At 35.5% G+C, this 124,682-nt stretch overlaps 5 protein-coding genes and 4 long non-coding RNA genes across 10 annotated transcripts; 3 read left to right on the top strand and 6 right to left on the bottom strand.

Moving 5' to 3' along the window:
- Nucleotides 1-17,287: 17,287 nt before the first annotated feature.
- LOC119066161 lies at nt 17,288-34,368 on the top strand. Its single transcript, XR_005085711.1, has 3 exons — nt 17,288-17,436; nt 24,248-24,252; nt 34,343-34,368. It is a non-coding gene; the product is annotated as an uncharacterized LOC119066161 (long non-coding RNA).
- LOC119066152 lies at nt 24,283-25,775 on the bottom strand. Of its 2 annotated transcripts, XM_037168454.1 has the most exons (4): nt 25,648-25,775; nt 24,997-25,582; nt 24,599-24,804; nt 24,283-24,521 (listed from the first exon to the last, which is right to left on the bottom strand). In XM_037168454.1, exons 1-4 carry the CDS (start codon nt 25,652-25,654, stop codon nt 24,490-24,492), a joined length of 831 nt encoding a protein of 276 aa, XP_037024349.1. In that variant the 5' UTR covers nt 25,655-25,775; the 3' UTR covers nt 24,283-24,489. The 2 variants fall into 2 exon arrangements, with proteins under 2 accessions (XP_037024349.1, XP_037024348.1); XM_037168453.1 differs by having other exon boundaries at nt 24,599-25,582; nt 25,648-25,771.
- A 3,359-nt stretch (nt 34,369-37,727) lies between the features above and the next one.
- LOC119066159 lies at nt 37,728-45,409 on the top strand. Its single transcript, XR_005085709.1, has 4 exons — nt 37,728-37,738; nt 42,222-42,224; nt 44,669-44,816; nt 45,289-45,409. It is a non-coding gene; the product is annotated as an uncharacterized LOC119066159 (long non-coding RNA).
- Nucleotides 45,410-45,760: 351 nt separating this feature from the next.
- LOC119066154 (juvenile hormone acid O-methyltransferase-like) lies at nt 45,761-46,755 on the bottom strand. The gene is made up of 2 exons (XM_037168458.1): nt 46,031-46,755; nt 45,761-45,962 (listed from the first exon to the last, which is right to left on the bottom strand). The coding sequence occupies exons 1-2, from the start codon at nt 46,662-46,664 to the stop codon at nt 45,805-45,807; spliced, it is 792 nt and encodes a 263-aa protein (XP_037024353.1). The 5' UTR covers nt 46,665-46,755; the 3' UTR covers nt 45,761-45,804.
- Nucleotides 46,756-48,913: 2,158 nt separating this feature from the next.
- LOC119066165 lies at nt 48,914-49,676 on the bottom strand. Its single transcript, XR_005085714.1, has 3 exons — nt 49,492-49,676; nt 49,216-49,423; nt 48,914-49,155 (listed from the first exon to the last, which is right to left on the bottom strand). It is a non-coding gene; the product is annotated as an uncharacterized LOC119066165 (long non-coding RNA).
- Nucleotide 49,677: 1 nt separating this feature from the next.
- LOC119066028 lies at nt 49,678-62,412 on the bottom strand. The gene is made up of 3 exons (XM_037168246.1): nt 61,825-62,412; nt 61,672-61,753; nt 49,678-54,470 (listed from the first exon to the last, which is right to left on the bottom strand). Exons 1-3 carry the CDS (start codon nt 62,410-62,412, stop codon nt 49,678-49,680), a joined length of 5,463 nt encoding a protein of 1,820 aa, XP_037024141.1.
- A 30-nt stretch (nt 62,413-62,442) lies between these two features.
- LOC119066027 lies at nt 62,443-63,936 on the bottom strand. Its single transcript, XM_037168245.1, has one exon. It carries the CDS (start codon nt 63,934-63,936, stop codon nt 62,443-62,445), a length of 1,494 nt encoding a protein of 497 aa, XP_037024140.1.
- A 260-nt stretch (nt 63,937-64,196) lies between these two features.
- LOC119066166 lies at nt 64,197-64,876 on the bottom strand. The gene is made up of 3 exons (XR_005085715.1): nt 64,692-64,876; nt 64,416-64,623; nt 64,197-64,355 (listed from the first exon to the last, which is right to left on the bottom strand). It is a non-coding gene; the product is annotated as an uncharacterized LOC119066166 (long non-coding RNA).
- A 33,445-nt stretch (nt 64,877-98,321) lies between these two features.
- On the top strand, nt 98,322-99,609 carry LOC119066155. Its single transcript, XM_037168459.1, has 2 exons — nt 98,322-98,508; nt 98,569-99,609. The coding sequence occupies exons 1-2, from the start codon at nt 98,466-98,468 to the stop codon at nt 99,186-99,188; spliced, it is 663 nt and encodes a 220-aa protein (XP_037024354.1). The 5' UTR covers nt 98,322-98,465; the 3' UTR covers nt 99,189-99,609.
- The last annotated feature ends 25,073 nt before the right edge of the window (nt 99,610-124,682 follow it).

The raw sequence follows: 124,682 nt of genomic DNA, 5'->3' as shown, positions 1-124,682 counted from the left end.
GTGGTGAATCTCGCACAGTCATGACTTTTCGTTACATGTCGTAAAAGGACGCATACTATGATCGCGTGTGCGAGATTCCCCGACACCGATCATCCCTTCTACCTACTACCATTCCCTTCTACCATTACGGATTGTTGATCCTTTGACAAACTGACATTAAAAAGTGCTGCTCCCTATATCAAACGGTAACATTACAGATTGTCGCGCCCTTTGACAAACTGTAACATTAAAGACTGTCGCTTCACTTTATAAACTGTAACTGTTACGAACGCCATCCATTCGAGCCATATTAGCTCATTGATTGATACACTACAAGCATAACGTCAGTCTCAGATCGTATTTGTTACAAGAAGGATGCAAAGTCATCGCAATAGAGATCTGTTTCTCGAATAGTTTTGTATATTTACGACAGACAGGAACACTAGTAGTAAGTTAAGATTATATTCAGTCCTAATGACTGAGATTTGAATATTTGTGTTTCGTTCTGTTTGTTATAGAATTTAAAAGCTCTCGCCTATCAAATAAACAAGAATTTCATTGGATATCACCTCGACTTGTTTTTCATTTGATTATCACGGCGGTGCTGTTTAAAACAGGTCCAAATCCCAATTATTCTAAATCGTCTCGTCGTATTAGTAACGCAGAGTGTTTTACAAACTGTGACATAACATAGCGTTGCTCCCTATAACTGTAGCATTACAGAGTGTATATCCTTTTTACAAACTGTGACATTGCAGACTATTTCTCCCTTCTACAAACTCTGATATTACAGATTTTTGTTGCCTCTTACAAACTGCGGTTGTACAGACTCTTGAGCCCCCTTAACAATACTTTAATCACAAATTCTAAAAACAGTCAATATTAATGCTATTCGCAGACTAATTGTGCCTTCACACTGATGAGAAATGATTTGCTCAATGTGAAGGCACCAATTAGTCTGCGAATAGCATTAATATTGATTATTAGCACTTGACTGCGAATAGCATCAATATTGACTATTGGCAGTTGACAGTTGTCTGCGAATAGCATGTGTCTTTTCGAAAATAGCGTGGCGAATCGATGTTTTCGTTTTGTGGAGGAAAATGCCAAAACACAACCTGCACGCATAAAAAACGTTGTGTTCACCTCTGGGATAAATAGTAAATTACAACTCGAGTGAAATTGCGTCCCTTGCTCTGGCCGCAAACAACGCTCTTACTGGAATTTGTCAAAATAAAAAAAAGGGACAGTTAAAAAAAAATTCTCACCTGAACTGTCAACGAAATACCGTCTTCTCATAGTATTTAGGTGGAAAGAATAAGGGTGTTAACGCCGCATGGATGAAAAACGTTTCCCTCTGTTAGTAAGCAAATAACTATTTCCTCCGAATCTCATACAACGTTTTTCACAGTAAAGTCATCTGAAGTATGCAGTTCTCACACATTATGATGCTGAGCTGTGAAAAGGTTAAGGCTAGAGGTACAAAATAGTAAAAAGGGGGCGTTTTTAATGGTGTTTAACGTCTTGTTTCGTTTGACTTTCGAGCTTATTTCGTTGGTTTGAGGGCAGAGCCTATTTTAAGGAATTTATTTTCCAAAAATTCTCACATTTTTTCATCACTTTTCGTCATTTCATCTAAAAATACAACAGATTGCATCGTAAATGTTGTTTTCACTGCCTTTTTAGTTTTTTTTTTTTTTTAACTGATTACTTCGGAATGAGATCTAACAGAAAACAAAATTTGGAAATTTTAAGAATTTTTGTGAAATTTTGGAAATTAAATTCCTTAAAATAGGCCCTGGTTGAAAGTGAACTTTACTGAGAAAAAATCATAGATCTAATTCTGTGAATTGTAAAAATTCAAGCGTAAGGAAAATTTTGTAAGGTTCCAACTAACAAATATTTGTCCCTAGTTTCATGTACAACTTCTGACTCGGCTTCACAAATTATAAAATGATAAGATACTAGATTTCCTTCGGTTCGTGAAAATAATTAAAATTGATAATTCCAGCTTCACTGAAGCTGCTTCAGCCTTATCAAATATTTATTCATTTTTCCTAGAGGTACTACTACTGCTATTCATGTATAGGTAAGGTAACCACTTTACCCTCAAAACTAGCCCAATTTCAACATGTCTTTGTCATTTAGACAATTCAGACCGCAAAGCAGCATAGCCAATATACAGCGCATCCGGCTATAGATATAATTATTTTGACTTTTTCTACCACAAATATATAATGCATTTTCTCTGTCATGTGGCTTTGTATTCTGTCAGCAACATTCTTCTCATCCGCATAATAACATATTAAACCAAATACTGAGAGATGGTGGTGTATACCGAAAGGGCAAAAATATTATCATTTTCCATATTACGTAAGTGGGTATGGTTATGGCATACATGTGATTTGTTATATCAAATAGAGAAATTTCTTTCAGCTTAAATATCTCCTTCGGTATATAACAATAGAAAATAAAAATATATTCCTGCGGTGCCCATATAATATACTCAACTGTGGCAATGCTGATATTTTCTCCTTTCTTGGAAAATGAAGACTTTTTTTATGTGTGTCACATTTAAGAATAGATGAGAAGTCAGGAATCAACCCGCCTCGCCCCCTCAGTGCTACTTTTTTCACCGTAAATTCTTTTTATGCTATTGGAATATGCCGGTGACTTATGTCCTTATGTGTAACAGATGAGTAAGACTTTGTGCCAAAACGAATATGTTTTGGTGGAACAAAAGCACTTTGGGGGTAATAATCACACGTAATTTGTCATCAACACATTTGAACACCCTTTTATCGTTTAGGTGGCGGTGGAGTAAAATAAGAGTTGAACAAAATCTGGGTTTCTGTTTCTTCGTCAAAATGATACATTCGACTCAGTTTCAATTCAATTCCACAGAACTCTATGTGCTGCATAGCATGTGTAGCACGATGTAATAGGGAGATGAAGACAAGATTAAGTGATGAAAGATTAAAATATGGTGTCGTTTAAGTGGGCATTTATCAGATGAATCTTTTGAATCTTTTGAAAAAGTGTCTCCCACTTCTGATTGCATTCAACTGGATAAAGTACTCCAATGTAATCAGGTTGCTTTGTGTAAAATTACATCGTTCAAGGGTTTGTTAACTAAATGAATGGAAGAATCCTTTGAAAATGTTTTAATATTATGAGATCCTTCTTTCATTCTCTATCTTCCTTTCTCTACTCTCTACATCTGGGTAACGAATAGCAAAAGTCTTAATAAACAGTAAGTTCATATATGCCATTTGTATATCTGTGTAGCATATTTGGTACATACGACACGACTTGAATGAAACATTGAGCACACAGTCTTTGGTATGAAATCGTTCTTATTGTGTAGTTAATGGGGTTCGGTGAAGTAGTTTAAAGCATTCGAAGTTGATTGCAATAAAATGTTAGTGAAATTGTCTTTGTTTGTTTTAAATGGTGGATTATTCAGTTAAATTTGAGATTATTGTTGATGAAAGAACGGAGATAGCTAGAGTGCTATGTCGTTCTCAATTAACATGGCTTTGGATCGTTCTAAGCTTTCGTAAATATTTACCGAACTTTCTGCTAATCTCTTGAAATACTGTCCACAACTTGTAATGGGCACCACTGATATTCTGCACAATGTCCATTCTATGTCTTCTAACCATTGATGAATAATAAAAACATATTCATCACACCCTGATAGATAAGATGATACACTTCGCCTGCAACCGAAATTGGATTATTCAAAAGCTTGGATAAATCTTGGAAATGATTTACAATTCCCTTTGGTGATCGTGTTCATATTAAAAAAATATCTAAATATCCAATGGGAGAATTGCGACGGGTCATTAGATCATGTTTGTTGAAACCTTTATACAAATTCTATTACTTCATTTGTTGTTTAACAGCTTTTAACTGCAAATTAGAAGATCGTTTTGGGCTATTGAGGCTAATGTGTTCTCAGACACTGGAGATCCCTAGTTGAAGGGTCTAAGTTGACAACTGAATACCTCTGTAAGGAACACTTGAGCTAGGTGTACGCAAATGTTTCAAATGGTCTACATCCAAAGTGATATATGGACGGCAATAACACATTCGACCACTGTTTGTATCGGAGAGAGAAGTACGTCTTTTGAAGGTTTGCATTAATATGCAGTTCCATAAATACCATTTCGAACACGAAAAAGTCTAGGGAATCATAGTTGAAATGAAATTTTAACTCATCACCAAGCTTTCTAACTCGTGGTCATTCTATGGTAAAGGCACCACTGACTGAAATGGCACAGAGTCATTGTTGATGTGGTGAATGCTGATCTCTCGATGTAACCAAAGTTCTGAAAGAACAGGTTAAGTCAACCACAAAGGCGGTTGACACCAAATTTTATAAACAGATAGTGTGAGAAATCAACTTGAAGAAAATATTTTTCTCGAAAATTCAGAATTTTGTTTTTGCTAAGTTCGATTCTACATATAAACTTCGCAGCTGTTGACGCAATTGTGTGTCACCGCCTTCGTGATCAACTCTGAGTTGTCTTAACCTGTTCTTTCAGAACCTTGGACTTAACCACGTATACTGATGACTTAGTCATCCGAGATTGACAATTCAACAAATGTAAATACATTGCACTTCGTATCTATAGAAGAATCAGAAAGTCGCATGGTTATGTGGTTTATGAATGTTTGAAAAAATTTGCATTTATAGTACTTTATTTGGCAGCTGTCATTAATAGCACTTTTGCTTGAAGTGCGTTGATTTATGTTATGTATCTATGTGCAAACCCCTTGCTATATTGAAGGTAGTATTGAGGCCACTTAAGACAGTCCACATCACTTACTTTTGTCATCAATTGTTGACTACCTGTTTCCCAAACGTCCAAAAAGGTCCTAATATCGCTGATTATTTTTCAACTAGTTTTTGCACAGAATAGAAGTAAAAATGATACAGAACATACTACACGTTAACTGAATAAACAGTAAAAATCCAGCAATATATTTTCATTTCAATGATAAATTCTTCACGTCAACCAAGAAAAGAATATGGGAAAAATCTGAAATAAAATTGCAATTTCTCGGAATGGGAATTCAATAGATGTTGTCTGGTCACATAATAGTTGATAGTTTGTCGATATAAATAGCGATTATAATTGAAAAAAAGACGTTACAATGTAGTGAAGACTCGTATTTCAAATTGTATTAAAAATATTGATTGAGGACGTATGAGATGGAAGCACTAAAAGATTTATTCTTCTAACATATTTGCAATCTGTAGAATAAAATCAGAAAACTATTACTTGGAAATACGTATTACTGAGTCACATTGTCTATTCGAAAGCAATTACTTCGAACTGAAAGGACTGATATTGTGTTGCTTCATGTAACACATTCAATATCTTCCGACCTAATATTTTCAGCATCAGCATTATTACGAGGAATCAGTTCTACAACGTGGACACGCTACATTTAGACTTTGATTTGATCTATTTTTAGTGATTGTACATTTGTTTAATTTTACCTTTTGCTTATTGACAAAGGACAGAAATTATTTTCTCAATCGCAATAGTCTTTAATGAAAAGAGAGGTAAAAATGAAACTTTTATTCGACGAAATTTTGGACAAGAATCCCTAACTTTTTCAGTAGAATGTCTTCGATCATAATAGAACTGTTCTACCCTCATCTGTTATCGATAAAGAATGCAGTAATAAACGACAACGTCAGACTAATGCGGTATATAACAAAAAGTATGTTCAAAAAAATGAAGTAGAAGATCGGAAATCATTCTCTTGAAAATTCTTAGATCAAATGAACTAATAGATACGACAGTAAAACTAGTCATATGCTCAAGGTTAAAGGTTAAATAAATGAGATGAGCGAGCATACCACCGCAACGTAGTTACTGAATCTATTACTTCGTTTAACCCATATATTTTCTACCGATCCATGCAAGAGCATTTACTTCGATAGTCCTATGCATATTCACATTTCTTTTGATTTTGTTATTGAGATAGCATCAGCTGGGACTTATTTTTAAAGATGATGACAGATGCTTCAGCCGACCATAAAGGTTTTATTTAGTTTTTTGTTTTCTGTTTAGCCTGTATTTGTACTCTATTGTATTTTTGATCTTTTTACAAAAATCTTTTTTGAAAGTTATAAAAACATAATAACTCTACCAATTGTTTTCGCAAACGTGAAGCGGACCAGCAATAATGTTTTAAGTTCAAAGCTAACACATTTGTGGTCGAGATTGCGGTTTTGAATTTTGTTAAAATAATTTTTGTAAAAGATATAATCAAAAACGTCACGAACAACTACAGATGTACGGGTCGTGGTTTTTTAACATTCCAAATATAGGTTATAATTTCAGCGTTGCGACCATTGATCTTAATAGTATTATCGTTTCTCGCTCGATAACTGAGCTAAGCATTTAAAAGCTAACAAAAAGTTATATTCTCAACTCTTAAGTATTTATAAATCGAAAACTTAAAAGTAATGTTACCCCTGCCACAATAGGTAAGGTACTTGTCTTTTATTGGTAACATTTCGCTAGTGAACCAGAATTTTTTGGACAGATTGATCTAGTGTTTGGATTGATTCTTTGAGCCAGAAAAATTTGTCTGCGGTGAAAGTCAAACACGACGCTGTTGCAAACAACGTCAATCAGTTCTGATTTAAACCAGAAAAAATTTGCGGTATTCGCTCCAAAATCACATGCAAGCCGAGGACCTATAAAAATCGTGCACCCATACAGTTCTCTTTTTATCGATTGGATTGAAAATGCAAAATGCAACAAATCGTTACTGTGGGCAGAAAAACATTCGGAAACGTGCATATTTCATTGTATTACGGGGCAGAGGTTATTTGAATGATTTCATACAACAACCAAAGTCAAACGCTCCAACAAAATTAAATTCATTTTAAATGCGTCCAATTTTACTGAACACAGCAAAAGAAATAAAAATAATTTTGTGGGACAATTTTATGAAAGCTTTCCGGATTTTGGATATTATGGGATCTATTGATAGACGAGGTGCGAGGTGGGGCTCTTACCAATGCGACGACTACGAGTTATATCAGTTCGATACCATGTAAGCACGCAATATTCTCTATTACAAGTCTTACCAACGTACGTGCAAAAATACACCCTACTTTAGTGGCACTTTGTTTACTACGTAGCTTATTATTGATTGGTTTCATCTTGAACATTTTTCAAATTTATCTAGCCCTAACGGCAGATCTTGCGGATCTACCATGCATTTTTGAGTCGTAAATTAGTCTCTGGTAAAACAATGTAATATTTTGGAATGACCATTATCGCGTCGCTCGTGTATGATGAGCTTGAAAGCATTTTATGTATACATTTATAACTGTCGATGTATGAACACCATCAAGTGCAAAAAAAAATCGGAAAATAAATATCGAATTTATCGACATTTTTATGTTCCCAAAGCTAATGTTTTATGTATTTTGATAAAAATGTATTTTTCCATAATAGGCCACTGCCGCACAGCACATCAACCATTCATGTTATGTATATCTATTGATGTGTTATGTAGTGTGTGAGTCTCGTTTTGGAATTATTTATATTTTTATGGATGGTTAAATGCATTGAATAATCGTTAAACTGACGACTAAAATAAACACAATAAAAAAATGGATTTTCTTATGCGATGATTTAAGATTAACGGGGATTTTTTATGGATCATTTTTCACCGTAGTTTTGCTGACACATTTTTAGAATCGCATGCACCGCAGGTAAAAAGAGCATCTGTAAAATGTCCTATTAAACATTGATGATTTTCCAGTTTATCAAACTGGAGATTGTGGAGATTTTTATCCGATCACTGCAGTAATAAATGCAAACGAACACACTCCCCTCCTCTACATTTAAATTTTTAATTTTTTCTGCGTATCGGAGAACCAATGTTCTAAAAATTCTTACTATAACAAGGAGTTTTTAAGTACCATCTCACTTCAAGTCATTACAGTAAACGTCATTGAAATTTAGACATGAATTTGCCTCAGCTGTTTTTCAACTGGTCCTGGTCCATTCATACAAACAAAACTGCTCATACGGCTTTGTACTGTTTTGCCACTACCCCAATGCGTACGTGTGTTCACCTGTATTAAGACGTATCGGAATTGTTCGTATCAGTGGGAGGGATTCTTTTGAAAAACAGCCTACCGAAATCGGACGCATTTTCCAGTGGACTTTTTTATATGTGCCTAGGAAGGACTTCGACCCTAGAACCCACAACCACTTTCAAAAAAATTCTTCGAAGCTTTTGTGACTGGTGAAAGGTGATCAAAAACCGAAAACTTGCACTTTTCTTACCAAAATTTCTCCGGGTACACGAGCCGTACAGGGTCGTGTGGGGTGTCATTAGAAAGGTAATCACATGTACTATTGAGCCGAATAAAGACTCATTGGTTTTAAAATTAATCCACACTGAAATATGTGCAGTTGAAGTTTTCAACAGAAAACTTGCACTTTTCTTACCAATATTTCTCCAGTTACCACGAGCCGTATATGGTGGTGTGGGGTATCATTTGAAAGGTAATTTTATGTGCTTTTGGGTCAAATAGGGTCTTATGGGGATTTGAAAGCATCTACGATGAAATATGAGAAGTTGAAATGTTTAAGTGCCCATACAATCGCTAAACCGAACTGGTGTGCATACGTTATTTTGCACCAGCTGGTCCCATTTGGAATTGTATGTGACCAGCTGGTGCAAAATAACGTATGCACACCAGTTCGGTTTAGCGATTGTATTTCATCGCATATGCATCCAAACCCCATAAGACCCCATTTGGCCCAAAAGCACATAAAATTACCTTGTACGCCCTTTTATTGAATAAGCGAAAACGAGGAAACAAAAGTCGAAGAATGATTAATTCCCCTGTCGTTTTCAAATGATGTTTGTTTATAATAAGACAATAAATAATAATGAAGGAAAACCATGGCGTTTAACATTAACACAATGTCTTGTAGTGGTTCGTCTATTGGTATGATTGACTCTGTCAATAAAGTTTGCTACATATGTGTTTTATTATGCAATGGGCGACCGTTTAGGGAGAATTTGTATGCAGAGGATGTTGATGAATTTTTTAATATTGTTTTAGGGAAATATCCATTACAAATAGCAAACTCTACGTTGACAATAAATATGCACAATTCACATAAAAAGTTTACGAGACTTAAATGCGAATTTCCATATATACCATTAGCAAGTGATAACATAGACTGTTTTGCTACATGCAGAGCAGAGCAAATTCATAATTAAATGAGTCGTGAGATTGGTTGTTGATTTTGTTTACCCATTACAGGTGTGATAAATCGTGTACAATGTCACCGAAGTAAGATTATCTTTCATGCACACAAAACTTATGTTCTTTATGGAAAATCAGAAAACGCAAGAGAGTGAACTAGTATCGACAATGAGTTTGTTTCAAACCGCTACTGATACTTTCAACGAAAAAATCACTTTTCCAACGCTACATCCACCTATGTGCCGAGTCCTGTTCAAGAACGTGGATCCAACGTCTTGAGTTAAATTCCGCTCGTTACTGATTCCCAGCGCACACAGGTCGAATTCTACACCGACGAAAGAAGTAATAGATTTTATTTACACGATATGCTTGCCCTTATAAACTCGCTGAACGTTTTGATTGGCGTTCAGCCACTTCAAAACTTAAAGTGATTAGCTCGTCTGCTTTCCACTAATAGATAAAATTTTCCAGTGTGCAGGAGTTTTACCACCTCAATTTACAGAAACCAGAAAGCAGGAACTTTTTCGAACTTTTTTGTTTAACATTTTTTATTTAAATTACATTCACTAAAATGGCCCTGGTTGGACAAAAGGCGATTATTTACTATTATAATTATAATTGAATGAAAGTTTTTCTAACATCTCCACTAATTGGTAGAAAAGTTTTCAAATAGTAGGTAAATCCTCCGTTTGTATCAAAGAAATGCAGAAAAAAGTTCATTATTTATAATGAACAATATATTCTGTCGACATTTTTTTCCTCTATAATATTTTACATGTTTTCATGCAAATACTACAAACAACATAAGAGCATATCTACTCACTACACTGCTCAGCACAATAGAATGAAATTCAATTCATCCATTCTTCTTCAGAATAATTTCATATTTTTTTTTGTTCGTTATGATTATTATTGTCACAGAGTCACAGTCTCATACAGCGCGGAAAACATAAGCCTCACTGCTTGCATCAGTACATATACTCCATTCAACAAAAAAAAATAATATATTATTTTGAATGAAAAACTCCGGGGAAATTTTTGTCAGCTTAATTAAAAAACAATAGAAATATAATAGAAATTTTAATAATAAAATTCCTACGGTTATGGATGAATGGGAAAATGTAATGCGAATATTTTGAAAGGAAAAAAAAAGTGGATCGAGATTATACACTCTTGATTTAAAATTAAAAGATTTTTATTATTATACGAGAAGAATATGGACAGTAATTCATTACCGTTGTACAAATATATGTAGAAATGTCGACAATATGACTGAGTAATAAAGTCAGTGAGACAGTTCTCAGTTGAGTATGGAAAATTGCCCACAGTTTCTATTTTTGAATTATTACACATTTATCTCAGTCAGGCAGATGAATGAAACAAATTTGATATGAAATAGGATTTGGATTCAGAAAATTATAGCGAAGCAAATTTATTTTCGAATTTTTGCAAATACATTTTTGAAAGAAGGAAACCCAGGACAACGGCTAAATTCGTTATTATATTCGTCATTTTCAGAATAATGTCAAATATTAAAGTTAGATATTTTGAGTGAGAGTGAGATAAGACGACAAATAATAACAAAAAACGTGTTTTTAGTACGTTTGATCACGGAATTGCTTGAGACACTATCTTCTTCACAACATAAATTAATTTGGGCGTATAAATCAAAGCCTTCAAAAGAATCTTACAACTTAAACGTCAATTTATGGCCTACACATTTTTTTAACTGTGAAGCCAGGATTTTCTCAATTTTGCCTCAATTTTACACCAAACAAACGCTCGCATTTCTCAGATGATTTTCAAAAACTTTTCCAGCTAACAAAATTCCTAATAATTTAAGCTCACTTGAGCAATCGAATCATTTTTGACTTGAGCCTACGTTAACGAATTTTCAGATTTACGAACCAATTAACTTTTCAAAGTCAGCGAACTTTGGCGACACAAAAAAATACTTTTCCCATAAACGTCTTCCAGATCTAATTGTTTTCTGTAACATTGGACTACAATTGTAGTATAGTGTATTTGTCTAAAATATCTGCAGTATATCTTGATTTGAGCTCAATTACTCTTGAGAATTTTTTCAAACCACTAAAAAAATGGAGAAACGGGTAAGCCACGTCAGTGGCCTTACTCGTGTATCATGCCCGCACGTTAGTAAGCGGGCGTGACGCAAGTCCACTACCAAAAAATTTGTAACAAAATTTTTTTTAGGACAGCGGAGCATATTTACAGCAACTTTTTGACTTCTTCCCCTTAACTCCAACGACCCCCAAACTAGGATATCTGGAATCTAGGAATCCATACGAGTTCAACGAGCTATCACACGTTACTGCAGCTTCAAAATTGGCCGAGATATTGAACTTCGAATTATTGATGTTTGTATGAAAATAAGCAAAATCTCGAATTTTCAGTTAACTGAAATCGCCTACGTTAGTTAGTTCCTATGGAAAAGTGGATCTAGCAACTCCTAAACGTTTCTATAGATTGTCCTGAAATTTTGGTTATAGGCGACAATAAAAGGTAGATATAGCGGCGGATTCCAGAACTCTGGAACATTTATTGTGATGAAGTCATCACAAGCGAAGAGAGCAACATTGTATTTCCCACTTTTCAGCGTCCTTAACTACTCAAGCGCCAATGTCCCAAAGAGGTAGAGGTGAACGTGAACGTGGTACAAAATAGTGATCAGCCACTCACCTTCAACTAAAGTGGAAGCATTATAATTTGATCGATTCTATTTATTTTTAAGTAATTGTTGTTTTCGAAGAAATCATTTCGAAAACATTACAGTATAAAAGCTTACACATGCGCATTAGAGCTGTTTGCTCGCGGTATACCTGCGGGTAATCCGTTCAAATGCACGTGTCTAAGCTTTTCTACTGTAATGTTTTCGAAATGATTTCTTCGAAAACTACAATTATTTAAAAATGAATTAAATGAGTAGAATCGATCAAATTATAATGCTCCGACTTTACTGTTAAAACTGCCTGAACCTTATGATGTTATGCACACCTGAGTCCCCATGTAGCTACGGCACTGGTACTATATAGTTTTCTTATATCGGTGGAACCAAGAAAAAAAAAACAAATTTTACATGAGAGCTCAGAGCCTAAGAGTTAGGCAATAGCTAAAGAGTCGGAGTCAGAAGAGAGTTGGAAAGTCCAAGTAAACAAATTTGTAAAAAGATTAATTGAATTGGACTTTTAGTTTGTAATGCCGATGTCCATGTTATTGATAAATATGCTGTGGAATTTAAGCAACTTATGTTATGTGAACAGCACCTTTTATCAAAGGTTGTATACTTTGGGGGCGTGACCTCCCCAAAGTATACAGCCTTGCCTTTTATGTTAAATAAATGTTTCTCTCTCTCTCTCTTCAGGAAATGCAATACTGCCAGCTGTGCCGGCTGTCATATGGGGCTAATCGTAACTGCTAGGCATGTTTGATTATTCATTCGATTGATAAATCGATTATTTCCTTTGAACCGATTATCGATATTTTCAAAAAATCAATATAAACCGAATGTTTTATATCGACTGATAATCTGTAAATACCGACTGATAGTTATTAATCGATAAAACATTCAATTGATATTGCATCGATTATTTGGTAATTTTATCATTCAATATCAATCAACTGCGACTGCAACTGCAGTTTCCAACTGTCACAAAATTGAGATGTTGTTATTGGTGACCTTACACCACCCGTGAAAATGTTATTTATAAGCTACATTATACATTGTACATACGGAGAAAGTTTTAATATATGAAAATTGTCAAGGACCCTTTTGGCTTTTGCTTGGAACATTTTACTTTAAAAAAATCTTTTAAATAATTTATTACATGTTATCCAATCTGCCTTACGATTCAGCATTCAGGATACGTTCAGCACATCCCGCCTATGAAAAATTATTTTGTCTGTAAATTGCCTCGTCAAACACACGTTGCGTCTAGACGGTAAAATGTAATTAAACTTAATTATTTTGGAAGAGAAAACATTAAGATGTTCGTGTGATTATACGTTCGCGTCTGGTATGCTCTGTGTTACACATGTAATGTTTTATCATACATCTATATGTAGAGAAGATATGGTGAAGGAGGTTACATGGAACTATTTAAAGTTTTGTCATTTTCGCGTATTTAATTTTGTTAACGGAAATTAGTGAACTTTATGTTAACTTTTGAAATAAAGCCTTGTAAATCAATGTGATATTACGGGAGGAGAACGTGGTTTATACATGCGTTTATGTATATGAATTTATGAATACGTATTTACGTATACGTAAGTACACAAGTTGTATTCCTAAAATATTTACTTTATTTAATAAGCTTCGTACGGTAGTATGAGAGTTCTTGGTTTTATGTAATTATTATGAAACATAGCATTCCTGTTAAAAAATGTTTGTATTGTGTGCAAGCACCGGTCTGAATTTTCTATTTTCAATTACATTATTTAAAATATTTCACTCTTCAATTCTTCCGGTAAATACGAGCCATTTTAATTAACCTCATACTTCCGGGAGATATTTTCGAAATTTCAGAAATTTCTTTAATAACCGAAAACTAAGCATAAATCTCCGACTATGGCCTTTTCTCGGAAACGATAGAGAATGAAGCATACACCCATTCACAACCGGGAAACGTATTGTGAAATTATAACTGAATCTTCTACTTATTTGCTTGAACTTAAAAGTCTTGTACTTCATTATCTTTAACATTCTTTTCGCTATATAAGAAAAAATTGACCAGAGTTCATTGTACTTGTTTTTGCGATGCTGTCGATAACAGATGACTAGTGGAAAGTCGAGCTAAAGAGAGTGGAACTATAGTGTCACGCAAAAACTTCCTAAAAAGCATTTTAATGCTCTCAATTCCGAAACCAAAATGAATGGATTTCAGTTTCTCAACTAATTATTCTCTAATTATACAATTCGAAACCGTTCCTGTAAAACGCCTCCAGACGAGACTAACAGATATTGGTCTCACATCCTTCTCCCCAACATTTTTCCCCGTCATCAGGAGCATTTAGAAGATTGACACCTTGACACCTTTTATTTGGTAAGATCACTTATTTATGCCCCTCCTGTTGATAACAGACCCGACGCACAATAGTCGAAAATTCTCATACAAATTCAGTTTTTTTTATGTTTGTATAGGGCACTACGTTACGAACGTTCCATGCTGTATGGACCATACAAAAATTAATGGTGAAGCTTCGGTCATCGCACTAAGCAAATTGTGGACAATAACTTATTTGTGTCGGTTAATACGGTCTTTCAACAAACAATTGAATGCAATACTTTGTAAGGGTTAAGCATATAGGAATGATTAGGGGCCTGATTGATGCTGCCTTAACAATAACAAATTATTGAATTGAATAGCTACTCACATTTCATCCAACCTATGGGTTTTGTTCTCCATCAAGAATACGCTATTGATGGAATCAATTCCAAACATAACGAAATGTTAATGTTAGCTGATTGTTCGGCATTTAAATTTGAACGCACATTGATTTTCGATTATGATGAATATTATGTAGTATACACTTTGTCTGTTACACACCCACTCAATCTACCCAATGACTCAAGTATAATACGTATAACTACCGGATATAATATATACATACACGCACACATAGAACACAAAGACGTATATCCCGCAACAACATCACCATACAAAAATTAAGCTACACACTTCCAGCTCACGAAAAACGTTTTAGATTTTAGACGACGAAACGAAAAGGATGTTAGCTTTTCAAAAGTTTCCGACCCCAAAATGACTTCATGGTTATAAGCGTAAAGAGTTCGTTTATAAAATTAATCTTTTGTTTTAATCATTCTTACCATTAACGTAAAAGTAACGGCCTGAAATCAATGCAATATAATGCTTTGAACGTCAAAGTGGTAAAGTCTTGTTTCTTCTTTGTGGACGCAATTTGAATTTTACCGGTAGCTCGGCATTTTCACAAAACGATTAACGATTAATAAATGAATTCAAGTTTTGTTTTCAAACACAATAATGTTCGTTGGAACAATACTGGCAACGTCGAGCTTAAGGGTATAAAGAAATAATTGGAATTCACACTTGAGACGGTATTATTGGATCGAGAGACGTTGCAGAATATCAAAAGAATTTAGTTGGAAATTTATTTTACACGCGCCGTATTACGGCACCACAAGAAATCAGCCACCGAAAATTCTCAATAACATACCCTACCCCAGAAGTCTTTCAAATTCATCTTAAATTGTTCACGAGAAATACCACGCTTTTATTGTCGCTGAATTGAATTATATATCCGGCACTTGTAGTTCACTGGCCCGTAGTTACCATACGTCGTACTGTATTCCGTTAATCGAAAAATTGTGTCGCTGCGCAGCATCAGTGCAAGTTGAGTCAAACTTGTGTTGAAACGAATGTCTTTCCTAGCACAATAAAAAAGTATTCAAAGTATTTCTAGTAGTTCGAGGCTCTCAAAGTCCCCAAAGCCCCCAAAGTCATTGGTTTCGACACAAGTTTTGACGTTCCACAATAACGAATAATTTTTGCCGACGGCCAATTGATATATAATGAACAACTTTCGCATGGGGCAGGCAATAAATGTTGTGATCAAAACGATGTAACATAGAAAATACAACGCTTTTGGATTCGATTGTGTAACATAATAACCGGAAATACGAAATATCTATTTCGACGAGAATATGGGGCATAGCACTATGCCAACTGTTGACTACTTAATACGTAAATATGATACGTAAAACATGCTTCAAAATCAAATCATTTAAAATTGTTAATCCAAACCTTTATTCACGATTTCATCAAATGGAACTAACAAATTCATTATGAAGACTATAATGTAGATATTTGTTGGAAAATGCGGAATACACAGAGAACCGAAAAAAAAAAAAAAACTAGAAAAATACTAAAAATTTCCATCCATCCATTCATAAACTATAGAACAGTAATAGCATGAGTTTGCAGATTTTTCATTGTTATGGAAATAAATCGTGCGCGTTTTACATAATACGGGATTTTCGAATTCAATTAATGATAAAATCTTGTTTATTTTAATTTAAATGGTAGTATCTCCTCTCATACATATTATAAACAATATATTTCATGCAACCACCCAGAGTAAGCGGGATTTTTTTTAATGAGAAATATTTGCAAATTTTTTAGTGCTTTCTACTTATTGGATTATCCTCTCGCAGTATTTTTGTATTTTCGTTGTTTTAATATCGCAGTTGGTTGTTTTTAATTTGCGTTGGATTAAAAAAATTTTATTGAAAATATTTTTTTCCCGAATTTCACATTCTCACTCAATGGTACAGTCTGGTGCGTGATGGGAAAAAACAAATTTTTCTGATTATGATCAATGATCACTGAATGTTCTTCAAAGTTCTTCGAAATATCTTGAATTCATATTTCAACCTTGTTGTGTTGTGATATGAAATTTTGTAAATTGAGTTTATTTTTAATAAAAATTGATACTGCTCTTGACAGCCTTCAAACTTTCATAGTCAAATCTATTAAATAAAAAAAAATCTTTAGTTTTACCGAAATATTTAGAACAATCATTTAAAAAATGGAATTTTACGCTCTTTAACGTTGTTCTATGAGTTGTCAAAATCAAACCTTTTTAAGACTTTTAAAGTATTTGGTAAAATGAACTAATTTCCTATTTAATCCAATTTTTATTTCACAACACTGATACTTGTTTCTTTGTTGATTGGAATTTTCATATTTTCTCCATAGTTCTTCATTAGAAATCGCAAACGTATAGCAGCAGAATCATTCAATCTATTACTTCTAATTGCGTAAAATATCTCCTTAACTGATTAAAAATCTATTACTTCAATATTTCTATCATTCATTTCGTTATATAACTAATTACTAGGCAGAGCAGAAGACTCATTCTTGTCGTGAATGTGAATAGCAGATGACCTTCTGTAAGGCTAAAAAATCGTAATAATTTGGGTGAATTCTGTTTCTTTCTTTCGTTTTATTTGTTCCACACGTATCCCACCACAAAGAAATAGCGCCTGACTTAACGTTTTTTCTATTCACACATAACGTGTGAGTGAAACGACTCTCTTTACGCTTCCGTTTGTTGACAACATGAAGTTCAATGTATAACAATTAAAACATTAGAATGCTAACCAAGTAAAAACTTAGGATGAGGTCAGTTTAGTATAATTTTTTCCTGCAGACATCGTGAGTTACCAGGAAGAGTAATTCTGATACTTGCAAACATATTACTGCAAGCGTATTATGCTACCAGATGCACCAAAACGTAACTGCTTGTAGTGTATTATGACTGTATACAGTAAAATATGCTTAAATGCAGTAAAATCTGCTCGTACGTACGTGGTAACTTGTGATATCCAAAAATTATACTGTTTACAGTCACATAACATTCTTCTTCCTTTTTACTGCTGGTCCAATGTTATTGGGGAACACACTAGACTATTTGTATTCGATGTTCGATGTTCACGTACATACGGTTTACATCGCCCATGATAAAATGTATTTGTTCCCAATAAATATTAATTATGATGTTTTATAATGTAAAAAAATTGCACAAAATTGTAAATAATTTATAAAATGACAACACTTTCGAAAATAACACGTTTCATGACACCCACATAACATTTTATAAATTAGGCATGCACACACGTGCCGTATATATGTGTTATATTCGGCCGGATATAGAAATCCCAATCCATCAACATTTTAATTAATAAAACAGTCAGCCCAAAAATGAAATTAACGAGACGATTACTGTAATATATATATATATTTCGCATATTATGTGGATATATGTGTGTGTAGCACTCGGGAAATATGTGTTTCCATAGATGAAAAAGACATAAAATACATTTTCACATATGTTTTCTGTAATGGCCGACTGGCTAAACATATTACCATAATAATTTCATATAATTTAAATTATGTTATTTTAATTGAAAATTGGTAATTATTTACAATTAAACATTTCGTTAAAACCTCATAATTTCCACACAAAGCAAATATTTTATTATACGGAGGTTATAAAATGAGGAAAACTATGATGTGGTGCCATGGCTCCCGGGGTACACAGAGGTTGAGATAACCAAATACGATAAATCTCTATTCCAATAGAAATTTTATTACCGATGTGAGACCGAGGCTACATTATACAAATAGAGAAGTTAGAGTGAGAAAAGTGTTGTCATAAAACACCTAATTGTGTGCGTATAATTCCTCCTATATTTTATGTATAAATAAATTTGTTTAGGTAACACGTTACCATTAATATTGCCATAGCCTCCTGTAGCACATAAATAAAGCCCGTTTTTGCCCTCTCCCGTCGATTCTGTATCTCAATATCACTATAAATAAATTTTAATGTTTCACGATCTATATAAATTTTCGCACAGATGGGCGATGGTCGTATGCTATACAGCTCTGCGGAATCGAAATGAATTCCAGTAAGTGTAAATCTAACTATCCCATTCATAGAACCGCACGAAATTGCCTCGAAAATAATTTTTTTTTGTTACTTCTACACGGAACTCGATTTATTTGTTTTGTTCCCGAACCTACCCACTACCCAGTCCTGTGGGAACTACGATGCACGACACATTATTTTTTTATTTTCATTTTTATCCATCCGTTGAATTGAATTCTACCGCAACTTTTGTTGGTAGTTCGAATTGGAATGTTGTACAATACAGTGGAAATTTACTTCTATTCCGAGAATGTAGCGTCTAGCGAAAATTCCTATTGTGTTGCGGGGAAAAATTTTCATTCCAGTACATAGGGATAGATTTGGAATAAACTATTTCTTCTGTGTTCATTGTAAACTTCATCCCAAATATACTCCAGTTACACAATTTCGCATGGCAGTTTATCGGAATCCATTAAGAAAATAAGTATCACCAGAATTGAATATAAATCCCTTACAACAAGAATTTAGCAAAGTACATAAAATAACATTCTTATAGATTTCAAACCACTGGTGGTGGTGGATGACAGAATTCTGTTTTCATATAGAATCCCGTCCTATACATGCATGGCTATATGCGGCTTATTTACATATTTTCGTAACATGATTATCGTACCCATTCTTCTTCATTTTACCATACACAATATGCAACTTCCGTGCGCTTGGTGTATAGGTTATTTTTTTCAATATATTACAGAAAATATATAAATTTTCTCTGCCAATGTCAAACAAAATTTATTTTTCCCAGATTAGATTTTCACCCGAAATATACACACACAAAAAAAACCTCATGAAAACAAGGTTCATTGTTCATTTATAGCGAGAGATATAACGAAATTGATTGGAATAGAGCTGTACGTCTGTTATGGGGTCCCCGAACAAAAAATATATTTATTTCTGAAATGTGAAAATATAGGCAGCATTTAAATATATTTGATTTTGTCGGACCAATTTCAATAAATACCAAAAAAATAAATAAAATAAAATGTCACTAGCTAGTGGTATTTCATTTATAACAATAGAAATTGAATGGTGAAATTGACGAAACAGCAATGAGACATTGTCGGAAAATATAATTTGTAAAAGTTTCCACATCATAAACCGAACAAAAGAAACGACATGGAACTGAATAGTGGAAATTCAATTACGCCATTGATGTGGGACGATGGAAATGTATTCTCCGGACTTAAGCCTTTTCTGGTTAAAGATGATAGCAAAAATTGTACGTTGTTAAAAAGTGAATGTTAAAATGAGAGCAAAAAAATCTTACACCCTCCAGCTACACTCTACACTTTATTAAAAAAGTTAACAAAAATAATAATAATTAACTTTGTCGTATAAAACAAATCCCTCAACCACAAACCGATTACATTTTCATCACACAATAATGAAAAAGTGGAAACTCTTAACTTTCTCCGTAACTTTATTTACCCCCTTTTGTTGCTTTTCGCTCATTTTAATAAATTTTTAATCTTCATAATTTAACGAACGGAAAAAAATACTTTGTATTACGCTGGAGCTTTTGCCGTTTTATACAGCAAAAACTTAAAGAAGTTTTACCAACCTCATTCCCGAAAAATGTTCATGATTCTGTGTAATTTCGCTAGCGCACCCAGCGCCATACCTCCCTCTCGGACTCCTCACCTCATCAACAAAAAAAAAACTCATCAACTGGTCACCACCGAGTGGCTTATAATAAATCGAAACACGATTGTATCGGATGTCTGAAATAACCAACGAACGTTTATTTGCAGCTCTTTTGCTAAAACTTTCACTCACTCAATTCAAATACATAAAGCAAATTACACCATCCCACGTCTCACCATCATTATCGTCGTATCAAAAGCCCATTTATTGTGATAACAAAGGCGATTGGTAAATTAATATCTTCCGGCTATTCAATCCCTTGTACATCTGCCGATTTTAGTCATTTCTGGTAAAATGTTTGAATTAAGATGCTATTGTTTGTGGAATCTCGCTTCCAATAATGTATTGTTTTGAAGAGTTTCTGATTTTTCCTTATTTTCTGGAGTTTTCTCGTCGTGCATATAGATAGATGGGTTGTATAAATTTTTCGTGTATATTCGTGTTGTTGTTGGCGTTACAACATTTTCTCTTGTTTACAGATAACGAGTGCTTGAATAGGGTATGGCGATAATGGGGGTGATTGTCTATATGTACACTGCAGAGTACATATAAATTAGAGTTCGTAATTTTAGAGAACGACTTTGGACGGGTAAACGAAGAAAAAAAAAATCAGAGAACTAACTGCAAAAAGTTACGGAACAATTTTAATTTAAAACTTATTTCCAACTGAAAAAGATGTTATCGATGGAAGATTGGTGCATCGCAAAAGTTTCATTTTTGTTGGCCTTTTTGTTAGTGCACAAGTGTACATTAAAGGTATTACAAATGTTTTTCCTTTTTAATGAAGTTGTTTTAAGAGTTTAACACATGCGAAAGAAAAACGAATTGATGAAGGTCGTATAGTCAGCCGCCACACTCGGAAATAGCATCTGTAATCATTCATCCATCAACAGATCTACTTAAGCTTAATATGAACGAACGAATCTAACATATTGTGACAGATCCTTTCTGAGCAGAAGAACTGACAAATCCTCTCTGAACAGAAGAACAAAAATCGACGACAAAATTATTGTTAAACCAGAGTGTTTGATATCGACATATGCTTTCCTTGGGCTAATTAAGACCATTTAAGAAAGTAAAAAATAAAAATAAAGTAAAAGCCGAGAAGAGGCTTCAGTATACTATACTATACTATACTATACTATAGAGCCATCATCTGTTACTGACAAAAACGACAAGAGTAAGCGATGATCTCAGATCGGTGTGTGGCCTGTGGCCCTATATAGCAAAATATCTGTTAAAACATATGAAGTATATTGATTTGAGCGATACTCTAATTAAACGAGGTAACAGATTTAACGAATATAATGAGACATAGTGACCTACCTAGTGTTCTGAAAGAAAAATATATCAGCACTCGTTCCTAAAAGTTTTACTGCCCTTGATGGTCTGTTTCGCGCTCTGAGAAATCCACAACCCCTGATATCCAGAGAAATTATATGACGCTTGAATCTCTTATTACGTAAATTACAATACACGAACCCTGAGGGACTCTAGAGCTGTATATCAATAGATATCTGACTCTTCGAACACATCGAAATTATACCATTTGAATAGCGTCAAGAGCATATATAAAATTTATTGCGGAACGTTCGAGCCCATCTTTTTATTGTAATTATGAGGTTTCTACAGTCTACGTCTTTGACTACGGACTGTCCCCATATTATCTTAAACCAATTCTTTCCCTTGTCCTATTAACTTGAAATGAAATAAGGGTCGTAAAGGAATATAATATAATAAAAATACGTCTGTCACAGAACAATCATGATTGACTTGAGTCACAATCAGAAATTATTTCAAAAGTTTGTGCGAAATGAAATACCAAATGGAGCGCAAAATTTGGTTCTGGCATAACCAATTGCTTCTATGGGATGTTTACAAAAACACATTCATTCGCTGTAAATGATTGACATTAGGTGTTTTCTATATAGCAATTTCTCTGGAGACATTATTATATACAAACAACAGACCGTTACGTCTCCCATGACACAGCCAAAATGAATTTTATTAAAAGAATGAAGACTTTGTGTTGTCGGGTGAGGGTGATACGTTTGCCTCACTTTGGTAAGTTCGCTTTGAAGGTTTAAAAGTAACAATAGTACCACGTACCAGAGAAATGATAACAGATGGCGATGCTGCTGCCTCACCGAGCATTATGTAGAACTAAACGCGCATCAAGAGTCTTAACCTGTCATATACGGCTTTTTATCTGTTATTGATAAGGACGACAAAAATAATGACAAGCTCTAGGTAATATGATCTTTTATATAGTAAAATGCATGTTAAAAAAATTGAAGTACAAGATTTGCAATCAACATATTAAAGATACTTTGATCGATGGAAGTAATAGACCTGATAATAATCCTGATCATATGCTTGCCGTCTGTAACTGGTTAAAGTTCCTTAAATGTCTGAAGTTACCCAGAATTATAAAACAAATATTTAAAAACATTTTGCGCCTAACAGCGTTTGCTGAAATCGAAAATGTCTCAAAGTCTCGCAAAGATGTTTTAATTTGATGACGACAATTGAACGATTTTCGAGATTGACTCGCGGTCATTCACATGATTGAATATTGCTTTGTACAATCTTCGTTCGGAATATAATATTTCCTATGGTCAATTATTAATATTTTATGTTTTTTATTCGTTGCTTTTGCCCAATAAGTGAATTATATATTTCCAATAAGCAGCTCATGAGATGATATTGCAAGAAATTACGACAAAATTTATTGTTTTGTCAAAGAAATTATGTATAAAAAAGGGCAATATTAGCAATTTTCTTGCAAATAAAGACATGATTGCGTTGGAGTCACATTATTTAGATGGAGACTGCGAAATTATATGGCACGTTTCACATACAAGAATTGTGGAAAATATTTAATGAGAAAAGTTGTCACATCACATAGAATTATGCGGGACGAAAACTTGTAGAGAAAATCATGTCCAACATTTCTTATTAGTAGGTTTTTCAATGACCCTGTCATTTCCACTTCCTTCTAGTTTCTCTACTTTGCAAAAAATTTGATCTACTTTACCTTACATTTGAATTAATTTATCGGACCTTAATGCTTGATTTACTCTTACCAAAAAATACTCCGTGTGAGAGACAAAATTGAATTCTTTCAATTTTTGCTTTGTTTACTTGACAGCTCGCTTTCTCACGGAGTACTTTTTGTTGAGTGGAAACCATACTGAACATGCATTGTATGTTTGTAGCCTTTGAATTGTATTCGATACAGGGGTGTTGTCTTTGTCGACCAGTTGGGGGATGTTAAGCTGTTGCTGATTCTGCACAAGCTTTTTTGAAGGAAAAATCTAAACGGAAAGGGAAGATTTGACAGATCCATTGAAAAATAATTAAATTTTTACTGCAAGAATTTTAATTAAACAAACTACCAGTGTGTAGTGCATGATCTTAGGAGTCAGGTAAACTGGTCCTTTCCGTTTTCGTTTGGATTTTAGTTCAAAAATTCCGACATTCCCTATTGATCAATCTATTTGCTGTTTCACCTTCTATTCCATCGAATGAAAATAAAGCCTGCTATATCCCAATATTTCCTCAAGTTAGTTCTACCCGGCACAAAAAAAAACAATTTATGTGGAGAACCCTAACCCAATACAATATATTTTCAATATTATTTACTCTGTTGAAAATATAACTCATCATACCAAAGAGGTGTCGATACTTTTCGTTGCATGCTATACCATAGACATCGGTCATTCAATCCTCTTTGACCTGTGCACACACCAACAGTACGAATGTCTGATGTGAATGATTTTCGAGTCAACAAACTTTACATTCGACATAAGTCGTCGTCGCATCTTATCATTTCTTTGGAATCTTGTCTGCTTTATGTTCAGTTAGTTTCAGTCAAAAAGAAAAATAAACGAATCTAAATACAGTTGCTAGGGTTTATTTACGCACTGGTTACTCGACTACATATTATCCTCAGATTTAATTGTATAAGAAGGAATGAACGTGGACCTTCACCATTCAGTACAATTTTGACCGGACCATGTAAAGCTAGGCCGCATGATGTTGTCCATCTCTTCTTACACTAATATAAGTGAATTTGTGGTAGTGACTGTTCCATTTCCACATCGATTTCAGCTGGAAGATCGTGTAATGGTCGCATGACGTATTTTTCTTCTTCAATTTGTTCTGGACGGTTGGACAGCGGCCGTAACGGCTTCTGTGGATGGGGTCGCGTTGCATATTGCATCTCTTCGATTTCAACTGGTCCAAGCGGACGCATAATGTGATTTTGTGGTAGTGACTGTTCCATTTCTCTGTCAATTTCAGCTGAAAGATCCTGTAATGGTCTCATGACGTATTTTTCTTCGTCAATTTCATCTGGACGATTGGGTAGAGGTCGTAACGGCTTTTGTGGGAGAGGTCGCATGACGTTGTCCATCTCTTCTGCGACATCAATTGGGCGAACTGGACGCATAATGTGAATTTGTGGTAGGGAATGTTGAACTTCACTGTCAGTATCAGCTTGAATATCGTGTAATGGTCGCATGACGTATTTTTCTCCGTCAACGTGACCTGGACGGTTATGGAACGGTCGTAACGGTTTCTGTGGGAGGGGTCTCATAGCGTTGTCAATCTCTTCGATTTCAACTGGTCCAAGTGGACGCATAATGTGATTTTCTGGTAGTGATTGTTCCATTTCCCCGTCAATTTCAGCTAGAAGATCGTGTAATGGTCGCATAACGTATTTGTCTTCGTCAAACTGATCTGGATGGTTGTGGAACGGTCGTAGTGGCCTCTGTGGTAGAGGTTGCTTGGCGTTGTTCATTTCCATTTCCACATCACGAAGATAAGATGATGGTCTTACTATTTCTTCGTCAATAACTTCCTGGGAAGCCGTATCAAAGTCTTCATGATGTAACGGTCGCATAATGTTTTCTTGATCATTATACGATGGCCGAGAATTATGATGATACGGTCTGTTTGGTTTAACCATGTTGTGATTGAAATTGTTTTCATCGTGGATTGGACGATGCATTTGGAATGCTTGATGAAGAAATTCCTTTAGATCTTGCTCATCTTGTTCAGCCAAAAGGTCTCCAAGGTGTGACCAAAATTGGTGAAAATCTTCCTTAAAATCTTGATGTCCGTCAACATCGCTCGGCGACCATTTTACATATCTCGCCGAAGATAGACCAACGACGGATAAGACGAATATAATATGAACTGTAAAATTGAAATTGAATCAATATTGATTGTGTTTGAATAAGAACCAGCAGAGTGATACGAACCTTTCATTTTCACTTTTAGTGTTTTCACAGTAACAAAATTTAGTAAACTTACTGTTCCAACATCGATGCCACCTTCTTTTATACCAGAATTTTATTTGGCGTGACTCATACCACTAACGAGAAATGGTGTCGCGATAATGTGACTCAATTAGTAGACAATAATTGCGTGTGTAACATTTAAGAACTGACGATATTGATCTGAGATGTTCGATTATTTTTTATAGACTGCCGCTTCAAAGTCTAATCAGTTTTTGTGTGCTGATTTGTTTTTCTATTCTAAAAATTGTTTTGGTAAATAAATTCCACTCGATATTGTTGTGTACACAAATTGTACTGCTGTATGAGACACAATACAAATTAGACGATGTTAAGTAATTAAAATTGTATTATTGGAAAACTCCACTGACAAAGATAAGATCGCTAGTTCATTGTTTTTGTTTTTGTTTTTTAGAGAGCGCTACCTAAATTCGACGTTCAATTATTTGAAACTGAGATCATAATAAATTCCCATTTTTTAGGAATATATTTAATAATTATACCATAATTCAATGTTAAACATGGTATTTAGTATCGCCTCCAATTTACAACTAAAATCAATAAACACATATTGATCCCTAAAGCCCTACAGAATTAATTAAGGGGTTACTTGCTGCAAATGTTCCATTATTTTCTAACGTTTGAATCTATGTTGGTGTTAAACAAGTGGATAATCAATATACTTACTTCAAGCATAGTAGAGTACTGAAACTGGACAGTGTGTCATACAAACTTTAGCACTGTAAAAAATTTGTGAAAAACTTCCCTTTACTTAAATGCCACATATTGCCTACCCACTGCTGCGTATACATTTAAGCGTTGTTAAGGACTTTGTACATGACATGTAGATTAGAGATGTGCGGGTCTGTCTTTTTCGGAAACCCGCCAGACCCGCCCGAATGCAGACTTTTAAAACCCGCAATTTTTCGACCCGAAACCAGAAACCCGAAAAAAATGCAAAATATCAAATTTCGTCATAAACGAATTAAAAATGGCATGGAATTGCAAGCGTTATAGTACATTTCATACCTAGGACTAAAAGTCTTTTTTAGCGTGTGAGAAGTTTCCAGACAGTGCCTAAGGCGAGGTCTGGAATGGAATACGCTAAAAAAGACTTTTAGTCCTAGGTACGAAATGTACCATTTCGTTACAACAAAAACACAATCATGACATTTGATATGCGTGATGCAGAAGAACACTGTATCGGCTAACGGCTAACAATCCGGGATGTAATATCGCGTTAGCCGATACAGTGTTGTTCTGCATCACGCATATCAAATGTCATGATTGTTTTTTTGTTGTAACGAAATAGCGTATTCCACTCCAGACCTCGCCTTCGGCACTGTCTGGAAACTTCTCACACGCTAAAAAAGACTTTTAGTCCCATCTACTAGAAAATCGTTTCGCGCGTTTCTTTTAAATTTTTCAATAGTCATTTAATTCTTTCGGGTCTAAGAGGAGAAAAATGTAGTATAGATCTGGCTGTGTTCTACATTTTTCTCCATTTGACAAAAAATGAGCCATCATGGCTTCATGGTGAAAAATCGATTAAAAAAATATCTTGGCCAGAAATATGTCAGTAAGTTTTATGATTAGTTGAAACCCGGCCAGATCCGACCCGATTGAATATGAAACCCGCCAGACCAGAACCAGTTCGGGTCGTGTTTAAAAGTCGGGTTGCCCGAAAATTCTGGAGGCCCGCACCCGCACATCTCTAATGTAGATCAAGTGAATTGTATGTGAGCATCGACGACAACAAAGTTTTAGCAGTGATGATTCCAAATGATATCTCTTCCGGTGGCAACGATACACGGGCTGGACACTCTGTGAATAGCAGCATTTAAAAAATGAGGAATAGCGTGAATAGTGTCAGGCCCGTGCAACGATACTAAATTCCACTGTGGAATCCGTTTGTTTTTTATTGACCTCAAGCATGACCACATTTGTTTCAAAGATAAAAGATTTTGAAGAGCCTACGAAATTGATACTGTTAACAGATGGCATTGCGATATCATAAATTACATACAGTCAGGTGGACTATGGACTATGGGTTGAAGAAAAATAAAAAAGAAAAACGTTTCTAAGCTTTTTTCGTCTGACGTAGCCAAAATATTGGCACTTTTGGAGCTTAGGTTCTTTCTCAAATCCAGTTGGTTCTCTTACCCACTTCAGTGCGTATGAAGGCAATATATGCCTGCCGGAACCCCTTCTTCAATTCATTTATTGAGATCCTTGTCAACGAACAACTGGTAAAAATAAAGGTTTCAAAAAATTAGTTTTAGGAGCGGTCTAGTCTATGTAATAAACCTCCGGTAATTATATACTGACTTCATACGACCTGATGAATAGTGAATTTTTTTTTGTTGGAAGTTTCGGGACGGATTGACGAGAATACGGGGACCAACTGCATTTGAGAAACACAATATTAGAGCTTCATAGTAGACGTGGACGTGGACGGTTGAGAGTAGATACGAGAGTGCAGCCTGAAATGGATTTTACGAGGGGTAACCGACTGGCCAAAATGGTGGCAAATCAATTTCTTATTCCTGTCAATTCCGTTTAATTACCTCAATTACCGGACCAACTCGTCTAATTGCCGGATTCGCTCTATTTCCTTCAATTCCTTTCAATTCCGTTCAATTCCTTTCAATTCCACGAATTTTCGAAATAATTGCTCGATATTTTCAAATAGATATAAACTTAAAGTCAAAGTTAAACCCTTAAGCATTTTGGAAAAAGAATCGTCAGACTATATCAAGAAAAAATTTGGAACAACTATGTTGTCCTACATTTGTGACTCATTTTGTTAGAATCTTTAATTTTTACTCATACTTTTAGAAGAGATTTTTCAATTTCAATTTAGATTGAACCGTCCAATTGACTGCAGTTTTGTTTAAAATGATTTCACATCGCAGATCATTGTTTATTTTAGATAAATAGTATTTTTCGTACCAAGTCAGGAAATGACGAAAAACTTTTGTGCCGACAACTGAAATACGACATATTTTGCCATGATTTTTCATTAAGAAATGTCGGTTTTTCCCGAACTATATATCGTGCAGGAATAGTTATTTACGTATATGTTGTGGACGGTATATTTTAGGCAATTTCGCGGATTGTAGCGCGAACGAAGTGAGGGCGACAAGCGAAAGTGCCTAAAATAAACCGTCCACAACAGATGCGTATACAACTTTTCATGCTGAGGGCCTAAGTTACGAGAAAAATTCCGTAATTTATGCCCAGTGCATGAAAAAAACTTCATTTCTTTACGATTTATGGTTTATGGTGAATGTGAAGTGTGTATGTTTTCAAGAAAGTTGCTGTGTTTTGTCTATTTCAGTTGTCCGATGCACAAAACGTTGTTCGTACCTCGACAGGAAATGGATTTGTTCAGCACACGTCAGCAAAGGCAAAAGCACTCAATTTTTTGTTTCGCTCAAGTGATCGACATCGTAAGATTTTAGGCTTTTGAAAAGTTGATGGAATAGATGATATTGTCGGTGATGCATTTTTTTTGTAAATTTGGTTTGAAACTGGAGCATTTCGCAACGGCAATGCCCCAGCCTAACATTCCCCCGACGAATATTCACTTGTTTGTTGCGGCTCAAACTCTTCTGTATCTGACTAACAAGAATCGTCCGAAGAAGAATCCTTCAGTGTGCATATTTTGAACATAAAAGGACGTTGGACCTGTTCTAAAATGGAACTGATCAACACTGTACACTGTTATTTATTGTGCGGGAGCTTTTAAAATTAAAACAAAAAGGAAATAATGTGGTTTTGAATTCGCTGGTCCTTCTTTCCGATAATCACACTTATCAGCATTTACTCTCATTTACTTTCAATTCCTTACAATTCCACATATTTCCAGTCAATTCCTATCAATTCCGATCAATTCCGATCAATTCCTGCCAATTCCGATCAATTCCGGTCAATTCCATCAATTCCAATTATTTACCGGATACTCCGGCAATTCCTTTGAGGGTGTGTAGTCAATTTCCCGAGTCGGTTACCCCTCGGGATTTTACCACTCTCAGAACGTAATAAAACTGAGAACGTGCAGGAATATGTACGGGTGATTTTTTGTTAAAAAAATGGGTAAAGTCCCTTTTCGGAACAATTTATCCAGCCAAAAATAAACATTTTGGGAAGGGATGCCGGTACTGCCCGAGTCATATTTCAATACAAATTCTTTTAACTCTTTGGACGTTATCACCCTCACTTTGCACGCAAACTAAGCCATAAATTTGGATGCCATTCGATGTATTTTTATTGAATCAATTTTTTTTGTCAGAATACAAATTTGTTTGACCTTTGTGTGTACTATACGCGAGTGCAAAAGTAAAACCAATGTTTTTTAAATACCCCTCTGGTAAAAAATGCCAATATCAAACTAAAAACAAACACAAGCCGCGTACAGTATTACCGCCTATCTACTCAATTTTCAAATAAACTCCGATTTTCTTTTGAACACATATACCGTAGGAAAATGAATTTCTAAATCAAAATTACGTTTTTTTTTTTTGAAAAATGAGTATTAATTTTGTTTTGTATTACGGAGTTTTTCTCGTTTCCCATTTTCCCTTTTTCCTTCAAATTTTCAACTGAAAGTCAAATCGGAGAAAATTGTTTGTTATATTATGTACTTTAGTGATTTACTTCCAATTTAAATTGATATATTTGCTTAAAAATGAACTCGGATTATGTAATAGAATACTTGTGTTTGCGGAGCGAAATTTTTGGCGGGACGGGGGAGTATTTTCTATTTTCCTCTTTCTTCCGTCTTTTTTTCCTTCTTGTTTTGCTTGAAAAGAATAAATGATGGTGAAAGTCTCAACTTTTTATTATGTTGAATATAACAAGTAAACGCGAAATGTTCTGTAAAATAAAATGTTGTAGACGAAAAGTTATGTTACTAAAATGAAGGCTCAGCTGGTGTAACAGGTGAACGCTTTTCCAGTTTTTCTTTTCCTCATTCTTTTCAATAAAGAATATGAAAAATCTCTTATGCCAAAGTGAAATTTATAATTCTTTCTTGTATCATCTTGTATAATATTGGATTCGAATTTCTTCGTAACAATGAAATCCGTCAGCATACTACGGCGACGATGCTGTTACATTGGTTTAATTGAAATTTGAAAACATGTACAGCAGAGGTCTGAATACAATAGCTGAACGTTAAAGGGATAAGAAACGAGCCATCAGAACAGTAGGAGCGTTTGCCCCGTACGACGTTCCTTTCAAATGTAACATAAATTTCAAATTGACCTACAATTTTAATTTATTGAGTATTTAATACACATAGGACCTAGACGCGGCCTCAGTCCAAGAACCTAAATATACAATTTTGTAAACAACCTTACAAATAAAACAAAAATTAGGAAGATCGGATCAAATTTACTCGAGTTATATGCAAAATACACTTAGGGCCAAGGAGCGGCCTTAGTCCTAGGAGCCAAATTTAAAATGTTTTTCCACCACATTCTATTCAGTATTCAATTACCTTTCATATAAAATGAAAATTAGCAAAATCCGATAAAATTTCCTCGAGTTATATGCAAAATACACTTAGGGCCGAGTAGCCTTTTACTTCTAGGGCCCTAACTCACGGTCCATTCAACCGATTTTAATGAACTTTTTTTTCCTGAATTGGTATCGACAATATATATCGTTTGCGCTTCATGTACATTTCCATCGTTTATTTTGCCGTGGATATCCAAAAAAAGACCTTAAAACACTTAGGCGGCCCTAACTCACGAATATGCCCATCTTCGAACTAAGCTTCACTATTTCAACCACCTTTCAGGGAAAAACAAAATTTTTGAAATCGGATTTGATTTACTCAAGATATCGACGTGACGGACAGATGGATAGACAAAATTTGTATTGCGGATTCGTTATCTATGAACATAGACAAACACTTTGCCCTTACCGTCTGCCTCAATTCCATTAATTACACACGGCATCGTAATCCTTTAAGACCCTTTGTACTTCATACGGGGCTAAAAAGTAGCATTTTCTAAGCGCGGCGAGTAATACAAAAGCTGCGGAAGTAGGTCTTTTTGGCACACGATGTGTTTATCCAATTCGCTTCGCTCGTTTGATAGCTTCACATATAGTGACAAAATCTCAACCACTTTTCGCAACTTGTTGCATAAATTACTATTTTGGTTCTAGTGACGTAATATACTATTGCATCAAGCACAACTAGAGGTGTGCGCCGGCTTTGAAAACGTCGGCGGCGGTGCGCCGAGTGTTGAGAAGTCGGCGGCGGTGCGCCGAAAGGAAATTAGAGTCGGCGGCGGCGGCGTTTTCGGCGCGCCGAAATCTTTAATATTTATTCTTAAAATTTAAATTTTAGTTTTTTTCTAATCTAATATCAATTCATTAAAAATGTCGGGGAAACTGGAAACACTTTTTAGTTAATTAACTAATGTTTGACGTACAATGGAAACTCGAAACGTTTACAGGATTTTTAATTGACTTTCTTAAAAGGCGCCTAAGACCTGGAAGGGTCAAAGTCTCGATACCGACTAACGAAAGATTTGTACCACAAAGGCTTGCAAAACATTCTTTAAACCGGGTTTTCATTCTTCTTCTTTCTTCTTTTTCAGCCTGTTTCTATCCACTGCTGGATGTAGGCCTCTCCAACTTCTTTCCATTTCGTACGATCCATTGCCATTTGCTGCCAGTTTGTACCTGCAATATTCTTAATTCCGTTTGTCCATCTCTCTGGTGGTCTACCTATAGCTCGTCTTTTATATGGTCGCCAGTTCATGATCTTTTTGGTCCAACGTTCGTCTGTCCTTCTTGAAATATGTCCCGCCCAGCTCCATTTCAGAGATGCTATTCTTTCCATGACATCAACGACCCTGGTTTGTTGTCGAATCCATTGATTCGTCATTCTGTCTCTGAGTGTTATTCCAAGCATACTCCGTTCCATGGCTCTTTGTGTCACTCTCAATTTATCTTCGGATGCTTTTGTTAAAGTTACCGTTTCCGCTCCATAAGTGAGCACTGGAAGGACACAAGTGTCGAAAACTTTGCGTTTCAGACTATTATTCATTTTGCTTTTGAAAATTAGTCTGAGTTTTCCGAACGCTGCCCATGCAAGACCAATCCTACGTCTTATTTCTGCAGTTTGGTTGTCCAGACCTAACTTCAGTTTATGTCCTAGATATACATAGCTGTCGACTCGTTCAATGACAGTGTCACCAATTTTTATTTCTCTATCGTCCCCGATGTTGGTCATGACTTTTGTTTTCGATAAGTTCATCTTGAGGCCAACTTTGCTCGCCTCTTCACTTAACTGTTGTAGCATAAGCTGAGCCTGACCTAGATTCGCTGCTATCGGTACAATGTCATCAGCGAAGCGGAGATTGCTCAGGTACTCTCCATTTATCTTTATTCCCATTTTACTCCACTTTAACTTCCTAAAAATACTCTGCAGAATCGCCGTGAATAATTTCGGTGAAATGGTGTCACCCTGCCTTACACCTCGGCCAATTCTGAATTTCTCCGTGCTCTTATGAAGTTTTATACATGAAGTAGCATTTTTGTACACATATCGAATTGTGTTGGAGTACCTTGAGTCTACTCTACATTCGTCTAATGCGTCCAATATCGACCATGTTTCCACTGAATCGAAAGCTTTTTCGAAGTCTATGAATAGCAAGACTATGTCGATGTTGTATTCACGACACTTCTCAATAAGCGTTCTCATCACCTGCAAATGGTCGTTTGTGCTGAAACCAGATCTGAAAGCAGCTTGTTCAACAGGTTGGTAGAAGTCGAACTTGTTAGTGTTCCTCTTCGTAATGATTTTCATAAACAACTTGTAGAGTGTTGACAATAGGCTTATGGGTCGGTAATTTTCCAGCTTTGTTATATCTCCTTTTTTGTGCAGCAATGTAATTACCGCATTTTCCCAGGCTTCTGGTACTTCTTCCCATTGGAGACATTGATTAAACAAAGCCGTGATTGCCTTTAATAATGAGTCTCCACCTAGTTTAATGGCTTCCACTGGAACACCATCTTCTCCGGGAGACTTTTTGTTTTTCATCTCGGCTACTGCAGCTTTGACTTCATCAACAGTTATGTCGGGCATATTCTCCGATCCCACGTTTCTTATTATTGGTCTATCTTCGGTTTCTTCCGTTGGGCCCTGTCTTGCTGAAGAAAACAAATTCTCATAAAATTCTGTTGCAATGTTTAATATCGCATTTCGATCCGTTTGGATCGTTCCTGTTTTGTCTCGTAATTTGAAGATTTCTTTTTTGGCGTTTGTCATTTTTCTCCGTAGGACTTTCATATTGCAGTTAGCTTCAATTATGTTTTGAGCCAATTGGACATTATATTTTCTTTCATCTGATCTCCTTGCTTTGTTGATACTTGTAGACAGGTTCCGGTATTCCACCGAATCTCGTCCTCCGTTTTTTACCAACTCTGCTCTGCTTGCGATCAGGTCTAATGTTTCTCTGCTGAGTTTTGATTCTTTCCCTTGGACGGATTTGCATTTGGATTTCATGAAACCCATTATTGTATCGACGATTTTGGTATTCAATTCGTCCAATGTTTCACATTGATTGTTGACGTTTTCATTGTGAGGCCATAATAGGACATTTTTGTACAGAAACAGAAAAATGTGCTAGACGTCAAGATCTACATTTTTCTCTATTCTCCACGGTGAAAAATCGATTTGAAGAATGGATTGGCCAGAAATATGTCACTAAGTCTTACGAAAATTCAATTCAATTTTTAGTGTTAATCGATTATTGCGCTGTATCAACATTTCTAAAAATTCCTTCGAGTGAGAGTGGTTGATATCTAGTGCCAGATAATTTCATTAAAAACGTTTGTGTTTTTCTCCAATGTGTATACCTTCGAAACGTATTTATCGAGGGGTATATAAATAATGGTGGTACAACTCAAAATTCAAAATTATTTAGTGGAATTTACAAAATGTTTGGTAGAGATTATATCTAGTTCAATGACATAAAATTATTAAATCATTGATCTAGTTGTTATTTTATCACGTTATTTTGAAGCTTCAGATTTGAACTAGAACCTAGAAATTTCATTGTTTAATAACCAAATAGAGTTTCTGACATGGCCTGAAAACCTATCTGAAATCTTAAATTTTTGAAAGGACAACTAATCGACAAATCTTTAAACAGAAAGAGGAATTTTATGTCTTCAAGACATTGCCTAGTGTCGTTTGTACGGAGCATATAAAAGGAATATTTTTGTAAAAAATTGAATAATATGTAATATTTCGGCGCGACGAAAAAGGAATCGGCGGCGGCGGCGGCGTTGGTCGATTTTTCTCGGCGGCGGCGTCTGTCGGCGTGAGCCAAAAATCGGCGGCGCGCCGGCGTAAAATCGGCGGTGCACACCTCTAAGCACAACCGAAGAAGTAAGTAGTAAAACTTTTGATAATGTCGTGTGTGATAGATTAATGCTCAATTGGAAATATAACATTAAATATGATGAATATTTCCTGTTAAAAATATTTCTCCATGGGTTCATTGTTTGGCAATTGTTTTTATTTTGTTGTATCGACGTAAAGTTATTATACTTCCTCCATAATCTTTTATCATTTCACACTATGATGACTCGGCGACAATGTATTGTTTTGATATGTCTGGATATAATGATTGATTAGCTTTGAATGATCTTAAAGCTCACTGGGTGGTGTATAATACAGACATTGTTATATTTCCGTGTGCTGTGTGTGTTATATTACAATATATCAATTCATTTCGGATGTTTATATTAATAAGGCAAAGAAAACAAATAATTAATGGCTGACAGAAACAAAAATTATGGTCATTAACAACATCATTTTAATTCATTAGTTGGATGACAGTTTTGTCAATTTTATTTCGCAATCCATTTATCATTAATTATTCGAATAGATGGATGGTTACAACGGGATATAAAACTTTATGAACGAATTCAAACGGAAAAAATGAAGACAACCTTTGTCATTAGTTCTAATGTGATTGAGGGGAATATCCTTGGAAGCAACGTAACGTTATGACTTCTGCTAAACATTGTCTTATTGACTTCACGATACACTTACATCAAAATAGTTAGCCAAAATTCATATCTTCTTGAATGACAAAAGTTTATCATGACATGTGACATGTTACTGTTACACACATACACTCTGTGCACATTACGCAAGTTCTATCACTCTGCTCGTGAATATTGCTAATTATTTTGAGGTGAGTGTATTGAGAATAATCCTTTATTTTTTTCGATCAATTATGCATTTTCTGCGGTTGGTCCTTTCTTATTTTAGAATTATTGGTTTAAATACTTCCTTTCCTTTCCTATGTTGGCGGGATTTAAATCAAACATAGACATAACGCATTACAGACTTAAACCTTACAAACTTCCTACACATCCTGCATTAATGTTAATAACTCCAATATAATAGTAATTTATGCAACCGAGTGTAAAATGACTAGCTGAAATTATGTTTAAATTGTTTTCCTTGTTACCTTGTGGCTTGTGAACCTTCAAGTGTATAACATTGCAGGAAAAACTAAATATTGCATTGTAGACATAGTAGTAGACATTGTAGTAGTAGCGTTGTGTTTGATGAAAAGTCTTTAACTTTATTTAGCTTTAACAAATATTTTGCTGTATAAGAGAATACGCTCGAATGTGCATTACGCGCTTTGTCGTCGATACCAGATGACTATCCGCTTCTAAAATGATTTTAATACAGACGAGCAAGGATTTTCCAATCCAAAATTAGTAAGGATTACTGAATTTCCCTTTAGTATTCCTTTCATGTTCTTCAATCTGGGAAATTAATCTATTCGATCAGCAGATATGTTTCAATTGAAAAGTTGCCTACAAAAAGAATTCTGAAAAAAACCCATCCAACGAATGTAATTTATACATTTACATTCGCAGAGTTCACTCTACAAGCGTGTAATGACCAACCGTTACTATCCGCTGGATCTTTTCGTATTTTCCATGTTAATTAAATAAATTTCGTTGTACGGAAATATCGACCTGAGTGTTATCAAAGTTAGGAAACATACTCGTTGTACAAATGAACAAATTAACACTTGAACATTGATGAAAAAAAAAATCCCGGTATACCCGAGTCGGATATGATCCACTAGAAAAAATAATAATAATTCAGAATTTCAACCTTGTTGGCATTAAAAAATAATTGAATACAAAAGCCCTCATTCGTTTTTAAGCTTTTTCTGCAGCATGTATGCATTTCAAATAAATTACATATAATATTATCCAGGAAATTGTACTGTGTGAAGTGGGCTATATATAGATGGAAAATTACGGATGTTAGTTGCGAGGAAAAATTATTCAATTTACCGATTATATGTGTACTAGCCTGGATTAGTTGTTTTGATGAATATTTACTCGGCACAAAATGCAACAGCAAATATAAACAGCACACACTCCAATTACATAACTTTGTATACACTGAACTGGAGTGAATATATTGTGTGTATGAGATGGATTTCATTTTTCGTCATGCATTGGGATAATGACATGGTAACGTCAATGTGACTGTTGCAGCGATTGGTTGTAACATGAACTGCGAAATTTCGCTTAAATACTGAATTAGAAAGGATTAAATCGACCATAGCAGATTACAACATAGCCAATGTAAACCAATGTAATGTGTGTATACAACAGTTATTTATGCCACCGAGTGATAAATGCGTTTATATGCTTCTGCTCCGAAAACCTTTCATTTCATCAATGGAACATTTTTTCGATGTCCTCAGCATTTAAAATATTATACAACTCGGACCTAACGTTTCGCTTGGTCGGCTTCGCCTCGGATCCACATACTACAAGCGAAAAGACTTTTCTGTTCTAGTGATGTAATAAATATTATGCACGTATGACAAAGCGGACAAGGCTTGCCGAGACGGCTTGTCATACGTGCATATTCTTTTTTATCGCATAAGCGAAAACGAGACAACAAGATATGCGAATGACACTTTGACAATTTACAGAAGTATAATGTTTGTTTATAAATCCTAGGTGAATAATTTTTTCGGTGAATCACACCGCGTATGCGATAAATATCCATTTTAATGCATTGCATACAAAAATTTTTTTCGAAAAGCCAACGAAAGTTTTGTTTTTCTGATCTGAGTTGAAAAAAAAACATAGTTAAAGCCGACCCGTACGAAACACTTATTCGTATCAAAAGCCAGTGTGAAACTCTTTACATCTCTTTCTTGATACTCTTCTCTACTAAAAAGCTATTCGCCCGTTAAAATCACTTACATTATCCACTCTTTGCCTTGTTATCATATACAAATAAATTGCCGGAGGCAATATAGACAGCCACGTACGAAGTCAACTTTCATAAATTCCTATTTAAACAGCTATATACCGCTATATTTACATATAAATAAACATTTCACAGATGAATATGCTATTATATAGCTCTATATGCCTGTATATATCTCAATATAGCTGTATATAGTTAAATATAGATGTCCATATATGGAATGCCTGAAACACCACACACACATAACCAATTACTTCTACGTTAACAGAAACTCTCTTAGTACCATTTTCCCCGATATATTACAATTTTACTAAAATGCAATAAGGCCGCCGGCAGCCATTTGTTAGGAGACCGGAAATAGCAGTGACACTTTACATTCGTTAATATCTTTCAAACAAAAAAAAAATCATGAAATTCGATCAAAATGTACTCGATATATTGACAAAATACTCCACGTTCATTGTACGGCTGAGTAGGAGTAGCCGGATAAGAGTTCACTCCAAGAGACCTAGCTCACACTCCGGTGAATCTAATTTCATAAACATTTTTTTTCCTGATTGGTATAGTCAATACCTACCTAAAAAAGCGAAAGTAGACGAAATATGTTCAAATTTGGACGCCCTACAAGCAAAAACTGCTTGGTGCCTTGTACCTAAATCACACCAAGTGGTCTAACTCACGAGTCGGTCATCCGATTTCCATAATTTTTTTTTTTATCGATTGGTATTGTAAATACCTTTTATTACAAGTGTAGCGCTAAAAGGTCCGGAGATATCTTTGAAAAACCGTAAAGCACTTATTGGGCCCCATCTCCAAAATCACTTATCTTCGAACTTAGCCTGTCTTTTGACATTAAAAGAATTTTCAAAATCGGATGCGTTTTACTCAAGTTAGAGAACCCACAGACAGACGGACATTTTTTTCGCTGATTTGGCATCTATGGACAACCACAATAGGTTTCTCCTTACTCAGGGAGTCCAACTCGACGTGTTACAAACGTATGCGTAAGCCTATAAGACCCCAGTACTTCGTACGGGTCTAAAAATTGGAGAAGCGTTATCCTAAATTTTATCCTATAGAACACGTTACATTGAACAAAAATGGCATATCGTTCATTAGTATAATGTACAGCGATCATTTTATTTATTGGATGCTAATGAAGCGATTCGACAGAAGTACGACAAGGTAACGAGTTTTGAAGAGACAATACGTTTATTAGAAATTAAAAGGAGAAACTTGAAAGCTACGCCCTTGGATCCAAACGTAACGATTTATCACAAATTTCCCCCTCTTCAAACACACATCATCCTCATTAAATTATCTTAATTAGTTGAGTTAAGTAATAAAGTTTTAATCATGAAAATTATAAATATCATAATGTCGAAAAATTTATCAAATGGAAAATATACTTACGTCTACCTCCGTAATATGCAGAAACTTTTGTGAGAAACAGCACGAATCCATGCATAGAGCTTAACTGTGCCATCAAAACCATCTGAGTGTGTCTAACAACAAAAACCTAAGGTGAAAACATAAAATTAAAATATTTTCAGTTAACAGAAAGTATAAGTTTGTAATTTTCTGTATTTTATTGCTGATGTATGGATGTAAGTCGGTGAACTCAGGGGCGGACTAGCTATCAAAAGATGCATTTGTAAGATGAGTCAAAGGCACCAAAAATTTGAAACAAAATCATATTAGGAGGACTATCAAAGTATCAACTATCAAATTGTATAATCAACAAGAATTATTAAAAACTCAGATTTCATTAAATTAGTTACGTACATCGTTAGCATCTTTGAACCGGAGCTAAATAAATGAAATTTTATTTTTCTTATAATTCTCAAAAGTAACATGTCCTGTTTTTTACATTTAATGACGTCACAGAAAGCTCACAAGAATATTTGGCTCCGTATTTTTTGTGATTAGTTGAGGGTCTGCATTAACTTCGCTTTGATACTTTATACTTGATTTGACGAAAAAAAGAACAATGAGTCCAAAGTCCACTGGTAACTTTTATATGAAAATTGCGACCGTGCTTCAACTCATTAATAGTACATTACATGCTAGTCGGGAAATTTTTATTTTGACGAGTGTGAGGTTTCTAGTCCTAGCCGAAACAAAGGGCTAAAATTACACAAGTCAAAATAAAAATTTCCCAACTAGCATGTGTAGTGTTTTACTCGCTAAGACCCCCGGAAACGAGTTTTAACGTTAGTTTCCGTGAAGGAAAACGAGTTTCCGGGGGTACAGCGACTGAATGCAATTTTTGTGTGTTCATTTTTGCATTTACCTCAAAGTAGCACGTACGTGGTTCCATAATTTCATTTTGACGAGGAAGGACGTTATTCGACCTGAACCGAAGGAGTCGATATTTCCACTCGTCAAAATAAAAATTTGGAACCACAGATGTAATAATAGTGAAGTGAAAAAAGCATTAATAAAGTTGAAATTTAAATGACAATGAGGAAGCGATGAACTGGACGAAAATCTTTTGAAATAAGAAAATGAAATCCAAAAAGCGCACTTGTGATTTGACAATGCGGGCCTGGGTGAATGTAAATTTAATAAAAGTCAATTATGAATCATAGAATCGTAAGCACCTTTAAAATATTCACCTATGTTGTAGAAGATAAAAACACATCTATGTTGTGAGTTCATTTTGAGTAAATAGCTACAAAGAAGACGTGGCCTTATTTGGGAATTCGCTAAAAGATTGCAATTCCCCAGGTTCTTTCAATGGAGAGATGACATAAAATTATACGTTTGGAAAGTCTTGACAGTGAAATCTTTGAGAGAAGAAGAAGAAGAAGAAGAAGTGTCGGTCGGTTTTCTGTATCGCTGCTGAATTAAATTGATTTTTATTACTTAATTCTTCCACTACAGTTATTAAATCTCAGCATTGATACCGATTAATTTCTACGATAATCCTCATCGAAAGATTTGCTTTGAACAACATAACCTCACAGTCACAATACGGATTTAACTTTTTTTCCCTTTCTATAAATCAGGTAATGTAATCTGAAATATTTGCTCTGTTAAATGACTTTCTTTTTCTTTTTAGCTTGTTAAATTAATTCTTAAACGCTTCGTAAGTAAAGATATTTCTTTTATTGTAAGATCGTGCGTAAATTCAACTTTGTTATAACGAATGTCAATTGAGAAGGTGAATGATTAAAGAAAACACGTAAGATCAAACGCAAGTCCATACTTCTAAACTTTTTTTCATTCACCGCTGATCAGTTTGTCATTGTTGCACACGGTTTGGTACTTGAATTCTGTTTACGTAAGACCAGTTAGTAATCTCATTTAAATTATTCGCTGCTTCACTGTGTGCTCCATGATCTCAATTGTTCAGTTATATTGTCAAAAGTAAAATGGAATTGAAACGAAAGATTTTCGTGTGAAGCTGCTACAAAGTTTCTTCGACATTATAATTCTATGTGAAACATGGTTGCATGAAGGTGTTTTCACCTCGGAATTGTTTGATGACAGATACGTTGTATACAGAAAGGATAGAGTCAATAGCGCTATCGATAAACGGGACGGTGGTGGTTGTCTAATTGCGGTGAGTAAGCGGCTGTCTTCTAGACGCTTAATGAATTGGGAACTTAGCACTGACCTATGGGTTGCTGTAGATCATGTCAATGGGAATAGAACCTTTTTGAACGTAAAGTATATTGAATTAGGCACGAGCCTTGATAAGTACAATGAGAACTTCGATAAGTTGATTGAATCGTTTATGTCGTCAAAACCGGGTGACAATTTCATCTTGACGGGTGATTACAACTTAGGTGACAGTGTGATGTGGTCGTTTGATCCTATAAAGGAGACTCATCAGGCTAATGGAGTTAAAGGTGCCATTGCAAATAGTCTGCTTGATACAATTGAGCTGTGTGGCTTCCGTCAGTTCAATGATGTTCGAAACGTGAATAATAGAACTCTTGATCTTGTAATATCTAGCTTGAGTTGTAAGTGCGTTGAGGTTCTGAAAGCCAGCGACAGTCTGGTTCCTGAGGACGGCCACCACCCGGCTATTGTTATTAAAGCTAATTTGTCTCCCTTGAAGTGTCTCCTTGAAAAACGTCGTCCGAAAACCAATTTCTTTAAAGCTAATTATGTTCAGCTTAATTCTGAATTGTCTAAGATCGACTGGCTGAGCGAGTTGGGTGATCGTGACGTAAGTGGCGCTGTAAGTAGATTTAATGAAATTCTTGACCCGTTCATTGCGTCGATTCCGAAGACTGTGGCCACTTCGAGGGATTATCCGATTTATTACACACATGAACTGATTTTGCTTATTAAGAGAAAGGAGAGCGTTAAGTGTAAATTGAAGAACAATGCTTGTGTGGATAAAAGAGAGGAGCTTCAGGCGGAGCTTTCCCGATTGCGAAAACAAGTTAAAGAAAAGATTAAGAAATGTTTCAGTAATTATGTGGATGATTGTGAGGTCAAGTTGAAGTCGAATACTAAGTGCTTTTTTGCATTCACCAAATCCCTCAGAAAGACTAACTCCTTTCCCAGCAGTATGAAGTTCGGTGACGTGATAAACTTCGATAGACAGTCGATATGTGATTCGTTTGCACAGTTTTTCAGTTCGGTTTATAACGTTGATGCTGAGGTCTCAGATGATATTATCTATGACCCGTTCACTCATCAGTGTGATGATCAGGTGTCGGTTTACTCGTTTAGCAAAGAAGATATCCAAGATGCTATCAAGGGCTTTAATGTGAATAAGGTAGCAAGTCCTGACTCTATACCTATGATGTTTTTTATGAACCTCACATTGTCTCTAAGTCTGCCTCTGTCAATTTTGTTTAACAAGTCTTTGTCGGAAATGAAATTTCCATCCGAATGGAAGGTGAGTTACGTGTCTCCTATTTTCAAAGATGGAAATAAAGAAGATGTAATGAATTACCGCCCGGTCTGCATCATGTGTGCGGTCTCAAAGATATTTGAAAGATTAATGTTTAACAGATTGTTTGAACAGGTTAAATCGCGCATCCATCGTTCTCAACATGGGTTTTTCATGAGACGTTCAACGCAGACGAATTTAATGGAATATGTTTCTACAGTTGCTCAATCGATAATTAATGGTGGCCAGGTCGATACCATCTACACGGACTTTTCAAAAGCGTTTGACAAGGTTAACCATCGTATGCTTATTGACAAATTAAAAAGGATTGGATTCACGGATAACTTGCTTGAATGGTTTAGATCTTACTTGAAAGATCGCATTCAATTTGTTGTGATTGGGGCCACAAAATCGTTTCCAATTGTTCCTACTTCCGGTGTTCCACAAGGATCTATCCTAGGGCCACTGCTGTTCATCATCTTTATCAATGATCTATTGTCGATGCTACCATCTGGCTCTGGCTTCGCCGACGATTTGAAAGTTTTCCGTAAGATAGAAGATGTCTACGATTGCGAGACATTACAGCAAGATCTAGTGAAAATCGTGAAATGGTGCGAAACGAATAAGATGGTCATTAATGTTAAAAAATGTGCAATTATGTCTACTACCCTCAGCCACAACGTGATAAAGTTTCCATACAACATCAACAATGAAGTACTGGATCGTGTCACAGTAAAAAAGAATCTTGGTGTGTTATTGGACGATAAACTTTCTTTTAACGCTCACATTGTGGATATTACGCGAAGTGCCTACAGGATGCTTGGGTTCGTTTTTCGGTCTGGCAAATTTTTCAAGAATCAACAAAGTATGAAACTTCTATATAATGCGCTCGTCCGGAATCGCTTAGAGTACTGTTCGACCGTCTGGAGTCCGATGTATCTTAATGCAATTGATCAGTTGGAACGTGTTCAAAAGAAGTTTACACGGATGTTCTATTTCAAGTTCAATATTGAGACCACTCGTCCGCACTACCATGTTCGTTTGAAACGGTTGAAGATGCATTCGCTTGAATCCAGACGTATTGAAAACGATGAGATCATGCTTTTTAAATTGGTTCGTGGATTCGCTGATTCATCACTTAGCCAGGTCCTTACATATCATCGACCGGTGAGATCAACGAGGCAAAATGCGACTTTCTATCTTCCAGTTATGTCAACGAATTACCAACTGAATTCGCCTGTTTATAGGATGCAAAGGAATCACAATGATTTCTTTAATGTTGTAGACTTTCAAAGGGGAAGTTTGGCAAGTTTTAAAGGAATGATTAGATCATTCTTTAATCTCTGATTCGCAATGTTTTGATTTCTTTATTAATTCTTCTTTACTCGGCCATGGCTGTTTCTGATTGTTTGATCGAATTTTGTTTTTTCTTTCTTTCTATATATGTTTGTATAATTGATAGGTGAACATGTAATTGAGTGCAAACCTGTTTGTTTATCTTTAAATTAAATAAATAAAAAATAAAAATAAATAAATACGGTGGTATGATACTTACACTTACACTCCTAATTAGCTCGTCACTTCGATGTGGACGCCATCATAGTTTTTCCTTTCAATGAAATTTCATGAACCAAGGACTACAAAGTTATATTATCTACAGTGTACGTCATTGAAATTTAGACATGAAATTGCTCCACATGTTTTTCAGCTGATCCCCTTATACAAACTAAACTACTCATACGTTTTTGTACGGTTTGACCCAAAGAACTTAATTAAGCTGATAGAAGGAACACCATCGATTATTAAAATGCGAGATCAACACAATGTATAAGCAGTTTTCGAGAATTATGAGTTCCTGTGAACTCTGGTGTAAAACCAACAAATTTTTATTTTTATTAAGTGAAACATAATAGACATCAAAATCTTAAGTGAAAGCATTTTTGCTCATGTTGTCTACAGCTGGGTTTGAACTAGCAACCTCTGGTTTATCATCTGTATCATCCTTATCATCATTGGTCTGGTAGTGTGGGTGTTGTCACTAAGCTAATGGATGAGGAGGCTGTCTTCGGACGGTTTTAATTAATGATGGTGCTGCTGTCTATCGATCAATTCCTCTAGACTCATAGCGAAAAGTAAAGCTTTCGTTGGCATGTTTAAGAAAAATATCATATGCAACTCGGTGATAAATGTTGTCAGACAAGACAAGATGCGTATTGTTACTCGAGGCTCACCTGTGGCCTCTTCATCTTCACTTCATCTAGTGTCTAAAATGATTTATCGTTCGGTAACGATGTTATTTTTAGCTTCGCAATCAGTTTTTTTTTTTAAGTCGGTACAGACAAAGTCACACAATTTTTGCTTGGTTCATTAGCATCGCTTTGACCATACAGTCAGGCACTGAAATTGCATCATGAATTTCAGATGATTAGAATTTCTAGAAATTCTAGAATTTCAGATGAACTAGCAACCTCTGATTTATAAATCCAGCGCCTATCCAACTCGACCAACGAGACGAGCAAAAATGAAGTCATTTCAGATGTTTATGTGCCACATTTAACGTTAACCACTAATGCCAACAATATTCACGTCTTTACTAGCTCACAGGCTCTCATGAATATTGTTTGCCACACATCTTTCCAATACATTACGTTCTCTGTTCGTATTTACATGTGTATAGTCGGCATCAGTTCGATGTCATCGTATTGTGCAAATTTACGACAACGGTCAACTAAGGCCATTGTTTTGGACAAATGAGAATAACTCAACTGAATAAATACGATATTCTGAATGAATTCAGACGAGCGCACTTGTGATTTTCCAAGTTGCCATATATGGCCAGTCCGAGCCTGACTTACCCGCTCACTTAGACAAAAAGTATTTTTCATTTGGTGACTGGGGACAAAAAACTCTAGATCTTAATTATAGCTTGTTTATTGAAATAACTTTCGTTAATTCGCATTTTGTCAAAAGTCTACTTTTTAGCATATGCAACTATGCTGCGCATAGAAACATTGAACGAGCTGCTTAAGTGAGTCGAAGCACAAGTCGCAAAAACCACTTGGTTGAAATAGTTTTCATGTTGATCTGTAGGAATTCGTTCGTAAAACGGATCAACCGACCTTAATAAAGCTGCAACGAAACGATATGAGTAAAATCAACATGATGTTCGATATTCTTTTTGAAGATACAGTGCATACCTTTGAACTGATTTACATCATCAAATGTGAATTCATGTTTTTCCGCTTCAACGTGGATGGTAGAAAATCCACATTCTTCCAGTAGACGCTTAAAAGCCAATTCCGGGCTTTTCAAGTTTTGATACGGCGTAATAAAACTGTCAACACCACCCATGTATTTTGACCACTTTTCCTGAACTGCCATTTGTTCATAGGCGCGATAAAATTGATTATGAGAAGCTAGCCACAATAAACAATCGCCCCCATCATTCAGTAAATTGTAAATGTTTTGAATGGCCGCCTTTTGATCTTTTACCCAATGCAAACATAAAAATGACGTTATGTGATCAACATGTTGCAAGCGATCACTACTATCGACGCCAATATCGAACAGTTTAAATTCAACATTTGGACGTGAATACTTTTCTTGGGCATAAGAAATCATTTTATCCGATACATCGACGCCAATCAAGTGTTTAAAGTTTGGCGGTAAAAGTGGCAGTATGTACTTAATTGTAACATCACCGGATGCACAACCGATGTCAATTAAAGAGTCTGTGCCATCAGCACGCCAATCGAATTTATATTTTTCTAATAGTTCCAGCACAATTTTATCATGTCGATGATTTTCTTCATACAATTCCGGTTTATACATTTTGTTCGTTTAAATAGTTTTTTTTTTTATAATTAAACGACGAGAGATTAAACTTTTTCAGTTTACAAGTTGTCAGATCGAAAATTACACAGCGACTACGCCTTTTTTCAAATGAAATTTCATTTTTATATTTGTGGAATTGATTTGTTTGCCATGTATTCACAATGCAATATAGGGGTGAGCTGTTACGCTTTGTGAAGCTCGGAAATAAAGTGAACGAAGTGACCAAACAAAAGCTACAGCTGATAGGCAACCAAAATTAAGAGCGTGCAAGGGTTTAGCTTCGGACAAAAACCAGATACTTTAGCGTCATCTCTTTTAATTGAAATGAAACTCGTATTGTGTCTTCTTCAATAACAATAGAAAATCGAAGACACCCATCACAGAAATTTAGTGAAAACAAAATGGCCGCCGTGGTAGAAACAAAATTGTTTTTTGTTAATTTCTTAAAAATAAAAACTTATTTCAAAAAATTGAACACATAATTTCGTGGTTCGTGACATAAGAAACGGTTTTGATATAGCAACTTGTGTGGTTATTCTCGATGTACTGCCGAAAAGGTGTACCTAAAGTGGAAAAAATGTTTGCTTTGCAGACGTGTTTTAATTGTGAAAAATATTCGTGAAAATGAAACAACATTATAAATGTGAAAACACATTTTTGTTAAGTAAAGTTCAAATTTTATTTGAAAATCATTCACAATGAAAACGAGTTGTTACAAACTCAGGTTCAAATTAACCGTTCGTCCATTTTTTGTTGTATTCCATCTCTTGCATCCTGAGAATTATGTTCCTAAACATGCCCTATTTTTCGCGCAATTTTGGTTCTTGTCCGAAGCTAAGCCCTTGTACGCTCTAACTGTCAGAATCACAGCTCTACCGGAATTTTATTCTCATTTTTTTCCGGGTTTCGAGATACTAGCCAGTCTTACTTAACACACTCTGCTATATTTACTTAGCCGTACGTACCAACTTTATGAACCATAATGCGTTACCCCTAATAATTCTACGTGTAGATAATTAATTCTAGGCGTAAACCCTTTCATTAACGGGCTTGTTTAATGTTTTATAGTCTTGACTATATTAAATAAATTCGTATCAATCAGAAAACCCTTAAAAGGTGAAGGTGACGCAAATCCTTAAATTTCCAAATAAGTTGAGACAACCTCGCTACTCTCATGAAAATGAAAAGTCAAGAACCGAATCATCTGCCTCTCTGTTTGGGGGTCATTGTGCCAAGGAGAGAAGTCAAAAAGTTACTGTAAAGATGTTCCTCATGATCTTATTCAGGGAAAATTGGAAAAAATTTCATTTTTTAAAGAAATTCAATTTACAGACACATTTTTTGCTCAGTAAACTGTTCACTATAGGTTCTTTCATTAATTTCTACCGTCAATATGCAAAAAACACTCAAACTTTGAATAAAATCATGTAAGTGATGACACAAGAAGCAGTGTCGAACCGCGATATTTTCCGCATCCAAAAAATTCATATCTAAAAGGGTCGGAAAACGCACCATTTTTCAACTGTCAAACCGCGATTTTTTACCTTAGTGGACTTGCGCTACGCTTACTTACTACCGTGCTAGCATGATACACAAGTGCATTTAGCTTAGCTATAATTGTGGGAAAAAACTATTAATATTTTAATTATACTTAAGATATTCGCTCTGCTTATTAATTTTAGACATAAAATTTTTTAATAATTTTAATTAGGAATAGTCGTCACAGAGAATATTACGAACATAATTTTAATATGACCTTGAGCAATGAGCAAATCAAACCACTATCATCTTGACAGCATCACATCTTTTATTTATATAGATGTTGGTGACCGTGAGACTCACAGAAAATTATTAAAGAACGCTTATAGCGGCTGTTAATAGTTTGTTGATTATTATTATTTCCGTTTTATTATTTCAATTTAAAAAAATTCATCAGTCCGCCAGTGTACGGGCCTTATTCATTCCTAATAAATTTTCTTTTGAACTATTAACAGCAACTAAAATCCCCAGATCGGTTCCTGAATCATCTGCCACTTTGTGACGCAATTTTTTTTTTCTAAAATTTTTCTTTCTTAAATTTTTTGGGTCAATTTTTTGTTGATAAAACTTTTGCAGAATGCGTCACCTTCAGCGATATCAGTTATTTCGTAAGTAGAAACAAGGACTTGCGTGACAATTTCACCCTTTAGGGTTTTTTGGCGGATAAGATCATAGCACATAGTTCATTTGTGTGATAGTTGCCCATTTATTTATTTACTCGTATAGGGGTTTTCACAAATTTACAAAATATCTCATCAAGCGTACAAAATCAATTTTACACAAGCACTCTTTCACAATTCAGCCAATCGATGGCATCGTCAGTGATCTGATTGACTTCTTCAATGTCCCCATTTGTTACAAACGTAACTGCTCGGTCGAGGGAATTGATAAGTCTGATAGCGTTCAAACAGAATTCGATTTATTCGGTTCTTAGATACACTTCAAATTTCTGTAAGGAAAATACAAACGTTATTCTATGTAAACAACTTCTCAAAACTTCATTTCTTACGTTTAGTATTCCCTTTGATTAGATCTTAAACTACGGAGTGAATATCGGGGTGTGTGTGTCGTAGCTAGAACTAAACATAACCTAAAATTAACATCTTTTCTCTCATCTACTTTGACTCAATTTAATCTTACATTTTACAGCCCAACAGCTTGTAATCCGACGCTGTATATTTGAGCAAACTTAAATCCAAATATTAGCAGATGCTAGCCTGAAAGGCGACCGAAATCGTTAGAGAAACTTTGCACATCTGGTGCAACAAATCAATGAAATTTTTACCTCCTTGCCAACATCAGCTAACAGGTACCAACTCAGAAGCACACACACCTGAATCACTCTTTAATTATTAAACTTTTTCCGACTTTTATATACGGATTTCAACGATAAACTTAAATGACAACTTTTCTGATATGATTCCAATAGCAAATGACCGAATAGCTTTTTCCGGTACGTACAACACAAATGTCATTCGTCTGTTGAATCAGGTAACGTTGTCGTTGAGTTCTTTGATGAAATGTTATTGTTGACGTTGAGATGCCGCTGCGCAACATTCCCCTCTCCGTTAATAGATCCCATTGATTCCTGATTAACTACTTCCGGTTGAGGCGGCTTAACGTCCAGAACGGCCAATTTACTGACAGAGCGCTTTCGAATTCCTCTGTCGGTTCGTATCATCACTTGTCGAATTATTCCTTTCTTACCGGGTAGCAGTTCTTCGACTATTCCTTTTGGCCATGAATTTCTTTGACTCTTTTCATCGACGACCACGACCACATCACCCACCTTGATAGGCTCGGCAGGTTTGAACCATTTTGTTCGTCTGGTCAACGTTGGTAAGTATTCAAGGACAAACCGGTGCCAAAAGTTGTTGGCCAAAACTTGGACTGCTTTGTAAGTGTTTCTTGCCAGATCACGTTCATTGATATTGCTCAATGGTTTGATCCCGTTTGACGATCCCAGTAGAATGTGGTTTGGCGTTAAAGCTTCATCATCGGCTGTTTCCAATGACACATAAGTAAGTGGTCTCGAGTTGACAATGAATTCCGCTTCGACAATCAGGTTCTTCAACATTTCATCATTTGGCGTCCGCGTTCGTAGTGTTTCTTTGAGACACGTCTTGACGGTGCGAATGAGACGTTCCCAGACTCCACCCATGTGTGGTGTTGCGGGTGGATTAAATTTCCACACCATTTCAGAGTTCGTAAACTTTTCTTCGATTTCTCTTTGATCAACTTTTGCGAACTCGTCACTCAATTCTTTTTCGCTGCTATGAAACGATAGGCCATTGTCGCTGAACACTTCTCTTGGTCGACCCTTTCTCAACATGAAATTGTCGATACACATTATGCACAAGCTGGTGTCCATTGAGTGAGCGATTTCCATCCAAATCGCTCGTGTAGTTAGGCAAGTAAACAGAAGTACCCAACGTTTCTCCATAATCACTGGTCGATTGCGAGTTTTTCGTCCATTTCGTACTCGTATGGGTCCAAAATAATCTACTCCAACGTAGGTAAATGGTAGAATGTAGACTGCTAGTCGGCCTGGTGGCAATTCAGCCATTTCGGGGATTTTTGGTTTGGCTAGCGAGTTCTTGCACTTTTGACACGACGTCCTAATTCCTTTCATAACAACACGAAGGGCTGGAATCACGAACTTTTGCCGAATTTCATTTAATGCGGTGGCGTGGTTGCAATGCTTGTAACGGCGATGATAATGGTCGACGACAAGTTGAGTTATGCGATGCCTCCGAGGAAGAATTATCGGTCTTTTCGTTTCATATGAGACTGCGTCAGCAGCGTCGATTCTACCTTTCATGCGGATGACGTCATATTCGTCGAGGTAAGGTGAGTAGGCTCGTAGGGTGCTTGATCGGTTGAAGTCTCTGTACGTCTTCAACGAATTCCCTTGATTGTATCGCGTTGATATAATTTCTTCGACAAATGGGTCGATTTGTGTGCGACGGTATAGTCGTTTTTCTGCAGACCTGATTTCGATTGGCTTCAGCGGTCCAACACGGCGATTGTTTCGTTTTTGTCGAACATTATTGATAAATCGTAAAACCAATGCCACAGTTCTCACTAATCCGTTCCATTGCAATGAATTCTGTTGGTTATGCCGCATTACAATAATTTCGTCGTGGAATGTATCGCGTTGAGCTCGACGATAAAGATAATTTTCTGCGCGTTTAATTTCGTCCTGCTGTAACGGCCCAAGACGACGATCACTTCTGATCGCGCGAACGTTATCGATAAATCGAAGTATAAATGCTTGAGTGCGCACTAATCGATTCCATTGAGAGAAACGTGATAAATCGATGAGTTCCTCCAATGCTACTTCTCTCAGAGTCATGACAAATGATGGTCGAATTTCTTCTTCGGTACTGTGTTCGATTTCGTCGGAGAACCACGTATCCTCATCATCGTATAAAAACTCTGGCGCTTTATACCATCGGGCAGTTGAGTCCAATTTCGCAATTTCCTTCGATTTAGTTGCTTCGTCAGCTACATTGTGTTCGGATGGTACCCATCGCCACTGATTTGACTCTGAAGATTCTAATACTTCCCCAATTCGAAATGCTACGAATTGATTATACCTTCTGGCCTCCGAATTGATCCATCCCATGACGGTTAGCGAATCTGTCCAGTACACCACTTTGTCGATTTTGAATGTTTGGCTCGATTTGACACTGTTTGTTAGTCGCGTACCGAGTACTGCACCCTGAAGTTCCAAGCGTGGCACTGACATTGGTTTATTTGGTGCTACTTTTGTCTTAGCATTGACTAGACAGCAGTCAACCCCACTTTCGTCTTCGATCCGAAGATAAACTGCAGTGGCGTATGCCTCGCAACTGGCATCGACGAATGTATGGATCTGAATCGATTTAGGTTCGTTTGGTGATAGCTTTGGTGAGTATAGCCTTGGTATCTGGATATTTTCGACTTCATGTAACGTCTTTATCCATTCGGTCCACTTTTTAAAATTCGGCTGAGTGATTTGTTCGTCCCAGTTTACTTTAGTCCTCCATATCTCTTGCAGCAGTATTTTGGTGTGGATTAGGTAATGTGCCAGTAGTCCAAGCGGATCAAAGACTGACATTAGGACGCGCAATACTTCCCGTTTAGTTGGGTGATGTTTACCGGATAAAATTTGTTCATTGACTTTGGTGTATTTCAACGAAAATGTGAAGCAATCCGTGCCAGTATTCCAAAACATTCCAAGTACGCGCTCTGTACCGAGTTCGAAGCTAATGTTCATATTTTTAGTGGACTGCTCACCCGTCTCTCCGATTCGTCTCAAAAGTTCTTTCGAATTGGACAGAAAATTACGGATTTCGAAGCCTCCTTCCTTATGGATGAACTTGACTTCCCGTATGCGTTTTTCTGCAGCGTCGATCGTATGTTCACTATCTAGCATGTCATCGACGTAGTGCTTATGGATGATTGTATAAACAGCCTCTGGATATTCTTTGATGAAGTCGAATGCGTTTCGGTTTTTGACGTATTGAGCTTGACTTGGTGAACACGTTAACCCAAATGTTAACACCATCATGACATAAATGTCGGGCTCCCTTGTCTGGTCACCGTCTCGCCATAGAAATCTTTGCACATTCTGATCGGCTTCAATAACTCGAATCTGGTGGTACATTTCTTTTATGTCTCCAATGAACGCATATAGCCGTTCTCGAAATTTGCGTAGAATGTCCGGTAGTGGAACAAGTTGGTCAGGACCCGTTAATAGCAATGAATTTAGTGACACTTTCATTACTTTGGCTGCACCATCCCATACGATTCGGACCTTTTCCGGTTTCTTTGGGTTAAATGCAGGAAATGTTGGTAGATACCAAATTCGTGATTCGTTTGTTGATTGAAGCTCTTCTGCGGTGAGTTTCCTGATGTATTTCTTGTCTACGAACTGTTGCATTTGAGTTCGTAAATTTTCGGCCAATTTTGGGTCCTTTGACATTTTGGATTCTAAACATTGTAGCCGTTTGAGTGCCATTGGATAGCTGTTTGGTAATTCGATTTGGTCGTATTTCCACAGTAGACCGGTTTCATAGCGCCCATTTCTCTTGGACGTTGTTGACTCCATAATTTCCCTGGCTCGTTGATTTTCTTTCGATTCCATTAACGTGTTTGGAATGCTGACTCCCAAGTTTTCCGATTGGAAGTAATCCTTCACTAACTGATGCAAGTTATTATCGTCGACTTGACATTCGCAAATGTTCATGCTGAATTGGCGATTTGAATTTTCACCACCTTTGTAACTGGGTCCTTGAATCACCCAACCTAATCTCGTTTTACTTGCGATTGGTTGGTCAGCCTGTCCTTCTACGGTCTTCAATGATACCATCAGGCGAGAGTACTGTAAGCCGATTAACATTCTCGGTTTAGCTGATTCGTACGTCGCTATTGGGATTCCATTTAAGTGGTTAAATTGCTTAAGCCAGGATGATGTGATGGTTTGTTGTGGCAAGTGTAATTCATCGACGGTTCTAACGTTGTTCAATTTGAATTTATCGGCTTTGTCGAAACATCCAGAAATCGTTACCGACACAATCTTAGAGTCAAACGTATGTCTATGTCCAAATGCCCAATCCACGCATATCGGTGAAGATGTTCCGTTGACGTTCAACTCGTTTGCTAGGCTTGTCTCCATTGAAGTCATATTGGATCCACAATCCAGGAATGCGAAATCATTGACGGATCTGCCGTTGTACGTTACGATGATTGGAACTATGCGAAATTTGTCAACTCGTTGCTTGAGTGACGTCATAGAGTTCGAATGGCTGGCATTAGAGCTAAATTTGGCAACTGACTTTGTTGTTTTATTTCCATTAGATGTCGGTGTATCGTCTTTCGATGGTGATTCATTTGACTTCTCATTATCGTGCAGCATAGTGTGGTGTTTGGCTGTGCAGCTGTCGACCTTGCACTTGAAGTTTGAACGACATCGATAAAAGTGATGTCCGCCTAGACATCGGGTACACAATTTGTTCTCCTTTACGATTGCCAATCGTTCGTTGCGGTTCGATCCTTTGAACTTTTTACAACTGGTTAGTTTCGTGCATGACTCCTCCTTACACGCTGGACATTTTTTCACTTTATTTGCTTGTGAACTGCTGACTTTTGACGTACTTTCCACTTGCGTATTTATGAAATTTCCATTCTTTGCTGATGAGTTCGTGGAATTGGCGTCTTTCTGTTGAGGTTTACGAGGATTCGTTTTAACTGTAGGTCGCACGACTAAACTAGCTGCTTCTGCAATGTTGCTTAACCAGTCTCCTGTAGTGCCCCTTACTATATTAAGTAAGAGAGAAGTAAGTTCTCTCTCTTTAGTATAAGAACCATGAATATGTTACTTAAGTGAATAAAGAATCATTCCATATAATATTGTCAAGCAGTGCGTTTCACTTAATACAACACTCCCGTTAAGACTATATATACCAATTATATATATACATGGCGACAGTGACAGTGATATAAAAAAAAAAAACGATAAGTGGTCGGGTTAGTGAAACCGTTGTACTGCAAAGTAAATAATTATTAATAAAGTGAATCATTAAATGAATAAATTATGGGCACATCTGACTCAAAGCCGCAAACCGCCACAACGGATGGTACTAACAGTAATACTGATGTTAATAGTGTCAATATAATTCAAGAATTTTCCGAACACAAAACCAGCACTGGCATTTGTTTATTAATAATAGTGGTACTATTGGCAATTCACTTTATCTATAAATTTTACACGTTACATAAAAAGTGTATCGTAAAGCGTGAGAGACAAGTACGCCAAATTTGAATATTGAATATAAAAACAGAAAAATAAACCACGAACAATATTTGACGGGATTTGAAAAATAAATGAACAAATAACATTACTGGAATTGATGGACATCCAAGAGCACAGGCACGAAAATTCGTACAAATTTGGTCCGTGGGGTCCGTGGAAAACAGGAGAACATTGCTAAGTCAACAGCGAAGGCACAGAAAATCATAGATCGCACAGGCGCGTAAGGTCGTACAAAATTTGGCCCTGGGTAAACAGATACACATAGCAACAGGTATGAGTTATGGAATAGTATGTTGTGTTACAAGTATTGTAATGTTGATTTTTTCAGCACTAGACCCAAGTTTTCCTTACGAGCGGAGCGAGTAAGGAAATTTGGGTCGTGTGTTGAAAAAATCTCATTACAATACGTGTAACACATCATGCTTTGTGCCAACCGAGTGTCGAAATAGACAAAACACCAAAATTTCTATTAACAAAATATAAAGTTCCATTAAAAACACTCATGAAAAATTTGCAACTTAATTTGATCAATCGACGTTGCATTGCAAACGAATTATTGACAGTGACGATTGTAATAAACGTCATTCGTCTTGAACATTCTTTGCGATTAAACGTGTTTTGGGATAGTTCCAATAAAGATTCAGATTTAGAAGAAGCTGCTGAGCGGGCACTCGGTAAATTAATACCAGTGGTGTGAAGTTAAACTTGTGAAACAAATCGAAGAAAAAAAGTTGCTCGCGTATTTTGAATTTGATTTGCATAATTTGCACAATTGATGTGGCTACTGCTTTGAAATCTGGTGGACAATTGATGGGCGGACCAATGAATCGTGCTGACATTCGGTCTGCTGTACACAAATCTATTTTTTAATTGTTGACTCAAATTGTTTGCGAGAAGAATGCATTTTCTTGTCCGACCAAAGCCAAAAATAAATTTCGAATGCGTCTGAGTAAATAAACGGACATTCGGCATAGCCACCGTCATTGCGCATTTTTTCTTTTCAGCACTCAAACGGGTGTGGAAATAAAATTATTTTTCAGCACTCAAACGGGTGCGGAAATAAGTCACTTTTCAACACTCAAACGAGTGCTGCAAAATGTCGTATTTCGACACTCGGTGGCACAAATTAAAATTTGATTTTTTTTTTATAAGAAAATGTTTTAAATTTTGAAGTTTTTATATGTAACGACACGCGATTGAAAATTATATTTTATGCTTACGTTTTAAAATCGATGTTATATGAGAACGATTGTTTATTTTGCGACAGGATGTTGAAATATTAAATACGACGAAAAGTTGTTCTAATTAAAAAGAAAGAAAAAATATTTTTTTCTGATGTCAGCGAATTTAACACGCGCAGTTTTGAAATTCTTTACACGCGCAGTTTTGGAATTATTTTTTTTTTCGCTTACAATCGGTATTTGGTATTATTTTATGTAAGAAATACGATACTAAGTTTGGGACAGGATGTATAAATTTTGAAAATAATTGCAACATTGTGATTGATAAAGCAAACAAAGCGTATTTAATGGTACGAAATGGAAACGTTTGAATCAAAGCCTTTATTTGATTTAACGGAATTTTTAATTGTTTATTTTTCAATTTTATTTTTCTTGATGGTCTTGTCATTGGTTTTAATTTGGTTTTATTGTCAAGCCCGAACGAATAGATTCATTTGATGTGTTTATATTGTTGGAAATCTGGTGAAGTTGATACGAATAAGTATTTTTTATTTGGCAAAGTATGACTACATGGACACAATTAAGTACTAAATTAGACGAACACAGAATAGAATTTGAAAGAATTTATAAATGCCTGAGTGTTTCAATTAAAAGGAAAATTCAACGTGAAACTTTCGATAAACATTTACAAGACATTATTGAAGTATATAACGCTGCGACAAAGTTGATAAGAACGCACGATCTGCAAGAAGACCATTTGACTTATTGTACGGAATTTCACACAAAAATTAGAGATCGTCTTCTCAAATTGTTTGGAACTTTGAAAGTACACATTGTAGTACCCCCCGGAGTAAAAGAAATTGACCCAAAAGTACTTGATAAAGGTGATTCAGACTCAGATTCAGAAATGGTACAATCAGCTGAAGAGTTTCTTGCCTTGGCAGGAAAAACTATCTCTAGGAATTATGCAGGTGACCCATTAGCCCTTACAGCTTTCATAAACTCTATCAAACTTCTCGAGAAGATGGCAGGTACGACGCACGTTACCCTTTTGATAACATATTTAATGACTAAATTGGAAGATAAGGCTATGGAATCAGTCCCTGAAGATCCACAAACTATTCAAGAAATAATTGATGGACTTAAAGTAGGCATTAAACCTGAGACGTCTAAAGTAGTAAAGAGTAGGTTACAGGCTTTGAAGTTTGACAGATTCAAGGTTCAAGACTTTGCCCTTGAAGCGACGAAATTGAGTGAAGCACTCCAAAGAGCTTTAGTGTTGGAAGGTGTTGGTAAGGTCAAAGCACGAGAAATGTGTGTAGATGAAACTATTGACATGTGTCGGGCGAATGCTCGAAGTGATCTGATTAAAGCCGTATTATCAGCGTCTCAATACAATGATCCTGATGAAGTAGTTGCTAAACTGATTTTAGAATCGTCTACCGAAAAGCAGGAAAAGCAAGTGTTAGCATACAAGGCACAGTTTAGAGGTAAACGGGGAAAAGGTAGAAGCCGTGGTGGTTACGGTAATTACGGTAATAATTATGGAAACTATAATAAATGGAATGGTGGAAATAATAATTACCATCAAAACGGCAATGGTCGAGGTAATAATGGTAGAGGAAGATCCTGGAATCGTGGCCGTGGTCGTGGTCGCGGAAGTTATCAGAATTATCAAAATTATCCGAATCACTCAGTTAGAATAGTCGAGGCTTTGGGAAACGAGGAAGCCCCTCAGCGATACCAGCAGCTGGGGGAAACAACAGCAATGATGCCGTATCAGTCTCAATAGTCCAAAGGAAGGTTCTATCTATGAACCCAAACTACTCAGATTTTATAGTTTTGAGTAGTTCGATTTCAAATAAACAATGCACATTCCTAATTGACACGCAGGCGGACATAACTCTCTTAAAAATTTGCGCAGTCCGCCCAAGAGCGCTATTAGATGTAGAAAATTTGATTGACATAACAGGAATAACGGAAGATCCCATAACGACTTTGGGTTGTACGAATGCGACGTTGGGTAATGACGATTTTAGAGTAAATTTTCCAGTACATGTAGTACCAAATGAATTCAATATTCCGTCAGATGGGATCCTAGGTAAAGACTTCATGAAACATTTTAGATGCAATATAAATTACGGAGATATGACGTTTAGATTTACATTAAACGAACAAATGATTACGGTACCAATAAGGGAAGGTCCCGAAGTAAATACGATAGTTTTACCCGCGAGAAGTGAGGTAATTAGACAATTCAATTTGAAAAAAGAAGTGTTAGAACCCCAGTGGGTCGATTCTTGGGAAATTAGTGCAGGAGTCTTCACAGCTCGCACAATAATTAGCTCAGCTCAGCCGTTGATCCGAATTCTCAATACTACGGATAAAGTACAAATAATGAAAAATGACCGTCTACCAATTCAGAAGTTGTCAGATTATAAGGTTTACACAACGAAAAAGGAAATCTCTTCTAAAGAAAGGACAGAAACTTTACTGAAAATTTTAGAAAACAAAGTGGGGTCATACAGATGGAAAGTTTTGCCTTTCGGGTTAAACGTTTCACCGAATTCATTTACTCGCATGATGACAATTGCCTTTTCAGGTATCCCCCCAGAACAGGCATTTCTCTATATTGATGATGTAGTCGTGATAGGGAAAAGCGAGAAGCATCATTTACAAAATCTCAAAGCAGTATTCCAAGTGTTGCGAGACAGAAATTTGAAAATACATCCTCATAAATGCAAGTTTTTCGAGCCCGAAGTAACCTTTTTAGGACATTTGTGTACTCCTGATGGCATATCGCCAGACCCTAGGAAACACGAGAAAGTTAAAAATTATCCAGTTCCCACAGACAAAAACGCTGCACACAGATTTGTATCATTCGCAAATTATTATCGACGTTTCATCCCACATTTTGCGACTATAGCAAAACCATTGAACAATTTGACTAAAAAAGACGTGACCTTTGAATGGACTGAACAATGCCAAGAAAGTTTCGATACATTAAAGGAAATTTTGACAAAACCACCAGTTTTAGCTTACCCAGACTTTTCTAAGACTTTCATAGTCACAGTCGACGCCTCAATAACAGGTTGTGGGGCTGTACTGAGTCAGCTACATGACGACAATGATCTACCAATTTATTATGCATCAAAGTCATGGTCTAAAGCAGACGCAGTGAAGTCGACTCCAATTCAAGAATGTTTGGCCATTCACTTTGCCTTGACCCAATTTAGACCTTATGTGTACGGAGTACCGTTCCGAGTCCGTACAGATCATAAATCACTTATTTATCTATTTACGCACAAGACTTTGTCTCCTAAACTTATTCGTATTAGGCTGGACCTCGAAGGCTACGATTTCACAATAGAACACATTAGTGGAGCTAAGAATGTAGTGGCCGACGCCCTATCGCGATTAAATATTAAAGATTTACTAGATTTATATGGAAAAACAAAGACAGTATATGTTATGACAAGATCCAAAACAAGAAATTTGAAAAAGGAAAATGAAATGACGACCAATGAAAATTTAAATAAAACACAAGAAATAAGTTACGTACCGGTAATTGAACAATTAAATGCGCATATAAATAAAAAGATACCTCGAATAATGTGTACGCGTACAGAAGGAAGTAAAGACGAGGTAATAGAGCTCAATATATACGAAAATTATAAGAAACTGATCAGTATGAAAGTTCCGGTAGAAATACGCAATGATTTATCAATTCTCGAGAAAGTAATTAATAGTTTACAAGAAATTGCGATAAAGAAAAATTTTAACGAAATTCAGTGGTCGCTAAACGATATTATGTTCAAATTTGTATCAATTAACGTTTTTAAAGAAATTTGCAAAAATAAATTGAATAAACTACGAATAGTGTTAATTAAAAGCCCGATTTTGATCAATGATAAGACAAAACAAAATGAACTCTTAATGTACTTTCATGACAATCCGATTTTTGGAGGACATGTAGGTCACAAGAAACTCTACGCAAACTTAAGGAGTTATTATGCCTGGAAAGGCATGAGGCGAGATGTTGCCTCTTTTGTCAAAAGTTGTACGAAGTGCAAACTAACGAAAGTCAGTGTGAAGAACAAAGAAGCCCTCGTATTAACAAATACTCCCCAGGCCCCCTTTGATGTAGTAGTGATAGATACCATAGGCCCATTGCCTACTTCCCTTAATGGAAATCGCTATGCGATTACGTTAATTTGCGATTTAAGCAAATACTTGGTAATCATTCCTATTCCGGACAAACAGGCTCTTACGGTAGCCAGAGCTATTTTCAATAATTTCGTGTTAATCTTCGGCCTGATGAAACAGGTCATCACCGATCTGGGAACGGAATATGTGAATTCAGTGTTAGAAAGACTATGGGTCCTTTTCCATGTGACCCACAGCAAATCCACTGCTTATCACCATCAGACAGTGGGTACAGCAGAGAGGAGTCACAGAACGTTTAACGAGTATGTCAGAACTTACATTTCCGGTCAGCTCGATAACTGGGAAGAATATTCAAAATATTTCTCGTTCTGTTATAATATCTCCCATCACGCGTCTTATGATTTCAAATACTCCCCCTATGAATTGATATTTTGTAAGAGCCCAGTGCTCCCATTCGATTGGATGGATGGTCGAATTGACCCAATCTATAATATCGATGACTTTAGCAGGGAAGCGAAGTGCAGACTACAAAGAGCACACGTAGACGCCAGAAATCTTATTGACAAGATGAAACTAAGGAACAAAATGAACTATGACCGTTCTGCCAAACCGATAGAATTAGAGTTAAATAATAAAGTAAAGTTGTTTAAGGAGCCATATGATAAACATTCGGAACGCTACGACGGTCCATTCATAGTTAAGGATATCCAAGGATCAAATGTTACGATCACAGATGGCGACAAGTTTTTGAAAACTGTGCATAAAGATAGAGTCCGAAAATATGAATGAATCGTCACAAAAATAAAAGAATGATTTTAATATTTTTATGATTTTATTGTGAAGTTTTATTTTTAAATTAAGGTTAAAGATTAAGGGTTAATTTACAATTTAATCTTTATTTCAATCTGCAATTCAGTTTGAAATTATGTTATCATAAATTTCTTTAAAAAAAAAAAAGGGACGGTGAGAGTCGCAATCTCACAAAGTGAAATCAAATCCCAAAAATTAATAAATTATAAGCAATGGTTAGTTTTAAGACTAAGAAAAGTTTAACTTTCAAAAGGAAATAAATAATGTACGAAATAAATAATAATACGATTGGCATACACCAATCTAGCCGAAGAGGGATGGTGTAGTGCCCCTTACTATATTAAGTAAGAGAGAAGTAAGTTCTCTCTCTTTAGTATAAGAACCATGAATATGTTACTTAAGTGAATAAAGAATCATTCCATATAATATTGTCAAGCAGTGCGTTTCACTTAATACAACACTCCCGTTAAGACTATATATACCAATTATATATATACACTCCCAATACCGAGAGATCCACTACTCCAACTGTTCTTTTCATACAGGCCCACTGGAGCAGAAGCTGGGCTGGTAACTTTTCCGTGATGGCTCTGATAAGTAAAGTATTTTGCAAGTGCTCCACAGCACCGGTATAGCAAATTGTCCTGCTCAGATTTCTTACTTTGAAGCCGTACTTCATTATTGATTCCAAATCTTTATCCTTTGGAGCGGGTTCCTTTTTCAATTCTTCTATCATCGATTCGATGACCCTTTCTGGCATGCCATACAAAACAAACAGCGTTCGAATGATTTCGGGCACAGCATCTGCGTGTACCAGTAAATTTTTTACTGTTTCACGGGCATCTCCTTTCAAGCACGTTATCAGTCGATTGAGATTTTCTTGATTATTGTATCCGCATAGTGCATTTGCGTTTTCATACGAGCTTATGAATATCGGCCACTCATCGACACTGCCGTGAAAATGTGGTAGCTCCTTCGCAGTCTGACGAGCTGCGATCTGTTCAGCAGTCAGACGCCTGTTCGGGTTGTTTGATGAATTGCTGGGCGCTAGCAAATTAACCCCGTTTCCAGGTAAAACGTTCATTGATGTGCCTGGATTAGGTTGCGGGTTATTAATATTTGGTATTGGTGGAGGATGAAAAACGTTGTTTTGACTGATTGCGTTCATTGCACTTGATGTAGAAGCTTGCTGATTGTTGTATGCAGACTGATACGATGAAATCGGATTTTGGTATCCGAATAATGGCATTGATGTAGAACTTAATGGCGGTTGATGCGTCTAAAGAGTTGAAATCGGATTTTGATAACCAAATGACGACATTGGAATGGAACCTGGTGGTTGCTGGTGCAGCTGATAATTCGGAATCGGATTTGGATACCCGAATAATGACCTTGTAACTGAGCTTATCGGTTGGTGATACAGCTGATGAGTCATCGTTTGTTGATAACTTTGATTCGGTATCTGTCCAATTGATTGATTCGGTATTTGTCCAATTGATGGTGGTTGAAGGTTGGACGGAATATGTTGTGGGTGCGATGTATTTAGCGTTGGAGCAGCTGTAGTATTTGCTTGATTTATGTTGCCACTAGCAGTCACAGCTGCAGATGCCGGAACGTTAAGCGTTGAATTGATCATATTACTACGTGGATTGATAGGAGGATCTATCGTTGGCGGCAAGTGGTTGATATTGATCTGTGACGTTTGCTGTCCAGCTAATATCTGATTGCTTGACGGTATCAATTGATTAACTCCAGGGTTCGAATGTGTTGTTGGCACAACATTTTGCTGTTGTGATGTGTTCGGCGAAATCCCCTGTACCGTTGACGAATGTACTTTAGATTGTTTTGTTGTTGATTGAATTCCAGCTTGCTGCGGTGGTACGAACAATGAATCGGACGTCGTATTACTAGGCGGCAGAACGGTCTGAGTGATTGGTGCTTTGCCGTTGACTGGATTTTGAATTTTAGCTTGACGTACCCATTGCTCTATTTCAGCTTCTCGTATAACATTCCATTCTCCAGGATCTACTTGTCCGGGCTTAAATGATTCGTCAAATCCATCGTAACTAAGCGAATCATCGGACTCGAGATCAAGGAGAGAGCGGGACTCGAGGGCAAGGAGAGAGTACTTTTTATCGAGATATTCCGTTTCTTGCTTTTCTCGCCTCTCTCTATCTTCCTTATCTCGCTCACGTCTGAGCCTTATCTCATCTTTTTCTCTCTCACGAGTAAGCTTCAGCTCTTCCTCCAATCGTTGAATTGCAAGATTTCTCATCTTCGACAATGAAGTAGTTGATTTTATCGACTTAGTTTTCGAATGTTTATGTCCAGGCTTGATAATGTGAGCATCAGCTGGATTCGAAGCACCGGATTGGTCCAAATTTGGATATGCGATTTGTGTAGGCAGTAGCTCAACGTTAATTCCGGGTAATGTCGTTGGCGACGATGCGATGTTAGCACTTATCGGATTAGCGATATTGGTTCCAGCGATTGACGTTGGAATTGTAGTCGATGCGACGTTAGTACTAATGGGATTTGCGATGCTGGTTCCAGCAGTTGGAATTGGAGTTGCAGTCGTTGCGATGTTGGTACTAACTGGATTTGCGATGCTCGTTCCAGTTGCCGTTTCAGTGTTTTTAACATTCAGATTCGCTGGTTTCGGTAGTACAACATTGTTAGTTGATTTCGTTTTGTCGGTGTCACTGCTAACACCTACATGAGCTTTCATTTTCGCCACGCAGCTATCACAGAACCATTGATCTTTAGTAAGCATTTCCTTTGTTATACGACCACATGCAAAGTGCGACCAGAGATTACATCCGTCGCAGCATATTTTGTTTATGTTGTCTATCTTCAAGCATACTGAGCACAGGTACATCGATTCGTTTTTATCGGACGTAACAGCTTGGCTTAGACTTGTTCTAAGTGTTGATCGCTGTGTTTTACCGGTGATTTTTGGCGGAGTCCGTGCTGTCTTGCCTGTCTTCAATGCTGGCGGTTTCGTAACTTTCGGAGTCGCCCCGAGATTATCGTTGTTTGACATAATGACCGCTGGTTGCAGACCAAGTACCAATTTGTATAAACAAATTTGAAGAATGTTACAAACGTAACTGCTCGGTCGAGGGAATTGATAAGTCTGATAGCGTTCAAACAGAATTCGATTTATTCGGTTCTTAGATACACTTCAAATTTCTGTAAGGAAAATACAAACGTTATTCTATGTAAACAACTTCTCAAAACTTCATTTCTTACGTTTAGTATTCCCTTTGATTAGATCTTAAACTACGGAGTGAATATCGGGGTGTGTGTGTCGTAGCTAGAACTAAACATAACCTAAAATTAACATCTTTTCTCTCATCTACTTTGACTCAATTTAATCTTACATTTTACAGCCCAACAGCTTGTAATCCGACGCTGTATATTTGAGCAAACTTAAATCCAAATATTAGCAGATGCTAGCCTGAAAGGCGACCGAAATCGTTAGAGAAACTTTGCACATCTGGTGCAACAAATCAATGAAATTTTTACCTCCTTGCCAACATCAGCTAACAGGTACCAACTCAGAAGCACACACACCTGAATCACTCTTTAATTATTAAACTTTTTCCGACTTTTATATACGGATTTCAACGATAAACTTAAATGACAACTTTTCTGATATGATTCCAATAGCAAATGACCGAATAGCTTTTTCCGGTACGTACAACACAAATGTCATTCGTCTGTTGAATCAGGTAACGTTGTCGTTGAGTTCTTTGATGAAATGTTATTGTTGACGTTGAGATGCCGCTGCGCAACACCATTGAACTTACGATTCGTGTAGTCTTTTACGATGTGGTGAATTGTCTGAACGAAATGACCACAATCGCACATCGGATCGGTAGCCGAATTCCATTTGTTCAGCATGTAGTTACACTTGCCATGATTTGTTCTCTTACGGTTCAGTTGAGTCCAGGTTTTTCGATCGACATCAAATCCATTGAGTTTTTCATTCGGGTCGTTAACCAGCTGAGAATTCACCAGTTGTTCTTCCGTCCAAACGTCTAGACGTCTCTCCAAGCTTCATCAGGTTTAAAGCCGGTTACATTTTCCATTTTAACCCACAGTGGTTTCCGTGATATCAGCCGAGGACCTGTTCTTCCTCTAATGTCCAGAGCTCAACGTTTTCTTTGATTTTCTCAATTTCACGGACCAGTGCAATTTTTCTTCTAATATCCGGTGGCCTGATATTTGCCAGCACTGAAAGCCAGCGTAACGGGGTCAACTTAATGGTGCCAGTGACCATTCTCAAACAAGTGTTCAATGTGGTGTCAACTTTCCTTACAGTCACACCATACCGGGCAGCAATATTCGGCTGTCGAATACACTAATGCCAGAGAAGACGTTCTAAGTGTTGTTGCTGACGAGCCCTAATCTGAGCCGATGAGTCTCTGGATGATATTACATCGGCATTTCAATTTCTCACGAACTTTACACAGGTGAGGTTTGAAAGTCAGTGAGCGGTCCAATATGACACCGAGATACTTCGGTGTAGGGTTGTACTTCACTGCTTTTCCGCAAAATTTCACTTCAATCGTACGGGTCGCTTGTCGACTGACCAGATGAAATGTTGAAACTTCAATTTTATCCGGGTTCGCACGCAGTCTGTTCAATTGGTAGTAGCGTTCTAATTTAAGAAGGTCGGCGTTGAGCGCTGCAATTGCAAATCTTTCTGACAGTCCATCATAACCATATTGAATCGCCAGCGCCAGATCGACAGCGAAGAAAAACTTTCTGGCAATTGTCCTTGGCATATCCGAGTTATAAAGGATAGTTGCCCATAACAAGCAGTATAGTCGTTTCAGAAAGGTTGAGATCGTGGAAGAAAAAATACAAAACCCAAAAATGCAATTTAATTTCATTTGTGTGCAATTTTCCCATCCTCACCATAACGGTTGAACTTAACTAACCACAGTAATATGTGAAACGGTAGAGAAAATTTTGATTTAAACGAATGTAGATAATCTTATTTAGTCGTACGGTTCGATTATCGCCGGACAGGTTACGTTTTTGACTTGAACGCTTGAACGAATAATGGAATATTCCAAAGTCATGTTGATTTTACAATACAAGAATGTTAAATTGAAAATCCATTCTCGAGTTTAGCCATCCAAAACGAAAGAGTTAAGGGAAGGAAGAAAAAAAAAACGAATTGGAAGAAAATGCTTTAGAAAAACGACAAGAGATTCGCTATTATATTCCGCAAAACCCACTATAAATATTCACCAAAGACATATTACAACCGACATGGTCTGTCAGGCAACTGCCCTTTGCATATGTTACCACAAATTGGTTCATTTTTTGCAATATTTTCTTCTTCTCTCATGCGGATTTTTCTTCCATTTCGCAATATGTTTTCACGAGATAAATTGTCTACTTTTAAACAAGACTGATGTAAGGGGAGAATTGTCATTTGTGAAGGATTTTTCCAATGTAATCATCATCAAGCGAACCGGTTTTTTTTTATAGCATGTGAGATGGATATGATGCGGGATTGAATATATTGTGATGGCAAAATAGTACAATAAAAAAAAAGAAGAACGAATAATATCCGATCGGTTCCATATGGTCGATGTATATTTATATGAAATGAAAATTGCTCGTTGATTGATAAAACATGCCATTTATTATTTACGTATAAGACGATGTATGTTATGTTTTAGTAATATGAAAAAAAAAAAACATAAACCTGGTCGCATATGGGTTGAAGGGAAATTAATATGAAAGTTTATTAAATCTGGAAGCAATATCATTAGGCTAATTCTATGTCATGGCGTGGTATATGTCTTGTCGTCTTACGTTGTTAATCTTCCTTGGAAAGCACTTGGGATATTAGGTTTTAATTAAATTATTTTCCTGTGCTGTGTGTAGTTAGTATCGCTTGATATGAATTTTCTTTGACATACATGCTGGAAGATTTTCGGTGATGTATCATGATACGTCTATCCAAACAACTATCCCCATTTACCCAGCTATCGTCTACGGAACATGATACATCTTCTGTCTCTCAGACAAATTAACTTATACTTGCTGTTTGAAGGGATTACACTAATTGAACAAGAGGAATACGTAAACAAAGAACTTTTAAGTGTACAGATACTGGAGACACGCATCGTTTGTGATACTTGTTCATTAGCGTTCGGTTATCAAATTACAAAAGTTTGCTCACAAATTACGTCACCATTAATGACTTAAATCTGGTTACTCTATGCCGTACCAGATGCAAGTACCATCATCATCACCACCATCCAGTGGTGCCCCGGGTGCAAATAGTCAATTCGGGTTTTTAAAGAATTATTGCTATTGCTGTGTAGGCCAATAGCTCTCCTAAATTCGAAATTTATTAGACAGTCCTGTATCAATCAATGAATTTTCTTTATCTAAAATGCCCTAGCATCGTTTGGTTTAGTTTAATTTTCTCCGAAATTTTAGTTACAACTTCAAGCATAATAATACCACGAAAATTATACTCCCACTCGACTACACGATTCTCCGCATAATGTGGACCACATTTAAACAGAATAGAAATCTACTTACTGGTATTCTCCGCAGTGGTGTTTCCACTTTTAATTCATAATGTTGACTTTTTTAGCATTATAAAACTCCACACAATATACCCCTTGGTATTATGCATAGAAGGCAGCCGGAATAATGAAAGCATAATGTATACATTACGAAGAGTACTGAGTACAAAGCCATGTTTGAAAATTGAGTTATTAAAACGTAACAGATTCGGTTATTCGATGCGCTGCGATGAAACGCTGTATGTACGTATATATTACATAAAACCAAAAATGTGGTTAGATATTGGGCTGGTTGGCATCATAAAACAAAAAGTATAATAAAAACCCTTTCGGCAGAAGTATAATTTCCAAAAATTAAGTTATTATCAGTGAGCTATCAAATACATTCATTCTCTGTGTGCTATAAGGAGAAGAATTATCCACCACACACAGTTTATGTTCGTTTTTCATTTTTCGCTTCCATAATCTCGGCAATGCATTAGTGAAGGAAAACAAGGGTTTCTCCATAAATTTGTGGATTGTTGTTACACGACGTTACATTACATTTATATTATATCAACCGAAAAGCTGAAAAAGGGGAAAATGCCTAACATTATTACCTTTTCTTTCATCCATAATGGAAGACTTATCAAGGGCATAACTGGAATGGTTGTATAATAGAATACTTACTTATAGAAGAGAGGTGTACAATTTTATGGAGTATGTGTTTTTTTTCGGTTGGGGGAGGATTCTCGAATATAGATTAGGTATAGTATCCCCGTATCCGCTACTTTATTTCTTTTTGGTTTTATGGGTTCCACTCTGTTTACTATAGATAAGAAAATATGAAACGGACGAAGAAAATTTTTGAAATGCCACTCATCATAAAATCAATAAATTTTGAAGGCAGAAAAAAATCGGCTAGAATTATGGGGAAGGATAATGTAAGTTTTATGTTTAATGATCCCGAGAGCTATAAAATGGCAATGATTTTTTTTTCGGGTCGGTTTTTATAAAGCCTTCCATGAATTTCATGTTGTGTCGTAAATAAATATGTAAAAGAATTTCAATTTAATTAATTTTCATCGCAAATACCATGTTTTGTTTCGACTGGGTAATAAAACGTTATCCAATGACATTCGTTGATAGATATTGTTCAAGTGAAAGTTCAGTCTTTTTTCATCTACAACTGGGATGACATTTATTCGGAGTGACTGCAAACAGTTCCAAAAATTACTAGAAATGACGACGATTACCTCTAGCAATTATCCATAATCGTCATTCTTCCATAATCACTTTCGACAAATTATTATTTCAGTCACTTAAACGCTTGTTGCGGACACCATCTCATTCATCATGACATCACCATTCTCGATTAAATATTTATCATCGATAACACAAAGTGAAAGTGGTTTCATTCATGTCTATCCGATTCTAGTATTTTTATCAAAGTCGACGTATGCGTTTTCAATACGAAAAGTTGATCGAGATGGGTTCGTTCAAATGTAGCCAAACGTAGACATTCAATAATATTTGTTTGAGAAATACAGTGAGTCTATTTTAGTTCTCAAAGTCAGCAATGTTCTCAACCAATGAAGTGTTTCCAGTTTACGATATTTTCGTACAAAATTAGAAACCTTTTTATTGAATATAAATTTTGCGCCAAAATTTGAAAGACTCGGAATCACTTAATTCACTGAACCAGAGGTCCTTTCCAAGGTAAATAAATGGGCGGAGGTAATGCCATATATAAGCGAATCAGGTGTGCAGTGGCACGAAAGTTCGCTATAAACGCCATCTCTACCTATCTTTAAAATCACAAAATTGCTTAGAAACCTGGGCCATCTGCTTTGTGATAGCCACAACATTTTGTGAAACACAAGTAAATCATAGTCAACCATTTAAAAAAAAGGTGTCATTAGCATCGAACTATTGTGCTAGGCCGCGCGTCTGAATGGCATTACCTCCGCCCATATATTTACCTTGGTCCTTTCAGTTATGCTTTCTTTCCTGTTTTTCGGCATTAAAAAAAATCTCGTGCTTTTTGAAAACGACGACGACGATGTCAAACGTACGTAAAAAATATAATGGCTTATTAATAATGAGGTTTAATTTATTATCTTTCGCAAACGACAAGCATATCACCAGTCGTATCGAATCTGTTACTTCGCTTAATCGAGTTTTTGAGACAGATCGAAACAAAATCTTGTACTTCATTATTTTTAACGTGCCTCCTACCATAAAAAACTGCAATAGCCAGAGATAGTCGTTAAATTTCGTCGTTGCGGTCGATAAGGCAGGCAGTGATTTGTATACTAATGCCGCGAAAATGGAAAATTCACGTAGATATTTCGAAAATGATGCACACATCGATATTTACAAACTTACATGTGTTCTCATGACATGTTGGCAAGTACTTATTATTAGTACGTTGGAACGGACAACAAAGGTAATGATTTTTCTACTAATTAGTATATTTTTGAATTAATCATACCCATATAGTCTTTGAAAAGACCTGGACGCTAACATTGGTCGTAAGGATTGTGCCAAATTTTTAAACCAAATAAATTTTAAAAAAAACTGCATTTTAGAGGCATATACCACATTTTTTGGTTTTGTTAAAACTTCGAATCCCCATCACAATCAAAACCCCCAATCTCTTTCGCAAATAAAAATCTTCGGAGAATGTATAGTTGGTCAGTTTGAAATAAGTGACGCGTTTGATTTCAGTTGATCTACTCAACAAACTGATGTGGTTTTACGCTTTTAAACGGTTTTTCCAATACTCTTTCTAGCAAACACACTTCGTTTTGACGCACTCAAAAGACCACCTTATTTTGACAAGTATTACTAATAAAAGATAGCACCGCAACCTAAGAGAAAAGACGAATACTGAGATCGAATTGTAAAGCTTTCAATTTAGCAACTGCTAAATTATGAAGATGGAAAAGATGTAGTTAAATTTTATAACAATCTGAAACATAAAACTTTTTATTAACTTTAAATTTTCAAAAATGAAAATTTCTCAACGACAGAAATTAGATATCGTTTCGGAATTAAGTAACATTGACCTCTCCACATGCAATAATGCAATGTGTAGTTAAACAATTTTTCCGATTATAAAACGCTGCAAAAGACAACACACTGCACTAACAGCAAGACAAACAGATAGAGTTCGTTTTGCAATAAACAGATAAATTGGCGATAAAAATTACTTTAAAAACATTGCAAGTGAATGCTTTATGTTTATACATATAAGCGAGAATACAATTTTATTTGATTATTTAGTCGTCGGAGGAAAACTTTTATCATTTTCCAAAAGAGTTTTATAACGTGCACCATAAAAATTATATTTCTCTTGAGAATTATAGGTACACTTACACATACCATACATACAGTCAGCTAATTGGAAAACTGTTGTCATAAAAGTGTCACAAAAAGTTTTTCTTATTACGAAACGAATATAAAACCGTTGACGATTGTTCATCGCAATTCGCAATGGTATAGATGGGGGTAGTTGAATAGGTAAGGTGGGAATCGAGTTGAGAATAAAATTTTACTTTTTTTCTGAAAAGTTTTTGTTATTCTGTTATGGTTGGTTCGGTATGTTTTAAAATATTGGACTCACTTTAAAGTACCTACAAATTTGTGGGTTTCAAAGGCAAGAGATATTTCCAGTGCCGTACTAGCGAAAATTAGACACTTCCACCAAGATTCTAGAAAAAGTCACAGAAGATAAGAATACACTCATGGAAAAGTGAAATCCGGCATATGTCTGATTTGAGGATTGTTGTGGTTTGGAATTGTTCCCACATAAATTGCGTCTAACAAATGAAAATCTAGATTCAATGTCTCTCAATGTTGCAATTCTCGTACCTACCAAAAAGACAAAGAAAAATCTAGATTTTCATTTTGTTTAACGAAATTTTTGTGAAAACATTTTTACAAACCACAACATCATCCAAATAAGAAAACTTGTCAATCTTCACTATTTCGCGAGAATGAACAAACATTTTTGTTATTACCCTCAGGTTTAGATTATCTTTATCTAACTGCATATTTAAGCATATTGTGATATAATCACTAAATTTGCTAATTCCTTTGTTCAAGCCACTTCAAGGTATTGCCCAATGTTTGTCACAAAATCTTGTACTTCAAATTGATATCAGTGATGACACGGTACAAATTTACCCTTCCTGTCTGTAATGATGTTTCGCAAATTAAAATATAGTTCAAGGCACTGCAGAATCCTTTGACGACGTCACTGCACCTCCATGTAAATTAATAGCGGTGTGACAACATACCAACCGTTTTAATTAGGTTTTATTAAACTCAACTTTCCGACAGTTTGAATCACCTTATAATAAACGATGGGGGACAGAGCGTTCGGTGTAACTGGGCTTAATAAAGGCTTAACGTGTTCTTTTTCATTTGAGGCTGTTCTGGTTTTATAAATTTTTATTTTAAATTTCTTTAAGATTCGATTTGATTGTACAAGAAAAGTGGAACTAAAGCTAAGTAGAAACTATTGTAACTCTGCATATGTGCGGCGTGAGGATAGTTCCACTTTTATATTTTACGAAACTAAAAGAGTGGTACTATTGTAACGCTGGTCTATCTTAGCACAAAATCCGTTAATGGGTCGTGAGTCATATGACACTATCAGATAAAAAACCATGCATTACGATTAGTAACTTTTAAAAATATTATCTCATGAGCACACATGATAATCCGATACTGATTGGGCTGAAAACTACAATAACGAATAATCAACCATAAAAATTGATAGTAATTTGACCGATATCTGCTCACTATCAACGGAACAAAATGTTGATCGCAATATCATGTGTATCATACCGAATAAATTTCGTCACGACAATAGGCAATTTCCAAAATTCTATGCCGGAAATACCATAAATATGTACCTAGTTTGTATCATGCCATGAGCCAAAAATCAAGATATAAATCGTTGCGATTCCACTCCGGTTATTGTGCAATATAAAATGGTGAGAAGTGCATAAAGCGCCAAAGCAAACGTTATAATAAACAACAGAAACACAATAAAAAGCTCTGGGATTTTGGGTTTAATAAACGTATACATGCTGTATAACTTTATAATAACGAAAATGTTGCACAGGCAATTAAATCCACAAGACATTACACTTGATGTATAACCTAATATATTTCGTAATGCAATTTTGTATGAATTTTGCAAACGGGAATTGCGATACTGTGATGCTACTGAGCACACTGTTGGTTGTTTATTTATTTCACTCCTTTTTTTCCCTTCACTGTGTTTTATGAAAGTTGTGTGCTGTGTGTCTTAGAGGGATTTTATAGGTTTTTTTTTTATTAATAAATTTAGATGCCAAGAGTTTTTAGGTGAATTTTGCATTGTTTTATTGCAGTGAAACGTTGTGGTTGTACGATCTCATTTAATTGGCGCATAAGAAACATTATAAATTATGAACCGGAAGGAATGGATAGAGTATGATAATGTAATAATATTGTTGGGTCAACAACCCGACTTTTGATATGCTAATTATGTGTGAGCCTGAGAAGAATAAGCGGAATTGGTCGAGATTTAGCAACGTCAATGTTTTTGGTTTGTTTATTCATTTTCTGATGAATGGGAAAATCTACAAACAAACAAATCTAATTGTTCTGGTACCATGCGTTGGATTAACAATCCGACGACCATCATTTTAGTAATTAAACTCGTACGGTACGGACCACACGGACCATGCAACCATACGGAGCCTAATTTGGGAATTAAATTATTAAAAATTCCAAAAAATTATTACTGGTACGCCAGCACATGAGAGAAACCAGCACATGAAAAGTGAACGCATCCTAAGCTCTCTCTTGAGAGAGAGTTGAATTTCTGAAATAAAAAACCGCACATCTCTGGGATCGAACACGGGCCCTCTCACACATCAGCTCATGACAATTCATGTGAGCTAAATCGTTCTTACATGAAGTACGGTAATTGTCGAATAGTATTTATCTGGGCTCATTGATTGTACCAATTACTTTTATTGGTTTTGGATGAGAAGGAAGCCTCGGATCGACGTCTTCTTATAATATTTTGAAAGGATGTAAATTAAGACTTCAAAATCCAAAATACCTCATGGGTCCAAGAGATATAGCTTCTAGAATTTTTCATCCCATACAAAGGACTTTGTTCCAGAGCTACCAGATGTCAGCCTTGGACTCATGTCTCACTATACTCAATCGATAGCTACTAGTGCTAGGCAAATACCGACAAAAAATTGTATGAGTCCAAGCCTCCTGGCCCGAGATATAGCTTCAAGAATTTTTCATCCCATACAAAGGACTTTGTTCCAGAGCTACCAGATGTCAGCCTTGGACTCATGTCTCACTATACTCAATCGATAGCTACTAGTGCTAGGTAAACACTGACAAAAAATTATATGAGTCCAAGCCTCCTAGCCCGAGATATAGCTTCTAGAACTTTTCATCCCATACAAAGGACTTTGTTCCAGAGCTACCAGATGTCAGCCTTGGACTCATGTCTCACTATACTCAATCGATAGCTACTAGTGCTAGGTAAACACTGACAAAAAATTATATGAGTCCAAGCCTCCTAGCCCGAAATATAGCTTCTAGAATTTTTCATCCCATACAAAAGACTTTGTTCCAGAGCTACCAGATGTCAGCCTTGGACTCATGTCTCACTATACTCAATCGATAGCTACTAGTGCTAGGTAAACACTGACAAAAAATTGTACGAGTCCAAGCCTCCTGGCCCGAGATATAGCTTCAAGAATTTTTCATCCCATACAAAGGACTTTGTTCCAGAGCTACCAGATATCAGCCTTGGCCTCATGTCTCACTATACTCAATTGATAGCTACTAGTGCTAGGTAAATACTGACAAAAAATTATATGAGTCCAAGCCTCCTGGCCCGAGATAAAGCTTCTAGAATTTTTCATACCATACAAAGGACTTTGTTCCAGAGCTACCAGAAGTCAGCTTTGGACCCATGTCTCACTATACTCAATCGATAGCTACTAGTGCTAGGCAAATACCGACAAAAAATTGTATGAGTCCAAGCCTCCTGGCCCGAGATATAGCTTCAAGAATTTTTCATCCCATACAAAGGACTTTGTTCCAGAGCTACCAGATGTCAGCCTTGGACTCATGTCTCACTATACTCAATCGATAGCTACTAGTGCTAGGCAAATATCGACAAAAAATTGTATGAGTCCAAGCCTCCTGGCCCGAGATATAGCTTCTAGAATTTTTCATCCCATACAAAGGACTTTGTTCCAGAGCTACCAGATGTCAGCCTTGGACTCATGTCTCACTATACTCAATCGATAGCTACTAGTGCTCGGCAAATACTGACAAAAAATTGTATGAGTCCAAGCCTCCTGGCCCGAGATATAGCTTCTAGAATTTTCATCCCATACAAAGGACTTAGGTCCAGAGCTACTAGAAGTCAGCCTAGTGAGCATAGTAAGACATGGGTCCAAGGCTGACTTCTGGTAGCTCTGGACCTAAGTCCTTTGTATGGGATGAAAATTCTAGAAGCTATATCTCGGGCCAGGAGTCTTGGACTCATATAATTTTTTGTCAGCATTTACCTAGTACTAGTAGCTATCGATTGAGTATAGTGAGACATGAGTCCAAGGCTTACATCTGGTAGCTCTGGAACAAAGTCCTTTGTATGGGATGAAAAATTCTAGAAGCTTTATCTCGGGCTAGGAGGCTGGGACTCATATAATTTTTTGTCAGTGTTTACCTAGCACTAGCAGCTATCGATTGAGTATAGTGAGACATGAGTCCAAGGCTGATATCTGGTAGCTCTGGAACAAAGTCCTTTGTATGGGATGAAAAGTTCTAGAAGCTTTATCTCGGGCTAGGAGGCTTGGACTCATATAATTTTTTGTCAATATTTGCCTAGCACTAGTAGCAATCGATTGAGTATAGTGAGACATGAGTCCAAGGCTGACATCTAGTAGCTCTGGAACAAAGTCCTTTGTATGGGATGAAAAGTTCTAGAAGCTTTATCTCGGGCTAGGAGGCTTGGACTCATATAATTTTTTGTCAGTGTTTACCTAGCACTAGTAGCTATCGATTGAGTATAGTGAGACATGAGTCCAAGGCTGACATCTGGTAGCTCTGGAACAAAGTCCTTTGTATGGAATGAAAAATTCTAGAAGCTATATCTCGGGCCAGGAGGCTTGGACTCATACAATTTTTTGTCGGTATTTGCCTAGCACTATAGTAGCTATCGATTGAGTATAGTGAGACATGAGTCCAAGGCTGACATCTGGTAGCTCTGGAACAAAGTCCTTTGTATGGGATGAAAAATTCTTGAAGCTATATCTCGGGCTAGGAGGCTTGGACTCATATAATTTTTTGTTAATATTTGCCTAGCACTAGTAGCAATCGATTGAGTATAGTGAGACATGAGTCCAAGGCTGACATCTGGTAGCTCTGGAACAAAGTCCTTTGTATGGGATGAAAAGTTCTAGAAGCTTTATCTCGGGCTAGGAGGCTTGGACTCATATAATTTTTCGTCAGTGTTTACCTAGCACTAGTAGCTATCGATTGAGTATAGTGAGACATGAGTCCAAGTCTGACATCTGGTAGCTCTGGAACAAAGTCCTTTGTATGGAATGAAAAATTCTAGAAGCTATATCTCGGGCCAGGAGGCTTGGACCCATACAATTTTTTGTCGGTATTTGCCTAGCACTAGTAGCTATCGATTGAGTATAGTGAGACATGAGTCCAAGGCTGACATCTGGTAGCTCTGGAACAAAGTCCTTTGTATGGGATGAAAAATTCTAGAAGCTATATCTCGGGCTAGGAGGCTTGGACTCATATAATTTTTTGTCAGTGTTTACCTAGCACTAGTAGCTATCGATTGAGTATAGTGAGACATGAGTCCAAGGCTGACATCTGGTAGCTCTGGAACAAAGTGCTTTGTATGGAATGAAAAATTCTAGAAGCTATATCTCTTGGACCCATGAGGTATTTTGGATTTTGAAGTCTTAATTTACATGCTTTTAAAATATTATAAGAAGACGTCGATCCGAGGCTTCCTTCTCATCCAAAACCAATAAAAGTAATTGGTACCATCAATGAGCCCAGATAAATACTATTCGACAATTACCGTACTTAATGTAAGAACGATTTAGCTCACATGAATTGTCATGAGCTGATGTGTGAGAGGGCCCGTGTTCGATCCCAGAGATGTGCGGTTTTTTATTTCAGAAATTCAACTCTCTCTCAAGAGAGAGCTTAGGATGCGTTCACTTTTCATGTGCTGGTTTCTCTCATGTGCTGGCGTACCAGTAATAAAAATTCAAAATCTTAATTTCGGGGTTTTTCGGGAATTTGCTCACAGCCAAACAGATAAAAAGAATTTTTGGCTAATACAACCTTTCACAGACGGCAAGCATATTAACAGTTTTACTATTCAAACTATTACTTCATTTGATCAAAGATTTTCAGAGATTGATTTCAGAAATCTTTTACTTCATTTGTTTCGAACTTTTGCTTTTTGCTATATGAGACCTCATTAGTCATAGCGTGTCGTTTATTATTGCCGTCGTAGTTGATGACAGATGACAGCCGTCTGTAACAGGTTAAAACAAGGACCTTGGTAATCGCACGCGTGTGCGAATAGTCAATTGATACACTATTTGCACACGAGTTCGACAATGATATTTTGAATAACAGCGTCACGATATGTCACTGAACAATATTGAATTAATGTAGAGTAAGGTTGGAAAAGCTACACGGAAATTTACGCGGATGCTCCACTACAAGTTCAACTGGGTCAAACCAGACTAACCGGCTAGGCTTAAACGACTCAAAATGAAAGCCCTTGAGACCAGGAAACTAGAAATAGATGAGTTGGTTCTGTACAAGCTAATTCATAATAAGTCAATGCCCGCACGGGCGTGACGCAAGTCCACTACCAAAAATGTTTTACCAAAATTTTTTTGAGGACGGTTTGTACCAACCTGTCGTCACTATCTCTTTCACCTATCAATACCTTCATCCAATGTACAACTGAAGAGTATGTATCAGTTTTGATGAGTGAAGTGTGACTTTGATTTGATAAGTTTTTTTTTGCTCGCTCTTTTCTCTTTACTGCTTGTTAATTGAACTACAGTCGAAGAAATTTAGTTTTCGGGTTTTCCAAAGGTATTAATCTTATTTAACCCACACTTTATCCCACAACAATGGAATCCACAAATTTAAATTTAGTTAACTCAGCGGTCGCAATGACGGCGCTGCAGTCACGATTTCAAAATGTGATATAGGGTGGCTAATTAAATTTTGGTTTTGGTTACATTTTCTCTTGGTTTTTAATTATTACATCAGGCTTCTAAATTAAGAGTAAATTTATGCAATATAAACCGTTTGACTTTGAAAAAAGATGTTTTGTATCAGTGAACGATATAGGAAAGCGTTCAGTACGTCTCAACATACAAAAGAACGTAAAATATAATTGTACATTTAGCCACCCTCCGTCCGTCATCGCTTCTATTGTCTTCAAAAACATATTGTGTGCTTGTCTATTTATGTGTCTCATCTAAAATGCTGGCCAGCAAAATTTTGATCATTAAATTCAACGGCCAAATTGATTTAAATGTTAAAATAATTGTGAATAATAGTGAAGTTAATGTGGTTTTGTTTTCTCTTCATAAAGGAATTTGCATCAGTTCGATGTAAAGTGCGGAGCACCATTAGAAAAAAAAACTTGTCGCTGAAGAATGAACAAAAAGTTGCTGGACGCAGTAGCTACAATTAATGCTTTGCAGGATATAGAATAAAAATTAGAGAAACACCATTTGAAGCCGTCCATTTGAAATCTTCACAATCATCATTTCAACTAAAGGCTTTTTTTAAAACGAAACGCAGATTCGGAACATTCTTTTTCGCCAAATTACAATTTGGCATAGGAAATAAATTCAACTCTTTGTATAAGTGACGCTCATGATTGAGCTCAATCATGAAAACAGAATCTGGTCAGGAATAAGATAAGAATATGAATATATGACGAACTTCAAAGTTCCTGATTTATAATCCTGAGATGCCTGCTCATGCAATTATGCGATTTACGATTTCCAAAGAATTTTAATATCAACTTTTAGACAAAATAACAATTTCCAAGTCTGTTTTCTATTTGATTTATTTGATGTATTTCCGACCTCGTTCTAGGGTAATAAAATTTTCTGTGGATTATTTGTAACTTCATGAAAATATTAAGATGGGAAACCTCAGAAACATTCACATAAAAATTATGCTTTCCTAACTAATGTTGAAATAGCCTTTTTGCACTCATTAGGAACTTAGGAAAATAACTACTGGGCAGTCGAGACGGTTTACTTGTAGTCCGAAATTATATTTTGGCTTCGTAGAACACAGATAAACACAAGAGAGAGGAATTATATGGTATGCAGTACATACTGTCCCGTACAATCTTTTTCTAAATAAAAGTTATAGTCAAATCGACAATATTGTATTATTTGGCGATTTGTCATATTTTGGAGTTTCTTCACACTTTGGCGATTTTTCTTGACAATTCATCATATTTAGTTGATTTGTTAAATCATCAAGAAAAGTCTCAGAAGTGTGAAGAAACGCCATAAAGACAAATTTTCAATTCTCTATGATCCTTGGAGTTTCTTTACTCTTTGGCGATATTTCTTGATTGTTCTTCACATTATGGCGATTTTTCTTGTTGATTTAACAAATCAACCATAATGATGAATTGCCAAGAAAAATCGATAGAGTGTGAAGAGAAGAAGAGAAAAATGGCCAGAGTGTGAGGAAACGCCAAAGTGTAAAAATACGTTTTTGAAATGTCTCTACATTATCTTTCGTAAAATGATAGTGTCCTCGGGATCTTTCGTTAAAGTATGAATTCCCTAGGATCGAACAAGATGTCGTTACCTGACGTAAAATAAGAGTTTCCTTAGGATCGAACCAGGCAGCATTTCGTAACTTTTATAAAAGGATAGATTCACTAGCTTCGAACAAATAACGCCTTTTAGATAAATTTCGTAAAAGGATAAATTTCCAAGGATTTGTTTAATCACCACGAAGAATCGCCAAAGTGTGAAGAAACGCAACAAAGACAAATTTATCATTCTTTGTTTTTGCCGGCGTTTCTTCATCCCTTGCCAATTTTTTATTTTTGGCGATTCTTCATGGGAATCATGATTAATGACGGCTACGAGCTTTAGCGAAAACGAATGAGATGTTCCGATCCGAATCTGCGAGCGAACTTCCGTTTCGTTAAAAAAAACCTTTAGTTGAAATGATGATGACGAAGATTTCAAATGGACGGCTCTTGGTGTTTCTCTAATTTTGATTCTATATCCTATCTATCCTACCTATCTATATTAGTTGAAGCTATTGCGTCCAGCAACTTTTTGATCATTCTTCAGCGACAAGTTTTTTTTCTAATGGTACTCCGCACTTTACATCGAACTGATGCAAATTCCTTTATGAAGAGAAAACAAAACCACATTAACTTCACTATTATTCACAATTATTTTAACATTTAGATCAATTTGGCCGTTGAATTTAATGATCAAAATTTTGCTGGCCAGCATTTTAGATGAGACACATAAATAGACAAGCACACAATATGTTTTTGAAGACAATAGAAGCGATGACGGACGGAGGGTGGCTAAATGTACAATTATATTTTACGTTCTTTTGTATGTTGAGACGTACTGAACGCTTTCCTATATCGTTCACTGATACAAAACATCTTTTTTCAAACTCAAACGGTTTATATTGCATAAATTTACTCTTAATTTAGAAGCCTGATGTAATAATTAAAAACCAAGAGAAAATGTAGCTAAAACCAAAATTTAATTAGCCACCCTACATCACATTTTGAAATCGTGACTGCAGCGCCGTCATTGCGACCGCTGAGTTAACTAAATTTAAATTTGTGGATTCCATTGTTGTGGGATAAAGTGTGGGTTAAATAAGATTAATACCTTTGGAAAACCCGAAAACTAAATTTCCTCGACTGTATTATTACTATAATCTGATCGATGTATAATTGGGCGTCATGCCAGTTCGTTTGGTCTAAATAAATAAATAAATCTAGATCTATGGAATAGACCAATATTACGAAGAAGCATTTAATTAGAACATTCTGGAGAGCATCGACATAAGTTTATAATAGCTGTTTATTGTACTGCTAAAGCTAAACATTACACTTTAAGAGTCTGGCCAAGAAAGATTGAAATACTCTGCATGTAAACATTTCTACGAACTATTTTCGCCCCTCCGTGAGATTACAGCACGTATCTATGGATGTAATATTCATCAATACATCGAATTAAATTGTATAGATCAAGTATCCAATGGGGAACACTAACATCCTTAATTTTATAACACATCTACAGTTTAAACGGTACGATTGGAGATTTTGTGCAGGAGTGAAAAATTAAGGTGTATATCGACACCGACGTGTATATTCAATAAAAGTGTTCGCGTTACTGAAAACATCGGTAGAATTAAGAAGATTAAAAATAAGAAAATAAACTTTTCGAAATTTTACTTTTGCACTTGCTTTATATGTATAGACGGTACACTGTGTACACTATTATTTCGCCTATCGAGTTTCTGTAGTGAAAGAGATAAATTTAAACGAACCAAATATCAGCTTTTGTGAACTATTTTCAAAGTAAACTTAATGGAGTTTTGTTTCCTGGAAATACTATACGCCTTGGCAACTCTTGTTTTTCTATTTTCAATGACAGAGTAAACACTTCAAGATAAAAGTTCGTTGCAAGTATAATAAAGTAAATTAAAGTTTCTCCCGTTCGACTTTTTTAATTTTTTAATTGACAAATTGAAATTTGTGATTTAACGTGCAACAGTATTTGCGGCGTAGATGTTGTGGCAGTTACGAACGGTTACGCGAATATCGATATATTAAAATATGGAAATTCCATGACAAACAAATAGTATGCCAAAAATATCGTTAAATGATATCATTTACAAATTTCCCAACGGTTTCTCGAAATATATACTATAAATGTGCACGCGTAGCAAGGTTTAGAATGAAGAGAAACTGTTCGAAAGTGGTTTCAGTCCAGGTATAATTCAAGTGAAAATTAGATTGAAATTTGAAGTTTATCACCGGAAGCTAATTGAAGTTGTTCTGATGTGAGTGCGAGTGTATTGATGCTGAAGCCGTAACAATAAAGCAAGTTACATTTCATTTTATATGTTCTCAAGAAACCACAGAATATGTTAGGATAGGTTTTAACATGGCCAGGCAAATGTGATAACATTAGAGACTTATAGCCTAGAACAAAATTAGTTTGGCAAATTTTCTGATTCGATGCTTCTTCAATATAAATATTATCCATTTAAAGGCCAGGTTAAGGCGTTACACATAGCTAAATGTTTACATTGCCATGTAAAGCGCCTTAATATGACTTATCTTTGAAGTACAAGATCTAGGTGCAAGTGGTGTGGCATATCTACCGTAATTTGCATAACGGAAGATACATTTCCATTTATTTTTTTAGCAATTTTCTGTTAAATTGTCTAATAAATGTAGTTTTCTTTGCAAATTATTTGTTGTCCTTTTTCGACAAGTAGTCTTTTATGCGTTTTCGATCAGAACAAATTGTCGCTTGTTTCTTATGCAATTCTTCCTGATATTTTCCTGACGCATGAGGAAAAAATGTGGTGAAAAGATAAAAGTTTTATTGATAAAATGGGGATAAAAAGATAAAGAGATAAAAACAAACAGAGATAAAGATGAGAGAATAAGAAAGAGATATAAATGGAGGTATTTTAGCATCGCTTTTAAATAAATTCTTTCCAAAAGCTAACTGTATAGCGATCACTGAAGAGGGATTGCAGCATCATTTAACTCTTCTCCATTCTATATTAACTCTGACGATAAAATCACTGAAAGATGTCGCTGCAACAAAACCAATGTTAACAGAAAAACAATTAATTTTTTACCTGGAGAGGAATTACGGCGTTACTTCTCTTTTCTCTATTCAATCAAAACTCTACCGATAGAGAACTATTCACTGTCTCATTGAAAGTTGTCGCTACAACAAAACCAATGTCATCAGAAAAAAAATTTAATTTTTTGCTCGACGGATTTTAGTCAAATAAAATGTCATCGTGTATCACATGATCTCAGGACTCCGGAACAGTAATCAGTTTTTCAATCGGCCCTATATCGGCTTGAGGATAAGGGTTTGGAAAAACGTTTGCTGCCGTTTCATCACATCCTTTTTTAAGGCTCTTATCGCCAAGCCGATATAGAACCGATTTAAAAAATAATAGACTATGCCAAAATGACTTTTTCTCTCAATTTTTTTGCATCAAGTAGCTAAAAATTGAAAATAAAGATACCCGTGTCTCGTCTTTTGACGAAAAAACTTGAAACCAGAAAGATTTTTCATTTTATAAATTCCTGAAATATGTGATTTGCGCCATTTTCCACCCAAATTCCACATAAGGTCTTAAGTTTGCCACTTTACAATTACAGTAGTATTGTGAGTATTGTTCACTCAGTTCACCCAGTTTTGACTGATTCACTGAATTTTGTTTTGATGAAGTGTCAAATTGCCACAGTAAATTTTTAATCTCAAACAAGTTTGTGTCGAAAATTTGCAGTATTTCGCGTAAAACGAAGTGATTCAGTTTTAAATTTCGTCCAGAAAATAGTTCCGAGTGTGCTTTTTCTAGTGTCTTAAACAGAATTCAGGACAAATCTTCCGAAATAATTTTAAAGACGAATTAATTTGGTCAAACATTGTGGGTGTTGTGAAAATCTCATTTTTAAAAGCAATTTGGTGTCGATTATGCAATTCAGTGTTCAATTCCTTAAGTTTATGTGCCTAGAAATTTCCTGCAAAACGTTTCATGCTAATTCAGTCGGTAAAATGCGAAGAAAACATGCAAAAATATGTTGCCATTCAGATAAACAAAAATTCTTGACATGTCTGTTGTGAAGTTAGTTGTAAGTGACACCACAAAACTGAAATTATTTTGACCGTTAATTTAAAAAACGATTTTTTGGCGGAAATGCTTTTATTTGAATGTGTGCATGTTTCCGGTAAAATAAAATAGTGATAAAGTTACCACGATTGAGGACCTTTAAAATGGCATCATTGGTTAAAGATGATTGGCATAGTCTATTGCTGTTCCAGAGTGCTGAGGGCATGTGCTACACGATGGCATTTTATTTGACTAAAATCCGTCGAGTAAAAAATTAATTATTTTTCTGATGACGTTGGTTTTGTTGCAGCGACATCTTTCAATGAGATAGTGAATCGTTCTCTATCGGTAGAGTTTTGATTGAATAGCGAAAAGAGAACTGATGTCGTAATCCCTCTCCTGACTGTGCCGGACAATTATTTTTCTCTTGACATTGCAGTGACATCGTTGCTTGAAATAGTGAATCGTCATCTATCGATAGAGATGAGTTACAATAATAGAAAAGAGAACTGATTCCGTAATCCCTCTCCTAAAACGTTCGAAAAACATATGCTCACGGTCCCAAATCTATTGTCATTTGAGACGTTTTTTATGGTTTAACTCAATTTTAATTAAATTTAATTTCCTTTTATCTCCAGAACAAAGTACTTGCTGTGCACTTCATTGTGCGGGAAAATATATTTAAATGCAACTCCGCCATTGTTCTGGGATTGTTTTACCTGTCGTTTTCATACGGTTAAACAAATTTTGTTTCTTCATAGTCGTTGAAAAAATCTATCCGAGAGTGGAGACGATTTCTTTTTTCAATTTCCCACACTGTGTATGTGCGGAAAAATGGAATTACAAATAATTCGTTTCCATCAATCATAAGATATGTATACCTCTTTATATAACTCCGAAACGAATCTCTGTTTTTTTTTGTACGTAGAAAAATATGCAATTCACTCAAAATTCACATCACACATTTTTCACAATTTTTCTGGTGCGGCAAAGAGGTTGAATCGGTTGAATTGTGCATTTTGCCGCATGGCGGAAAAATGGGAGTGAGAAACATTTCATATAGTTTCTCCTACACCTTAACGCTAGTTTTTCGTTTGAAGCCTTATGCAATACATGTATATAAAATGGATGGAGGAGTGTATGCAGTGTTTACCTCTGATGTTAGTAACAATAGAACTATTTTCCATATAACACAGTTGGAAATGGTGTAAAAAGTATATTTTCGCTGGTTTCATATTTTTAGTGTTATGCCAGCGGAGATATTGTTACTCGGTGAATATGAAATGAAAATACCAAACACATATTCTTCGGCTATAAACAGTTTGTTCATATCTCATATATTACTGCCATCAGAACATATTTCGATCTATATTGTGCTGTACATATACGTACCTATATATCTACCCAGTTTCATTTTATATGTTGAACATGTATAACACACTGGGGTGATTGTTGTATATCACCAGTGGAATGAGAGAATGGAACTTTGATAAGGGTTGTAGAATCCTGTTAACGCACTGCAAGATAAGGGAAACATATTGTGCGCAGACATTCTGCAAATGGTATTTATGGTGTGTGTATTGTCTCTACAATATTACGGAATGGTTGACTGGTGTTTCCCTTGCTGAAACTTATTTTGTATCATGCGACATAGTTTTGCTAATCGTTGCGGCTAAAATTTACTCATAGACAACATGTTGAAATATAAACATTTTGTCGGGTATGTAGCGATATAAACAACCGTCATATAATGTGCAGATATATATATGCTATATGTAGATCTTACACTACTATTATGTATAAGAGGTGTATAAGAGGTGGATGAATTGAAGGCATGTGATTTATTGATGTGAACGTTACTTGTCGAAAATTTAATAATTCTTTATCAAAATATTTGTCAGTTTATGTGTCGGAAATTCAAGTTTGCAGATCCGAGACAAAGTTTGCCATGGCAGTGCTGTTGTTACATTCTATTGCAATGTTAGCACATTATGTGCGACAGTTTAGCTAAATTTTCATTTTTATTCGTTTCCACTGTTCAGAACTTTGTTTAACTTGTCGAAAAACCCCAAGAGACAAAATAAAATGGAATTTTGAAATTATCCGAAAGTAAGTAACCACAACCATCCGACTATAGTGGTGACAATTTTGAGAATAGTAGTTTTTGAGCTAAATTGATTTTTTACATATCAGATATTCATCTGTTATCGATAACGACGATAAAAATAATAACAAGCTCCGTGTAATTATAGTCCTTTATACAGTAAAATGAATGTAAAACAAATGAAGTACAAGATTTGAAATCAACCGATCAAAAATACATAAATCAATGGAAGTGCTTGCGGTCTGTAACAGGTTAATTGCATGTTAGGGTTATGCCCATGTTATTGTGAATGGGCTTCAAAATAGTTTACTTTATAGAAGATTCCTGTCTGGCACTTGGGGCACTGGTGAACTATGGTGATGCCTGATTTTAAAACGTAATTTAGTGAAAATTAAAATTTAGAAAATTTGTGAAATCTCTCCCAATCTCTAAACAAGACAATACAAAAAATTGGACGCAATCGCGACATATCAACGTCGTCAAATACGTACAATCAGCAAGAAGCCGTTACCACAAAATTTAACACGAAGTACTCAAACAGATAATAATACCGATGCAGACTCTTAGTTATTTTCATAAAATTTGCCAACTTCCATCTCGTCATCAACTAATAACATCACAAAAGAAGTGCTCCATATAGTATACGCAGGTTTAATGTTAGCAAAGTAACTCGAAGTTCCAGGACAAAATGTAACACGTAAACTAATTTGAACTGGAAAGACTTTCTCCAAGTGATTCTCGAACAGATTAACCAACAAATGTACGTATGACAATGACTAATAAACTACGCACTACACACACCTAACCATGTACTTCCACTACTTTTTGTACAAATACCTTCGCACATAAAGCACATAATAAACCTCTCATCGTGCAAGTCCAGACGACTGAAACCAACACCAAACGGACATCAAAACAAAATAAACGGAAAATATTTTCTTCATTAAGGATTTGCTAAATTTGTTTTCACCAGACCTCTAACGACATCCATGTGAGATATGACACCCTGGTGGAATTGTATTTTAGCCAAAACACTCCATATAACATCCACCAGAACCAAGACGTTCCATTCTTCTATTTCGCCCAAATAACACATTACGGAGGTTTAAGCTTTAGGTGTATTACAAACATTCTACACATAGCAAGACCATTTCTGTTGTATACGGTCATTTATTGTGGCGTTAATCATTGCTAAATTGGTCAAGGGAGGAATTTGTGGTGAATAATGTGAGGTTTTTAGATTGTGTGTTATTGCGCTGCTGGATAATTTAGTGTGTTGTTTTAGGGTGTTCTTTTTTGGGTGTGGATTTCTCAAAGAAGTGAAGACAGGAAAAAATGTGTAAGCCAAGGCTTGTGTACATTTCTTTGATTGGCAAATTAATAAAATTGAATTGGTTCGTTTCCATGGGACTATACTGTTCTACCCTGCTCTCCCATTGCGTTATATTAAAAACGGCAAACTGCAATCCAATATTTTATTCAACAATTTAAAAGGTTAATATTTCGGACATCTTTTTGAAAAGCTTTCCAATTATTAAATTTATTTGATTCGTGTTTTTCCACTCCTTTTTACTTCGGTCGGAACGAAATTATAACTTGATTTAGGAGAGTTGAAATTTTATTTGCCATTTTCAAGCTTTCTCCGATTAAATAAATGTTGCCAATTTTGTGATTTAGAACCGTGTTTTATGATGTAGTATCATACAAACTATACGCTGTGATCTGTATATCTAGATATAGATACATAGATGTATTTCGCTATACATAAAACGATTTTATATCTCAGTTGAGAAACGAAGCATTTTATTTCGAGATAAATTTTTTTTGATAGGATGTAATGGTGGATTGAATGAGAAAATTGGGTTCCGCCGGAAATTTATGACCAAATGTTTTTCAGTTAATTTTTTTTCCCTTTGCTTCGTTTTCTCGAGAATCGATTCAATTGATATTGTGTTATAATTTGACTTTATCGACAACATTTTTGTAAACATGAGTTATGGATTTAATTGACCTATTATTGGATTTTGTTTTCAATTAAGGTTCAATCGTTTCGACAATGATTACGGAAAATAAATTTTTGATTTACTGTTGCAGAAAGATGACAATTTCGCATTTTGTGAATTATTGATTTGTACATTGCTAATTTTTGCGAACCATTGTTCTAGGTTCACGTCTGAAATGACCAATAATATATTTTATTGCAATAAACCCTCTTGTTGTAGCTACAAAAGTATTTGCAAAATTCGTAAAAGGAAAATGTTATCTTTACCAGGAGAGAGTGATGCTTCCTTTTCCAAAGTGTTTGTAGACGAAAATGATGCTACCTTTTACAAAGAATTTGTAATATAGGGTAAAGCTTCCGTTTACAAAGTTATTGGAGAGGAGAGTGATGCCTCCTCTTAAAAGTGCTTCTATGTTAGAGTGATGCTTCCTTTTACAAAGTGATTCCTCTAGCTAAAAAGTGTTTTTAGGAAAGAGTGATTCTTACTTTTACAAAATGTTGTAGCATAGCGTTATGCTTCATTGTACAAAGTGTTTGTAGAAGAGACAAGATAGTGATGCTTCCTTTTACGAAGTGTTTGTAGAAGAGGGTGATGTTTCATATTAGAGTTTAGAATGTGAAGCGACCTTTTACAAAGAGCTTGTAAGAGAAATTGATGCTTTCTTATATAAAGTGTTTGTAGAAGAGACAAGATGGTGATGCTTCCTTTTACGAAGTGTTTGTAGAAGAGGGTGATGCTTCCTATTAGTTTAGAGTGTGAGCCGACCTTTTACAAAGTGCTTGTAAGAGAGAGATTGATGCTTCCTTATATAAAGTGTTTTTACAAAGTGTTTGTAGAAGAGAGTGATGCTTTAACAAAATGTTTGTAGAAGAGGGTAATTATGTCGAAACATATTAGGAAACATTGACATTGATTGTTACATTTTCATTATTTAAGTCAATGCTAACTGAATTAATTAAGTCATGAAAGACTTTTGAGACTAGTAGAAAAATACGAATAGCGAAAATAAGTCTATTCACACTATATCTGCTATATATATCTATATCTATGTCTTCTCACACGACTGACAATCGATAGATATCGGCTGATAATTGATAAATATCAACTGTTAATCGGTATGTATCGACTGACATTTCGATAAATATTGACTGATAATTCGATTATCAGTCGTTAATTATCAATTATCGATAACACATTTGATTGATATAGTATCGATTATTTGTAAATTTTATCATCGATTGATGATATTCTTCAATGAATATGCCTAACTCACACAAAGTACGAACAGGGATCAGTCTTTATTTCCCTATTCGCACTATGTGCGGTTAGTCAAATAAAGACTAATCGCACATGCACGAATAATAATCTAAATGATAATGCAGACGAGGCACCTTGGCGGATTCTGGCATATTATTAGCAGCGGACAGTAACACAAGTGTTAATGCAGTCTTTTCTATATTACACACTACGAGATCTTAGCCGAGTCTTACGTAATATGGACAAGACTGTAGTGGAACGAGTGGTAATAAGCTTTACGATATGTTTCAAAGAACTTACAGTAGTTTTTTTTAGTTCTGAACATAATTTGACATATTTTAGAGTTTTAAAAATCGTCCATGTTCCCAGTCAATAAAGGGTTTCCAGGCTAAGATATTTTAGTACAAAATTTATAAAATCCTTTCCTATTCTAGACATCGACGACAAAAATAAGCGGTGAGTCTGGACTAGGGTTTTGGTCCTAACAAATGTTAAATCTAACGAAGTAATAGATTTTGATTCAAACAACAGACGATATTTTAAACATCGGAAGTATCAAATGTAATGTTAACAAGCCTGTGGCCATTACAGATTAGATTGAATTGGATTGAAATTATTAGATCTTATAATTACGAGAATGTATTTCAAAATTTGTTTGTTTTAAACTAGTGAATTTCGAGGTCCGCAATGATTTAACCACTTGGGTACTTTATCAAAAAGTTAAAATTTACATTTCAATGTTGATTGTTGTAATTGCTACAGTTGATAGAACCATGCTTCTGGTTGCCCAGACTAAACTAATGGCGTGAACCTGTTAATCTCATTAGGTATTCATTTCGTAGAAAATTTCTGCAAAACCTGCCACGTTTGGTAAATAATATGTGGAGTAATAAGAATGATGTGTTGTTGTGTTGCATTCTATTTGAATTATGCATTATGCACACACAGTGGTGTCTACAGTGTATAATATATGCATCATCTGTAGAAAACTGTATCGTTTTGGTTTTATACAAATTTAAATGCGCCGTGTAGCATTATTGTTATGCGAAATAAGCAACGATATTTTTCTCTGATCAAGAAAAGATATATTCATTTCCAAGAAAACAATATCACATCAGAGAATCGCAATATTATTATGTTAATATTATGTGAAAGCAATTTCTGCAAAACTTTGTTGCCATAACTGTCGTAATAATATTAGAATTGGAACTCTGTTATCTACAATTCTCCTTCATACACTCAATCGCATATCTTTCCATCTTTTATATGTAAGTAAAATAAGGATTTTTTTTTCTCCTTTCTTGTATTATAAGAAAAACAAAATGGCACAATCAAAACCATTTCTATTTTTACTATGGTTTTATCTTTCTAATAAGTTTTTGATATATGAAATTTCATATGTTTCGCATATAACAAAGTATTATTTCATCTGAAGAATTCTGTTATACTCTGTCTGTCTCTGTATTGATGCTGTTGTGTAACATAAATATGCTGTATGGCATAGATAGAGCATTGGTATCTACTAAAATATAATGCCTTTTCTCGGATATATATTTTATGCGAAACATTTTCATAGTAAAGTAAAACTGCAATAATAACCGACTTGCTTACGGTCATGGGGTAATAGCCAATCTACAAGAAAAATCTCGTATTGTAATCAAAAAATGATATTATTGTGTTTATATGTTGCTTATATGACTGGAAAATAAGTTATTACTTTTACTGAAGAGTATTCAGAAGAATAAACGACCACGAGAACCCGTACGTATCATTTGAATGTCGTAAAGAATGATTCGTATACCGACTTGAGTAGAAATAAAACCTTAAAGACATTGAACTAGGAAAAGTCTGTGACTATTTTTATTATGAACTCGACCTTCATCTATCGTCGACCATGAGGGTTCCTATAGCGTAACGTCCACACTGGAAAGGCCATAATAATAGTACGACATAAGAAAACACAAGTTTTGTGGAGCACCAATGATGTTACCACTTTTGATGTGTTACAAACGTAAGATAAAACGTAAAGATCCCAATCCTCTCCTAACGGGTTCAAATATATATATATGAGCTATGCGACAATGAAATATTCGAATGTGGTATGAACTGAACAGTGAATAACATACTTAAATGGAGCGACAGTTTATTTTTTGTGTCTTTGTGAAAGTCTACAATGTATATTTGAAGGCGAACATTTGCTACAAGATGCGTCGACAAAGCCAATGTGATTGATCTAATTTTTCGATTTGAACTTCTATTTTTAACAGAGCTGACAAATTGGTTTTCGGAGAGAGTTTGTGTTTGTAAAAGGAGTGAATGGATGTAGTGCATCATTTTCACAAGAACAATTTAAACTGAACATATTCAGCCGGAATAAACCGTAACGATATAGCGCAGGAGAGGAATTACGGCGTTAGTTCTCTTTTCTCTATTCAATCAAAACTCTACTGATAAAGAACGATTAACTCTTTCACTGAAAGATGTCGCTGCGACAAAACCATTATCAACAGAAAAATAATTAATTTTTTACTCGACGGATTTCAGTCAAATAAAATGCCATCGTATAGCACATGATCTCAGGACTCCGGAACAGTAATCAGTTTTTCAATCGACCCTATATCGGCTTGGCGATAAGGGTTTGAAAAAATGTTTGCTGCCGTTTCATCACATACTTTTTTAAGACTCTTATCGCCAAGCCGATATGGGACCGATTTAAAAAATAATTTCTGTTCCGGAGTCCTAAGATCATGTGCTATACGATGGCATTTTATTTGACTGAAATCCGTCGAGTAAAAAATTAATTATTTTTCTGATGACATTGGTTTTGTTGCAGCGACATCTTTTAGTGAAAGAGTGAATCGGTCTCTATCAGTAGAGTTTTGATTGAATAGAGAAAAGAGAACTGACGCCTTAATCCCTCTCCAGGTAGGATACGATTCATGTATCTAAAGAAGATTTTTTTATTCCAACTCGGCGTCAGAGTGGAAATCTCGAAACCGAAAAGACCTTTCCCTTTGTTACATAAACTAGGCCCCCACTTGGGTGGGTCATTTCCCTTGACTGACTATCAATACTTTCAATAATTCCAGTCTCAGTTGTCTTACCGTTTTTAAAAAAGCTGTTGTTTTGAAAAACACAAAATTATAGTCAGATGAAAAAGCGAAACAAGAATGGTCTCTTAGTCTCTTTGCTACATCATTAATTGAGTATCTCTTTTATTTTCACTGGGTGTTTAGAAAACTCAAAATTTATTTAATTTTCTTCAGAGCTGCGTGAATCGAAGGTTCAGCGAGCGATGTTTTACATCCAATAAGTATGAGTATTAAAAACTCTTTTAAAATGGCATATTTCTTGCCTTCCTCTTGAATAAATTAAACTCGTGTGAATTACGGCCCTCGCTTCGCTCTGGTCGCAAAGTTCACACTCGTTCAAATATTCATAAGCCTAAACATGGAAAATAGGAAATTATAACACGAGGAGAGGCATTTTTGAGTATGTTATACATACACTGAGAAGAATACAAACAAACAATATTTACAACGATTGAATATTGTCTCCTAAAAAGCGCAATGAGTGGAAGGTCTAGCGACGTACGTTTTACTCCTATATAGTCTTCTAAAAGCGCTGAAAAGGTGGCGTATTTCTTGCCTACCTCTTGAAAAAATAAAACTCGTGTGAATTACGGCCCTCGCTTCGCTCTGGCCGCAAAGTTCACACTCGTTCAAACATTTTAGGAACGAAAAAATTCTTTTTTAGAATACGGATTTCACGCAAAAATTGTCGTATATCCCAGATTACTAGTCCGATTAAATTCCAATGTTCGAGTTTAACCACATGAATTACGCTACTGGTCGAAATTGATTTTTGAAGCCTCTGAGAATTACTAGAGATATCAGTTTCTCAAGCAAGCAAGCAAAAACTCTTTTGGGAAGTACTTCTTAATTGTTAGACCAGAAATCCAGAATTTCACAGCTCGTCAAATAAATTTTTTTTCTGGAAATCCGTTGCAAAAATGTCGTGGTAAACAAGCTATGTTTACAATTACTCCAAACTCACTAACCCATTATCATTCTCTGTCAATTAAAACAAAAAATTGCTTATTGCTTTCTTTGGGAGGTGCGGGAAACAGGAAAGACAGTAAATATACAGTTTTGCTTGCTTTCTCGCCGAAGGCTACTATTGTTCCTAAAAAATAAACATTTCGTTTCCTCTCGTTAACAACTTTCCTTTGACATATCTCAAACCATTTTTGAAACAGCTGGAAACCGACATATACTGTCTGTTGACTGTTTTGAGACCCGAAATTGAAAAAAAAAATGAGTTTTACATTGTGTGCCCAACTTGTGTAATAAGGGAGGGAATAATCGATTCTTTTCGCGATTTTTTGTCAAATATCAGCAGAAATACGAAAAATAAGAAAGTCGTACATCGGGCATTCTCATAATATTGTCATATTTAAAAGATTTTACAAAAAGAAAATCTTTGAAAAAGCACTTCCCACTCAATTTCACACCTAAATCACATCCACCTTGAACTTAGTCGAATATGGTTTAACGAAGAGAATCGTCGTTAAAGTCGTTAATCGTAACATGAGTACTGTTTTTGAAACGTCAAATCACCAAAGCAAAAATTTAGTGTCGGTTGTGAAAAATGTAATAATTTCGGTGATTTCGATGTGATTTAAATCAGATTTTGTGCGGAAATGTGCTTTTTGTGTTTTTTTAACATTACAATCAACGGTTTACTTTAAATATTCATCAACGCAAACGAATTTATGAAAAATTTATGGTGACCAATCATGTAAACAAACAACAATATTGTCGTTTGGTGTGATGTGACGTTCAAAAGGGATGACCCAGTAGAAATAAAATGTCGGCGGTAATCTTAAAAATTACGTTTTAGTGGAAACGCTTTAGTTTAAATGTGTGTACGTTTCCGGTGAAATAAATTAGTTCGAAAGTATACACTATTGAGGAGCTTTACGATAACACCTTTAGTTAGAGGGGTGTCACATCCCTTATTGCGTTGACGCGAATCAATGGGAAGTGCTTCAAAACAGCGACGGAAGTTTGGAGACAAGTTCCCGAAACAGTGTTTTGTTTTGTTTTGCTTATTTTTTCACTAGTTATTCAAGCATATCTCTGGATGTTTTCCCTCAAAAATCGATAAATCAAATGAAAGGTATTGACAAGACAAATCAGAATATTTTATGCGAATCTGAATGGTCGTTCAGTAGCTATTGGCGAGAAAGAAAGCAGAACTGCATATTTTGATACTTTTCCTGTTTTTCCGCGCCTTCCTGATAAAATTATTGAAAAAACGAACAATTATTGACTGAAAAAGAGAAGGTGAAGTTTGTATTGAATTGATTGATAAAATGAGTTGCAGTGCAATTTAGTCAATCAATTGAATGAATTGGAGCCTGCATGATAACGTCGGCAAGTAAAAGTTAAATCAATAAAATAGAATGTAATCTTCAAACTTTCTTCACACAAAATCTAAATGTGAAACATTTTCCACACTCCACTGGAATGTCGATCTGATCTAATGATCAAATTGAAACGGAATCGATGAAAAAATGGTTCCAATATGTCTAAGTCCTCTAGAGCTCTAAACTATAATTTAATCGATTAAATATAAAAGTACATTGCAAGCGACCGCTGTGCAATTAAAATGAAATCGTTGTTCATGAAGACAATACCCGCGTTTCTCTTTGAAAAAATAAAATAAATATCCCGCTAAATGCATGAAGGAATACCATTAATTTAAATGACCAACAATTTGAATTTTATTCTAAAAAAGAATAAAGCAGCGGCTTATAATAATCCTGATATTGCGAGAGGTATGTACGGGCAATTTAATTTAAATGAAATATGTTCAATAAAACGGAATTCCATGTACCGCACTTTTAGGATTTGAATTCGAATGCATTCATTCGATTGTGATTCAAATCATTTTCGTGATATGATCTCTATTTTCCACCATAATCATCATTAATAATAATTGAAATGCGAAAATTACACAGTCGTATATTCACCATTAGTGAACCAGATAATAACAATAATAATAATGAACCTCAACCCCTTTTCGGAAACGTCCAAATCTATAAACTCCACATTCGAATGTTGAAATATATCGGCATTGCTGAAAAAAAACACAATATTATTATGAGCTAGTCACACAATCTGATATCACTTCTCAACTGTATTATAATGGTGTAGTTTTGGCGAATATTCTTTTTCAATGCGACCGAATTGATGCATATTGTGTACTAGGAGGTGCACACACTACACACATACACCACATTAATGTACATGCACATGCAACGCAAAAAGGATATTATATTCATGAATGTGGTGTATTTTTTCCCCCATACCCAACAATTACTTACAAAGTGATAATTTACTAAAGCGCTAACAATTTATTATAAAATTTTGCCTGCGATATTTTTGTGTACAAAGTAAAATGGTAAAACTTATACGTATATAGGTGCATAATATGGTGCCGTATCGTAGGTATCGTGTTAGCAAACAGTTTTACAATAAAAGCTCACTATTACAACGTGATTGAAACTTTTGTAAACCGACACACCGTACGTTTTGTCGTTTACATTCTTAATAAGCTGTTTGCTGAATGCTAACATTCAACTTTATTGCATTAATTGAGAATAAAATTAATTCAATCAAGAGAACGCTTAAAAAATTGTAGAATTATAAAATAGTAGATTAGCAAACATACTTCGTACGTTACTTATTGACAGGTGATGTGTGAAATTCATGAATCGAACACAACTGAACAGCGCCATGAGAAATTTGTGTTTTCTTGACGACTTGTCGAATGACATTTCTAGATAGAAAATTGCAGCACTTTATATCCAGTGGTGAGAAAATAGAACTTTTCTCATTCGAACGAATTGTCACTTTTTTATGTTTTCGAAAATGGTATGGCGAATCGATCAGTCTTGTTGGAATTTTCTCACCTACGCTGAACAAATAACTATTATTCATCAACAATGTGGATTCCACATGCAATATGAGCGTTGCCATACATACACATTATATACGCATATGTACTCATGTGGTAATGAATGATCAGAATTATTTCGAATCTAATTTAGAATTTCCTTGTTGCAGGTCTAAAACTGTAAAGAATAGTTATTGGTTTTCCAAGGAAATAGGAAATTCCTAGTTTGCGGCCAGAGCGTAGTAACATCCTATTTCATATTTCTCATCGAGGTCAGGGGCGGATTAAGGTTTTCAGCGTCACTGGCAATTACAAGTTCAGCGCCACACTTTAAAAATTCAGCGCCAATTTTTGTTTTGTTTTGTTTTAGAATTTATTGCGCGCATTTTATAGAGAATAATTAGAAATTTGTATGGTGCACGAGTTCCAAAGTATATAAACACTGAAGGAGGTAATGTAGACCCTCAGCGGATATGGAGATATTGTTTGTATTTCCGAATAAAATGTCAACAGTTCTTGAAAAGTGTTAGCATCGCATAAAATGTGTACATTTATGTTCTCGACTTTTTTAACTTCTCGCTTGAATTTTTTATGGTGCGAATGTGAGCACTCAAAATCAAAAGTGTCATAATTATATTGAACAAATACTTTGCTGGACAACTAGCGCCGCCAACGTTCATTTAATTAAGTACTTTAGTTCCACAATTCAACCCAAAACAAGTCCCAAAACAGAAAACGAGTTAGGTTTCACTTTTCAACGGCTGTAACTATCATTTTCCATACCAATTTGTGATTTTCATATTTTGTTTTGAAACCCTCTAACAACATGACGTGTCGAACCGCGCTTTTTGCCATACTGCCGAACTGCGATCCAAAACGTTGAAGCCGGAATTCAATTGAAACCTTAATAATTAACTGAAATTAACATTAACAAAATTAGGCTAGTTTCTTAGAAAGTTAATTGTTCTCATAGTCTAAAACAATTTCCGCATACATATCTTCCAAGAAAGAGAAACAATCGAGTCGACCAAGGCAACTCTTTTATATAATTTTGGTTGATAAGAAACCGTAAGATGACCGATTATAGTTAGATAGTTACAGCTGTATGTAGATGTGAACAGTCATTTATGACATTCCACTTCGTCATAATTACTTAAAGGAATGTTATCGAGCGATCCATAGTATTAGGAGAAGAGACATAAAGATTGTATGTATCTAGATATGAAACGCACCCAAGCCGAAAAAATGCGTAAGTATGTTGATAAGAAGCATAAATTGCACGCACACGAAATATGACAACACCCACATGCATATATTCTGTTTTTCATTATATGTTATTCATGTGACAAATTTCAGATGGGACAAACGAAGATAGGTTTATGCACATGGAACTAGACACAGTCATCATTTTTACATTAGAATATTAGATAATGCTACAACTGTATATTTAGAGTCACCTCGTTAGTGAAGGGCTGTGACGCAGGTCCGTTCACACTGAAACATTTGACAATTTTTTTTTGACTTTTCCCCTTTGCTCCTACTACCCCCAAAGTATTTTATTCGTAATCTGGGCGTCCATATGAGTTCAGCGAGCTATGACACGCCTCATAAAGTTAAGATTTGGCCGAGATATTAAATTTCAAAACTTTTTTTTCATACATTTTGAAATTGATGAATTTTACCAACCTTTGTCACTTTGCTAAAACGAAACTTTTGAATTTACCGGTGGTTTTGGCTGAACTTTTTAGGTTATGTCAAGGACGTAATTCTAAGAAACTAATTTGAAGGAATTTTCATAAAAGCTTATAATTTCGTAGCTATGAGCGTGTTAAGCTATTGAGCTATAGGACCCATAACCCAGGAAATATGGCAGATAGGAAGTTCGTTTAAAAGACAAATTTTTAGATTTTTAGATTCTAGTCGATACGTGTTTCATGGTTTCCCTAAAATGTCGCTTATTTGGGAGCTATGAGCGTTTTAAGTGCGAGCTATGTCAGCCATAACTCGGAAAATACTGCAGATAGAAAGTTCGTTTAAAAGACAAAGTTACAGAGTTTTCGTTTTATGCTATTTGTCTCACAAATTTTTCTAAGAACTAGCAAATAAAATGCACATAAATAAAATATATAAAGCGAAGATTTTGGTTGATAAGAAACCGTAAGATGACCAATTATAGTTAGGTACTTAACTTACAGCTGTATGTAGATGTGTACAGTCATTGATGACTGTGAAACTGATTAGATAAAAGAAATGAAAGTATTTAAGGCATGAATCTTGTACGACAACCTTAATATCTTTCAGTCTCGCTTTGAGTTTACATAAAATATTGTTGTTCAGTAATTTGAAAGTGTTCCTTCAAGACGTTGAAATCGAAAATCTGGAGAATAACATCAAAACAAGGACTTACAATAAAATAATCTGACTCCTTAAATTCGATAGAAGACTAAGAATGCAACGGGTTTTGCTTCTCTCCATTCTGGCTACAACGCTTTGTAAGTTTATCGATCTAATAAATCTAATCAAACTTTTATATTTTCTATTTTCACTTACAGTTGTTGTCAACGGCCAACAGAAGATATGTGTATCAATGGTAATGAATTTGAATCTCGATCCTGGACATGATATATCAATGCAACCTGGAACTGCTTCGTGGGAAGCCTGTTGTGAGATTTGTAAAGCTACTCCGACATGTCAAGGCTTTGTATACAATAACTTGAAGGCCTGTTGGCTGAAATATACACAGGGACCTTTTAAGCCTGACCTTCCAAAATGGCAAACTCATGCTGGGTTAGTTGTAGCAGTACCTGGCGGACCGGTTGTTAATCCTACTCCGACACCAACTCCAAAACCGCTTGTTTGTCTAAATCCAGTTGAACAAGCAGAAGCCGTAAAACTTGCCGATAGTATCGCAGCCTTAGTCGACGCGGCTATAACAATTGGTGCTGTCGGCTTCAATGATCCTGCTAAGAGGCAACAATATTTGGATGTTAAAAGTAGAGTATTTGCAGCGCTGCAAAATGGATGGGCTGCCCCGGGTGTTTGCGATGCGATTGCTAATTCAACCGCTGATCCCTTGACTGAAATCCCTGATGTTGGAGCATTCGTTTCTGGTATGGTAAAGACAGGGGTGAAGAAGGTATGCGAGAAACGGAAATCAGAGCTTGGATGTTAATAACATCCTATTTTTAGGAATTTTATAGCAAGAAATTCTTAAAATTACAATCGAAGATTCCTAAGATTGTGCAAATATTTCGTTTCGGGGTTATCTACCAGCTGGTCCACAAAATCACATTCATTTGTTCGAGGTTTTATCGTTTGAAGTATTAGATTTAAATTTTGAGTTGCGCGAGCATTGATTCATGTGTATTCCAAATCAAGTCCTTCAAATAATAATCTTTTGGCAAATGAATTGTGTACCAGCTAGTGGCCGAAGCGAAATTTGAACAATCTTAGTAATCTTCGATTGAATTAAAAATTATCTTTTTTGTATTTTTACCTCAAATTCAAATATGAAAAATTTTAATGGACAAGTTTGTAAACCGTTTATTAAAAAACGAAGAAATAAAAGTAATAAATGGATTTTCAAAAATTCAGCGCCAATTTTGTTTTGTTTTTGCACGGCAGAGTAAAGTAACCCATGCAGGAGCGCTTGTTTGACTAAGGACCTCAACTAACTAGTAGCCTTATATATTGTGCGAAAAAAAATTATTCAATTCATGTCAGTGTTCATTTGAGTTTATTTTCATACGGTGTATAAGGTCACTTATTTGACGTTTCAAAAATGAACCGCTCCTGCCAGGTTTATTTTACTCTGCCGCGGTTTTTGCATTTTATTACACGTATTTTAGAGAACATTATTAGAAATTTGTATGGTACACGAGTTTCTCCAGCGCCATGGGCACGGTACCGAATTTCCCATAGGTTAATCCGCCACTGATCGAGGTGAACACATAATGTTTCATTCGTGCGTGGCGTGAATAACCGTTTTTATTTCATTTGTTTCACACATTTTTAAAACCAAAACGAAATGACGCTAAGAGAAAAAAAAACTCTTGTTCACCCCATGGGAAACACGAAGTGAAAAAATAAGTATTTTCTCACCTGAACTGTCATCAGAGAGTGCATCAACAAAACGCCATCTTCTCAGCGCATTTGAGTGAAGAATATAAAGTTATTCACGCCGCACGGATGAAAAATGTTTATTTCATTCTGTTTCTAAGATTTGTATGGTAGAAGTAACTTGATAAATTTTTGTATTATTTGCAAGGTTTTACGATCAAGTCAAATTGAACTATCGATCATCATTTTTCTATACGTCGACCTAACTTTGCACGTTATCTAAGGTGACACCACTGAGGGTATCACGAAGACAGTTTCTTCTTCATATACGTAGAAGATGACGTTCTTGCACTAATAGAATATGGAGTAGACTTATAATTTTCGAGTTTTATGTCGTGAAAATTGTAATCTCCCGAATAAATGGTAAAAATTCACTGAACTGTTCAAATGTTTCTTCCAACCGCCTTCTATTAACCTGTTCTTTCATAACCTAACATTAACACCAGGGCCTATTTTTGGAAAAGGTAAATTGACAGTAATATTTGACTTATTTCAATGACATATAATCATAAAATCTATAACTTTCATTGTTTATCCCTTAAAACAAAATCTTTTACTTCATTTGTTTAACCACACATTGTGCTTTAAAAGAGAATATTTAACAGAGGTCGTCGTTATTTTATCTTCACTGTCGACAACAGATGACCAGCCGTTTCCGAAAGGTTCGAGAATATGCTATATTTTGGGTGCTACCACTCAATTGAGTCTGTATAACGGTAATATTATGTTATTAAGAAAAGAATGTAAAATTTTTATTTAAAAAAAGGGAACCTAGACTTGTAATGATGAATGTTTAAAAATTTATAAAACAATGTCGCCAGACTATCGGGTGCCTCTATTCGCATATTTAAATACGATATATGCAGAACAACCTGAAAATATTTATGTACGGTCTATATACGGGTTGTTAGTTGCATATTAAGTTAAATGTGGAAGCATAACTATTATGTGCTTTGTTAAATTGGTGCTATAACATAATAAAAGTGTAAGTTTTTTTTCCCCAGCAAACAACACATGCATTCATTCAAGTTTGACATAGAAAAGAACTGAGCTATTCGGAAACATGGTAATTTCGTAAGGCCGAAAACACATACGAGCAATTTTTGCGATACAGATATTGACAATGCAACGTTTTCCGATTTGTAGCTTATATTAAACAATTACGCAGCGTTTTCCATTGTAATCCGATTTATAGCACACATTCAACAATAGAAAACGCAGCATAATTGTTGATCTCAACAATGCAAAATTGCTCGTGTGTTTTTGGCCTAACTATTTTGTTGAACTGAAAGAATATAAGTGTTTGTCAAATTGCAGGATGTTAACATTCCAAAAAGACAGTAGCGAGACTTTTCCAGAGTTCGATGCATGCTAATTTTGTACTATGAACACATGCGCATTGATGCACATGCACATGTACAATATCGTCGGACAGGCCCTCTGGAATATACAGTGACATTCACGTTTTCAATTTGCTTTTTTTTTATTGTAAATGATGTAATGTAAATGATCACGCTTCTCAAATTACTAAGCATTAAATGGCTGAAATGGCTAAATGCTTACATCCGAATATAACAGTTATTATACCCTCACGCTGAATTGGAGGGATTAGCTGCATTCAAACCATTTTATACGTATCCACAAAGAATTTATCTTATTTATTTTCTCCAACAATTTCAGTTATGAATTCTGAAATAACTGACAAAACCATAAAACAATGACTTGAAAAAGAAAGAACCACAAAGAATTCGAGGGCTAGACGTAACATCCCTCTCCTCTGTTATGAACGTTCCCGGCGTTACCTACCATCATATATGCAATGCATGTAATGAAACCTTTCGATCTACGGAAACACATTCATGTATACACTACACATCATATACGTATAATCAAAGCGAAAGTATACGCCAGACGAGTTAACCCACAAAGAGAAAAATGCCTTCCAGCTATTTTATTTTAATAATATTATAGTCATACATGCCGAGGCAATATGAAATTAATTCAAAATGTTATTTTAACGGAATTTTCACATAGTTAGCTATTGTACTTACATTTTCAACTTCGCTTCCCGATTCCCGAGTAAAAAAAAACCCCATTGTATTCTAAACCGACAGAAATGTAAAAATACGGCATCTCTGCCGCCGGATAAAAGGTACACATTTTTATGTTGTCTTTAAATGGGAAATACGCTTTCCACATCTTCAGATTTAGAAAATAACTAATTGTATGACTCTAATCAGATGAAGGCATGGTTCAATTCAATGTTATGAAGACCAAAAACAATAGCAACAATAAACAAATAAGGGTCCATTTAGCAAAATTTTTATTTCGACAACAAATTCGCTGACAAACTATCTGAGGTTTGATTCACATAAAATGTGAGCGAATGAGTTCAGGAACGGTCATGCTCCAAGTCATCAGCAGCATATTATATGAAAATATACCCTACTTTCATTCAACACTCCATAAGGTGTAGTTACACCTACCGGTGCCTACATTCCATTTGTAGATCTTTGGATTACCGATATTCATACAACATTTCAGCTTTAATAATTATTATGCACCAGTGTCCAAAGTCCAAATGTTTATTTGATTGATTATGATCCTTAGCCAAAGACGCGGATCATAATCCAACTCGTCAAAATAAACATATCAGTATAGGTGCATGTCATTTTTTATGTGTCGATGGAAAGATAAACCCAAACTTTCTCTCCGAGCTAATGCATAATGTCAGTCTTAACCACACAGACATATAAAACATATTACTAATCGTCCAAAAACCACTTACAATGGAAGTGTGATGCAAGTCCCTTTATCCAGTTACAAAAACAGCAATATCGGGGGGGGGGGGCCTTACAGCTTCGACACGCAAAAAGAAATGTGTCACAAATGGTGTTGAGGAATTTCGCGCCGCGTCATTCACAGTAACCCACAAAGTGACATTTTCCTTATACAAAATGTGTCATTTTGTCAATTATTGTGAATGACGGGGCGCGAAATTCCTAGCAGCCGTCACAAATAGGAGATGATTTCGGCTTCATAGGTACGTGCATTGCCGTCTGTTGTGTTTAATAAACAATTTTTTAAACAGTTGTTTACACTTTCCTTGTCATCTGCCTTAGTTCGATAGTCCTACTGAAAAAATCAATTTTATGAGTGTGTTAGGACTTGCGTCACGGCGCCTTACTAACGTGGAGCCATGATAACCTGTTTGCACGACCAAATTAACTCCGAAAATAGACAAACAAATAATTGAAAAAATGCTTTCTCTAGAATTATAACACAATTCAAAATCGACATAGCTTGACTGGATTGCTAAGCATTTGTTTTCTAGTTGGTTCATTTTTCGCGATATCACTGTAATCATTCATACAATCATTGAAATGCTTTTAAACGAGAATTATTTACTTTGTTTCTTGCTTGAAAGCTTCTGGCGGGTAATCGTAAATCGGAGTGACAAAGAATTTTCTAAAAACAAACCCACTGACGATTTTCAAGGATTTTCTAATGTTTTTCACAGAATTTGTTCGAGTGACAAAGTTTATCCGTTCTCCCCCTGATTCCGGATAAATACGCGGTACGGCATTTTTAGAGAGAAATTCATCATGCAAGATGATGATTTTGTTTCTTTATCGAAAAGGTCATTTGCTGGCTACACAGTCTTTTTCTTGTAAGTAAAGAAAATTTGTCTAAAAAAATTTAATTCTGTTTATAGTTTGAATTGTACACTCAAACAAATAGATTACAAGGTACAAGTAAACCATTCAAGTAACTGTATTCATCGTCATCCATCCATTCATTCATTCATTGTGTGTAAACGGAGAGTGTTCCCTTACTATTCCTTATGCTTAAAACGAAAAATTCGATATTCTTCAGATTGTTTCGATAGTAAACTTTATTTTTGTTTTTGAACGCTAGCAAAAGTAAAACCCATTCGAGAAAATCTTTTTCCAAGAAAAAAAAAACGAACGAAGAAAAAAGCTTGTCTTTTATGGTTATCTCCTCAATTCTTCCACAATAATCATAAACTTTGTTTTCGCATTATTATTGGTTTTGTGGTGAATATTTGAAGAAAATATTTATTGTTTATATACATCATCATTGTGCAGAATATTATATAACAGTGGAAAGTTCAGGATAAATAACCGACAGAGCGACAGATTAAACATTTAACTTCAAAGTTTTGCCTTTTAACTGGTTGGTTAAAGTGACATTTTGTGTCCGATTTCTCTATATTATGTATCGCTGTTCTCTGCTGTTGCGGTGTCATGAAAACTGGAAAATTGCGAATCTGAAATGTCGATCCTATTGAGACTGGGATGTGTTCAATATGTGACATATAAATTGTGCAAACGTTAGATACATTTCTTTTACATTGTAGATTAATAAAATGGATCCATTCGATTTATGAATGCTTTCATAGGCTGACATAAAATAATATGATGGTCTTGGTCACCGGTATCCAACAAGATATTGACTATAAATTGTAGACAACATAGTTGCGAATATAATCCATTTGCAGTAATTAAAATATTGATTTCTAACAGTCTGTGATATTTACTGGAAAGAATTGTACTGAAAATGGATCAATGTTTACTGGTCATGAGCGTTTAAGAGTGATATCGCGAAATCTTTGAACAACTTTGGGACAAGGGGTCATGGATATTATTGAGTTATAGCTCATTCGATTCATTGAACTGTTGCGAGTAAAACGCAGTATTATGTTTGGTGAACTTTATTTTGTTGTCGACGATCGAGGTCATGAAGTAAGGTCCTGCCAAAAGAGCCCCAAAATCATTTTCTAGCTATTAGTCGAGTGAAGCAATTTTGTGAAAAAACGTTTTGCGCTAGCCTTGTAGACCTTCAAGAGCCGCACATTTTGAGTATACACACCACCAGCTCCATGTTGCCCTGTTGGTGATATCTATGATTTTAGATTAAAAAATAGATGGTTTTTTCAAGTCCCTGACCGTTTTCTCAAGTCGCTGACCCGCCAGCAGTGACACAAGTCGGTGACATGGTATGCATGGTAATATAGCCTAGCATCTGTAGTACCACCCCAAATCGACGAAAGTTTATCGTTTTTTTTCTCTTTTTCTCGCTTTTTTGAGGTTTTTTATGTGGTTATTCATTTTTTATTGCTGATAAGAGTAAGATCAACTCAAACAAAGAGTTCCTCGATGTATCCACATCGTTCTTATACTCTTGGAACCCAAACTTCGATCTATTTGGACTATTTTCTATAGGCATGTAATTAAAGTGATAGCTATTTAATAAGAAATGATCACAAGAAAATAGGAAATGATCACTAGAAAAAGAGAAATGATCACAATTTTTTTATGATAGCAATAAAAATAGAATTTGATCACCAAAAAATAAGAATTTGATCACTAAATATATGCAATTTTACCACTAACATATGATCGTCTCGAAATAAGAAATGATCTACAATTATACGAATTTGATTACAAAAAATAAAGAAATGATCGTGCAAAATAAAAAATTTGATTGCAAGAAATAAGGATATGCTATCTATTATTCTGTTTGATTATTAGACGATGCAAGAGAAAAAAAAATTAACACCTAAGTTACCAACACCGTTCCGGCGCCCGGCTCGCATTGCGGCCCTCCGCTTCGCTACGGGGCAATGGGACGGATCGCTCGGCGTGTTAAAACGCTTTTTATGTGCAATGAATTACACAGACTAATTATTAGACGATGCGAGAGAAAAAAAATTAACTCCTAAGTTACCAACACCGTTCCGGCGCCCGGCTCGCATTGCGGCCCTCCGCTTCGCTCCGGGGCAATGGGCCGGATCGCTCGGCGTGTTAAAACGCTTTTTATGTGTATTCGTTCGGACTTTTAGTGATCAAATTCTTTACTTTTAGTGATCAAATTCTTTATTTTTAGTGATCAGATTCTTTATTTTTAGTGATCACATTTGATTTAGCGGGTGGTAGGTACTACTTGTGATCACTTCTTATTTTAGGTTGATAGAATCTTATTTCGTAGTGTTATATTTGAAAAACTGGTTGTGATCACATTCTTATTTTCCTGCAATCATTTTTATTTTCAAGTGATCAATTCTTATTTTAGATTTATCGCTTTTATTTCTTCCCTTTTCTATATAATAGTGAAGTACGAAGCATTTACGGACTTTTTTTGTGGCCTTTCAGTATTTATTTTAAAAAAAAATTGTTATTTATAGTGAAATGAACAAAAATAAAGAGTTGCTCGATATATCCTGATCCTCGTTGGCTACGTACACTACTATTTTCGGTGAAAACAGATGAATTGTCAATTGAAATTATTAGAAGAATTCCTCTTTGAATAGACACTTAGTTGGATTTGTATAAAATGTAGTTACATTTCCGGTCAGGTAGGTGCTTCAATTACTAAAGTAAAATGTAATTAATCTAAGTAAGTAATAGTAGCTTATTCACCTCTGTCCACATGTTTATTTAGACACTTGGGGAGGTATTGCATGAGCCGAAGGCGAATGTTATAACCCCAAGTGTCTAAATAAACATTTGGACAGAGGTGAATACACTATTTTATCTACCGACGGCGAAATAATAGGACTTTTTCACTGGTATTATTTCACCTAGGTAGATAAAAGATTTTACATTACTAGTGAGGTAAAGTGGCTATTCCCTCACTAGTAAAAACCTTTTCCCTCGCTAGTAAAGTAAAACGTTATACTTTACACGTGAAATTATTTGATATCTCGTATCACGATGAGTAAAAGTACCTCGGGCTGAAGCCCTCTGATACTTTTACTCATCTGGATACGAGATATCAAATTACTTCACTGGTATAGTAATGTACTATTGTATCAAACACAACGGGATGATATTTCAAACAAATAAAAGGAAGATTTCTCGTTCTCTAGTTTCGAATCGCACAAAATTTTCTATGTTACAAAAACTATCTTTCCGACATGGATATTTCAATGTCTGTATGGAAATGTTTCATATTATTGACATTTTGACCGTTACACAAAATAATAATTGAAATTTTGCTCGCTTAAAACTCAGATGAATTCAATTTTCAGTCTCTCCAATTTCTAAAACAATTGTCAGCAATATTTTGTGGTCCATCTCAGACGGTTTATTAATCTAGTCCTTTCGAATACAAAGTCACATCATCAAACAACAATATCTCGGAATGGTGTTAATTCAGACGAGAGTAATAAATTTTCCAGTTCGATGATTGAATACATCCCTATCCCCGATAAACGATCATTGGACATTACGAAAACGGATAGGAGTCACTAGATATTGTATAATGGAATAGCATTTACGGTGTTATATGTGTAATATAAAACACAATATTGAATGAACGTTGCTTTTAGAGATAATTCCAATCCATCTGGAAATTTGTGATAAGATGTTGTGTGTTAATTGAATTCTAACTGACTAGATACAATTTACTCGGGATTTATTGAAAATTCGTCGTGTTTTTGGTATTTCTTTTAGTTGAGCTTTCCTGTTTTACGAGAAGCCAGGGTGAAGTCAAAAGTTTATTCGGTCATAACACATTACATACATTACATATACAACTACAAGGGTTTATGTTCGTGGTTTTGACAGGCAATTGGCACCATTCCTCTCGTCCGTTTCTGACCACTACATAATTCAGAAAAATGAGACGTGAGTGTGGTATTTGATATTCTGTTTAATGCTTTTGATCTTTAAAGTTTCTGTCTGATGTTTCGACCGAAGCTCAAAGAACACTCTGTCTATCCCCAGAACGTATCAATTTCTTGCGAAAAACCATTTGAAAATTCCACATTTTCACTAATCCCTGATGATTGTCGAACATATAAATTATTCCGTACAACTTTACATTATTATTCAATATTCCAATGATATTCTTATATTGTGACCGATTATGCATACCTTTACGTATAGCTATTCCTGTTCCACCCATACCACCGGTACATAAAATCTTTTAGTCGTTACATATTTACTCGATATGATAAGATAAGAGGTTATGGTAATGGTTATAAATTTAATTTTGTGAAAACGATGATGATGCTCCAAGGCATTTTAACATTTTCCAAATTTATAACGTAAGACCAACAATTCTTGGAATGAGGTGGTAGCACAGTGTATGATTTTAATGCACCTTGATAGTACCTTCACCACTTCTCAAAATGTAATTTAAATATAGAATTGTATGTTTGATTTATGTGCCGTATATCAAGCGTATATATATTACACACAGATGTATGTATATATATCAAGCACATAAAGTTTAACTCCTTCTCAAATGCCATCAACAAACAGTTTGCGTTGCAGGAGAGCTGATATATACTATATGGACCATATCGTATATGATTACACATTAAATCAATAAAAATGAGATTATGAAAATTGAAATATTTGCTTGAATGAGCATTTGCAATTTTCTTCAGGAGGTTTTAATGTGCTGATTTAATAAAATTTACAGTGAGCAGTTTATGGGTATGAGAAAGTAACACTTCCGCAGATTTTACTCAAATTACTTTAGTTATTTTAGTAATAGCGGGAAGGACAGGTAACAGATAGTCAAACTTGCTCCTTGAATTGAAAAAATATCGAGAACCAACCATGAGAGCGGGAAAACAGGAAAATATGTGGTTTTGCTTGCTTTCTCGCCATTTATTTTTTATTTTTTTAAAATATTTTGCTTCGTCTCGTCAATAACTTTCATTTGACATATCGTACATGTAAGACCTTTCGACCACTGTTTCGATATGTGACTCAATCAATCATGGCCAGTGTGTGGTTAGCCACCACAAAGCTGGACATACCAAGTATCGTAAATTTTCCACGTGCTAAAACTTATGAAATGTATAAATGTAAGGTGGGTGATTCTGTTATAGATACAAGGTGCAATGTATCTATATTGTTGAATTTGTGAAACCAAAGATGAACCGATCATCATTACACTGGTTAACACAGAATGCGAAGCATTCATCACATCAACAACGAATCTATTGGACAGGCACATTGTCTGAACAAGTAAGACCTTTCGACCACTGTTTCGATCTGTGAGAAAATTAAATACGTCTTTCGACGTTTTGCATTAATATCGATCATCGTACATGATTTTTAATCGAAAAGAGATATGCTGGAAAAACTAGTGACAAACACTGACTAGTCAATTTTAACTGTTTTTGCTTTCTTTGTTTTACAATATTGAAAGTGAAATGGCTGCACAACAAAAATTTCTTAGCATCAACGGCCGACTATCTCAGGTCAAAAAATACAAAAATACCTGGAACCTCATTTAACTACGGATGATATCGAAGGAATTTGGAAGAGATTCGGGTCATATCTTTTCACCCTTTCCGGATATTATGAATGCGGTAGAAAAGTATTGTAGTGCCGATGCATATTCATACTGTGTATGACACTGTTACTACTACTGCTACTTTCGTACAGTGGAGAGTATGTAAAATCGCTACAAGAAGTTCAGAGCCTAAACAACAGTTTCAGTTCAGATCAATTTTCAAATTGGAAATGATCGACGTGTAGAATTAAGATGCAATATCAATGTCTACTTTCCCCAAACTGCAAACATTTATTTTTCGAGATTATTACTGTGACGAAAGTCTGCTGATTTTTCTTGGAAAATTAAAATTCTCCACCTAGGTATCGAACTTGAATTCAGCGACAATGTAGCTGAATCAGTCGTTAACAGTTGAAAATTTTGAAATACCTTACGATGTTAGCTGCAAGATAATTTGTTAATCCAGTGGGGTATCCCTCGCCTACGCCATTATGTAATAAATCTCTCCTCCAACTACAATTGTGACTTCTGGCTCCAAAATGCTCCGTACATGTGGTCAAGAAACACAGAGTTACGCAAGTCGAACATCAACAAATTTGGACGTTTGAAAAATATCAGAAAATGTGAGCGTGGCAAATGGCTTGACTACTACACTTCCTAGGCTTATCTCAAATCTTAATAAAATTCTAAGCTTTAACCGTGGCTCAACGCTTTCCCGTTAAATATATTCTTCGTTTTCCTATAAGAAGGATTTGCTATGTGACAATAAATACAGACACATCTTCGTAGTATCGTAAGTAATTTGACGGTCATAACGAGTGTAATCGAAAATCATTGAAATAGGAACAAACTGAAACCTGAATTGACCTGAACCAGATCTGATAGATTTTGACCTGACCTGATTTTTGTTGAACCTGAAAATATAAAACACTGACCGAACATCACTTCTACCTGACCTGAATTGACCTGTTTCGCAAATTATTTTAACAATATATTGAGAAATAAGTTACAAATGAGCATGAAACCACGTAACGAAAAACACGATTTTAGAACTCCGCGGCAACGGAAACAATCAAAAAATATGCAAATGAACCAGGTCAATCCTGGTTATTTCAAGGTTAAATTGGAAATATATCAGGTCAGAAATATTTTCCTATTTGATTTTTTACACATTTTTCAACAGTCCATTGAATTTTTATCATTTTCATTCATGTTTAGATCTCCAATGAATTTAAACATTACGGATGTTTATCGACCTTTTCGTAAACGTCTTCCAAAAGCACTTTACGCAAACAATGCCGTGCACATGATCAAATTTGGACGATTCAAATACTTGCCTAGCATAAATTTCATGAAAATGGCTCCAAGAAATAAACATTGTCTTTTGTTTTCAATTTGTTGATTTTAATAGCACTTTCCTTATTCGAAGTTCAAGAAAATTATCAATCGAAGCATCCAGTAAAAGATTTGTTGAATCGAATTAATGAAACAATTTCGGAAATATTGAGAGCTCTCTGGTTTAATGTAGGCAAAAACAAAAAACCTAACAAGACAATGAAAACCGATTGACGTTTGTTGGTTGCGGATGTGTATGCGTACGAGCAATGTATTTTTGGAATGACAAATTTTCAGGATGGAATTATGAATAAAAAGTTGTGACAAATTAGTGGAAAATAATTAATTTAGATAGTTTGCCTACTGCATTATCAAATAACTTTTAAGTTTTCTTTAAAAAAAAGCAAGAAAAGCAAAAAGTAAAGTTTACGATTTTACGGCCAAATTAGGGGTTATTATATAAGAACACATCTGAAACCTACACAATTTATAAGACTTTAAAACAATTTTAACTAAAAACTCGAAGCTGTTTCATTCCTTGTTACACAAAATGAAAGAAATGTTAAAATCGAAAAGCACTCGACAAAACCAACAAATCAACAAAACAAAAAAATAGACGTCAATTACGTAGCAGTCGCTGTTTCTCCAAGCACTTGCGTTCCACACATTCCACATGACATTTGGTATCTGTGTTAAATAAATTAACTACGATCATGGGACTTTTTGTATGTTACACATAGTATTGCACACGAGCGAAAACATCCAAAGATATGCTTGAAAAACTTGTGAAAAACAGGTACACCAAAACACGGAGAACACTGTTCCGGGAGCATGACTCAAAACTTTTGACGCTGTTTGTGAGCACTTTCCGTTGTTGAGTCGCAACAGAGTTTTTAAGCTAGAAACTCATAAAATTTGTTACGTTGGGTCTTAAAGCAGTCGGCGTATTTGCCTGTTTCTCGCCGTTGTCCAATCTTACGAGTCAGTAGCTATTAACGAGAAAGCAAGCGGCATGTTTTGCTGTTTTCCTGTTTTCCCGCACCTTCCATGAAAATCTATTTACTACAAACTTTTACAAATTTGAATTAATTTTTTTATACGGATCATTATCACAAGGAGCTAACAGAATCCTTTGTCAGCAGGTCAGAGATGAACAATCCTACATAGTGAAATGGTGCTTTAATGTCAATGAGAATGTTTCAAGTGTGCGATGATGTTACTTGTTTAACATATTTCTATAGCTTAAATTAGCCCGATGCTTTCAAGACAAACATTTAATTTAATTTAAATCAGGAAATGCTGAAATTCGAGAATTGCAACTGAACATTTGCATTTTTGCTTTATCATCAGATCCAGACTCAGATACAGTATAATGAAACAAGCATAGATTAGATATTTCGTTAAATGTATAAATCATCCTGATGTCATAACGTCATAATGTCGAAACGTGTTTAGTCAGACAATTACTATTCCGGAGAATGCATAATCCAGAATTTCAATTGTTATTATATTCCTCTTATGACAAACATGAAGTATATACATCTATGCGATATCACATTAATATAGCTGTTCAAATAGAATAGCGCCATTCAAATCCGTTCTAATAGTACCACCTCCATCAAATGAATATAACATGTTATGTATTCACACCGTCGAAATTCAATTGTTTTAATTGTATATTCAGTGGATTCTAACCAAGGAGCATTTTGTATTATGTTTATACGAACAGTTTGGGTGAATATAATTAAAATTTAATTAGCGAAATATAACAGCAATATAAGTCAATGCCAAGCGAAATGGTGACCACATTAAGCGTAATTGACAAATGTTTTTCACTTCACTTTAAATTCACACATTGTGCCGAACAGCAGTGCGTTTAGTTTTCAAATTCTTATCGTCCTTCGATCAGGCATCGTGTCACTAGATTGAGGACGAAGTAACAAAGAGGGATTCTTTTGAAAAGCCGCCTACCAAAATCGGACCCATTTCGCCTGGGATTGATATATACATGGTTTGAAAGGTCTTTGCCAGTAGACCTCAAAACAGGCCTCACACGGTCTCTAGCCACACCTTGTTGCTGGTTGAACATCTCCGAAGTTGGTAAAATGGTGATTTTTATCCGAATTTTTTGGCCGTTTTAAACGATCGTCCCGGGCGAGAGTGGGCTCGTTGGAAAGCTGAGTTCAAGTAGTTTCGGGTCATGCCTAGTTTAATTTAATTCATTGATATATGTTTGCAAAAATCGCTTAATGACGCTTAATGGGAACCTAACATGCTAGTTGTAACATACATTGTCTAAGCTTTCCGTTGATACCTCATTTGTAGTACTGGTGATTGCCGACATAACAGAATTTTATGTTAGCACAACCGCTACTCGTAAAACTCGCCAGCAATCACCAGCACTGCACTACACAGCACTTGCTTCACAGTTTTTCACGCTCTATCATCTCCAGCAAGTTTTATAGTTAGGTAGATTTTTTAGATTTTGAAAATTTACCATAAGAGAACCGCCGAGTTATGTTGGAGGACGGCCAAAACTCTCAACGATGGATAGAGCATGCAAATCTGTGGAACAAATCCGTTTCCGCCCGTTAAAAATTTAAAGTGGAGGTCGCTCAGAGGATTTTAGGTTCTAATTTTTTAAAGCATGCCCTTAAATTTCGATCACTGTACGAGTAACTTATGGAATTTAAAAATAAGATTTGAACATCGTTTTCTTAACTGTAGTGACATTCCCATCAATGAAAGTCTAGAACAGGTATGGTCGATTGGAGAATTCGTCTTAAACGCACTCACATTTTATGTCAAAATAATATGAAAATGAGTGCGTTTAAGTACCAAAATCAAATTTTTATGTCCTCCGTACGGACAATAAACCATACCTCCAATAGACCATACCTGTTTTACACTTTCATTGATTCCCATACGTACTGTTAAACTATGACAACCTTATCTTGAACATGTATCGAATGTTGCTGACGACACAACTACCAAACATTACCTCATCCTTTCTGAAATAATTAGCTGGAATTGTGTATTTGAATACAAAAAATATTACGTAAAATTGAACATGCTGTCGGTGCGGCAGTGACGTCGAAGATAAACGATTCTTAAAGAGGTCTTATGAAGCAAAATGTATATTAAAACAATGAAGTAATAGATGAACAATGAACACTAAAAAGCAGCTTTAAGGGTAGAGGTAACAAATTCAATTACAATATGCTTGTCGTAGTACGTGTAGCCCAAAATGTTTGACCAATGATCCCCTTTAAGTGGACCCCTTAGTCTCTCATGATAGTTACAATTAAAGTTAGTTAACATAGCATCGCAGAAAAAAAGACTAGCACTCGGCATACACTTATCTAACTCATCAATTACAAATACAAAACCGTTTTGTTCGATGGACCGCATTCTCGCATTATTGGTAATCCCATTTCGTCGATCCATACTTTGATAGTCATACCAAGCAGAGCCTAATGTTCACGTGCAGCTAGAGCTTAGCTAACACAGTGGTTTCGGTGAATTAAACACAAATAACAATAGCCGGAATCTGTTGATGATATTATCTTAATTAAACTGAAACTCATAAAGGGATATCTGGGACACATATATATGTGCAGTATTCAGCAGCTGACATATTCGTTTAGTACGTAATACCAAAATGAAAATGTAAAACGATGAAATAATTGTTGAGTTATCAGCTTGTGTATGTATCCTTCCTTATTATTCGAAACAAATATAAAATCGAATTACATACAAGTTTGCATGCGTAACATGTTGCTCCAATGTTTTACATTTGTTCAGAAATGTGTGTGCTTTGTAAATATGTTCAAGTAATTAAATAAGAAATGATGGTAAGGACATGGAAGTGCTGCATCTGATGTATATGTTATAATTGTCTTAACGAAATATCTACAACAAAAAAAAGGAGAGAAAAACCGGAATTGACTCATCACTTAACGCGTCGTACATATACAATATATATAAGCTCTTGTATGTGCCGTGAAACGAAACACCACCTCTTCACAAAATAACTCATCGCGTGTCCAAGTTCATTTCTCCAAAGTGTCGAAATAAAATAAAACTAAACAAACGCGCGCCAAAAACTAGGTTTCCTTACTTGCTGATACAATGCCACTTCTGAGCTATAACTTCGTCACGGCATAGAAAGAAAACATAATAAATTTTCGTATAGAAGTTTGTTTTCTAATTCTATCAAGATTGGTAATATTGTTTATCGTAAAGTCAATTTGTTTTTATGATTTATTACGCTAGAGAAAACTGACTACATTTTTTTTTTATTCGAAAAACGGAGGTGAATAGTCTGTTTGTTTGGTGGAATGGGAGAGAAACAAGGTGGTAATATCTAAAAGTTGTATCTTTTTCAATGTGAAAAAGGGGTGTCTGAATGTGTACATACATTTATATATGTATGTATGTGGAGGGGCTGTGGAATATTGGAGTCGATTGGATTATATGTTCGTTTAGGTAACAATATAATGGTGTATTTTATAACAACAGGAATCGATTTTCAATAAATTTACTGTAAATTTATTGTTAGTTGTCACAAAGTTTTGGATTTTGTGTTTGTTGAGAAAGTACGAGAAATAAAAAAAAAGGAAATGTGCAAAACGTGAGCTTAAAAACTGCAAAACGCCGCCGATGCTATTGACAATTTTTATTAAAAAGCAATCAATTGCATCGTGGATTATGTGATCGAGATGACATAAAGTTTTACCGGTAAGAATATGAGGAGAGTATGTACGCCAGAAATATTTGTGGAAATCTGAGGATCTTGTTGTTGGCGCTGAAATGGGTTTGAAAATAGCCCGTTTGGATTAAATTGTAAAATAAAATAAAATTTCTATGATGTAATGTGAGAGGATGTGGGGTCTTGCAATTACAAAATACTGTGTTGGAATCTAATCTCTGCGAGCGATCTACGAAAAACAAAAGAACTCCTTCATATATTAGTCCAAGTACAGCCTTTTGATGCTGAGATTTGCCAAAATACAACTCAACTTTTCAAAGCGGCTAGTCAACTTGTCAGTGAAAAGAGTTAGGAAAGGTAATTGCATTTACTTCCGGGGCAAATAGTGTCCTATTTGGTTTGAAATTCATCCACACTGAGATATGTACAGTTGAAGTTTTCAACCGTAAAAGACTGAAAACTCGCACTTTTCTTACAGAAATTTCTCGATGTACACGAAACGTGCATGGTCGTTTGGTGTGTCATTAGAAGGGTAATTGCATATATTTTCAGGGAAAGTAGAGCATACGGAAGTGAATTTTGGTACGACGAATTATAAGAAGTCCCTAAGCTTCGAAGAATTCTTTTGAAAGTTGGCTTCTGGGGTCGAATGCCTACTGGGTACATTGTATATATAAAAAATTCCAATAGGAAATGCGTCCGATTTCGGTCTTCTGTTTTTCAGAAGAATCCCTCTGAACTGGAAATATCGATTACTTTTAAAACTCTAAAAAATCCGCTGTACCTTTTTCGATTTTGAGGATTTCAAAAGATTTTTATCGGCCTACAACAATAATTTCCCACTTATAGAGCATTTTTGTTTACCTCGATATAAATGTTTTCGCCTTCGGCTCGACCAGCAATGCCCACACGTCTCGATAACAGTTTTGTCAAGAGGTGAATAATCTCATATTATCCGTCACTCGGTTTTACCTCAATATTAATAAATATTCTTAGTCGTGAGTTGTGGTATTGAATGGAATTTTTAGCATTCTCCATGGACAATATGACAACTTTTGGACCTAATCAATTTAAGTCTGTATTTTTCTCTGTGTACCTTTCACATTAATTCCTTTCTACCAACTATACTTAAAACTTTCCACTGTTTCCTTTGACCTTTTTCTTATCAAACTGCTAAAAATATTAAAAAAGTGTACAGCATTTATGGTACTTCAAAAATATTTAAGCAACACAAAAATACCGTAAACCAGAAACGATTTTATTTTTCTACTTTCAAAACTTAGCCGTTTCACATGAAACCACATTCTACTTAACCCGAATATACAATTACATTTGGCTGAAATTTTCTCAAAGCTTCACTTGAGAAAAGTTTAAAACATAAAACAAAGACACACTCATAGCCTTTAACCACTTAAGGTTTTAATTTCAGTTTAACTGTGTACCGAAGCATATTTAAAAGTGTACGTACATTACATTTATGATAAATGCTGCTTTCGAGAGGGAAAAAAACGAGTCTTTGCTCTTATGTGTACAAAAGAATCCTTAAACACTTTTAAATGAAATGGAATCTAAAGAGAAAAATTTGAACGTCATAGAGAAAAGCGTATAGCAAAACCGAATAGAAAAATTGAAGTCACAACCACTTTAATACTGTTTCAGAAAATGTACAATGGCATCAATCTGTCACGTTGACAAATAATACATGCCAAGAGTGTTGAACAAAACTGTAATGGGAAAAGAAAGTTTAGAGTTTTTTTTTCACGTTCGCTACCAGCAACATTTTATTTTATTTTTTGGTTGTTGGTTCATCGTGGTGACATCTTCTTTATGAAGATAGATAAAATAAATGGGGTAGTGCCCCTTAATGTAGGATACGAAAATAAAATATAGAAAAAAACCCGACCAACTTCACTTAGAAAAATTAATTCATAAGATGTAAGTAAGCTATAATGTAAGGAGAATACAATTTTTTTTCGGTAAAAAACTTTTTCAATTTTAAACAAAACAATTTCGCTCGTTCTCATACAAAATTTTCAACGCATTTATACAGAGTATATAAGACCAGAATAGAAAAGTTTGTTGTAAAAGTTCTTTTTCAAACATTTTCTTAATACGCGTGTCTGAACTCTTGCAATATTGTTAATGTTTTATCGTCATTTTATTTATAAATTTTATTTTCATAATAATAGAACAGCGGATCCATTACATTAGTGGCCTTGGACACAATGGAGTAATTTTTGTTTGTGAGTTTCACAATGTGATTACAATCCCACCTTATTACGAGTAATAGAAATTACGATCCATTATTGTTACACAGAGTGATGCTATGTGAGATATATAGATACCATTTTACAGACGGCAACGATTGTATATTGTATCACTAAATGTGTTACTTCTTTTGGTTCAAACTTTGCTTAGTGTTCGATACGGATTATATTACTTCAATTGTTGGATCATATGTTTAATAATATAAGAGAATTATAGCTAGACTGCATCGCTTATTTCTATTATCATTGTCGATCAGAGCCTAATATTTGGGAATTAATTCCCAAAAATTCACTAAAATTCCCAAAAAAAAATCCCAATTTTTTTTTGTTTGCATATTAACAGTTTTTAAACGTTTTTGAACCTTTTCTGATGTTTTACTGAATGCTCGTATTAGAAAAATGGAAAGCAAAAAAATGTGGGATGTTTTGGGAATTTTTGGGAATTAATTCCCAAATATTAGGCTCTGTTGTCGATAACAGGTGACATTCGCATTTGCATCTTTGATTTTGGAATACATGCTTAGATGCTTACCCCTACACTGCATTGTAATACAGATCCGCCAAAAAACCCTAAGGGGTAAAAGTGTGACGCAAGTCCTTGTTTCTACTTACAAAATAACTGATATCGCTGAGGGTGACGCATTTTGCGCCTCAACGCAAAAGTGTTATCAACAAAAAATTAAACCAAAAAATTTAAGATAGAAAATTTTAGAAAAAAATTGCGTCACAAGTGGCAGATGATTCAGGACATATTTTTCTCTATTTGGACTATTTTCCTCAACATCTGCCACTTGTGACGCAATTTTTTTCTAAAATTTTCTATCTTAAATTTTTTGGTTTAATTTTTTGTTGATAACACTTTTGCGTTGAGGCGCAAAATGCGTCACCCTCAGCGATATCAGTTATTTTGTAAGTAGAAACAAGGACTTGCGTCACACTTTTACCCCTTAGGGTTTTTTGGCGGATATCAGTTCTTTTGGAAGTTTAGGTGTAAGGATAACTAGTTTTGTAAGCAACTCATCTCGACAACAGCTCAAATCCAACAAAAAATCCGATGGAAGTTTGGAAGTGCCAGAGAAGTCATTTTTCATCCCAAAATTTAGGAACCAACCTTGGAACACCTTACTTATATCGAAAATAACCCAAATCCATCAAAAAATCCGATGGAAGTTAGGTAGTGCCAGAGGAATCATCTGTCATCCCAAAATTTAGGAACCAACCTTGGAACACCTCACTTATATCGAAAATAACTCAAATCCATCAAAAAATCCGATGGAAGTTAGGTAGTGCCAGAGGAATAATCTGTCATCCCAAAATTTAGGAACCAACCTCGGAACACCTCACATATATCAAAAATAACCCAAATCCATCGAAAAATCCGATGAAAGTTAGGAAGTGCCAGAGGAATCACCTGTCATCTCAAAATTTAGGAACCAACCTCGGAACATCTCACTTATATCGAAAATAACCCAAATCCATCAAAAAATCCGATGGAAGTTAGGACATGCCAGAGGAATCATCTGTCATCCCAAAATGTAGGAACCAACCTTGGAACACCTCAATTATATCGAAAATAACCCAAATCCATCGAAAAATCCGATGGAAGTTAGGAAGTGCCAAAGGAATCATCTGTCATCTCAAAATTTAGGAACCAACCTTGAAACACCTCAAATATATCGAAAATAACCCAAATCTATCGAAAAATCCGATGGAAGTTAGGAAGTGCCAGAGGAATCATCTGTCATCCCAAAATTTAGGAACCAACCTCGGAACACCTCACTTATATCGAAAATAACCCAAATCCATCGAAAAATTCGATGGAAGTTAGGTAGTGCCAGAGGAATCATCTGTCATCCCAAAATTTAGGAACCAACCTTGGAACACCTCACTTATATCAAAAATAACCCAAATCCATCGAAAAATCCGATGAAAGTTAGGAAGTGCCAGAGGAATCACCTGTCATCTCAAAATTTAGGAACCAACCTCGGAATACCTCACTTATATCGAAAATAACCCAAATCCATCAAAAAATCCGATGGAAGTTAGGACATGCCAGAGGAATCATCTGTCATCCCAAAATTTAGGAACCAACCTTGAAACACCTCAATTATATCGAAAATAACCCAAATCTATCGAAAAATCCGATGGAAGTTAGGAAGTGCCAGAGGAATCATCTGTCATCCCAAAATTTAGGAACCAACCTCGGAACACCTCACTTATATCGAAAATAACCCAAATCCATCGAAAAATTCGATGGAAGTTAGGTAGTGCCAGAGGAATCATCTGTCATCCCAAAATTTAGGAACCAACCTCGGAACACCTCACTTATATCAAAAATAACCCAAATCCATCGAAAAATCCGATGAAAGTTAGAAAATGCCAGAGAAACCATCTGTCATCTCAAAATTTAGGAACCAACCTCGGAACACCTCACTTATATGGAAAATAACCCAAATCCATCGAAAAATCCGGTGGAAGTTAAGAAGTGCCAGAGGAATCATCTGTCATCCCAAAATTTAGGAACCAACCTCGGAACACCTCACTTATATCGAAAATAACCCAAATCCATCGAAAAATTCGATGGAAGTTAGGTAGTGCTAGAGGAATCATCTGTCATCCCAAAATTTAGGAACAAACCTCGGAACACCTCACTTATATCGAAAATAACCCAAATCTATCGAAAAATCCGATGAAAGTTAGAAAATGCCAGAGAAATCATCTGTCATCCCAAAATTTAGGAACCAGCCTTGGAACACCTCACCTATATCGGAAATAACCCAAATCCATCGAAAAATCCGGTGGAAGTTAAGAAGTGCCAGAGGAATCATCTCTCATCCCAAAATTTAGGAACCAACCTCGGACCACCTCACTTATATCGAAAATAACCCAAATCCATCGAAAAATCCGGTGGAAGTTAAGAAGTGCCAGAGGAATCATCTGTCATCCCAAAGTTTAGGAACCAACCTCGGAACACCTCACTTATATCGAAAATAACCCAAATCCATCGAAAAATTCGATGGAAGTTAGGTAGTGCCAGAGGAATCATCTCTCATCCCAAAATTTAGGAACCAACCTCGGAACACCTCAATTATATCGAAAATAACCCAAATCCATCGAAAAAACCGATGGAAGTTAGGAAGTGCCAGAGGAATCATCTGTCATCCCAAAATTTAGGAACCAACATCGGAACACATCACTCATGACGAAAATAGCCCAAATCCATCAAAACACCTTTTCCAACATTTACCAATCATAATTCATAATTACTAGCTGAAAAAAAAATATTTCTTTTCACACACACACACGCTGTTATATGGCATTGTATGGAAACTTCCAGGAGTCCTAGCTCCCAAAAACGCTTGCATACCCCCATTTTTTTTATTTTGATCTAGGGCCCGAGATTGACCTATAACCAAAATTTCAGGAAAATCGTAAGAAACGTTTAGGAGTTACGAAATCGTCCTTTTTCATAGGAACTAACTAACTAACTAACCAACGTAGGCGATTTTCATTATATGAAAATTCGAGATTTTGCTTATTTTCATACAAACATCAATATTTCGAAGTTCAATATCTCGGCCAATTTTGAAGCTGTAGTAACGTGTGATAGCTCGTTGAACTCGTATTGATGCCCAGATTCCAAATATCGAAGTTTGGGGGTCGTTGGAGTTAAGAAGGAGAACTAAAAAAGTTGCTGTAAATATGCTCCGCCGCACAGTGTTCCAAAACGTTACTGCCACATTCATAAATCTATTTTTGACATCAGTACGTCACTTTGCGACCCCTTCATGTCCGGAATTACCCTACAGTAACAGTAGACTTTCGAAAAACCAAGAAAAAATTTTGTTGGTTTTTTGGGTTTTGGAGCCCATTTTCTCCGTGAGGGGTTTGTAAATTTTCCATGTTAAATATAAAAATCCTAAGGACGTTGCAACTTGCATTGAGACACCTCAAGCATACTCCTTATGGTATTTTCTATGTTCCCGAACCTACCTGCTCACCAATAGCTGTAAAACAGATCTCTTATTCCACATTTTCATCAATAACCAAAAAAATTCAAAAAAGCCTCATGAAATAAAATCGTTGTCTCTAACATTTCTGCAGTAGTAAGTGAAGGCGAGAGGCAGGGGAACATAGAAAATACCATAAGGAGTATGCTTGAGGTGTCTCAATGCAAGTTGCAACGTCCTTAGGATTTTTATATTTAACATGGAAAATTTACAAACCCCTCACGGAGAAAATGGGCTCCAAAACCCAAAAAACCAACAAAATTTTTTCTTGGTTTTTCGAAAGTCTACTGTTACTGTAGGGTAATTCCGGACATAAAGGGGCCGCAAAGTGACGTACTGATGTCAAAAATAGATTTATGAATGTGGCAGTAACGTTTTGGAACACTGTGCGCCGTCCTCAAAAATTTTTTGTTAAAACATATTTGGTAGTGGACTTGCGTCACGCCCGCTAACTAACGTGCGGGCATGATTTACTTCCAGGTCTAGATCCAACTTTTCATAGGAAGATCCAGGTTAACAGGATTTGCACCTGTTGATGCGTCGGCTTCTTTTCGCGGCAAAACAGAGTCCACTGCCCAATTATATTAATCATAACATGAGAATCACACTTTTATCGTATCCCTGAGCCAAGACATTTTCATTCATGCCAACCCAAATGTCACATTCTCTCATCAGTTATAGAGTCAAAACAACAATTTTTACTTTACTAGGAAAGTAATAATGCCATTACTGCCCTTGGGCAAAGCCTTTACCAACCTCGTAAGGTAAAATAGCATACTATAACTGGGAAGTAACGGTGAGTAAAAGTATATCGGGCTGCCGCTATCGGATACTTTTACTCAACTGGATACGAGATAACTAATTACTTCCCAGTTATGGTAATCTACTATTTCTATCACGTTTTCATTCACTTTTTGTTCCCAGTGATGTCACTTTTCGTTCCGGCTGTGTCGGATTTCATTTGCTATGACAAATTAAGTCACAGTGTATACGGAGACCGAGCAATCAAAATACTCAAGTTTGTTGTTATATTCTGTTCGTAATATGACTTTTTCGTAAGCCTGAATGAAATATAGAATATGTCACACAGAACAAAGAAGGTAAGTGTTTTTGACATTGTTGGTGAAAACGCACCTTTTTATTCCTAGTGACATAATATACTTTTATACACAACCAAAATTCTTAGATCATACGATCGTCAGCACAATGATTTCAGGGGCCTATTGTTCGTAGATTCATTTAATAAATTTACTCAAATTTAATGACTTTGCCGAAAAGTGAATCCGGTAAATTTTGGTAATAAGAGGCCATGGCACAGTGAGTAATTATTATCAAAAGCCAACCTTAAAAAAATTTTGTGGAGTAATAAAGCGACCAAAAAGTTTAGCTTGCATATCAAAACAGTTCACAGAAGATTTTCACAAAAGCTTTTTCTGTTCGGAAACTCCTCGTAAAAAATTGAATATAAAATAACGAACGAGAAATTAGTGTTATTGCTACACATTGTTGCATCAAACACCATTTTCATATCGGAGCATAAAAATTATGTTGCATGTGTTATACACAACATTATTATACTCATCCGTACTGTGGAATTATAATCTGCTTTTTGTGTGCTTACATGCTTACATTTGCATACAAATAATATTTTTTGCTAATTAGTGGTGTAGGTACTTTTATGTTTACAGTGGCAGAAACTGAATATATATGGATGTGAGGAATAAAAATTACATGTTTTGTGTGAACGAAACCAATTATAAAAATTAAAAATTTTTGTGATTATGCTGTTCCTAGCAGTTCCATGCATTTTTCCGTAGGTTTCCCCATTATTATCTTGCATTTAAATAGAAATTTTCTAAGCACTGGTCGTGTGCAAACATTTCTTATCGTTTTATCAATTAAATAATTGCACAGACTCAATTTAATCCAGCAGGAAATTACAACGACCACTAATATGTATAAAGTTAAAGTTTACTTTAGCGAACTATCTTCATTTAGCATTTTAACTCCTTTGGTTTTCCAAGAGCTTTGCCTTTTTCCCATTGAAATGGAAGAATACGACCCTCATTCTACAAATAGGAGAAAAGAAATATTTTACACAAACAAATTGTTGGATGGGACGGAGAGAAAGAGGGAATATTCTGTGGTGTTGGTTAAATATTAGGTTACGAAACCCAAAAGTATTTCAATTCTAAAATGGAAACGTCTATTTTCCATCCATATACTCTATTTTCCTATACCCATTTTCCGAAGACGATATCATTCCGTTCGTATATATAGATATGGTCGATGTTCTATCCTTCACAGACATAAAATATGTAATAACTTTCATTCAAAAAGTCTGGTGCGGTTCCATTTTGCATAAAATACATTTTATTTCACTATCGTTCCGTCTAGATATATATATGTGGCTGGGTGGGAAAACTTACAACGAAAATTTATGAAAATATACGCCATTCTAATATGATGAATCAAATTGATTAAAGTTTTTGCATAGTTTTCTTCTAGAAATTCGAATAGAAAAGAAGTGGTAGTAATGAGCAGCTTTTAATTTAAGTTGTTAGCGAAAATATGTTTCATAATGAAACGTTTTTAAAATGTTACTCGAGCGTGTATATATACGTATTACGTTTATATATCATATAGCCCGCCCAAGCATCCCACGAACAAAATGAATTTGCCATTCTTCCACATTAACATGCAAATATTCGGGTTTTCAGCTTAATTTTAATTATTTTAAATTTTGCAAATAAAATACTTTACATTATAAGTATTATAATTACTATATGCATTAGTCACAAACAATTCGGTGAAATATGGCTTCAAACATTAATTTAAATGTTAGCGGAAAAGTGAACTTTGCGGCAAAGAAAGCAAGCGAAAGAAGCTTACAAAGAAAAGGAAAAAAAATATTTAATTTCCAAATTTTATGAGAAGCTAAATTG

The sequence above is a fragment of the Bradysia coprophila genome, chromosome IV (genome assembly GCF_014529535.1).
Source record: "Bradysia coprophila strain Holo2 chromosome IV, BU_Bcop_v1, whole genome shotgun sequence".
Taxonomy (NCBI): domain Eukaryota; kingdom Metazoa; phylum Arthropoda; class Insecta; order Diptera; family Sciaridae; genus Bradysia; species Bradysia coprophila.
Note: the sequence above shows the minus strand (reverse complement) of the source record. Positions and strands in the feature narration are given on the sequence as shown.

What these genes read in the sequence shown, in the direction of transcription:
- LOC119066154 (XM_037168458.1), bottom strand. Translation starts at nt 46,664, where the DNA reads ATGTATAAACCGGAATTGTATGAAGAAAATCATCGACATGATAAAATT. An exon ending in TGATGTAAATCAGTTCAAAG is followed by an intron (nt 45,963 to 46,030) that starts GTATGCACTGTA and finishes GTTTCGTTGCAG; the next exon opens with CTTTATTAAGGTCGGTTGAT.
- LOC119066155 (XM_037168459.1), top strand. Translation starts at nt 98,466, where the DNA reads ATGCAACGGGTTTTGCTTCTCTCCATTCTGGCTACAACGCTTT. An exon ending in CATTCTGGCTACAACGCTTT is followed by an intron (nt 98,509 to 98,568) that starts GTAAGTTTATCG and finishes TTTCACTTACAG; the next exon opens with TTGTTGTCAACGGCCAACAG.
- LOC119066028 (XM_037168246.1), bottom strand. Translation starts at nt 62,412, where the DNA reads ATGCCATTATTCGGATACCAAAATCCGATTTCATCGTATCAGTCTGCA. An exon ending in TAATGAAGTACGGCTTCAAA is followed by an intron (nt 61,754 to 61,824) that starts GTAAGAAATCTG and finishes TTTACTTATCAG; the next exon opens with AGCCATCACGGAAAAGTTAC. An exon ending in TTGGAGTAGTGGATCTCTCG is followed by an intron (nt 54,471 to 61,671) that starts GTATTGGGAGTG and finishes GCAACATTGCAG; the next exon opens with AAGCAGCTAGTTTAGTCGTG.
- LOC119066152 (XM_037168453.1), bottom strand. An exon ending in TGAAATCGAAGAGATGCAAT is followed by an intron (nt 24,522 to 24,598) that starts ATGCAACGCGAC and finishes GAAGAAAAATAC; the next exon opens with GTCATGCGACCATTACACGA.
- LOC119066027 (XM_037168245.1), bottom strand. Translation starts at nt 63,936, where the DNA reads ATGCTTACTAAAGATCAATGGTTCTGTGATAGCTGCGTGGCGAAAATG.